The sequence below is a fragment of the Passer domesticus genome, chromosome 10, assembly GCF_036417665.1.
Source record: "Passer domesticus isolate bPasDom1 chromosome 10, bPasDom1.hap1, whole genome shotgun sequence".
Lineage (NCBI taxonomy): Eukaryota > Metazoa > Chordata > Aves > Passeriformes > Passeridae > Passer > Passer domesticus.
This window is the reverse complement of record NC_087483.1, coordinates 10,027,987-10,168,273: the sequence shown is the minus strand read 5'-3', so window position 1 is coordinate 10,168,273 and position 140,287 is coordinate 10,027,987. Positions and strand designations below refer to the sequence as shown.

Genomic DNA, 140,287 nt, shown 5'->3' with positions numbered 1-140,287 from the left:
CACTATGCAGTGGGTCTGCTGGCCAGGTGAGACCTCCTTCTCCCCACCGCCCCTCTCCTCTGTGCCCGCAACACCCCCCACAGTCCCCGTGGTCATGGCTGGCTGGGCCTTGTCACCAAGGGAGGGACGAGCAGACTGGAAAAGAATGGGAGAGGAGGGTGTCCGGGAACAGCCGCCTCCCAAAGCGCCCTGGGGCAGCTCGGGAGAAGCCCAGACCTGTGTGAGCCAGCCCTGGCAGAGCTCTGCCCACCCGGCTCGGGGGTGATGGTGCCTTTTTCTCCCCGCCAGGGAGATGCGCCGTGTCTCCTTCATCTGGTGTTGCAGCATCGCCTCCTGCCTCTTTGACCTGCTCAGCGAAGACATTTCAGACTGGGAACTGCCTGCCCTGGCCTTCTTCGTGGAGGTGAGCCCCATGGCCAGTGCTGCTGAGCTCAGCTGCCTGCCAGCCCCCTGCCCTCCCATAGTCACAGCTGCCTGGCACGGTGCCCGTGCCCTGTGCTGCTGCCTGGGCTCAGCCCTGTGCACTTCTGAGCTCCTGCCAGCCGGGCACCCCTGTCCCTGCTCTGTGCCCTTCAGGTCCTGGATTGCCTGGACTTGAGTGAATGCGGTGCAAACGTGCTGGAGATCATGACGAGGCACCTGCACAGCGAGTGCAGGGAGATGCGTCGCGTGGCGCTCAGAGGCCTCGTGGTGCTCGCCTCGCTGGTGAGAAGGAGGCGGCAGCTGAAGCCGTGCTGGCAGCATGGGGCTGGGACAAGCAGCCCCTTGGCCTTGGCTGGCCTTTGGCAGCTGTGGCAGCTGCTCCCGGCTCTCCAGGCTCGCTGTTCAGCTGCCTGAGCGCTTCAGGACAGGCCTTTGGCCTCTGGGCCCTGCAGCAGCACCAGCGTGGGGTTGCCCAGCTTTGTTTTCCACACAGAATCAGAACGTGTACAGCCTGACTGAAAGCCTTGGGCACCTACTGCGGGATGCGGATGCAGACGTCGTTGAGATGGCCATGATCGTGCTCAGCTTTCTGCTCCTGAACAAAGACCTGGCCATAGCCAGCCCCATCGCCCTGCAGCTGGCTGCGGCGCTCTGGCCGCTCTTTGACAATGTAAGGCTCTGTGACCCCAGCCACGGGCACTTGGGTGCTGCCTTGGGCCAGGGCGCAGGGGGGCCTGGAGCAGCTGATGTGGAGGCGTTTTGCTTCCTTTCCAACAGGACAACGGCCTTGTGCAGCAGCTCTCCATTCGCCTCTACCAAGTGGTGATGGAATCGGTCGTGGCAAAGGGGAAAAAGGCCCTGAAGAAGCACGTGAGCCAGAGCCTGCTCCCGCTCTTCTTCCACTGCCATGATCCGAACTGGCGTGTGGCACAGGTGAGGCCTCCTGGGCGCTGCTGTCCCCATGGCAGGGGGCTCAGCTGTCTCCCCGCACCCTGGCACCTCAGGGCCTCCAGCCTCCTCCTGGCCTGGGCACAGAGACGCGGGCCCTGCGGCCTCCTGGGCTGCGGTGCCATCTCTGGGTCTCTGCTGCTCTGCAGGCCTCTCGGGAAACGCTGCTTTCTGCAGTGCGCTTCCTGAAGAGGAAGGATCTCAAGCAGCTGCTGAAGACGGATCAGATGTGGAGGTTTGCCGAGTGCATGGTAAGCAGAGCCTGGAAGCCCCAGCCCCGGCCTGGAGAAGCCGCCTGCCCCCGGTGCCCGGTCTGTGGGGCTGGCAGCTGTGGCCCCTGCCCAGTGCTGCGCGCAAGGGCACCAGCCTGCGCCCCACACTCCGCTCCCTTCCTTCCCTGGGCCGGGCGGGCTCTTCTCCAAGCTCCTCTGGCCCCGAGCCCGGTGCCGCCGCCGGAGCCCCGACGCCGCCGGGCTCTGCAGCGGGGCGGCACCGCGGCTCGCCGGGCCCCGTGCCCCGTCCCGAGCCCGGCGGCTGCGGCTGCCGGCCGGGCCTCAGGGCTGTGCGGGCAGGGGGAGCAGTGCCGGCCCTAGTGAGAGCCCGGCCGAGGGGCAGGGCCCGCACCAACCCTTCCCTCCGCGCCCCGCCGCTCTCTGCAGCTGGCAGAGGACAGGAGCCGAGCGGCCGAGCACCTGCGCCTGGCCCTGCCATACCTGCGGAGCCCACAGGAGCCCCTGCGAGAGGCGGCCGTCAGGGTCACGGGTGAGCGCCGAGCCCGGCTCCATCCCCGCCCCGCCGCAGCTCGGCCCCAGCCCCGCCTGCGGGCCCGGCAGCAGGCTCCGGCCGCGGGCATCTCTGGCAGCCGTGCCCTGGGGCTGCCTGCTGCCGGGCCCGGAGCCCGTGTGGCCTCAGCGCTGGCAGCGCCCGTGTGCGGCAGCTGTGCCTCTGAAGCCAGCGCCCTCTCTGTGTTCCCTAGGCATCGCCGGGCGCTACCTGACAGGGCAGCAGCCAGAGTTCTGCATCATCTGCAGGGGTGAGTGAGGCCCGCGGGCTCTCAGCGGGGGCTGCCGCTGGCAGCTGCGTGCCCCGGCCCGGCCGCGGGCGGCTCCGCTCCCTGCGCGCTCCAAGGCCGGCGTGGGCAGAGCACGGAGACCTTTCAGCCACCGCTGCCACATTCGTGGCCAGCACCTGCCAGCTCGTCCTTCTTGCCTCCTGCTTCCTCCAGGCCGTGGCAAGAGCTGGCTGGCATGGATGTGTCGACAGGCTCTCCCCAGGTCCCCGCAGATCCAGCCTCTGACTGTGCCTCTGTTTCCCTCTCTTCCAGCCCTTCAGGACATGACGGATGACATCAGCCCTGCCATCTCAAGCCTGGCACTTCAAACCATGTACGTCATTTTAGCCGTACAGGGCGTTCCCTCGTCCGGGCTCCGGAATATGCGAGATCAACTCCGCCGGCTCTGGAAGTCACGGCCTTTCCTGTCTGGCCGTGGCTGGCTGTCCTGCTTCGGCGCCGTGGAGAACTGATCCGGGAGGCTGCGTCTGCTGGAGCCACCTGAGTCTGCGGGGAGCACCTCTCCTCTGCAGGCACTTTGTTTCACCCCCCTTCTGCAAGCAGTTTTTTTCACCCCCCTGTAGGTTCATTAAATTGCTGTTGTCGTAGCCGGCTGTTCAGGAGCTTTCTCTTGCTGCCCAGAGCCTTCAGGTCAACGGGGAAGGGGGGAAAAGGGTGCTCGTTCTCAGCCACTTGCCCAAGCGTGCGGTGTGCAAGGGAAAGTGACCAAAAGCCCCTTGGCCTTTGGCGGTCCTGCTGAAGGTTTTTGTTCCTGCATCAAGTCTTCTGGAGCTGGGTGAACAAGCGTATTCCGCGTCCATCGAGGGGCAGAAAGCGGCAGGATGTGTCTGCTTCCAGCGCTTGTCTTGGCTGTTCCCTCCCAGTGCTGCAGCATCATCAGAGACACAGGACAGCTTCTCTCCTGCCAGAGTTATCCCAATCTTCTGCACTTCCCCAGCTTCCTGCCAGCTTCACCAGGGAGAATCCCTGCTCATGCCACTCCATTCCCTTGTCCTGAAGGCACCCGGTTGTGTTTGGACATGAGCTGCTGGCCACGGCCAGACGGGCAGGAATCAGAGCATGGGGCATCAGACACTGGGCTGATGTTCTTATCCAGAAAGCAAGAAAAACACAAGAACACAAGGAAACTTGACGTTTTCTCTGTCAGACTGTAATTGTCCTGGGAAAGCCAACAGTGGATGGTGTTTTTGTGCTGCAGCTAATCACTTCCAAGCAAATATCATTCCAGGAAGGAGCAACGGCTTCTGCCTACTGACAGATACCAAGTGCGGCCACCATGTGTTGCTCCAGGTGCTCCTGCCAACAGTCACCTGCAGAAAGGATCACATAGACACCAACACACGTTGGCTTGGGCTGTCCTCTGGCAGAGGAGTTCCCGGGGCCACAGGTCTGGCAGGGCTTGGGAGGTGGCAGGTCTCCTTTGGCAGGGACTCTGCCACGCCTGCTGCTGTCAGCGCTCCCCAGGGGACAGAGCAGCATTGGTGCTTTGGGCCACACGTCCCGTGTCTGTGTCGCACCCTGCGTGTGTGACACGGGGGTGCAACACACCCGTGCTTTGGGCTACACGTCCCGTGTCTGTGTCGCACCCTGCGTGTGTGACACGGGGGTGCGACACACCGGGACTGTTCCCAAAGAGGCTGTGGCATGTTCTGTGGAAGGCCCCAGTGCCCTTCCTGCCCAGCTCCATTGGCATCCATGGGGGCTCATTCTGCTGCCCTGAGCAGGCAGAGCAGAGGAGCAGCTGCTTGTTGTATGAGCCGCTCCCTGTTGGGCTGTGGCTTCAACTCTTGGGGCAAGGTCTTCCTGGCAAGCTGGGGCACTTTGGGTGGGGTGGGTGTGTCCTCTATGCACGTGGAGGCGTGTCGTAGGGCTCTTTGTGACACAGGGCACCGTGATCCCCGTGGGATGGGAAGGGACTGTGTGTGCAAGGGTGAGTGACCCTTTGTGACACCTTGTGACATAGGTGCTGGCAGTGACGCGGCCACGCCACTGTGCTCGGTGCATGCAACGGGCCAGGACGGGACCGAGCCCTGCTGTGAGGAGCCCCCACACAGCAACTCGTTCCTTGCTGACCCGGAGCTTTTCCAGGGCGTTCTCTGTGCAGGTGACCTCGAGGCCAGGCTGCGGGACTCGGTGACGCGGAGCATTTCCGAAGCGTCTGCCGTCCCTGCGGCCGGTGCCCTCGAGGACAAACTGCGGGACTGACAGTCCCATTTATTTTCTGAGACCCTTCTCTTGCTGGTGGCCTCGAGGACAGACTGCAGGACTTGCTCTCCTGTAGCCTTCCCAAGGCTTCAGCGTTTCAGGTGCCTTCAAGGCACAACTGCAGCACTTGCTCATCTGGAGCTTTTCTGAGACACCTCTGCTGCAGCAAGCACTCAACTCCCAAGGGTGTCATGGAGCACACACCCTCCAGCGTGCCCAAGCTGGCCAGGCTGGAGAAGGAGGAGGCTGGAGCTGCCTCAGCTCAGCAGCCTGAAGAGCTGGAGCAGTTCCAGCTGCTGCAGGAGGGTGAGTGGCAGAGCTGGGCCATAGGGCTGGTGCCTGCGGCCAGCTTGGCCCCATCCCATCCCTGTGGACATGCCCATGCATGGGACAGAAGCGGGGCTGGGCCTGCAGGCGGCCGTGCTCCATCCCCCAGGGCATGCCGAAGCTCTCCCTGCCTGGGGAGCGCAGGGCTGGGCTGTGTTCTCTGGCCTCTCCTGCAGCCCCTCAGCTCCGGCTGCGCTCGCTCTTTGCCAGATGCCGCCAAGGACGGGACACAAGAACGGGAACGTGCCCCCGGTTGCTTTAGCAGGACAGCGCAGGTACCTGCGGCCATCCCCACCTGGGCTGGGCCTGCTGTCACTGCTCAGCCGAGCACCAGGCTTGCAGCACTCCATGGATTCTCCCTGTCTTGCTGGCCTTCTCCTGCAGACCATCAGCGATTTAATCACGTGCCTTGGGCAGGAAGAGACCGCTGGGGCGGGCAGCGGAGTCTTGGCCGACTTTCAGCTCTTCGATGCCGAGACCAGTGCTGCCATGCTGGATTTGCTTGTGGAGAAGGGTGTCCCCGATCCAAAGCAAGTAAGCAGCCTGGGCCAAGGGCTTGGTGGCCCCAGCAACGGTGTGGTGCCTCAAGCCAGGTCTGTCAGGCTCTCTCAGCCTTTGAGGCCCAGCCCAGTGTGGTGGAAGGGAAGCGCTTGTCAGGGGAAGCTGGGGAAGTTGCTGCTCTGGCAGCTCTCCAAGTCTCCCCGTGCCTTCTGCAGGTGCCAGCCTTGGTCAGGTACATGCACGGGTGGCTCACGGCCAACCAGTCTGCTGAGCGCAGGCTGGACAAGGCCCTTCTGGAGCTGACCAAGGAATACCCCTTGGATGTGCTGGTCACCCTCTTGCGCTGGGCCCCGTCGTGTGACAGGTAGGGCAGCCCCACGTACCTCGAGGGCTTAGGGTTCACCGGCCTGTCACCCTGTAGAGCCTGTCCCTGCTGACTGCCAGACAGGCGGAGCGTTCCAGGCCGCTGTGGCTGCTCTGTTTGTCAGCTCCTGAGCCTGGTGCCAGGCTCCTTCCCAGCAGCCCCTCAGGGCCTGTACCCACGTGGGCTGGCTGGCTGGCTGCTGCAGGCCAGGGGCAGCGGGCAGAGGCAGGGCTGAGGGCCAGCGTGGGCCCCTGCAGCTGCCCAGGCCACGGTGCTGGGGCCGAGCTCCCCCTGACACAGAGCTGTGACCCCGCAGAGCTGCCGTGACCATGTGGGCGACCATCATGTCCTCGAGCAGGACTGCGGAGCCGGCGCTGCAGATCCTCCTCGATGTGCTGAGCGCCTGGCCAGTGCACAGCCTGTACACCTCCGATGGGGACGACACAGGAGTCTTTGCCCTGGCTGTGAGTGTCTGCAACCGGCCTTGGCCAGCCCCCAGGCCACCTCTCCAGCAGCCAGCTCTCTGTGCTCCCCCCACAGCCGCATCTCCCTGCCTCAGGCACTGGGCTGAAAGCTGGCTTAGGGGCCGGGTTCAGGGGCACCAGGCCGGGTGCTCCCTCTGTGTCTCCCCTGGCCTCTCCCTCGCACGCTCGGGCCCTGCCACGTGCATGTCCTGGCACTGAGCGTTGTGTCTGGGGCTTTCCTTTCTTGCAGGCAACCGTGACACTGTGGCAAGTCTTCAATCTGACGGGGTGCCCACCTGTAGTGCTGGAGTATTTCCCCAGTCTCTTTCTGCGTCTGCTCTTCCAAGCTTACATCAGCACGCAGGATATGCCAGAAGAGGTTGATACCTTCTGGACGGGCTGCCAGGAGGAACACGGCCTCGTCGCCAACCCCAACAGGTGCTCCAGCCCAGTCCTCCAAGTCTCCCCATGCCTCCCATGCCCCCAGGGCAGGAGCCAGGGCTCCCAGCATCACCGGGGCTTTGCTCTGCACACAGCTTTGCCCTGCAGACCCTGAAGGCCCTGCTCTGCCGAATGCGCTACGAGCACGTGGTGGTGGCAATGGAGCGCAAGTGTGCCTGGGACACGCTGCTCTGTGCCGACACCCACCACTATGCAGTGGGTCTGCTGGCCAGGTGAGACCTCCTTCTCCCCACCGCCCCTCTCCTCTGTGCCCGCAACACCCCCCACAGTCCCCGTGGTCATGGCTGGCTGGGCCTTGTCACCAAGGGAGGGACGAGCAGACTGGAAAAGAATGGGAGAGGAGGGTGTCCGGGAACAGCCGCCTCCCAAAGCGCCCTGGGGCAGCTCGGGAGAAGCCCAGACCTGTGTGAGCCAGCCCTGGCAGAGCTCTGCCCACCCGGCTCGGGGGTGATGGTGCCTTTTTCTCCCCGCCAGGGAGATGCGCCGTGTCTCCTTCATCTGGTGTTGCAGCATCGCCTCCTGCCTCTTTGACCTGCTCAGCGAAGACATTTCAGACTGGGAACTGCCTGCCCTGGCCTTCTTCGTGGAGGTGAGCCCCATGGCCAGTGCTGCTGAGCTCAGCTGCCTGCCAGCCCCCTGCCCTCCCATAGTCACAGCTGCCTGGCACGGTGCCCGTGCCCTGTGCTGCTGCCTGGGCTCAGCCCTGTGCACTTCTGAGCTCCTGCCAGCCGGGCACCCCTGTCCCTGCTCTGTGCCCTTCAGGTCCTGGATTGCCTGGACTTGAGTGAATGCGGTGCAAACGTGCTGGAGATCATGACGAGGCACCTGCACAGCGAGTGCAGGGAGATGCGTTGCGTGGCGCTCAGAGGCCTCGTGGTGCTCGCCTCGCTGGTGAGAAGGAGGCGGCAGCTGAAGCCGTGCTGGCAGCATGGGGCTGGGACAAGCAGCCCCTTGGCCTTGGCTGGCCTTTGGCAGCTGTGGCAGCTGCTCCCGGCTCTCCAGGCTCGCTGTTCAGCTGCCTGAGCGCTTCAGGACAGGCCTTTGGCCTCTGGGCCCTGCAGCAGCACCAGCGTGGGGTTGCCCAGCTTTGTTTTCCACACAGAATCAGAACGTGTACAGCCTGACTGAAAGCCTTGGGCACCTACTGCGGGATGCGGATGCAGACGTCGTTGAGATGGCCATGATCGTGCTCAGCTTTCTGCTCCTGAACAAAGACCTGGCCATAGCCAGCCCCATCGCCCTGCAGCTGGCTGCGGCGCTCTGGCCGCTCTTTGACAATGTAAGGCTCTGTGACCCCAGCCACGGGCACTTGGGTGCTGCCTTGGGCCAGGGCGCAGGGGGGCCTGGAGCAGCTGATGTGGAGGCGTTTTGCTTCCTTTCCAACAGGACAACGGCCTTGTGCAGCAGCTCTCCATTCGCCTCTACCAAGTGGTGATGGAATCGGTCGTGGCAAAGGGGAAAAAGGCCCTGAAGAAGCACGTGAGCCAGAGCCTGCTCCCGCTCTTCTTCCACTGCCATGATCCGAACTGGCGTGTGGCACAGGTGAGGCCTCCTGGGCGCTGCTGTCCCCATGGCAGGGGGCTCAGCTGTCTCCCCGCACCCTGGCACCTCAGGGCCTCCAGCCTCCTCCTGGCCTGGGCACAGAGACGCGGGCCCTGCGGCCTCCTGGGCTGCGGTGCCATCTCTGGGTCTCTGCTGCTCTGCAGGCCTCTCGGGAAACGCTGCTTTCTGCAGTGCGCTTCCTGAAGAGGAAGGATCTCAAGCAGCTGCTGAAGACGGATCAGATGTGGAGGTTTGCCGAGTGCATGGTAAGCAGAGCCTGGAAGCCCCAGCCCCGGCCTGGAGAAGCCGCCTGCCCCCGGTGCCCGGTCTGTGGGGCTGGCAGCTGTGGCCCCTGCCCAGTGCTGCGCGCAAGGGCACCAGCCTGCGCCCCACACTCCGCTCCCTTCCTTCCCTGGGCCGGGCGGGCTCTTCTCCAAGCTCCTCTGGCCCCGAGCCCGGTGCCGCCGCCGGAGCCCCGACGCCGCCGGGCTCTGCAGCGGGGCGGCACCGCGGCTCGCCGGGCCCCGTGCCCCGTCCCGAGCCCGGCGGCTGCGGCTGCCGGCCGGGCCTCAGGGCTGTGCGGGCAGGGGGAGCAGTGCCGGCCCTAGTGAGAGCCCGGCCGAGGGGCAGGGCCCGCACCAACCCTTCCCTCCGCGCCCCGCCGCTCTCTGCAGCTGGCAGAGGACAGGAGCCGAGCGGCCGAGCACCTGCGCCTGGCCCTGCCATACCTGCGGAGCCCACAGGAGCCCCTGCGAGAGGCGGCCGTCAGGGTCACGGGTGAGCGCCGAGCCCGGCTCCATCCCCGCCCCGCCGCAGCTCGGCCCCAGCCCCGCCTGCGGGCCCGGCAGCAGGCTCCGGCCGCGGGCATCTCTGGCAGCCGTGCCCTGGGGCTGCCTGCTGCCGGGCCCGGAGCCCGTGTGGCCTCAGCGCTGGCAGCGCCCGTGTGCGGCAGCTGTGCCTCTGAAGCCAGCGCCCTCTCTGTGTTCCCTAGGCATCGCCGGGCGCTACCTGACAGGGCAGCAGCCAGAGTTCTGCATCATCTGCAGGGGTGAGTGAGGCCCGCGGGCTCTCAGCGGGGGCTGCCGCTGGCAGCTGCGTGCCCCGGCCCGGCCGCGGGCGGCTCCGCTCCCTGCGCGCTCCAAGGCCGGCGTGGGCAGAGCACGGAGACCTTTCAGCCACCGCTGCCACATTCGTGGCCAGCACCTGCCAGCTCGTCCTTCTTGCCTCCTGCTTCCTCCAGGCCGTGGCAAGAGCTGGCTGGCATGGATGTGTCGACAGGCTCTCCCCAGGTCCCCGCAGATCCAGCCTCTGACTGTGCCTCTGTTTCCCTCTCTTCCAGCCCTTCAGGACATGACGGATGACATCAGCCCTGCCATCTCAAGCCTGGCACTTCAAACCATGTACGTCATTTTAGCCGTACAGGGCGTTCCCTCGTCCGGGCTCCGGAATATGCGAGATCAACTCCGCCGGCTCTGGAAGTCACGGCCTTTCCTGTCTGGCCGTGGCTGGCTGTCCTGCTTCGGCGCCGTGGAGAACTGATCCGGGAGGCTGCGTCTGCTGGAGCCACCTGAGTCTGCGGGGAGCACCTCTCCTCTGCAGGCACTTTGTTTCACCCCCCTTCTGCAAGCAGTTTTTTTCACCCCCCTGTAGGTTCATTAAATTGCTGTTGTCGTAGCCGGCTGTTCAGGAGCTTTCTCTTGCTGCCCAGAGCCTTCAGGTCAACGGGGAAGGGGGGAAAAGGGTGCTCGTTCTCAGCCACTTGCCCAAGCGTGCGGTGTGCAAGGGAAAGTGACCAAAAGCCCCTTGGCCTTTGGCGGTCCTGCTGAAGGTTTTTGTTCCTGCATCAAGTCTTCTGGAGCTGGGTGAACAAGCGTATTCCGCGTCCATCGAGGGGCAGAAAGCGGCAGGATGTGTCTGCTTCCAGCGCTTGTCTTGGCTGTTCCCTCCCAGTGCTGCAGCATCATCAGAGACACAGGACAGCTTCTCTCCTGCCAGAGTTATCCCAATCTTCTGCACTTCCCCAGCTTCCTGCCAGCTTCACCAGGGAGAATCCCTGCTCATGCCACTCCATTCCCTTGTCCTGAAGGCACCCGGTTGTGTTTGGACATGAGCTGCTGGCCACGGCCAGACGGGCAGGAATCAGAGCATGGGGCATCAGACACTGGGCTGATGTTCTTATCCAGAAAGCAAGAAAAACACAAGAACACAAGGAAACTTGACGTTTTCTCTGTCAGACTGTAATTGTCCTGGGAAAGCCAACAGTGGATGGTGTTTTTGTGCTGCAGCTAATCACTTCCAAGCAAATATCATTCCAGGAAGGAGCAACGGCTTCTGCCTACTGACAGATACCAAGTGCGGCCACCATGTGTTGCTCCAGGTGCTCCTGCCAACAGTCACCTGCAGAAAGGATCACATAGACACCAACACACGTTGGCTTGGGCTGTCCTCTGGCAGAGGAGTTCCCGGGGCCACAGGTCTGGCAGGGCTTGGGAGGTGGCAGGTCTCCTTTGGCAGGGACTCTGCCACGCCTGCTGCTGTCAGCGCTCCCCAGGGGACAGAGCAGCATTGGTGCTTTGGGCCACACGTCCCGTGTCTGTGTCGCACCCTGCGTGTGTGACACGGGGGTGCAACACACCCGTGCTTTGGGCTACACGTCCCGTGTCTGTGTCGCACCCTGCGTGTGTGACACGGGGGTGCGACACACCGGGACTGTTCCCAAAGAGGCTGTGGCATGTTCTGTGGAAGGCCCCAGTGCCCTTCCTGCCCAGCTCCATTGGCATCCATGGGGGCTCATTCTGCTGCCCTGAGCAGGCAGAGCAGAGGAGCAGCTGCTTGTTGTATGAGCCGCTCCCTGTTGGGCTGTGGCTTCAACTCTTGGGGCAAGGTCTTCCTGGCAAGCTGGGGCACTTTGGGTGGGGTGGGTGTGTCCTCTATGCACGTGGAGGCGTGTCGTAGGGCTCTTTGTGACACAGGGCACCGTGATCCCCGTGGGATGGGAAGGGACTGTGTGTGCAAGGGTGAGTGACCCTTTGTGACACCTTGTGACATAGGTGCTGGCAGTGACGCGGCCACGCCACTGTGCTCGGTGCATGCAACGGGCCAGGACGGGACCGAGCCCTGCTGTGAGGAGCCCCCACACAGCAACTCGTTCCTTGCTGACCCGGAGCTTTTCCAGGGCGTTCTCTGTGCAGGTGACCTCGAGGCCAGGCTGCGGGACTCGGTGACGCGGAGCATTTCCGAAGCGTCTGCCGTCCCTGCGGCCGGTGCCCTCGAGGACAAACTGCGGGACTGACAGTCCCATTTATTTTCTGAGACCCTTCTCTTGCTGGTGGCCTCGAGGACAGACTGCAGGACTTGCTCTCCTGTAGCCTTCCCAAGGCTTCAGCGTTTCAGGTGCCTTCAAGGCACAACTGCAGCACTTGCTCATCTGGAGCTTTTCTGAGACACCTCTGCTGCAGCAAGCACTCAACTCCCAAGGGTGTCATGGAGCACACACCCTCCAGCGTGCCCAAGCTGGCCAGGCTGGAGAAGGAGGAGGCTGGAGCTGCCTCAGCTCAGCAGCCTGAAGAGCTGGAGCAGTTCCAGCTGCTGCAGGAGGGTGAGTGGCAGAGCTGGGCCATAGGGCTGGTGCCTGCGGCCAGCTTGGCCCCATCCCATCCCTGTGGACATGCCCATGCATGGGACAGAAGCGGGGCTGGGCCTGCAGGCGGCCGTGCTCCATCCCCCAGGGCATGCCGAAGCTCTCCCTGCCTGGGGAGCGCAGGGCTGGGCTGTGTTCTCTGGCCTCTCCTGCAGCCCCTCAGCTCCGGCTGCGCTCGCTCTTTGCCAGATGCCGCCAAGGACGGGACACAAGAACGGGAACGTGCCCCCGGTTGCTTTAGCAGGACAGCGCAGGTACCTGCGGCCATCCCCACCTGGGCTGGGCCTGCTGTCACTGCTCAGCCGAGCACCAGGCTTGCAGCACTCCATGGATTCTCCCTGTCTTGCTGGCCTTCTCCTGCAGACCATCAGCGATTTAATCACGTGCCTTGGGCAGGAAGAGACCGCTGGGGCGGGCAGCGGAGTCTTGGCCGACTTTCAGCTCTTCGATGCCGAGACCAGTGCTGCCATGCTGGATTTGCTTGTGGAGAAGGGTGTCCCCGATCCAAAGCAAGTAAGCAGCCTGGGCCAAGGGCTTGGTGGCCCCAGCAACGGTGTGGTGCCTCAAGCCAGGTCTGTCAGGCTCTCTCAGCCTTTGAGGCCCAGCCCAGTGTGGTGGAAGGGAAGCGCTTGTCAGGGGAAGCTGGGGAAGTTGCTGCTCTGGCAGCTCTCCAAGTCTCCCCGTGCCTTCTGCAGGTGCCAGCCTTGGTCAGGTACATGCACGGGTGGCTCACGGCCAACCAGTCTGCTGAGCGCAGGCTGGACAAGGCCCTTCTGGAGCTGACCAAGGAATACCCCTTGGATGTGCTGGTCACCCTCTTGCGCTGGGCCCCGTCGTGTGACAGGTAGGGCAGCCCCACGTACCTCGAGGGCTTAGGGTTCACCGGCCTGTCACCCTGTAGAGCCTGTCCCTGCTGACTGCCAGACAGGCGGAGCGTTCCAGGCCGCTGTGGCTGCTCTGTTTGTCAGCTCCTGAGCCTGGTGCCAGGCTCCTTCCCAGCAGCCCCTCAGGGCCTGTACCCACGTGGGCTGGCTGGCTGGCTGCTGCAGGCCAGGGGCAGCGGGCAGAGGCAGGGCTGAGGGCCAGCGTGGGCCCCTGCAGCTGCCCAGGCCACGGTGCTGGGGCCGAGCTCCCCCTGACACAGAGCTGTGACCCCGCAGAGCTGCCGTGACCATGTGGGCGACCATCATGTCCTCGAGCAGGACTGCGGAGCCGGCGCTGCAGATCCTCCTCGATGTGCTGAGCGCCTGGCCAGTGCACAGCCTGTACACCTCCGATGGGGACGACACAGGAGTCTTTGCCCTGGCTGTGAGTGTCTGCAACCGGCCTTGGCCAGCCCCCAGGCCACCTCTCCAGCAGCCAGCTCTCTGTGCTCCCCCCACAGCCGCATCTCCCTGCCTCAGGCACTGGGCTGAAAGCTGGCTTAGGGGCCGGGTTCAGGGGCACCAGGCCGGGTGCTCCCTCTGTGTCTCCCCTGGCCTCTCCCTCGCACGCTCGGGCCCTGCCACGTGCATGTCCTGGCACTGAGCGTTGTGTCTGGGGCTTTCCTTTCTTGCAGGCAACCGTGACACTGTGGCAAGTCTTCAATCTGACGGGGTGCCCACCTGTAGTGCTGGAGTATTTCCCCAGTCTCTTTCTGCGTCTGCTCTTCCAAGCTTACATCAGCACGCAGGATATGCCAGAAGAGGTTGATACCTTCTGGACGGGCTGCCAGGAGGAACACGGCCTCGTCGCCAACCCCAACAGGTGCTCCAGCCCAGTCCTCCAAGTCTCCCCATGCCTCCCATGCCCCCAGGGCAGGAGCCAGGGCTCCCAGCATCACCGGGGCTTTGCTCTGCACACAGCTTTGCCCTGCAGACCCTGAAGGCCCTGCTCTGCCGAATGCGCTACGAGCACGTGGTGGTGGCAATGGAGCGCAAGTGTGCCTGGGACACGCTGCTCTGTGCCGACACCCACCACTATGCAGTGGGTCTGCTGGCCAGGTGAGACCTCCTTCTCCCCACCGCCCCTCTCCTCTGTGCCCGCAACACCCCCCACAGTCCCCGTGGTCATGGCTGGCTGGGCCTTGTCACCAAGGGAGGGACGAGCAGACTGGAAAAGAATGGGAGAGGAGGGTGTCCGGGAACAGCCGCCTCCCAAAGCGCCCTGGGGCAGCTCGGGAGAAGCCCAGACCTGTGTGAGCCAGCCCTGGCAGAGCTCTGCCCACCCGGCTCGGGGGTGATGGTGCCTTTTTCTCCCCGCCAGGGAGATGCGCCGTGTCTCCTTCATCTGGTGTTGCAGCATCGCCTCCTGCCTCTTTGACCTGCTCAGCGAAGACATTTCAGACTGGGAACTGCCTGCCCTGGCCTTCTTCGTGGAGGTGAGCCCCATGGCCAGTGCTGCTGAGCTCAGCTGCCTGCCAGCCCCCTGCCCTCCCATAGTCACAGCTGCCTGGCACGGTGCCCGTGCCCTGTGCTGCTGCCTGGGCTCAGCCCTGTGCACTTCTGAGCTCCTGCCAGCCGGGCACCCCTGTCCCTGCTCTGTGCCCTTCAGGTCCTGGATTGCCTGGACTTGAGTGAATGCGGTGCAAACGTGCTGGAGATCATGACGAGGCACCTGCACAGCGAGTGCAGGGAGATGCGTCGCGTGGCGCTCAGAGGCCTCGTGGTGCTCGCCTCGCTGGTGAGAAGGAGGCGGCAGCTGAAGCCGTGCTGGCAGCATGGGGCTGGGACAAGCAGCCCCTTGGCCTTGGCTGGCCTTTGGCAGCTGTGGCAGCTGCTCCCGGCTCTCCAGGCTCGCTGTTCAGCTGCCTGAGCGCTTCAGGACAGGCCTTTGGCCTCTGGGCCCTGCAGCAGCACCAGCGTGGGGTTGCCCAGCTTTGTTTTCCACACAGAATCAGAACGTGTACAGCCTGACTGAAAGCCTTGGGCACCTACTGCGGGATGCGGATGCAGACGTCGTTGAGATGGCCATGATCGTGCTCAGCTTTCTGCTCCTGAACAAAGACCTGGCCATAGCCAGCCCCATCGCCCTGCAGCTGGCTGCGGCGCTCTGGCCGCTCTTTGACAATGTAAGGCTCTGTGACCCCAGCCACGGGCACTTGGGTGCTGCCTTGGGCCAGGGCGCAGGGGGGCCTGGAGCAGCTGATGTGGAGGCGTTTTGCTTCCTTTCCAACAGGACAACGGCCTTGTGCAGCAGCTCTCCATTCGCCTCTACCAAGTGGTGATGGAATCGGTCGTGGCAAAGGGGAAAAAGGCCCTGAAGAAGCACGTGAGCCAGAGCCTGCTCCCGCTCTTCTTCCACTGCCATGATCCGAACTGGCGTGTGGCACAGGTGAGGCCTCCTGGGCGCTGCTGTCCCCATGGCAGGGGGCTCAGCTGTCTCCCCGCACCCTGGCACCTCAGGGCCTCCAGCCTCCTCCTGGCCTGGGCACAGAGACGCGGGCCCTGCGGCCTCCTGGGCTGCGGTGCCATCTCTGGGTCTCTGCTGCTCTGCAGGCCTCTCGGGAAACGCTGCTTTCTGCAGTGCGCTTCCTGAAGAGGAAGGATCTCAAGCAGCTGCTGAAGACGGATCAGATGTGGAGGTTTGCCGAGTGCATGGTAAGCAGAGCCTGGAAGCCCCAGCCCCGGCCTGGAGAAGCCGCCTGCCCCCGGTGCCCGGTCTGTGGGGCTGGCAGCTGTGGCCCCTGCCCAGTGCTGCACGCAGGGGCACCAGCCTGCGCCCCACACTCCGCTCCCTTCCTTCCCTGGGCCGGGCGGGCTCTTCTCCAAGCTCCTCTGGCCCCGAGCCCGGTGCCGCCGCCGGAGCCCCGACGCCGCCGGGCTCTGCAGCGGGGCGGCACCGCGGCTCGCCGGGCCCCGTGCCCCGTCCCGAGCCCGGCGGCTGCGGCTGCCGGCCGGGCCTCAGGGCTGTGCGGGCAGGGGGAGCAGTGCCGGCCCTAGTGAGAGCCCGGCCGAGGGGCAGGGCCCGCACCAACCCTTCCCTCCGCGCCCCGCCGCTCTCTGCAGCTGGCAGAGGACAGGAGCCGAGCGGCCGAGCACCTGCGCCTGGCCCTGCCATACCTGCGGAGCCCACAGGAGCCCCTGCGAGAGGCGGCCGTCAGGGTCACGGGTGAGCGCCGAGCCCGGCTCCATCCCCGCCCCGCCGCAGCTCGGCCCCAGCCCCGCCTGCGGGCCCGGCAGCAGGCTCCGGCCGCGGGCATCTCTGGCAGCCGTGCCCTGGGGCTGCCTGCTGCCGGGCCCGGAGCCCGTGTGGCCTCAGCGCTGGCAGCGCCCGTGTGCGGCAGCTGTGCCTCTGAAGCCAGCGCCCTCTCTGTGTTCCCTAGGCATCGCCGGGCGCTACCTGACAGGGCAGCAGCCAGAGTTCCGCATCATCTGCAGGGGTGAGTGAGGCCCGCGGGCTCTCAGCGGGGGCTGCCGCTGGCAGCTGCGTGCCCCGGCCCGGCCGCGGGCGGCTCCGCTCCCTGCGCGCTCCAAGGCCGGCGTGGGCAGAGCACGGAGACCTTTCAGCCACCGCTGCCACATTCGTGGCCAGCACCTGCCAGCTCGTCCTTCTTGCCTCCTGCTTCCTCCAGGCCGTGGCAAGAGCTGGCTGGCATGGATGTGTCGACAGGCTCTCCCCAGGTCCCCGCAGATCCAGCCTCTGACTGTGCCTCTGTTTCCCTCTCTTCCAGCCCTTCAGGACATGACGGATGACATCAGCCCTGCCATCTCAAGCCTGGCACTTCAAACCATGTACGTCATTTTAGCCGTACAGGGCGTTCCCTCGTCCGGGCTCCGGAATATGCGAGATCAACTCCGCCGGCTCTGGAAGTCACGGCCTTTCCTGTCTGGCCGTGGCTGGCTGTCCTGCTTCGGCGCCGTGGAGAACTGATCCGGGAGGCTGCGTCTGCTGGAGCCACCTGAGTCTGCGGGGAGCACCTCTCCTCTGCAGGCACTTTGTTTCACCCCCCTTCTGCAAGCAGTTTTTTTCACCCCCCTGTAGGTTCATTAAATTGCTGTTGTCGTAGCCGGCTGTTCAGGAGCTTTCTCTTGCTGCCCAGAGCCTTCAGGTCAACGGGGAAGGGGGGAAAAGGGTGCTCGTTCTCAGCCACTTGCCCAAGCGTGCGGTGTGCAAGGGAAAGTGACCAAAAGCCCCTTGGCCTTTGGCGGTCCTGCTGAAGGTTTTTGTTCCTGCATCAAGTCTTCTGGAGCTGGGTGAACAAGCGTATTCCGCGTCCATCGAGGGGCAGAAAGCGGCAGGATGTGTCTGCTTCCAGCGCTTGTCTTGGCTGTTCCCTCCCAGTGCTGCAGCATCATCAGAGACACAGAACAGCTTCTCTCCTGCCAGAGTTATCCCAATCTTCTGCACTTCCCCAGCTTCCTGCCAGCTTCACCAGGGAGAATCCCTGCTCATGCCACTCCATTCCCTTGTCCTGAAGGCACCCGGTTGTGTTTGGACATGAGCTGCTGGCCACGGCCAGACGGGCAGGAATCAGAGCATGGGGCATCAGACACTGGGCTGATGTTCTTATCCAGAAAGCAAGAAAAACACAAGAACACAAGGAAACTTGACGTTTTCTCTGTCAGACTGTAATTGTCCTGGGAAAGCCAACAGTGGATGGTGTTTTTGTGCTGCAGCTTATCACTTCCAAGCAAATATCATTCCAGGAAGGAGCAACGGCTTCTGCCTACTGACAGATACCAAGTGCGGCCACCATGTGTTGCTCCAGGTGCTCCTGCCAACAGTCACCTGCAGAAAGGATCACATAGACACCAACACACGTTGGCTTGGGCTGTCCTCTGGCAGAGGAGTGCCCGGGGCCACAGGTCTGGCAGGGCTTGGGAGGTGGCAGGTCTCCTTTGGCAGGGACTCTGCCACGCCTGCTGCTGTCAGCGCTCCCCAGGGGACAGAGCAGCATTGGTGCTTTGGGCCACACGTCCCGTGTCTGTGTCGCACCCTGCGTGTGTGACACGGGGGTGCGACACACCGGGACTGTTCCCAAAGAGGCTGTGGCATGTTCTGTGGAAGGCCCCAGTGCCCTTCCTGCCCAGCTCCATTGGCATCCATGGGGGCTCATTCTGCTGCCCTGAGCAGGCAGAGCAGAGGAGCAGCTGCTTGTTGTATGAGCCGCTCCCTGTTGGGCTGTGGCTTCAACTCTTGGGGCAAGGTCTTCCTGGCAAGCTGGGGCAGTTTGGGTGGGGTGGGTGTGTCCTCTATGCACGTGGAGGCGTGTCGTAGGGCTCTTTGTGACACAGGGCACCGTGATCCCCGTGGGATGGGAAGGGACTGTGTGTGCAAGGGTGAGTGACCCTTTGTGACACCTTGTGACATAGGTGCTGGCAGTGACGCGGCCACGCCACTGTGCTCGGTGCATGCAACGGGCCAGGACGGGACCGAGCCCTGCTGTGAGGAGCCCCCACACAGCAACTCGTTCCTTGCTGACCCGGAGCTTTTCCAGGGCGTTCTCTGTGCAGGTGACCTCGAGGCCAGGCTGCGGGACTCGGTGACGCGGAGCATTTCCGAAGCGTCTGCCGTCCCTGCGGCCGGTGCCCTCGAGGACAAACTGCGGGACTGACAGTCCCATTTATTTTCTGAGACCCTTCTCTTGCTGGTGGCCTCGAGGACAGACTGCAGGACTTGCTCTCCTGTAGCCTTCCCAAGGCTTCAGCGTTTCAGGTGCCTTCAAGGCACAACTGCAGCACTTGCTCATCTGGAGCTTTTCTGAGACACCTCTGCTGCAGCAAGCACTCAACTCCCAAGGGTGTCATGGAGCACACACCCTCCAGCGTGCCCAAGCTGGCCAGGCTGGAGAAGGAGGAGGCTGGAGCTGCCTCAGCTCAGCAGCCTGAAGAGCTGGAGCAGTTCCAGCTGCTGCAGGAGGGTGAGTGGCAGAGCTGGGCCATAGGGCTGGTGCCTGCGGCCAGCTTGGCCCCATCCCATCCCTGTGGACATGCCCATGCATGGGACAGAAGCGGGGCTGGGCCTGCAGGCGGCCGTGCTCCATCCCCCAGGGCATGCCGAAGCTCTCCCTGCCTGGGGAGCGCAGGGCTGGGCTGTGTTCTCTGGCCTCTCCTGCAGCCCCTCAGCTCCGGCTGCGCTCGCTCTTTGCCAGATGCCGCCAAGGACGGGACACAAGAACGGGAACGTGCCCCCGGCTGCTTCAGCAGGACAGCGCAGGTACCTGCGGCCATCCCCACCTGGGCTGGGCCTGCTGTCACTGCTCAGCCGAGCACCAGGCTTGCAGCACTCCATGGATTCTCCCTGTCTTGCTGGCCTTCTCCTGCAGACCATCAGCGATTTAATCACGTGCCTTGGGCAGGAAGAGACCGCTGGGGCGGGCAGCGGAGTCTTGGCCGACTTTCAGCTCTTCGATGCCGAGACCAGTGCTGCCATGCTGGATTTGCTTGTGGAGAAGGGTGTCCCCGATCCAAAGCAAGTAAGCAGCCTGGGCCAAGGGCTTGGTGGCCCCAGCAACGGTGTGGTGCCTCAAGCCAGGTCTGTCAGGCTCTCTCAGCCTTTGAGGCCCAGCCCAGTGTGGTGGAAGGGAAGCGCTTGTCAGGGGAAGCTGGGGAAGTTGCTGCTCTGGCAGCTCTCCAAGTCTCCCCGTGCCTTCTGCAGGTGCCAGCCTTGGTCAGGTACATGCACGGGTGGCTCACGGCCAACCAGTCTGCTGAGCGCAGGCTGGACAAGGCCCTTCTGGAGCTGACCAAGGAATACCCCTTGGATGTGCTGGTCACCCTCTTGCGCTGGGCCCCGTCGTGTGACAGGTAGGGCAGCCCCACGTACCTCGAGGGCTTAGGGTTCACCGGCCTGTCACCCTGTAGAGCCTGTCCCTGCTGACTGCCAGACAGGCGGAGCGTTCCAGGCCGCTGTGGCTGCTCTGTTTGTCAGCTCCTGAGCCTGGTGCCAGGCTCCTTCCCAGCAGCCCCTCAGGGCCTGTACCCACGTGGGCTGGCTGGCTGGCTGCTGCAGGCCAGGGGCAGCGGGCAGAGGCAGGGCTGAGGGCCAGCGTGGGCCCCTGCAGCTGCCCAGGCCACGGTGCTGGGGCCGAGCTCCCCCTGACACAGAGCTGTGACCCCGCAGAGCTGCCGTGACCATGTGGGCGACCATCATGTCCTCGAGCAGGACTGCGGAGCCGGCGCTGCAGATCCTCCTCGATGTGCTGAGCGCCTGGCCAGTGCACAGCCTGTACACCTCCGATGGGGACGACACAGGAGTCTTTGCCCTGGCTGTGAGTGTCTGCAACCGGCCTTGGCCAGCCCCCAGGCCACCTCTCCAGCAGCCAGCTCTCTGTGCTCCCCCCACAGCCGCATCTCCCTGCCTCAGGCACTGGGCTGAAAGCTGGCTTAGGGGCCGGGTTCAGGGGCACCAGGCCGGGTGCTCCCTCTGTGTCTCCCCTGGCCTCTCCCTCACGCGCTCGGGCCCTGCCACGTGCATGTCCTGGCACTGAGCGTTGTGTCTGGGGCTTTCCTTTCTTGCAGGCAACCGTGACACTGTGGCAAGTCTTCAATCTGACGGGGTGCCCACCTGTAGTGCTGGAGTATTTCCCCAGTCTCTTTCTGCGTCTGCTCTTCCAAGCTTACATCAGCACGCAGGATATGCCAGAAGAGGTTGATACCTTCTGGACGGGCTGCCAGGAGGAACACGGCCTCGTCGCCAACCCCAACAGGTGCTCCAGCCCAGTCCTCCCCATGCCTCCCATGCCCCCAGGGCAGGAGCCAGGGCTCCCAGCATCACCGGGGCTTTGCTCTGCACACAGCTTTGCCCTGCAGACCCTGAAGGCCCTGCTCTGCCGAATGCGCTACGAGCACGTGGTGGTGGCAATGGAGCGCAAGTGTGCCTGGGACACGCTGCTCTGTGCCGACACCCACCACTATGCAGTGGGTCTGCTGGCCAGGTGAGACCTCCTTCTCCCCACCGCCCCTCTCCTCTGTGCCCGCAACACCCCCCACAGTCCCCGTGGTCATGGCTGGCTGGGCCTTGTCACCAAGGGAGGGACGAGCAGACTGGAAAAGAATGGGAGAGGAGGGTGTCCGGGAACAGCCGCCTCCCAAAGCGCCCTGGGGCAGCTCGGGAGAAGCCCAGACCTGTGTGAGCCAGCCCTGGCAGAGCTCTGCCCACCCGGCTCGGGGGTGATGGTGCCTTTTTCTCCCCGCCAGGGAGATGCGCCGTGTCTCCTTCATCTGGTGTTGCAGCATCGCCTCCTGCCTCTTTGACCTGCTCAGCGAAGACATTTCAGACTGGGAACTGCCTGCCCTGGCCTTCTTCGTGGAGGTGAGCCCCATGGCCAGTGCTGCTGAGCTCAGCTGCCTGCCAGCCCCCTGCCCTCCCATAGTCACAGCTGCCTGGCACGGTGCCCGTGCCCTGTGCTGCTGCCTGGGCTCAGCCCTGTGCACTTCTGAGCTCCTGCCAGCCGGGCACCCCTGTCCCTGCTCTGTGCCTTTCAGGTCCTGGATTGCCTGGACTTGAGTGAATGCGGTGCAAACGTGCTGGAGATCATGACGAGGCACCTGCACAGCGAGTGCAGGGAGATGCGTCGCGTGGCGCTCAGAGGCCTCGTGGTGCTCGCCTCGCTGGTGAGAAGGAGGCGGCAGCTGAAGCCGTGCTGGCAGCATGGGGCTGGGACAAGCAGCCCCTTGGCCTTGGCTGGCCTTTGGCAGCTGTGGCAGCTGCTCCCGGCTCTCCAGGCTCGCTGTTCAGCTGCCTGAGCGCTTCAGGACAGGCCTTTGGCCTCTGGGCCCTGCAGCAGCACCAGCGTGGGGTTGCCCAGCTTTGTTTTCCACACAGAATCAGAACGTGTACAGCCTGACTGAAAGCCTTGGGCACCTACTGCGGGATGCGGATGCAGACGTCGTTGAGATGGCCATGATCGTGCTCAGCTTTCTGCTCCTGAACAAAGACCTGGCCATAGCCAGCCCCATCGCCCTGCAGCTGGCTGCGGCGCTCTGGCCGCTCTTTGACAATGTAAGGCTCTGTGACCCCAGCCACGGGCACTTGGGTGCTGCCTTGGGCCAGGGCGCAGGGGGGCCTGGAGCAGCTGATGTGGAGGCGTTTTGCTTCCTTTCCAACAGGACAACGGCCTTGTGCAGCAGCTCTCCATTCGCCTCTACCAAGTGGTGATGGAATCGGTCGTGGCAAAGGGGAAAAAGGCCCTGAAGAAGCACGTGAGCCAGAGCCTGCTCCCGCTCTTCTTCCACTGCCATGATCCGAACTGGCGTGTGGCACAGGTGAGGCCTCCTGGGCGCTGCTGTCCCCATGGCAGGGGGCTCAGCTGTCTCCCCGCACCCTGGCACCTCAGGGCCTCCAGCCTCCTCCTGGCCTGGGCACAGAGACGCGGGCCCTGCGGCCTCCTGGGCTGCGGTGCCATCTCTGGGTCTCTGCTGCTCTGCAGGCCTCTCGGGAAACGCTGCTTTCTGCAGTGCGCTTCCTGAAGAGGAAGGATCTCAAGCAGCTGCTGAAGACGGATCAGATGTGGAGGTTTGCTGAGTGCATGGTAAGCAGAGCCTGGAAGCCCCAGCCCCGGCCTGGAGAAGCCGCCTGCCCCCGGTGCCCGGTCTGTGGGGCTGGCAGCTGTGGCCCCTGCCCAGTGCTGCGCGCAGGGGCACCAGCCTGCGCCCCACACTCCGCTCCCTTCCTTCCCTGGGCCGGGCGGGCTCTTCTCCAAGCTCCTCTGGCCCCGAGCCCGGTGCCGCCGCCGGAGCCCCGACGCCGCCGGGCTCTGCAGCGGGGCGGCACCGCGGCTCGCCGGGCCCCGTGCCCCGTCCCGAGCCCGGCGGCTGCGGCTGCCGGCCGGGCCTCAGGGCTGTGCGGGCAGGGGGAGCAGTGCCGGCCCTAGTGAGAGCCCGGCCGAGGGGCAGGGCCCGCACCAACCCTTCCCTCCGCGCCCCGCCGCTCTCTGCAGCTGGCAGAGGACAGGAGCCGAGCGGCCGAGCACCTGCGCCTGGCCCTGCCGTACCTGCGGAGCCCACAGGAGCCCCTGCGAGAGGCGGCCGTCAGGGTCACGGGTGAGCGCCGAGCCCGGCTCCGTCCCCGCCCCGCCGCAGCTCGGCCCCAGCCCCGCGTGCGGGCCCGGCAGCAGGCTCCGGCCGCGGGCATCTCTGGCAGCCGTGCCCTGGGGCTGCCTGCTGCCGGGCCCGGAGCCCGTGTGGCCTCAGCGCTGGCAGCGCCCGTGTGCGGCAGCTGTGCCTCTGAAGCCAGCGCCCTCTCTGTGTTCCCTAGGCATCGCCGGGCGCTACCTGACAGGGCAGCAGCCAGAGTTCCGCATCATCTGCAGGGGTGAGTGAGGCCCGCGGGCTTTCAGCGGGGGCTGCCGCTGGCAGCTGCGTGCCCCGGCCCGGCCGCGGGCGGCTCCGCTCCCTGCGCGCTCCAAGGCCGGCGTGGGCAGAGCACGGAGACCTTTCAGCCACCGCTGCCACATTCGTGGCCAGCACCTGCCAGCTCGTCCTTCTTGCCTCCTGCTTCCTCCAGGCCGTGGCAAGAGCTGGCTGGCATGGATGTGTCGACAGGCTCTCCCCAGGTCCCCGCAGATCCAGCCTCTGACTGTGCCTCTGTTTCCCTCTCTTCCAGCCCTTCAGGACATGACGGATGACATCAGCCCTGCCATCTCAAGCCTGGCACTTCAAACCATGTACGTCATTTTAGCCGTACAGGGCGTTCCCTCGTCCGGGCTCCGGAACATGAGAGATCAACTCCGCCGGCTCTGGAAGTCACGGCCTTTCCTGTCTGGCCGTGGCTGGCTGTCCTGCTTCGGCGCCGTGGAGAACTGATCCGGGAGGCTGCGTCTGCTGGAGCCACCTGAGTCTGCGGGGAGCACCTCTCCTCTGCAGGCACTTTGTTTCACCCCCCTTCTGCAAGCAGTTTTTTTCACCCCCCTGTAGGTTCATTAAATTGCTGTTGTCGTAGCCGGCTGTTCAGGAGCTTTCTCTTGCTGCCCAGAGCCTTCAGGTCAACGGGGAAGGGGGGAAAAGGGTGCTCGTTCTCAGCCACTTGCCCAAGCGTGCGGTGTGCAAGGGAAAGTGACCAAAAGCCCCTTGGCCTTTGGCGGTCCTGCTGAAGGTTTTTGTTCCTGCATCAAGTCTTCTGGAGCTGGGTGAACAAGCGTATTCCGCGTCCATCGAGGGGCAGAAAGCGGCAGGATGTGTCTGCTTCCAGCGCTTGTCTTGGCTGTTCCCTCCCAGTGCTGCAGCATCATCAGAGACACAGGACAGCTTCTCTCCTGCCAGAGTTATCCCAATCTTCTGCACTTCCCCAGCTTCCTGCCAGCTTCACCAGGGAGAATCCCTGCTCATGCCACTCCATTCCCTTGTCCTGAAGGCACCCGGTTGTGTTTGGACATGAGCTGCTGGCCACGGCCAGACGGGCAGGAATCAGAGCATGGGGCATCAGACACTGGGCTGATGTTCTTATCCAGAAAGCAAGAAAAACACAAGAACACAAGGAAACTTGACGTTTTCTCTGTCAGACTGTAATTGTCCTGGGAAAGCCAACAGTGGATGGTGTTTTTGTGCTGCAGCTTATCACTTCCAAGCAAATATCATTCCAGGAAGGAGCAACGGCTTCTGCCTTCTGACAGATACCAAGTGCGGCCACCATGTATTGCTCCAGGTGCTCCTGCCAACAGTCACCTGCAGAAAGGATCACATAGACACCAACACACATTGGCTTGGGCTGTCCTCTGGCAGAGGAGTGCCCGGGGCCACAGGTCTGGCAGGGCTTGGGAGGTGGCAGGTCTCCTTTGGCAGGGACTCTGCCACGCCTGCTGCTGTCAGCGCTCCCCAGGGGACAGAGCAGCATTGGTGCTTTGGGCCACACGTCCCGTGTCTGTGTCGCACCCTGCGTGTGTGACACGGGGGTGCAACACACCCGTGCTTTGGGCTACACGTCCCGTGTCTGTGTCGCACCCTGCGTGTGTGACACGGGGGTGCGACACACCGGGACTGTTCCCAAAGAGGCTGTGGCATGTTCTGTGGAAGGCCCCAGTGCCCTTCCTGCCCAGCTCCATTGGCATCCATGGGGGCTCATTCTGCTGCCCTGAGCAGGCAGAGCAGAGGAGCAGCTGCTTGTTGTATGAGCCGCTCCCTGTTGGGCTGTGGCTTCAACTCTTGGGGCAAGGTCTTCCTGGCAAGCTGGGGCAGTTTGGGTGGGGTGGGTGTGTCCTCTATGCACGTGGAGGCGTGTCCTAGGGCTCTTTGTGACACAGGGCACCGTGATCCCCGTGGGATGGGAAGGGACTGTGTGTGCAAGGGTGAGTGACCCTTTGTGACACCTTGTGACATAGGTGCTGGCAGTGACGCGGCCACGCCACTGTGCTCGGTGCATGCAACGGGCCAGGACGGGACCGAGCCCTGCTGTGAGGAGCCCCCACACAGCAACTCGTTCCTTGCTGACCCGGAGCTTTTCCAGGGCGTTCTCTGTGCAGGTGACCTCGAGGCCAGGCTGCGGGACTCGGTGACGCGGAGCATTTCCGAAGCGTCTGCCGTCCCTGCGGCCGGTGCCCTCGAGGACAAACTGCGGGACTGACAGTCCCATTTATTTTCTGAGACCCTTCTCTTGCTGGTGGCCTCGAGGACAGACTGCAGGACTTGCTCTCCTGTAGCCTTCCCAAGGCTTCAGCGTTTCAGGTGCCTTCAAGGCACAACTGCAGCACTTGCTCATCTGGAGCTTTTCTGAGACACCTCTGCTGCAGCAAGCACTCAACTCCCAAGGGTGTCATGGAGCACACACCCTCCAGCGTGCCCAAGCTGGCCAGGCTGGAGAAGGAGGAGGCTGGAGCTGCCTCAGCTCAGCAGCCTGAAGAGCTGGAGCAGTTCCAGCTGCTGCAGGAGGGTGAGTGGCAGAGCTGGGCCATAGGGCTGGTGCCTGCGGCCAGCTTGGCCCCATCCCATCCCTGTGGACATGCCCATGCATGGGACAGAAGCGGGGCTGGGCCTGCAGGCGGCCGTGCTCCATCCCCCAGGGCATGCCGAAGCTCTCCCTGCCTGGGGAGCGCAGGGCTGGGCTGTGTTCTCTGGCCTCTCCTGCAGCCCCTCAGCTCCGGCTGCGCTCGCTCTTTGCCAGATGCCGCCAAGGACGGGACACAAGAACGGGAACGTGCCCCCGGTTGCTTTAGCAGGACAGCGCAGGTACCTGCGGCCATCCCCACCTGGGCTGGGCCTGCTGTCACTGCTCAGCCGAGCACCAGGCTTGCAGCACTCCATGGATTCTCCCTGTCTTGCTGGCCTTCTCCTGCAGACCATCAGCGATTTAATCACGTGCCTTGGGCAGGAAGAGACCGCTGGGGCGGGCAGCGGAGTCTTGGCCGACTTTCAGCTCTTCGATGCCGAGACCAGTGCTGCCATGCTGGATTTGCTTGTGGAGAAGGGTGTCCCCGATCCAAAGCAAGTAAGCAGCCTGGGCCAAGGGCTTGGTGGCCCCAGCAACGGTGTGGTGCCTCAAGCCAGGTCTGTCAGGCTCTCTCAGCCTTTGAGGCCCAGCCCAGTGTGGTGGAAGGGAAGCGCTTGTCAGGGGAAGCTGGGGAAGTTGCTGCTCTGGCAGCTCTCCAAGTCTCCCCGTGCCTTCTGCAGGTGCCAGCCTTGGTCAGGTACATGCACGGGTGGCTCACGGCCAACCAGTCTGCTGAGCGCAGGCTGGACAAGGCCCTTCTGGAGCTGACCAAGGAATACCCCTTGGATGTGCTGGTCACCCTCTTGCGCTGGGCCCCGTCGTGTGACAGGTAGGGCAGCCCCACGTACCTCGAGGGCTTAGGGTTCACCGGCCTGTCACCCTGTAGAGCCTGTCCCTGCTGACTGCCAGACAGGCGGAGCGTTCCAGGCCGCTGTGGCTGCTCTGTTTGTCAGCTCCTGAGCCTGGTGCCAGGCTCCTTCCCAGCAGCCCCTCAGGGCCTGTACCCACGTGGGCTGGCTGGCTGGCTGCTGCAGGCCAGGGGCAGCGGGCAGAGGCAGGGCTGAGGGCCAGCGTGGGCCCCTGCAGCTGCCCAGGCCACGGTGCTGGGGCCGAGCTCCCCCTGACACAGAGCTGTGACCCCGCAGAGCTGCCGTGACCATGTGGGCGACCATCATGTCCTCGAGCAGGACTGCGGAGCCGGCGCTGCAGATCCTCCTCGATGTGCTGAGCGCCTGGCCAGTGCACAGCCTGTACACCTCCGATGGGGACGACACAGGAGTCTTTGCCCTGGCTGTGAGTGTCTGCAACCGGCCTTGGCCAGCCCCCAGGCCACCTCTCCAGCAGCCAGCTCTCTGTGCTCCCCCCACAGCCGCATCTCCCTGCCTCAGGCACTGGGCTGAAAGCTGGCTTAGGGGCCGGGTTCAGGGGCACCAGGCCGGGTGCTCCCTCTGTGTCTCCCCTGGCCTCTCCCTCACGCGCTCGGGCCCTGCCACGTGCATGTCCTGGCACTGAGCGTTGTGTCTGGGGCTTTCCTTTCTTGCAGGCAACCGTGACACTGTGGCAAGTCTTCAATCTGACGGGGTGCCCACCTGTAGTGCTGGAGTATTTCCCCAGTCTCTTTCTGCGTCTGCTCTTCCAAGCTTACATCAGCACGCAGGATATGCCAGAAGAGGTTGATACCTTCTGGACGGGCTGCCAGGAGGAACACGGCCTCGTCGCCAACCCCAACAGGTGCTCCAGCCCAGTCCTCCAAGTCTCCCCATGCCTCCCATGCCCCCAGGGCAGGAGCCAGGGCTCCCAGCATCACCGGGGCTTTGCTCTGCACACAGCTTTGCCCTGCAGACCCTGAAGGCCCTGCTCTGCCGAATGCGCTACGAGCACGTGGTGGTGGCAATGGAGCGCAAGTGTGCCTGGGACACGCTGCTCTGTGCCGACACCCACCACTATGCAGTGGGTCTGCTGGCCAGGTGAGACCTCCTTCTCCCCACCGCCCCTCTCCTCTGTGCCCGCAACACCCCCCACAGTCCCCGTGGTCATGGCTGGCTGGGCCTTGTCACCAAGGGAGGGACGAGCAGACTGGAAAAGAATGGGAGAGGAGGGTGTCCGGGAACAGCCGCCTCCCAAAGCGCCCTGGGGCAGCTCGGGAGAAGCCCAGACCTGTGTGAGCCAGCCCTGGCAGAGCTCTGCCCACCCGGCTCGGGGGTGATGGTGCCTTTTTCTCCCCGCCAGGGAGATGCGCCGTGTCTCCTTCATCTGGTGTTGCAGCATCGCCTCCTGCCTCTTTGACCTGCTCAGCGAAGACATTTCAGACTGGGAACTGCCTGCCCTGGCCTTCTTCGTGGAGGTGAGCCCCATGGCCAGTGCTGCTGAGCTCAGCTGCCTGCCAGCCCCCTGCCCTCCCATAGTCACAGCTGCCTGGCACGGTGCCCGTGCCCTGTGCTGCTGCCTGGGCTCAGCCCTGTGCACTTCTGAGCTCCTGCCAGCCGGGCACCCCTGTCCCTGCTCTGTGCCCTTCAGGTCCTGGATTGCCTGGACTTGAGTGAATGCGGTGCAAACGTGCTGGAGATCATGACGAGGCACCTGCACAGCGAGTGCAGGGAGATGCGTCGCGTGGCGCTCAGAGGCCTCGTGGTGCTCGCCTCGCTGGTGAGAAGGAGGCGGCAGCTGAAGCCGTGCTGGCAGCATGGGGCTGGGACAAGCAGCCCCTTGGCCTTGGCTGGCCTTTGGCAGCTGTGGCAGCTGCTCCCGGCTCTCCAGGCTCGCTGTTCAGCTGCCTGAGCGCTTCAGGACAGGCCTTTGGCCTCTGGGCCCTGCAGCAGCACCAGCGTGGGGTTGCCCAGCTTTGTTTTCCACACAGAATCAGAACGTGTACAGCCTGACTGAAAGCCTTGGGCACCTACTGCGGGATGCGGATGCAGACGTCGTTGAGATGGCCATGATCGTGCTCAGCTTTCTGCTCCTGAACAAAGACCTGGCCATAGCCAGCCCCATCGCCCTGCAGCTGGCTGCGGCGCTCTGGCCGCTCTTTGACAATGTAAGGCTCTGTGACCCCAGCCACGGGCACTTGGGTGCTGCCTTGGGCCAGGGCGCAGGGGGGCCTGGAGCAGCTGATGTGGAGGCGTTTTGCTTCCTTTCCAACAGGACAACGGCCTTGTGCAGCAGCTCTCCATTCGCCTCTACCAAGTGGTGATGGAATCGGTCGTGGCAAAGGGGAAAAAGGCCCTGAAGAAGCACGTGAGCCAGAGCCTGCTCCCGCTCTTCTTCCACTGCCATGATCCGAACTGGCGTGTGGCACAGGTGAGGCCTCCTGGGCGCTGCTGTCCCCATGGCAGGGGGCTCAGCTGTCTCCCCGCACCCTGGCACCTCAGGGCCTCCAGCCTCCTCCTGGCCTGGGCACAGAGACGCGGGCCCTGCGGCCTCCTGGGCTGCGGTGCCATCTCTGGGTCTCTGCTGCTCTGCAGGCCTCTCGGGAAACGCTGCTTTCTGCAGTGCGCTTCCTGAAGAGGAAGGATCTCAAGCAGCTGCTGAAGACGGATCAGATGTGGAGGTTTGCCGAGTGCATGGTAAGCAGAGCCTGGAAGCCCCAGCCCCGGCCTGGAGAAGCCGCCTGCCCACGGTGCCCGGTCTGTGGGGCTGGCAGCTGTGGCCCCTGCCCAGTGCTGCACGCAGGGGCACCAGCCTGCGCCCCACACTCCGCTCCCTTCCTTCCCTGGGCCAGGCGGGCTCTTCTCCAAGCTCCTCTGGCCCCGAGCCCGGTGCCGCCGCCGGAGCCCCGACGCCGCCGGGCTCTGCAGCGGGGCGGCACCGCGGCTCGCCGGGCCCCGTGCCCCGTCCCCAGCCCGGCGGCTGCGGCTGCCGGCCGGGCCTCAGGGCTGTGCGGGCAGGGGGAGCAGTGCCGGCCCTAGTGAGCGCCCGGCCGAGGGGCAGGGCCTGCACCAACCCTTCCCTCCGCGCCCCGCCGCTCTCTGCAGCTGGCAGAGGACAGGAGCCGAGCGGCCGAGCACCTGCGCCTGGCCCTGCCGTACCTGCGGAGCCCACAGGAGCCCCTGCGAGAGGCGGCCGTCAGGGTCACGGGTGAGCGCCGAGCCCGGCTCCGTCCCCGCCCCGCCGCAGCTCGGCCCCAGCCCCGCCTGCGGGCCCGGCAGCAGGCTCCGGCCGCGGGCATCTCTGGCAGCCGTGCCCTGGGGCTGCCTGCTGCCGGGCCCGGAGCCCGTGTGGCCTCAGCGCTGGCAGCGCCCGTGTGCGGCAGCTGTGCCTCTGAAGCCAGCGCCCTCTCTGTGTTCCCTAGGCATCGCCGGGCGCTACCTGACAGGGCAGCAGCCAGAGTTCCGCCTCATCTGCAGGGGTGAGTGAGGCCCGCGGGCTCTCAGCGGGGGCTGCCGCTGGCAGCTGCGTGCCCCGGCCCGGCCGCGGGCGGCTCCGCTCCCTGCGCGCTCCAAGGCCGGCGTGGGCAGAGCACGGAGACCTTTCAGCCACCGCTGCCACATTCGTGGCCAGCACCTGCCAGCTCGTCCTTCTTGCCTCCTGCTTCCTCCAGGCCGTGGCAAGAGCTGGCTGGCATGGACGTGTCGACAGGCTCTCCCCAGGTCCCCGCAGATCCAGCCTCTGACTGTGCCTCTGTTTCCCTCTCTTCCAGCCCTTCAGGACATGACGGATGACATCAGCCCTGCCATCTCAAGCCTGGCACTTCAAACCATGTACGTCATTTTAGCCGTACAGGGCGTTCCCTCGTCCGGGCTCCGGAATATGCGAGATCAACTCCGCCGGCTCTGGAAGTCACGGCCTTTCCTGTCTGGCCGTGGCTGGCTGTCCTGCTTCGGCGCCGTGGAGAACTGATCCGGGAGGCTGCGTCTGCTGGAGCCACCTGAGTCTGCGGGGAGCACCTCTCCTCTGCAGGCACTTTGTTTCACCCCCCTTCTGCAAGCAGTTTTTTTCACCCCCCTGTAGGTTCATTAAATTGCTGTTGTCGTAGCCGGCTGTTCAGGAGCTTTCTCTTGCTGCCCAGAGCCTTCAGGTCAACGGGGAAGGGGGGAAAAGGGTGCTCGTTCTCAGCCACTTGCCCAAGCGTGCGGTGTGCAAGGGAAAGTGACCAAAAGCCCCTTGGCCTTTGGCGGTCCTGCTGAAGGTTTTTGTTCCTGCATCAAGTCTTCTGGAGCTGGGTGAACAAGCGTATTCCGCGTCCATCGAGGGGCAGAAAGCGGCAGGATGTGTCTGCTTCCAGCGCTTGTCTTGGCTGTTCCCTCCCAGTGCTGCAGCATCATCAGAGACACAGGACAGCTTCTCTCCTGCCAGAGTTATCCCAATCTTCTGCACTTCCCCAGCTTCCTGCCAGCTTCACCAGGGAGAATCCCTGCTCATGCCACTCCATTCCCTTGTCCTGAAGGCACCCGGTTGTGTTTGGACATGAGCTGCTGGCCACGGCCAGACGGGCAGGAATCAGAGCATGGGGCATCAGACACTGGGCTGATGTTCTTATCCAGAAAGCAAGAAAAACACAAGAACACAAGGAAACTTGACGTTTTCTCTGTCAGACTGTAATTGTCCTGGGAAAGCCAACAGTGGATGGTGTTTTTGTGCTGCAGCTTATCACTTCCAAGCAAATATCATTCCAGGAAGGAGCAACGGCTTCTGCCTTCTGACAGATACCAAGTGCGGCCACCATGTGTTGCTCCAGGTGCTCCTGCCAACAGTCACCTGCAGAAAGGATCACATAGACACCAACACACGTTGGCTTGGGCTGTCCTCTGGCAGAGAAGTGCCTGGGGCCACAGGTCTGGCAGGGCTTGGGAGGTGGCAGGTCTCCTTTGGCAGGGACTCTGCCACGCCTGCTGCTGTCAGCGCTCCCCAGGGGACAGAGCAGCATTGGTGCTTTGGGCCACACGTCCCGTGTCTGTATCACACCCTGCGTATGTGACAGCCACTGAGCACCGAGACTGTTCCCAAAGTGGCTGTGGCATGTTCTGTGCAAGGCCCCAGTGCCCTTCCTGCCCAGCTCCATTGGCATCCATGGGGGCTCATTCTGCTGCCCTGAGCAGGCAGAACAGAGGAGCAGCTGCTTGTTGTTTGAGCCGCTCATAAAGTTCCTGTTGGGCTGTGGCTTCAACTCTTGGGGCAAGGTCTTCCTGGCAAGCTGGGGCAGTTTGGGTGGGGTGGGTGTGTCCTCTATGCACGTGGAGGCGTGTCCTAGGGCTCTTTGTGACACAGGGCACCATGATCCCCGTGGGATGGGAAGGGACTGTGTGTACAAGGATGACCCTTTGTGACACGTTGTGACATAGGTGCCTGCGCTGACGCGGCCACGCCACTGTGCTCGGTGCATGCAACGGGCCAGGACGGGACCGAGCCCTGCTGTGAGGAGTCCACACACAGCAACTCTTTCCTTTCTGCCCTGGTACTTTTCCTGGGTGTTCCCTGTGTAGGTGACCTTGAGGCCAGGCTGTGAGTCTTGGTGACCTGTAGCCTTTCCAAGGTTTCTCTGTTGCAGGTGCTCTCAAGTATAATCTGTTGGACTTGCTGACCCAGAGGCTTTAGAAAATGTCTCCTGTCACACTGGCAGGAGGACTTCAGGCCAGATTGCAGGACTTAGTGTCCTGTAGCCTTCCCAAGCCTTCTGTAATTTAGGTCCCTTCCAGGCACCGCTGCAGCAATTGCTGTCCTGCAGCTTTTCTGAGGTGTCTCTCCTGCAGCGAGCCATAAATCCAGACATTGACATGGCAGAGAGACCTCCCAGCCTACCCAAGATGGTGGAAAAATGCCCTAGTGGCGTCCTGCCACAGCAACGTACTGACTTGGAGCGGTTCCAGTTGCTGAAGAGGGGTGAGTGAAAGAGCTGGGCCACAGGGCTGGTGCCTGCAGCCAGCTTGGCCCTGCCCCATCCCATCCCTTCCCTCTGGACCTGCCCATGAATAGGACAGAAGAGGGGCTGGGCCTGGAGGTTCTGCTGGGCTGGAGCTGGAGGCCCTGCTAGCCTGGGCCATCCTGGGGCTCTCCCTGCCTGGGGACTACAGGACTGGTCTGTCTTCTCTGGCCTCTCCTGCAGCCCCTCAGCTCTGGCATTCCTTGCTCTTTGCCAGATTCAGCCAAGATCCAGACACAAGGGCCAGACTCTTCCCGTAGCTGCTGGCACTCTGTAGGCCAGGTACTGAGAGCCATCTCCACCTTCTGAGCTGAGCATCACCCTTGGAGCATTCAATGGATCATCCCTCTCTTCCCTATTGTTCCTTGTTTTGCAGATGTGTTCAAACGTCCCTTGGTGTCAAGAGATGCTCACCATGTTTACCAAGGGTGCAGCAGAGCCTGGCCCCACAGCCCCTCAGAGTATAGCTGCTGCTCCCAGCCTGGATCTTTTTGGGGAGAGAGTTGTCTCCAATCCGAGTCAAGTAAGTGGCCTGTGGCCAGGGCTGGGTGTCCCCAGGAATTGCGTGACACCTCAAGCCAGTTCCACTGGGCCTCCTCAGCCTTTCAGGCCCAGCCCAATGTGGTGGGAAGGGAAGCACTTTGCAGGGAAGCTGGGGAAGTTACTGCTCTGGCAGCTCTCCAAGTCTCCCCGTGCCTTCTGCAGGTGCCAGGCTTTGTGAGGAACATGCACCAGAAGCTCGCGTCCGACGGGTCTCCAGACGACAGGCTGTTCATGGACATCCTGCGGCTGACTGAGGCACACCCCACCGATGTCGCAGTGACCCTCCTGCGCTGTGCCCCATCATGTGACAGGTACAGTGCCCAGCTGCCTTGAGGACTCAGGTCTCACCAGCCTGTAGGACCCATCACCCTGGACAGCCAGTCCAATGGGGTGTGCTAGACAGGCAGAGAGTTCCAGGAGCCACTGGACCCTCCATTTCCCAGCCCTGGCTTGTCAGCCCCTAAGCCTCCTGACGTGTTCCCTCCCTATGCCTCAGGGCACTGTGGTTCTGTCATCTGGGCCTTTGTAGCTGCCCAGGCCACAGTGCTCTGGCTAAGACACCCCTGACACAGCTCTGGTCCTGCAGAGGTGCTGCAATCATGTGGAAGACCATAGCCTCATCAGGAACAACAGTGGAAAAGGTGCTGCCAACACTGCTTTGTGTGATGGATGGCTGGCCACTGCAAAAAATGTACACCTCTGATGGGGACAATAAGGATGTATTTGCCCTGGCTGTGAGTTTCTGTAACTGGCTTTTGCTTGTACACAGGTTGCTTCTCCAGTGCCTCTCCATCCTCTCCCCCACTGCAATGCATCTCCCTGCCTCAGGCACTGGGCTGAAATCTGGCTTAGGGGCAGGTTTAAGGACACTAGCCAGATGCTACCCCTGTGTCTCTCTGGCCTCTTCCTCATATGCTCAGGTCTTCCCACTCGGTACTGAGTGATGTCTCTAGATGGTTTATCCTTTGCAGGGAACCAGGGTGATTTGGGAGATGCTCCGCCTGCCCTGGTGCCCAGAGCCATTTGTGGAATATTCCCCCAATCTCCTTGTGGCTCTGCTCTGCCAAGTTCTCATCACTACAGAGCAGATGTCAGAGGACGTAAACACTTTCTGGAAGAGATGTCAGGAGGAAAATGGCCTTCCCACCAATCCCAACAGGTGCTCCACCCCAGTTCTGTCACTCCCATGTCCCCAGGGCTAAAGCCTGGGGTCCCAGCATAACCTGGGCTTTGTTCTGCACACAGCTTTGTAGTGAACACTGTGAAGGCATTGTTCCACCATCTGCAGTGTCTGCATTTACTGATGGCAATGGAACGCAAGTGTGCTTGGGACACACTGCTGTGTGCCGACACCCACCACTATGCAGTGGGTCTGCTGGCCAGGTGAGACCTCCTTCTCCCCACCGCCCCTCTCCTCTGTGCCTGCAACACCCCACCCAGTCCCCGTGGTCATGGCTGGCTGGGCCTTGTCACCAAGGGAGGGACGAGCAGACTGGAAAAGGCTGGGAGAGGAGGGTGCTCGGGAACAGCTGCCTCCCAAAGCGCCCTCGAGGTGCTTGGGAGAAGCCCAGACCTGTGTGAGCCAGCTCTGAGCCAGTCATGGAGGGTGATGGTGCCTTTTTCTCCCCACCAGGGAACTGCGCCATGTCTCCCTACCCTTCTGTTCCTGCATTGCACTCCGCCTGCTCACGCGGCTCAGCCGGGAGGAGCCACGCTGGGAACTGCCTGCCCTGGCCTTCCTCGTGGAGGTGAGCCCCATGGCCAGCGCTGCTGAGCTCAGCTGCCTGCCAGCCCCCTGCCCTCCCATAGTCACAGCTGCCTGGCACGGTGCCCGTGCCCTGTGCTGCTGCCTGGGCTCAGCCCTGTGCACTTCTGAGCTCCTGCCAGCCGGGCACCCCTGTCCCTGCTCTGTGCCTTTCAGGTCCTGGATTGCCTGGATTTGAATGAATGGGGTAACATCATCCTGGAGATCATGACGAGGCACCTGCACAGCGAGTCCATGGAGAGGTGTCGCCTGGCACTCAAAGGCCTCGTGGTCCTCAGCAGGGACCCCTCGATGGTGAGGAAGCAGCAGCTGAAGCTGTGCTGGTAGTGTGGGACTGGGGCAAGCAGCCCCTTGGCCTTGGCTGGCCTTTGGCAGCTGTGGCAGCTGCTCCAGGCTCGCTGTTCAGCTCCCTGAGTACTTTGGGATAGGCCTTTGGCTTCTGCACTCCCTGGCCGGCAGGTGGGGTTGCACCACTGGAACAGTGTTGGTGGTGAAGCTTTTCATGCATTCACAGCACAGCCTTGTGTTCCACATAGGCCAAAAAAATGTGCGGCCTGTCTGAATGCCTTGTGGAGCTACTGAAGAATGAAGACACAGAGGTGGTTGAGATGAGTCTCTCTGTGTTCACAAATTTGCTCCTGAACAAAGATATCCTAACATCCAGCCCCACAGCCCCGAAACTGGCTGATGCGCTCCGGCCCCTCTTTGACAATGTAAGGCTCTGCGTCCCCAGCCGTGGCCACTGGGTGCTGCCCAGAACTGTGGTGCCCTGTGGATTGTTGGGCCTGTGCACAGGAGGGACTGCAGAATCCAGTGCTGATTTTTTTCCTTTCCACCAGGACAACAGCCATGTGCAGCTGCTGTCAATTCGCCTCTACCAAAAGGTGATGGAATCGGTAGTGGAAAAGGGAAAAAAAACCCTGAAAATGCATGTGAGCCAGAGTCTGCTTCCTCTGTTCTTCCATTGCCATGATGAGAACCGGCGTGTGGCACAGGTGAGGCCCCCTGGGCGCCCCTGTCCCCATGGCAGGGGGCTCAGCTGTCTCCCCGCACCCTGGCACCTCAGGGCCTCCAGCCTCCTCCTGGCCTGGGCACAGAGACGCGGGCCCTGCGGCCTCCTGGGCTGCGGTGCCATCTCTGGGTCTCTGCTGCTCTGCAGGCCTCTCGGGAAACGCTGCTTTCTGCAGTGCGCTTCCTGAAGAGGAAGGATCTTAAGCAGCTGCTAAAGACAGACGACCCGTGGAGCTTTGCCGAGCGTGTGGTAAGCAGAGCCTGGAATCTCCAGTGCAACCTGGAGAAGCCGCCTGCCCACGGTGCCCGGTCTGTGGGGCTGGCAGCTGTGGCCCCTGCCCAGTGCTGCGCGCAGGGGCACCAGCCTGCGCCCCACACGCCGCTCCCTTCCTTCCCTGGGCCGGGCGGGCTCTTCTCCAGGCTCCTCTGGCCCCGAGCCCGGTGCCGCCGCCGGAGCCCCGACGCCGCCGGGCTCTGCAGCGGGGCGGCACCGCGGCTCGCCGGGCCCCGTGCCCCGTCCCGAGCCCGGCGGCTGCGGCTGCCGGCCGGGCTTCAGGGCTGTGCGGGCAGGGGGAGCAGTGCCGGCCCTAGTGAGCGCCCGGCCGAGGGGCAGGGCCCGCACCAACCCTTCCCTCCACGCCCCGCCGCTCTCTGCAGCTGGCAGAGGACAGGAGCCGAGCGACGGAGCACCTGCGCCTGGCCCTGCCGTACCTGCAGAGCCCACAGGAGCCCCTGCGAGAGGCGGCCGTCAGGTCCATTGGTGAGGCACAAACCCGGGTCTCGGTCCCTCCCTTCCCCACTGCATCAGGGTCCGGGCGCGGGCCATGGCAGGCTCTCTGTTCCTAGGGATTGCCGGGATGCTCATGAGGGGACAGCCGGAGGAGCTGCAGCTCATCTGTGAGGGTGAGTGAGGCCAGCGGGGTGTCAGTGGGAGCTATTAGGAGAAGCTGCGATCCCTGCCCCAGCTGGGGCTGGCTCCGCTCCTTGTGTGGGCAAGGGGCAGCATCGGAGATCACAGAGCCATTTGAGAGGTCTTTGGAGGGATTTGTGGCCAGCACTTTTTAGCTGATGTTTGTTGTGTCCTGCTTTCTCCAGGCCATGGCAAGAGCTGGTTGGGCTGGTCCCTTCAGGGGGTTTCCTCACTCTGACTGTGGGTCTGTTTGTTTCAGCCCTTCAAGCCCTTAGCACAGATGACAGCCCCTCCAACACAAACCTGATCGTTCGAGTCATGTTCGATGAAAGAGCTACAGCACTAAATTCATCTGAATCAACGCAACCAGGACAGCACCAGATCCCATGCAAGAGGAGACATCCTGGAGATCAGAGGAGAGCAGCTGCAGCTCCAAGCACAGCTGATGCTGGGCAGACCTGAGCTTGCCTTCCCTCTTTACTGCTCCCTGCCTGCAGCCCTCAGACCCTGCTTGTTCCCTTCTCCTTCTCCCAAGCTCATCCCTCTGCTTTGCTTGCCATTAATAAACATTTCAGCTTCTTCACCTTGTTTGTATCTTTGTGGAGCTGAAGTGGAGCCAAACCTGAGCCCTGGAGCACACAGGCCCCATCCTGCTGTTCTTTTCTGTGCTGCGTTTTGTGCAGAGAAACAAGGCAGATCATGCTGGAAAATCTGGTTTCACAACATTGTGGACCTAAGGGTCTTGCTGAGCACACTGAATGTCACCAGTAGGACGAAGACCCTGGATTTTAGAAGTCAACTTCAGTATTTTCTGAATCCAGCTGTGAGGGATTCCATGGCAAGCATCCGCTGAAGGCAAAGGAGCTTGGAATGCTGGAAGTTATTCAACAATAGCTTCCTTGAAAGCACAGCAGTGGTCCTTCCCTACAAAGGGAGAGGAAGAGGGCAGAACCAGAGACCACCCTGACTTACAGTGAGCTTTGGGTGTACTAAAAATGAAGCAAATGAAGCAGCAACACATGACAATGTCACTGTACTGAGCGCTGTCAGGCAGTGCTGGGATCCTGGCTGCATTTCTGCTCCCCACAACTGAGCAATCACAGCTCCTGCCTCACAAACAATCAGAAACGCAACCAAGTGAGACCAGAGAGAGGAGACCCTTCCAGTCTCCCTTGGGCATGGCTGCAAAACAGCTGCGGCTTCTTTCTCCTCCTGTATTTGGGGTTTGCTGTTCCCACAGCCAGGTTGTGCTCTGTTTTCCAGACTGTTCAGAGCAGACATGAAAAGTGCTCCGTGCACAGAGGAGAGTCCTGGAAGGTGCTTACAAGAGCATCTAACCCAAATCTACCCTTTTGCAGTTTAAACATGTGGTTTTCTCCAGCAAGAAAGAGCTCCTCTGGCTCTGTCAGTGCCTGTTCTGCTGCCTTTGGGCTACCTAATATTGGGATAAGGAACTACACCAATTCCAGAGTCTGCAGTGACAACCAAGATGCTAAATTTGAGATTGGCAAGTTGGTATGCTGACTATATAAGGCTAAACTGGAGTCCTAAAGCTCCTTTGATGCTGTGATGTTTTTTCAGCAGCTGAGAACTTGAGTACAATTGCAGTTTTGCTCTCAGCTCTAGGAATCACAGAATCCCCCAGCAGTTTGTATTGGAAAGTATTTTAAAGACCGTGTAGTTCCAGTTGCCTGGCTATGGGCAGGGACACCTGCCATTAGAACTGGACTAATCCATCTTTACCTTCCCTCCTCTGGATTTTGATCTAATGTGAATATATCAGCTGGTTAGATTTTGTAGCTCACAGAAATAGGAACAGGAGTTTCCCAATATCCCATCCAAACCCACCCTCTGGCAGTGAGAAGCCATTCCCCCTGTTACTCCAGGTTCTTGCCCAAAGTTCCTTTCCAGCTCTCTTGGAGCCCCTTTAGGCACTGGGAAGGGCTCCCTCGAGCCACCTTCAGGCTGAACATTCCCAGTTCTCCCAGCCTATCAGTGTAATGCTCCAGTTCCTGGACCACTTCCTGGTCCTTGCTGGCCTCCTCTGGACTTCCTTGAGGCCCTCTCCATGCATCCCAAAGCCACCACAGCTTGCACAGACAGAAGCTGCCCTCAGCTGCCTTAAGGGCAGAGCACACACAAACCTTCTGCTGTTGAAACACGGAACTGGGGAAGAGCAGCCTGACCTCCCAGCACTGCTAGAAAACTTTTCAGCTGAGGAAATTTTGTTTCACTGGAGACAGCAGCTCCCCCTTTGGCTTTAAACACAACCAAAGGCACAGTCATTGATTAGAGGCTGAATAAAATGATGTATTCCAGTCCTGCCCACCTCTCCTTCAGGATACTGACAGGCTGCTGAGTTCAGACAACTTCTCTTAATGAGACAGATTTTTTTCACAATCATGCCACCAGAGAACAAACAGGGATAAAGCACTTTTATTTACACTTACTCAGTCTGTAAAACCATGTGTACACCACCATCATTTAAAGTGCAGGCTACATGTCTTCTGAATAAACTGAAGGCATAACAGGTACTGTGTAAGATAAAATACTGCCACCAGTAGTTATACAACTAACTACAAATGCCAGTAGCATAGTTCAAACCCTGTCCAGCTTAGTGTGTTACTTCCTCTTGTACATTACCAGCCAAAAACATATTCCATTGCTTTAGATACAATACTTTCATCTTTCCTAGGAGTTTGTCTGTCAGAAACCACCTAGAAGGCAGGGAGAAAAACAGAAAGAGAAAATACAGAGAATCAGTCAACATGTAGGTAATAGTTTTTACACTAACAATTTATTTCTTCTTTTCCTAAGTGCTACTATATTTTGACAAAATATGTTTGAAATATCTTCAAAACAAGCCCTTAATCCCTGGAAAAGTGACAAGTCTTTAATTTAGTATTTTTTAATTTTTATTTTAGAGACTGAACAGACTGAGCTTGTATGTGAACCACATCATTAAAGAAGTGACAGCAAAAGGTAAGATCATGTTGAAGTTAATGTCTGCACAGCCTCACAGAGGTAAAGGGAGGTAACACAAAAACACATGTTCCTATTTCCTTCAAAATACCTGATAGTCACTAGTGGAAGCCTTATATGCTGTTGCAAGAGGTCTCATGGTAGAAATCCTTGCAGTATTATTTGCAGGCTGTGTTGGTGTGCCAGCAGATTTTGTAGGTGGAGTGAAAATCGAAGACATTGAGGACGTAGAGCTTCTTTCAAAGTTTTCCATCACACTCTTAAATAGAGAGTTAATATAATGTAAACAAATACTGAAAAGCAGTATTTCAACCTTTATCATCTAAAATTATCAACTATTTGATTTTTTTTGATAAATCATATTTGGATCCCAAAAGGTAAAAGATGTGTCAGTACAGAACACACAGGTACACATGACCACCAAGCATTTTCCTCACTGCAGTCATTTACATGTGGAATTATGCCATTGCAAAGTAGTGGAAGGTTGGAATCTGTTCACTGTCTGTATTAAATGTCAGCCAAGTTTGAAACAATGTAGAGAATAAAATACAACAGGGAATGCAATCAAACTTCAAGGCTCCATTTCGTAAGCTTATGTTTAGAAAGGAATGTGTGTAGAATGGAAGAGGTAGGAGGTTACTTGATAGGAACCACAAGTTCCACAACAAACCAGAGAAAACAGGATGGTAAATAACATGATTTGGTGCATTCAGACTCAGTGGAACATAGGATTCCACCAGCCTAAAGACAGCAGAAATTCAGCAGCACATTTGGTAGAAGAGCACTTTCCAAAATAAACAATAGGATTGGTGTACGTGGTGGGTGGGCAGCTGACTGCTTAGCACAAGGGGAACCCATGGAATTAACTCATACTTTTAAATCAGAAGCCTAAGTGTTTATGTCAAATCCTTCATATTTAGTTTTCAATTGTAGGAAAGTCTTACCAAAACCAATCCTTCAAAGGATTAGTCTCCTGAAATCTTTTGCCTCCAAAAATACAAATTAATGACTATGGGTTTATTTATTAGTATATGAAAGTTAGTAATATCCACAAAAGACAAAATGAGAATTCAAAAGCAATGAAGATCAGATGCCTGGCAATTATGTCTTAGATCATTACTCCTAGAGCTTGAGCTTACAGGCAATTTATTCATTGATACAAACTGGACACCAAAAGTGTAAAAAGGCATGGACAGACCACCAGCAGAAGCCCACAGAGAAAAGGGCCATAGAAGTACTTTTTTCTGAATTTTACTGAGTGTAAGAAATGTTTCAGACTGCTAAACTTCAGTAATTGCAAGTTCAGTTTCTAAGGCTGCCTTCTCAGAATGTTTTACATTGGAAAGCTTACATTACTCTTTAGTATCATATATCCTTGAGGGAGAACAAAAAAAAAAAATCTGTGCAGAATGACTGAAGAAGTACTGTTATTTGCTTAAGCTAATGTACAGTACCCAGTGCAAAGGGCTGCAGGTATTAAAGGTCAGGATATTGCCAATACCTAGACACTAATAGCTCATGTTAATATTAAGACTACAAGACAGCCATGTCTACCCCCAACTACTACTTAAAAGAGAGTGACATGTTTTTATAGGGGCAGGTGGAGAACAGGATTGAGAAATTCTTGGTAACAAACTTTCAGTCCAAAGTACTAAGATAAATTCAAGAGCCAGAAGCACATAGTGACATAAAAAATAGAGAAGTACAATTAGGAGCAGCAATAGTCTTAATCTGCCATTAGGTATCTGTTGCAGGCCCTAAATTCCAGTCAGGAAACTTATCTCAATTGTGTCTTATATTATGGTTTCGCTTGCTTGTCTCATACAGCAATATAATTGTGTGCATTGTAACTTCCAAGGAGCACAGAGATTGCTCATAATGATCCTTCTCAGCAGGAAATGTTGACAAATATTTAAGAAAAAACTTATGTAAATGTGTAACAGACTATATCTATATAGACAAACTACCTACAATTTGCAATTCCAAAAGAAAAAAAAAATTAAAGAGGTCAGGGAAAATAAAAAGAGAGACCAAAAGCAGAGTGCCTTTGAACTAAAAGCAACTATTAACTTACTTTATCTATACAAGGTTTGACACCAATCATGATAGATTCACCAAAAATTCTTCCATCTTTGCTTAAGGCTTTCCGGGCTTGAAGCTTAGACTGATATCGAATATGCATCCAGTTTCCTGTGTTGGACATCTGAATGAGATGAAGTGGAAATTGTGAAATGTAGTTTTTAAAATGCTTCATTCACAATGTTTTCTGGCATAAGTGTCAAACTAGGACATACCACATGCTTTAATATGTTTCCATACTGAGCAAACTGTAGTAGAATATACGAAGCTGATGCTTGAGGAAATCTGAAAGACAGAAAAAAATACTCAAAAAATTACGAGTAGTTTAAGAATTCAGGTGTCAAGATATAACCCTAGGAAGCATTTACAGAAATGCAGAAGAGACCATTGTAATATCAGAAGCAGTGACTTGAGAAATACCACCACCTTCTGGGCACTTTACCACACACCCCAACAGCAGAATGGTGCCTTTCTAACTAGAAAAAATAATTTAATATGCCTCACTGAAACGTATGTGTTTGCTTGCTTTAACCATAGCTGTACTTGCAACACATCCCAATGCCAGACAACATCAATGCCCAAGTATTTTTCTCCTATGCTGTAAAGATTCACCCAGGTTTTTCCGATACTTTGGAAATCAACTTACCCAAATACAGTTACCCATGTGTCATCAAGTTGATCTTCTGAAGTAAGGGAATCACCTTGAGTATAAAAAGGATCCAGCTGAGCAGGAGATAGAGTAGTCTTCTTAGGCTGCCCAATACTTGCAGGACTGAACATGCTCGAGGCTGTTAAATTGAAATGGTATTGCTGAACAAATCTCTTTTGCAAGACAGAGGTTTATAGTGAAAGAATAAATTCAGTGTCAAGCATTTCACTTGTATGTGGAAGAGTTTGATGGGGATTTACTCACAGACAGAACAAGTAAGTCAATCATAACTTCACATCTGCAAACACACCAGTAAGTTTTTATGACTAGCAACCTAGTGTTCTCTTTGACTTCAAAACATCAACAGCTCATACAGTTGCCAAATAGGAACAGGCCAACAGAATAAAGCTTAGGAAGAAGCCGCTGGTTCATACACAAGATATCAAACCTTGTGAAGATGGAAGGCAATCCATCAATCTCAGTTTCTTCATTTAATTACAACCACCTCTGTGCTCAGTTCAACACCACATTCAGAACAAGGAACAAGAAAAGCTGCTTGAAACTCAGTCTCAAAATGAAGAATCATTTCCTACTCATACCCACACACCTTTTGAAAAGCTAACAAATACACCACCTCTTCATAAATTAGCAAGGAACTGATGTAGCTTGAACACTGATGATTTTTCTGTGTTAAAGAAAGCAGTATGAAAAGGGAATAGAAATTTTGACAGGACATCTACCTGCTCCCGGAGTTGATGGCAGAATTCCAACTGATGGGCTCTGTGTTAAAGTAAAGCTGGCCTGCATTAATATACAGAAAGTAACAAATTATTCTTCCAGGTATACTGCTCAGATCAAGAGAGACAATTTTCAAATTATTTAAACATTCAGGTTTAACAGTATTAACTGTTTGCATTAAGTTATTCCTAGCTTTTTAGAGAATAGATATTTTCATGTATATTTAACTAAAGATTACCAAGAGCTATTAATGAAAAGTTATTTGACAACGTATTTGACATATGCTTTGTGAAACAAAGTAGCTTTAAGTATCAATACTCAGAAACCCTTTGGTTTACCTTCTTAAAACAGCCCTGTCACTACTGCTGCACTGGAATAAGTCACACATTCATTCCAATGCATGCATTCCAATGGGAAGGATATTAGTATCCTAAGTTTATCAGCATTTTCACTGCCTAAAGGATGCAGAAATCCTGGAAAAACAACCTTCCCTTGTATGGAGACTGTTACTAGACTTACTTTCCTGCTCAACTATTTAGTGCACAGAAGGAAAGTATACTTTGAGTTTTAGATGGTAGCAGTCATTTTCTTTTTAACATAGGATTTCAACACCCAAAACTATTTTAGTCTATTTTTAGCCTGAATCATGGCATTTCTTAGATACAAGATGGAATAGCCTGGAGTACCTGTAGACCTAGCAACAAAGGTTCTGATAGCTGCTCAACTTTTTTTGAAATTTAATATCCAGTCCTTTAAGACACTATAGGATTCTGTCTTTCATGGAGAACCTCAGCTTTCAGAATACTTTTGAGAAGGCAACACTCAATACAAAGACTGCTCATTCAGTTTAAAATGTTCTCCTTGCATCAAAAGAGTTCAGTGAAAAAGGACCTAGTAGTGCTTCATTAGTCAGTTAAGCAGCAGAGCTTATTATAAAATTTATCTCCTAGAAATTTCAGTGTTTCTCTTTCAAAATGAACCCCGTCTACCCAAACATTGATTAGATATTTTATTCAGAAAAAATTCCTTCTGTTCCCATAAGTGCCTCTATTGCCTTCTAAAAGATAATCACAGAAACCCAGAATTATTAAGGTTGGAAATGACCTCTGGGATCATCAAGTCCAACCATCCTGACCCCTAAACCATGTCCCCAAGTGCCACTTCCACACATTTTTGAACACTTTCAAGGATGGCAGTTCTAACACTTCCCTGGGTGGCCTGTTCCAATGCCTGACACCCTTTCAGTGAAGAATTTTTTCCTGATATCCAATCTAAACTTCTTCTGGTACAACCTGAGGCCATTTTCTCTTGTCCTATTACTTGTTAGCTGGGAGAAGAGACCAGCCTCCACCTTGCTACAACTTCCTTTCAAGTTGTGGAAGGGTCCCTCTGACAATCAGCAGCCCAATAAACTTACAAGAAAGTGAAAAGCTGACAAACAAAGCTGAATTTGAGAACATAACTGAGGCATGGCTTGCACAACTGAGGATGAATTGCATTTTTCATTTCCTACTGAACTGAAAATTGGCAGTAACAGGAATCTGCATCATGACCACAGCTCCTGTTTAAACAGGAACAGGTACACCAAACAACCCATACTCAGCAACAGCATGATCTGAAGTGTCATCACTCATTCTGCTACAGCAGTTTATACAAATAAGTTTGAGAATCCACTGAGGCAGTAAGCTGCCTCACATCTTCTGCTAAGAACAGGCCAGTACAGAGGACACTTACTGTTCTTCTTGAGGACAGAGGTGTTGATCCAAGCCCAGGACTAGATAACTCATCATATATGCTTCTAACTGGTGGAGCACCACCTTTATCCTTATGTGAAGGGACTACTGGTTGTGGGGGAGACCCTCCTGCAAGTCAAAGGAACAGAAGAAGAGCATGAGAAAACTTGTAATTTTGCTTTGGTGCTACTTGTTCCTGAAACTTCAATAATACATTCAGCCATGCTCTTGTGCTGATTGTTGTTGAGACTCGATTGTTTCACTGGAGGTTTGCAGAGCCATCTGTCCTACCAAACTATTCAGGTTTGAATGCTCCAGGTAGGAACATCACAGGTGTCTCAAACAGCATCCTACAGAAGTATTATTTAGAACTTTCAGACCTCTTATTAACCCATTATAGTCAATGTTTACATGTTCTTTCTCTGAAGTCTTGAGCATGGCTGTATCTTTCAATTTTAAGCCAGGCTAGAAATCTATTTTAATTGTTTCAGAGACTAACTTGCCTATAGTACAGATGCAAAAGCAAGATTTTAAAAATTGAGATATCCTGCGTGGTAAAAAAACATACCCAAATGCACTGAGACATTGCACATTACTGTCACATTGCCACTGTCCAAATTCCTTGGCTTCTCATCTCATTTCATATTAAATAAAAATGTAAACTCTTGAGAGCAGGGACTTGTTTGCATATAGACAGGATGAAGTCCCCCTCCCATTTTGGGACTTCCAGTATAACAGAGAATTAAACTCCTTGAAAGAACTTATCTTAACCCTTTGCTGGATTTACATTTAGGATTGGAAAAGCTTGGTTTACTCTGAACTGTTTAACACATACAAGAACTGCTACTGTTACATGGAATAATGTGCATTATGTAAAGCACTCTCCCATGAAGGTTTGCAGTTTAAGTGATGTACTTGATCTCTCCCTTTGGGAAGTCTTTGCTAGTATCTTACTGGCTCCCCTTTTCCTAAAATTGATACTCTGAGGCTATAATAAACCCTTTAAAAAACACTGGGTGAAATTCACACGATTACTTTCAGTTTCATAAATATTTTTGTAAGAGGTTTGTTCCCAGATGTAAGGGCAGGCAGACAAGAGCAAGAACCAGAAGACTAACAAATCTCCAATTATGGAACATTTTAAGTTGGAAAGGACCTGGAAAGATCATTGAGTCCAATTGGGCCTGAAATTCCATGAAGAGAGTATTTTATTAGAAGTTCTTGAAGTACTTTAATCCTCAATTTTTCCTTCAAAATGACTAGCATATTAACACCATCAGATATTAAGTTATGCCAACTGATTGAGTATAAAAGCCAAGATCACCCATGGCATGTCAATTACTCACTCATTCTTCTCAGAGAAGAAAACAGATGTACAATACTAACATAGGTAAGAACTTCTAGTTTGATTAATTAGGTGGTTAAAGAGAAATGAGCATCTAGTAGCTAGGAAAACTACTCCAGTCCAATGACAGCAGACATCAAGACTTTAGCTATAACCACATACTAATTAAGAAGTTTATTTTCAGTATTTCTCCATCCAGTTTTTGTAAGTTTGACAATCTGTGACCTTTTAGAATTCAAAGAAATAGAAAAAATTCTGCAAAGAAATCCGCAGTTTGCACAAGTTGCATTTAGTTTGCCAGCAGATATCTCTGTTTTCAATATCAATGTATATGCAACTGACTTGTAAAAAGTAATATAAATTGATTCTGTATTAGGAGAGGCTTATTACCTTTCCTGTAAAACACACTTTTCCTGATACCAAAACTGTCATATTTAAAACATTTATTATAATTGAATACACTGAGTTCACCACTTACTCAATCAGTTGAGTTTGCTTATAGAAAGATATAAAACTATAAGGATTCAAGTCTGCAACAGTCATGCAGAACAATGAGACAAAACTTTTTTTTTTTTTTGCTTTCAGGACAATTTTCCAACATTTAACAAATTCTGACCTGTAAGCAGTGGAGACCTTGTTTCCATGACACCAACTGAAGGGCCGTATAAAGCACGTGGCTGCGGAGTCACTGGTGCAGGTAGGTCACCCATCAAAAACCCTGGGAGAAACTGAGCGCTAGTTCCTTGTTTTGGAGATGTCGGGGAGCCAAGAGTCATTGGTTCAGCTCCTGAAAACAAAATTTTACAACATGAAAAAGGCGACTGGAAGACAAAGGCAGCTCTTTCTATTGTGGGCTCTATTAAACAAACATAACACAAGACACAGGAAGTGATTAAAGTCACAGGATTGGAAGGGACCGCTGGAGATCATCTACTCCAAACCCTCTGCCAAGGCAGGGTCACCCAGAGCAGGGACACAGAAAGGTCTCCAGGTGAGTTTGGAACGCCTCCAGAAAGGGAAACTGGGCAGCCTGCTCCAGTGGTCGGTCCAGTTCCTCCTCCCGCTGAGACAGAACTCCTTGTTTTGGTTTATGGCCATTACTCCTGTCTCTGTCGTTGGGCATCACCGAAAAGAGCCTGGCACCATCCTCCCGGCACCCGCCTCTGAGATATTTACTTGTATTGATGAGACCAAAACATTCATTTTACAGGTAAGCCGAGCTTATCACAACCTTGCATTTTTCGCAATTACAAGTGTCGGCCGATCGATCTAACCCCGCTCCCCTTTCGCATCAGCCCAGCGCGAACCGCCCCTTCCCGGCGCCGTCTCGCACTCGGCTCAGCAGCGCCCACTCCCCCGCCTGGCGCAGGGGCTCGGCCCGGCCCCGCTGCCCTCACAGCAGCGCCGGGGAGCCCGCAGGGAGCCCCCGGCCGGCAGCGCAGCCCCCGAAGCGGGCCCAGCACGGCCGAAGCGCGGCGCGGGCTGGCGGAGCCGCGGGCCCCGTTCACCTGCGGGCGGCAGCTCCATGGCGAAGGCGGCCATGTCGGCCCGGATGGCGGGAAAGGGGCGGTGGTGGCCGCTCCGCCGGGCGCTTTCAAACGGGACGGAGCTTCCTGCCGCCGTCACTTCCGACCCACCCCGTGACATGTTGGGACGGAATGGGGCGGGCGGAGCCCCGGCCGGGGGTCAGGGTGTCGGCGCCCGGCATGGGCTGGTGGCGGCCGGTCCCCTCCCGGCTCCTTGGCAAACGTCCCTCAGGGAGGGGCGGGTCGCCAACAGAGCTGAGGGAACGCGGTCGCGGTTACCAAGGGCTGGTCCCGGGCTGGGAGCTCGGAGCGGCCTCCCCACACTGCCTTCCCCAGGGAAAGGGTGTCCGTCAAGTGCCAGGCTGCGGCACCGGGACAAGGCGGCGAGCTGCTCCCCGCGGACAGCGACCACGTACCGCGGCGTTCCCTGATCCCCGCATTAACACTTGGCGTGGGATCATGGAACGGGTTGGCTTGGAAGGGAGCTTAAAGCTCATCCAGCTCCACCCCGTGCTATAGGCAAAGAGACTTTCCACTATCCCAGTGAGCCCTGGCCTTGGACACTCCCAGGGATGGGGCAGCCTGCGCCAGGGCCTCCCCACCCTCAGGGTAAATAATCTAATCCCAGCCTACTCCCTCTGAATCCATTCCCCCTTGTCCTGTCACTACACACTCCTGAGCAATTCACGTTGAGAACAAGAGAGGTCGTGGTTCAATGTGTACCGTGTGGTACAGCTCCAACTACTGTACCAGGACAGAACGCCAATCCTGAAACCAAACCTTCAGCACACAGTTTATCCAAACACAGTGTTCTCTTTATTTTGTTGCATATTAATATAACAAATCATGAAGGCCACAAAATACTATTAAAATCTTGTCAGTTTTTTAAAAGCATATTAAGACAGTAATTTCAGACTGGGCTCTCTCAGGAGGATCAAAATTACCCTATGACGTCTGTTCTTTACATATGATGTGGAATGGAGTGAGGGGACAGCACGTGAGGACCAGATGTGACAAAAAGACAGTAGCATGAGCAGAGACAGATCATTATCAACATTTTTTGTATCTCTACTGAAATGATGCACAGGAAAAAAACCCCTGCTAGTTCCAAGACTGGACTCATCATGTTAGTGCACTTCAAACCACTACTAGATGAGAAACAATAGAAATACACAAAGCATTAAAGCATCCTATGCATTTTGAGTATCTTCAAAATACCATAGTTTTAATTAAAAAAAAAATAAATGAATGGCTAGGTAGCCCACAAAATTCAATATCATCATCTATAGTTGCAATATAATTTTAAAATCAATTTTATTATCTCAATTTTACAACCAAGTAGGAAAGCACAGATTTGGAAAGAAAGGAACTTACCTCAGTTATTTTACTTCCTTTCTCTATTGCCCACATTTTCTGATGGTTCAGTAAGCAAACCATCATTTTACTGTTTTCTAATATTTCAAGGAAAACTGAGCTGTATCTTTTTATTAGTGCTCTGGTTTTAGGCAAAACTTCTTTGAAGTCAGTACAACACCATTTGGCCTTTTGATGGCATGCTGGAAAAAAACAGGGTCAAAGGAGGGTAAGAAAAAAATATAAAGACTTGAAAATGCACATGTGAAAGGGGATTTTAAAATGACAGATTAAAGTACATCCAACATCTCTTCCTGTATGTATAGTCAAAACAGATAATTTCACTTCTCCCTTTGGATCAGTCATGATTGTTTATGCTTCCATTTGTCTTTAAAATCTGTTCTTGGTACTTGTGGAGCTGCTCCATGAAGCCAGGATTTGGACAAGCTGCAGGCCGTGCATTTTTCACCAAGGAAAAGGCTCTGGCAAAGCTCAGTCTTTCTGAATTCATTAGAAAACCAATGACTATAGCTGCTGCACGGGAGACTCCTGCATTACAGTGAACCAGCACCACGCCATCCTCCAAGAAAGAAATGAAACATAAGTTATTAACATAAGGATATTCATTTGGCAGATTACAAGTGTAAGAAACTTTACATAAAATTCTTGTAAGACTTATTGAAAGCTCCTTGCTGAGCTCAGAGCAAATATTTACACATATAAGTAAGTCCAAACAGAAATATAATCATGATAATATAAGCATGAAATTAAGTATTTTTCTACTCAAAATGCCAAATTGGTCAAACCTAATTCAAACTACAGAACTAAAACACATCCTCTGTCTTCCTGAGGCTTTACAGCAGCCTGTCAATGTAAAAAACAATTCACAGACACCTGGGATACTGAAGTGTCTGATCTATTTGGGTGCCAATTTTGAAATAGATTTTATTTGCAATATGGAAAGGAACTCGACTGTGGATGGGTGGAATGTAGGAGAATAGAGATAGTGATGAAGGTAACCTCACCCCTAAGGAGTTACAGCTGTGCTAATTATCAATAATTAGGAGCAGGCCAGCCTTTAATAGGCCACAGCTAGTTCCAATTAGGATGAGTATTGTAAAAGAGAAGGTTGGCTAGGTGAGAAGTGAGATGGAGTTTGTTGGCTGTGCTGAGAAGAAGGAGTCAGTGCTGTGAGGCGCTGCCCATGAGAAGTCACCAAGAAGGTACGAAACCTTTGCAATAAGATGGCAACACTTGAGGGTATCTTGTTAAAGGTTAAAAACATAGCAAGGCAGCAAACAGATGGGTACAGAGGCAGATTTTAGAACATCTTGTAGCCCCAGTTGCTTGTTTCTTTGTGTACTCTGCAGGGAAGATTCTGGGTAACAGGGATCATGCACAGGAACAGAAAAATTAGAGAAGACATCTAAGGTCCCTTAATTGGGAACTAGGGTGCAAAATCCAGAACTATTCAACCTCCCATAAACTCACAAATGCTTCTTCTGGGGTTTGAATTCAGGCTCATCCTGAATTATATATAAAATTAATGGGTTTTACCCTACTTAAGCATTTCCCACATAGCCTTTGAGACACCTGGATGTCTCTTTTTAGACACTGCAAGTTTTGTTAAGAAATAACAAGCCCAAATTAAGGCAACGACAATGAGACAATCTAGCAAGTCTTAAGCAATGTTTGCAAGGCCCAGACTTTGTGATGTTGTCATGTCTGTATGTCAGACTATGACCTGGAAAAGCCCCTCTGACACAAAAAAAACCCACCAAACCCTCAGCACTTCCCTATTCTGAATGAAAATACTGAAACATGATGTGCTCAGATACTTGAGGCTAAACAAAACTGATCTAGATATAAACAGCCTCTTCTGTCTGCCCTTAACAGATACAAATTTCTTTTACCCAGAGACAAAAAGGTCTTTTAAGCACATGGGTTCCTTTCCAGGAACTTAATAGTTTATGTTACAGATTTGAGAGCTACAATTATCTGGTATTTTAAGAGACACACAGACCAAAAAATGGTTCCTGCTCTAAAAGTCTTCCAGTTTAAATAAAAAGGCAAAGGTCTGCAATGAAGTATTATTATCCTTGTTGGAGAAATTCCAAGCTGAGACTAGAAGAATGAGGCACAACATTATGACAGAGCTAGGAACAGTGTAAGCTCCTGCATCCCAGCACAGCAAATAACACCACCAGCCTTCCTTGCAATGGAAGTCACACCTTCTGTGCACTGCCTGCTGGAAATTGCTCTCTTTTTTTTTTTTCTTTTCCTTTGTACAGTTCATGCTTTATTTCCCTCTTTCACATTTAAGTCTGATGTGTCTTTTTAAGTAACTGGTTTGTTTTACACAGACAAAAATTATATAGTGATACCCATTCATCCCGGAAATTATTGAACAGAAATGAATTTGGGCCATAATATGAAACCAGCTTTAATACTTGGAATGTTTATCTTTCCTTGCTGAAGTCCACTGTTTACAGTTCATACAAAAATGAATTTGGTATGTCATTCTTAATTAGTTTGTATTAGCTGTGAATACAGAATAAAAGTAAGAAAGAGTCAGCAAACAGGAAATTCATCTCTAGTTACCAAGAAATCCTTGCTCTGATCCTGATACCTTAAGTTTTCCTGCCCAGAAATGGTCTGTGGACTTGCAAGAATCATGTAAGATTCAAGACCAAGGTGGCTTTTTTTGTTTGTTTTTAATTTTTATGGAGAGAGAAACAAAATCACCTTCCACCAAGAGAAAAGGTGATTATACAATGGTTCTAACAGTGAGCAAAAAGTCTCATCAAAGGAAGATATTTAAAAGAAGCGTAAAGCTTTTTGTTAAGTTGAAAGTTAAGTGACTCCTCATAGATTCATTTTACTTTGCAGTGAAACTAAGGCTTTTTCCTTAGGAAAGACAGGGGGAGCAATAAGGAGCAAAGATTTTTTCTTTGGAAACACAAGATTTCAGAAGTTTTATTATTAGATATTAAACATATAACAAAAGGATCCCTCATTCACAGTATTATGACTTGACATGGGTCACTGAACATGTCATGGAAAACATTCCTGCCAAGTTGGAGCCTAGAAGAAAAGTTGAGCTCTGATCAGTATCAGAATTTGTACCATGGTGTCTAGAGACTTGAGCCATTACAGTTTTAGAAAAGTGAACCCTGTTACAAGTAGCCAGCTGGCAGTGACTTACAGAGCAGTGCAGGCTTCACTTGCATCCTCAAATTCACATGCTCTCATACTTCCTTCAGGGAGTTAACCATGTTCTAGAAATAATTTCTCATATATAATGTTCTCTCACCAGTGAACATCTCTTCCTCCCCCATTTTAGGAGATGAAACAGTAGTGTCTCTGTGGTTACTTCAACAGAAGAGCACTTCATGACATAATTTATCATAAGCTCTTTTAACACTATTTTGACAAAGAAAATAAAGTAATTCAAACCACCCAGAGATCTGCCTCTGTATACCACTATCATGTGCTTTTTGAACTGATCCTGGAGAACAACTCTTCCACCAATTACCTTCTCTTTCATCCACCTCTTCCATCAGAAAACTACTAATGTTGTAAGTTTTTCTGTAAACTCCTTACCTACAAAATAGTAACTGAGATATAAACACCAGAGGCAGAAAGCAAAATTGTGCAGTTGTGAATGGCAACTTTCATTTAGCAATGAACTGGAAACTGTAATTAGAAACCTTGAAAAGGTCATTTAGTGATAATACGTTATCGCATAGCTTGTAAATTATAAATGAGAGAAGGAAAGAACACTGCGAGACAAAGAAAACTGGGGCAAGATCATCTTTTATCCCAGTCTACATAAACAATGAGCCTGATAGATATGGTAGAATAATAATTTTTGGTTGTTAATAGTTTAGATACCAAAACAATGGTTGCTGTAAATTACACACTAAGCTTGAGTTTAACAGCTCTGAGTTGGGCTACAGATAACTCTGCCAAGCACCCCAGAAGGGTTTTTCAGCCTGTTTTCTACATCACATCCTTTCAGGATTTTGTGAGCAGTTAAATCACTTTTGGCCCCAAGACTACTAACACATTCTCTGATATTCTTGGTGTGTATGTGGATTCAGAGCATCTTCTTTGAGCAGCCTGGTCTAGTGGGAGGTGTCCCTGCTCACAGCAGGGCTTTGGAGCTAGATAATCTTTAAGGTCCCTTCCAACCCAAACCATTCAATGATTCCATAATGAAATGCACAAGGATGGTGAACAGCTGATGATAAACCACACAGTAAAAATCCTGTTTCTTGCTATTAATCCAGGCTGGTTTCTAATCCAAAACAACATTCTCAATGGAGAAATAATTTTTCTTCATTTCCTTCTGTCAGGGGTAGTGACTTGGATTTAAGATGCAATGGTGTCAGCAAAAGTCAATCCCTGGTCCAAGTGTTTTAAAGATGCATTTCTCTAAAACTCAAGACAGTTATTCTGAAAAAGCAGTGCTGGAGGGAATGAAAGTCAACAGCAGTGCCATGCCTCTAGGAATGCTTACAAATTACTTGGATTTATTATTTAAAATTTAAAAAGACAACAGCAAAACTACTTATTTGGTACCATATTTTCTTTTAACAAAAGAAGCTGCTTTAGTTCTTACGTAGAGTTATAAATAATCTACACAGGATAACTACTAACATTAATGATTCATAGACCATACCTGGATCTTGGCTTGCTCAATAAACTCAAAACATTCAGGGAAATAGGAGGTAATATCAGTTTCTGGGAGGTCCAGAATGGAAATGGTCTTGTAAATAAAGTCATTGAGGAAGGCATTTTGGACTCCATATGCCACATTTAGAACGTGAGTGACCTAAGTTAAAAAAAAACAGGCATTTTCTGAAGGTAGCAAGCAAAAGGAGCAGTAACAAAGGTGCATTAATCTTTAGGCATACACAGACTATACCTTACACTGATGCAATGTTCAGTTTTACATACAGATGCTGTCTATGGTATGCTTTTCTCCAAGCAAAGTTTTGAAGCGTGCTAAAACATACTGTGATAAGTCTCAGGGTTTTTCTGAGAGGAAACGAAAAGATCAGTGCTCAAACACAGACTAAAAAATGGATTTTCAACAGAAAAGGGAGTTTTCATCACATGGTTGGAAATTAAAAGAGAAAGCAATAGGAATGAGAGCACAGACCACCCAATAATCACCCAAATTTCAAACCTGCTCTAACCCATCAGCTTAACATTCCTTCTGGTTAGTGACCAGAAACATTTGCTGAAGCAGGAGGATTTCAGAGTAAATTACACCTGTTCTTGGCAGGCAACACCACTCTGGCCTCCTGCCATCTCTGCTCTGTCCAGGCTATATCCAGGTTGTGAGTTGTTTAAATTACAGTAAAATGAAATTTTGATGGCCCCAGATGCCAACCTGGTGCATGCCCTGTCCTGCACAACCACCACTATCCAAAGGCCTTATCACCCCATTACTACAACAGGGAAGAGTAAAAAGACAAAATTTTGGGACAGACTTAGAGAAGCTGCTTTGTTTTTCCAGTTTCATCAATCCACCTAAGGCAAGGGGGAATGGTGCTGCTTAGTGTATGAAGTGGAAATGCCTACGGCAGTGTAGGAATCTGTTCCATTAAACACCTCTAAACAATTATCACTCTTGCAGGGAAGCAAGATTATTTTCAGTGGTACCTAGCAACAGGATGATGAGCAATTGCCATAAATCAAAATGTAAGATGTTCCATCTCAGCAGGAGGAAGAACTGTAGACTGAGGATGGCCAAGCACTGGAACAGGTGCCCAGGAAGGTCACAGAGTCTCCCTGTCTGGAGACATTCCAAACCCACCTGGACACGTTCCTGTGTCACATGCTCGGGGTGACCCTGCCTTGGACTAGATAATCTCCAGAAATGCCTTGGAAGATTCTGGGATGCTCTGAAAGCATTTCAGCTTCTCGTGAAGCCAACAGAAACCCATCCACCTGCAAACGGAGCAGCCTTTTGAAAACGCAAGTGGAATACATTTCCCCTCAGATTCCCTAGAGGACATTTCAGAATTTTTAGTCTGCAGGCGCACCGCGCTGCGCGCACTGTGCGAGATGCCTTCGCACGCCCACGAAGCGTTACCTTGTGCTTCCTCATCGTCTCCAGGTCGTGAGCGGCATCCTGCGACCCTGCGGAGAGACACAGAGCGTGCCCGCAGCTGCGCCGAGCCCCTGCCCGGCCCCTCCCGCCCGCCTCGGCACCCCGCTCACCCAGCAGCAGCCAGGGCTTCACCACGCCGACCTGCAGGTCCGCGCTCAGGTCCTGCACGAAGCCGCCGCCGGGCGCCGCCTCCTCCTCCTCCTCCATGTGCAGGCAGGCGCCGCGCCACGTCTCCACGATCCGGCGGCCGCTCAGCGTCGTGACGCGGGTGCGCTGCTTCCGCAGGTTGGCCCTGGAGAAGCTGCGGATCTCCTGGGCGAGGGAGTGCATGGCGCGACTGCCGGCAGCGCCGCGCTGCCCGCTCCGCTCCGCGGCCGCCGCTGACGCGGGCCCGGGGGCGGAACCGCGGGGCGCGGCCCCCCCGGCCGCCCGGCCGTAACTCAAGGAGCCCGTACATGGAAAAGGCATCTCTACGGGGGCCGGCGTGTCGGAGAGATGATAGACCAAGAAACGCTTATTCTGTATTGTAATTAAGAAATATTGTAATTAAAGATCGTTTTTCCTTAGAAAACCCTTTTTCTGAGGAAAACTATGAGTGTGCATGAATGTAGCCATATATTTTGATTTGCTGTGTGCCTGTGTGGCTCTGCTTGGGAGCTGCTTGTCGTGAAGCATGGAAAATTATTGGAAAGAGCTAAATGGGAAATTTTAGAATTATATATATTTATATTTGGGTTATTTTTTTTTATTATTTGACTAGTGACCAAAGACTAAACAAAATCAGTTTCTTATGTTTACCAATGAAGAAAAGGGAGAGAAGGCGAGGCTGCTTCCCCCTTGTTCCCAAACTTAATGCCCATGTTTGCATGTATTCTCTGTGGTGTACCATTTGCAGTGTTCCACAGCTGGTCATAGAATCACAGCCTGGTTTGGGTTGGAAGGGATCTTAAAGACCATCTCTTTCCAAGCCCCCTGCCATGTGCATGGACTCCTTCTGTTAGACCAGGTTGTTCCAAGCCCCATCCTGGCTTCCAGAGATGGGGAATCCACAGCATCTCTGGGCAACCTGTTCCAGTGCCTCGCCATCCCCACAGTAAAGAATTTCTTCCAGATACCTCTTTCCCCTCTTTCATTTTGAACCTGTTCTTTGTTGTCCTATCCCTGAGGTTCCCGATGAAGAATCCCTCTTCCTTGTAGGTCCCTTCAGATAATGGAAGCTTATGTGAGTGTGTGAAATGTTTGTTTGCAAAGTGAGATGGTAATACTCTTAAACTCTGCCAGAAAAAAAATACATTTCAGTTTGCTAACAATCTTTTGTACTGGCTTATAGAATAAGGACATATTATTACAGTATTTCTCCTCTTGTATTATTCCTCAAACTTGTGCTGGAGGGATATGATGACTTTGAGGAGATTCTCCTGATAGTCCCCCAGAATGCAGCACAGACCAAAGGCAACCACGTAAAGAGGTCTACAAATGCCTTGGCAATTCAGGAAGCAGAGAATACTGTTAGGAACTGTAATTAGGAACTGCAATTAACTGTTTATTACTTCTGGGAATGCCAGAGGCAGTTTTCTAACAGGAGTGAGATATAAAATCAAGGTAATGTAAAAAAGGCAGAGTACCCCACACGCTATCTGCAGCTCAGGGGGTGGTAGGACATGTGGACAGCAGCACTGCAGCTGAGCCACCAATGTGTGCCCTCTTTAAGTTCTGTTAGGCCTTGGTTTGGTTTGGGTTGTGTTTGGTGGAAATTAAGGGTATGAAGAGGGATTGATTTCTGACAATAAAGGGATCTTCTTTGGAGGTATAGGGAAGTCCATGAATCTTTGTTCTCCATGGCTACAAATGGATTTTGTTTCATCACAGTTATCTTCAAACGATAATGATGCAGAAGTTGATTAATTTTTTGTTAAGGCCTTATCAGGTATTTTGATGAAGTTGGCCAGAAAGGAAGCCATGGAGAGCTTTAGGTCTGTGGCCCAAGCCAGCAATTACATAGAATTTCATGGCTGTTTTCAAGCTGTACTGGCTCACTGTAGCTGCCTCTGTGAAAGACAAGGCTATTAGGGTTTCTTCCAAGAATGCAGAGAGCCTTGAAAGGGTTAAAAGCATTGTGCCTAGGCATACTTGGGCAAGAATAAGAAGCATTGTAGCCAATGTAGGAGCTAGATGAGACTTGACAATATATAGAGAACAAAACTCACAAAAAATGAAGGACAAAGCTTGCTAAAACCAGTGAGGAAATCAATAAAACAGCTAACAACAGACTGCACATGCCTGGAGGAGAAAGGTGAAAAGGACATGGTGATGAAGACATCCAGCCTTCATCAGCAGACTGCTGAGGAAGACCTGGAGCCTTCCTCAGTGCCGCCATCAGGATGTGCTGTGCCTTGTGTATGCTAATGATAGTGATGAGTTTTAGGAAATAATTTGCATAACTGTGGAAAATGGATGTATAGAAAATTCTCAAAGCCTGACAGGAAGCTCACACAGTGTGCATCTGTATGCAAACCTTGAGATAAGGAATGCTGACTTAGAAATGCCATGGAATGGAACAGACATTGTTGAGAGAGAACTAGAACTAGAAACAAGTGTCAAAGGGTGGCCTTACAAATAAGACTGGATACTTTGGAGAAATAGAACTATGAAAGATGCATTGAAGTGAGACCCAAGAGGGATAATTTCAGATGATTAACTTTAAGGCATTTACAACATAGTGTAGCAAAAACTGGTAGACCAAGAAACACTTATTCTGTATTGTAATTAAGAAATAGTTGCAGTTAAGAAATATTGTAATTAAGAACAGTTTTTCCTTAGAAAACCCTTTTCTAAGGAAAACTATGACTGTGCATGAATGTAGCCACATATTTTGATTTGCTGTGTGCCTGGGTGTGTGCTGTTAGAAGCAGTGATCCCCGCTCTGAATAGAGCAAATACCAATTTCTTGGACTTTGCCTCAGAAGTGTCGCTTGGCCCATTTTGGGGTGATTCAGCCTCGTGTCAGGAAATTTGCAAGCCTTAGCAAAATTTGCTTGCAGACAAGCCCCAGCATCCTCCCCTTAGAGTAACCAGGTGCTTTGCAGCCAGCTTCTGGCCCATGTGAGTATGGGGTGTGCTGTGTAAGCACTTGCAAGACTAAGACAAATCTGCAAGACACTCGCAATTAAACTTAATAATACAGCTGGTGTTGTTCCTTGACCTCAGAGGAGGAACATGCAATAGATGCGGGTGCAGAAAGGCTGACTGACAGTAATTCATTTTCTGCTAGGGATGTTGATCCTTGTTATAGCTGCCTTAAACACCAGGGGTCCCTACTGGACAAAAAAAATAATCTGTGCTGCTCTTTTCTCTTGGAAATCCAAACACACTGCAGATGTTTATATGCAGAATTATTATCTTATTATGTAGTGTGTCCATTCGTGTCATAAGCATTAGATCTAGCTTGAATATTCATGGACACTATTTCTTATAAAGCAGGCATTTCCATGATGATGTTAAATTGTTAATACTGTTCGTTACAGGACAGAAGAGAAGATAATTGTGAATTAGAGTTTTAAACTGGGATTTCAGTTCACAGATGATTTCCTGTATTCATCTTGCATGCTTTGCTGAGAGTAGAAGACTTTAAAGGTGTGGCAGGAGCTGGATGTTTTCTCTACTTCCTTGGTTGAATGTATTTATGGTATTTCTGGATCTTCAGGTTTTGAATAAGCTACATATCAATGCAAATGTAGTAATTTTTAATGTTATGATTCGTCTGTTTTGTCTCTCAAGAAATTCAGCAGAACTTGTTCTATGGGTGTAAACTAAGAAATGTGTACTGTAATTACTAATTATTACAAAAAGCAGCTTGTACATATTCAGAGAGCTCATATGGCAGTGCATCATCTCTCTGCTGTATCTATTTCCTTCCACTATTATTTTTGTCTAGGTACTGCCTGTGCTTATTGATGCAAAAGAGCTGGCTCCTATCTGAAAAGTGATAACCAGACATTCCAGATAGCTGACTTTGAAAAACCAGCCTTGCACTCTGAAAGATGCATATGTTGGAGGGTTGAGCTAGATTGTAAAGTGCACTGAAAATTGAGAGTTGATTCTTAGGTTGGTAATTTAACTGAAGTGGAGAACTGAACCCTAATTAGTACGCTAATTACATCACATTTCAACCTGCATTTACCAGATGACTTTGCAGAGTAAGAGAAATGGGGGAGAAAATCAAACTATTGTCAGCTAATATCTAACTCTAATAATGCCTCTGCATCAGACTCTGTTCTGTGGTTTAAAATAACAGAGAAGTTGAAAATAACTCTGTGCACCAGTTGGTGACTGATGACTGTGAATCATGAATGTAGCGTGGTGATGAGAAATGCAAGTGTGACAGTGAAATGCAAGAGGAGGTATTTAAACCAGAGAGAGGGAAATAATAATGTCATTATATGAAGTTCTCATAAGCCTTTTTGGAAGTGCATTGTGCTATTTGGGGACTACAGTATTCAGGAGAGTTGATCTCATACTTGAAACAAGTGCAAAGAACAGTTTAAAGCTTAAATTGCACTGCATATGTCAGAGTCTTATCAAAGCACTCTGTGGTACATGGACCCCTTGGGACATGCAGCTCCTGTCCATGGTGGAATAGCCTCCTGCAGGGGGGACTATTTCACCACCATTTGTGCCAAAAACATAAACTTTTCTGAGTGTACATGCTTTATGCATTCCAGGATGCTCTCTCCTGCACAGCCTGGAGGCCCTTAGCTGGAGCAGAATCTTGGTTGCAGCTTTGCAAAGCTGTCAAGACGATGCCTACTCCTATAGGGACAGTTTGTGGTGATTGGTGTGGGGCTGGCCCAGCCTCATCCCCAGTGGGTGCAGCTGTGAGCAGCAGGTGAGCAGCACTGACAGCAACGAGCCATGGAGTGCCCAGGGGCACTGAGCAACCACCAAAGGGAGCAGAGGGACACAGGTGCAGTGCATCAGCATGAGGGGATAAAAGGCTGGGCTGAAGAACAAGAAGGGCAGATGCTTGTAGCCTTCTGAAGTGGTGAGGTGTTGTTCTGTATGGGCTGAAGCTTTCTGAAATTTTATAGTGACACTCTGTGTATTGTGGCCATCTCAACTGCAACATATGCTGTGACAAACTCCTGCTGGCATTTCCCTTTCTGAAGCAGTTAGGAGTCACAAGCTCAAGACAATTCACACCCTGAGCAACAGGGTAAGATGGGAGGATGGCTGGAGTATGACCTGCTCTCATTTCCCTTCAGTGGCATATATCTGTGCTCCATGCCATTCCCTTCATGTGGAGAGGTTTTGGCTGAGGGACAACCACTCCTTTGTTCTCATCAGTTTGTTTTTCCTCCTTTAGACTTGCCAGTGTCTTGTAGGGAAGGAATATTCTGGAAGAAAACTGGAGCCTCAGTAATGCTGATGGAGAGCAATTGGTCCTCTTTTCCAGCCTGGTTGTGTACCTTTGTCCCACATCCTGAATGAGGATGCAAGTATTAACTCCTTTGCTCTCATACCCAGTAACATGTCTGGAAAATCTGTCATAAGTGGAATCCTGACTGGAAAGTGAGATTTCAAAAAGCTAGTGAAGTGCAGACAAAATCTGTAAATGTTATTGTATGAGGAAAAATGAATTTGTAGCATGCCCTCTTCCAGAACTTATTATAGTGAAGAGTGAGATGTGCACAAGGATTCTCACTTTTGTGTACTGAGTTAATTGCTGTGGTCAACTGTAAAGGTCTAAGGAACGTTAAGTTTGCTAATTCCTGTGGGTTTTTCCTAGGATGGCAGGAATAAGGGGTGAAGGCAGGGGCAGACTAAGTATATAGCATTTTAAACGTGTTGCTGTAGTAGCTGGACTAAATGGGAAGCAGGACCATGTTGAAGGCTGTGTACAGAGAGTTAACAGGTCATTCCTGCACAAAGTGCTGCAGTTACACACATGCTGTGACCTGGTTGTTAGGGAGCCAAGCTTTGCTGGAAGGTGTTAGTTTGTTCTGAATTTCTGCAAGTTTGTAACACTTTGGAAGTGCTAGACCCTATTGGCTAAACAAAGTGCAGTCACTTGTGTGTGGGAGTAGGGTGAAGCCAGAGGTGCTGGGAGTCATCTGTACATGTTTTTGTGCTTTGTTTCTCCATAACTGTGCTGCTTCATAACTGTACTGCTGCAGAGGACTTTCCACTGTAAGGGGAAGGTACATATCCTAAGCACACATTTACATATCCTCCCTTCCTGTGTTCCTTTTGCATACAAATCAAAGCATCCATTAAAGCCATGCTGCGTCCTTCCTGACCAGCTTTATCTATGCAGCGTGTTAGGTAAGAGCAGATGATGCATCTTGGTCAAGCCCAGGAACACAGCCAGTCCTCAACTCTCTGGAGTTTGGGGGACTGAGTTGGTGATGTAAATAAGGTGCAATATGGAAGCCCAGTCTGCTAAAGACTGCAAACAGAGGCCCAATGGTTGCTGCTAATAATATTATTAAGTCTGTGAGCCTTCTTCAAATGCTGCCTTTTATCCCTGGCCTGAAGGGTAGGCAGCTGCTTTGTTTAATATTTTATTTCAAGCAGCATAATTTGCTGGTTTTTTATAAAGCTATCCTGAGCTAGTGGTGTTTCCACTGGCATATCTTGTTAAATTGCTGCAGGGAAATCTCCCCAGAAGCAAAAGTCATGCCCAAGACCCAAGGCATGGCCCTACAACCACGAGGGCATTCCTGTCTGTTCTCACCACACTTTGAGCAATCCATATACATGAGCAGACAGGTTCACTGATCTAAAGATGTGTGCTTTTATAGTGTGTCAGGGATTGTGCTTAATGAAGAGCGCTGAGGAACAGGGGAGGATGCCAAGCTAAAATATTTAGTAGCCAAAGGGAGTACCCCTGGGACTGGCATGAGGACGATCTGGCAGTACTTGTGTCTGTGTTACATAAGTAGGATTTGAATTTTACTCCTATTTGTACCCAGTTTTCTGTTTTCCAGGTGGACTTGAACTTGCTTCTCTGCAGTTGTGTGTTAGCAAAAGTAGACCAAGATATCTATATACACATACACACACACACACACACATATATATATATTTGTGTGTTGTTCATGTAGCTTGGTGTAAAACCAAATATATCAGCTCAGTAGGAGTTAGCCAAAGCTAATCAGGGAAAGGAACAATATCAATAGACTACAAGAACTTCTTAACAAAAATTCACATGTATAAAATACCTTCCATTCAGGCTGGCTGCTCTGCAAAGGAGTGATGAATAACTGTGCAGTCAGCACAGACCATCAGTCACCAGAGCAGTTTTTTTCCCCCACTTTTTGTGTTATTTCCTTTTAAGTATACCTTTACTTCAGAGAAGCCAACCTGAGGGATACAACCTTGCAGTAAAACCTGAAAAAAGGCTGTAAGGGTCAGGACTCTTAAAAAGAAATAAGAAAATCTGAGCTCTTCTTTGAGAGATGATGTTAATGTAAGTGAGTTTCTTTAATGCTTTCAAGTCCTTTGAAACCTGAAATGTGGCTTTCTTTCTCTATTTTAGGTGGCAGATGTGAAGTAAAAGGTTATGATTTTCAGTGGTTATTATGACTGCTTTGTTGGGGTGTTTTTTGTCAGAATACTCGAATATCCATTTTGTACTGCAGCTTTTAACAGTCTACTGCAAAAATACAATTAATCTGTCTCACAACCTTTCTCTTTCTCTGCAGGTTTTTTTTAGTGGTCATTCCAAGACAGGAGAGCTACTTTAAAAAAAAAATCCACAAAAATTTCTTTTGCTGCAAACACCAAGCCTACAGCCTCAAAAGTTAAAATCAAAGAAGGTAAAAATAAAATTTTATTTCAGAATTGTTGTAGCATCTTATGTATAGCTTTTGTTAATGTGTCATTTCCACAGGCATAATAAAATATTAATGTTACCATTTGTGCTAGGAAGCACAGCAAGGGTTTTTTTTGTTTCACAGAGTTCAGGAAGGAAACCATTATAACTTCTAGTCAGGATCATAAAACAGCAAATAGAGTAGTAAAATTATTTTATAGATTAGTGTAGTTAGGCTTGTAAGTAGTACCTGCTCTTACTGTTCATCATGAAGAGATGCCTTCTATAAGTAGGGTAAAGATGAAGTGGAACATGCATAAACACAGCATTCCACATCCTGAAAAAGAAATACTGGAAAATACTGTTCCTCTTCATACCCTTCTGTTGCCTTACCATGTCACTAACATTGCAGTGTGCTTGATATTTGTGTGCTGGAAGCAGTTCCCTGAAGGAAGGGAAGGAAAACTAAGCTGTCCAAGCCCTGTCTCTTTCTATGTCTATAGTTTGATCCAGCCAGCACAGAGCTGCCTGATAACTTCCATTTCACTCACAAGGAGAGACTTAACTTTCCTTTTTCTCTCAAAATATTGAGGTAGGACATGACCTATGTTATTCCTTTAAATTCCTGTATACAAGACACAGTAAAGCTAAGTGAGCCTTTGCTACAGGACTCTAGAAGTTTGCATAGGTTCATATTTCTGACACATTCATAAAAGAGAAGTAGATCAACAAGTATTAAATGCAAGACAATGTCTTTGGCTCACAAAATCGCTGAGCTGCAATCTGTTGGAGTCTGAGATTATGCTGCAGAAACAGTGATATGTGATCATCCTCATCTTCCTCAGCACTCCATTCTTTGGCCACAGGATGGAGAGAGACAGGATACTGGCTTTTAATCTGTCCAGGTTCTTAGGTTTTTATTTTACTTCTGGTCAAGTGAATAACAAAAATTAGTAAGATCAGCCTGATGAAATTTAAAAATTCTATAAAACCATATTTTATTTACATAAAGCCCTCATTCCAGAGGCTACATCTGTCAAGTGGGAGAGAATGTAAATTGCAGGTGACAGAGTAAAGTGACCTTGTAAATAGTGTTGATGGGAAAGAACTATGTTATCCGAGTTTGTAATGAGGTATTACATATGTCAGCAAAGAAAATAGTACTTTTGGGATTTTTTTTTTTTGCTGTGAGGACTGAGACAGATGCATCAACATTTGAAGGATAGCTGAAATTATTTGAAAACCAGGCTTTCAAAAAGAAGAAAACTGGTAACTTAAAAGAAAGACTTTTCTAGAAAAAGAGGTGACATGCTGGAATATACCCACATAGGAACACTCAGGAAAAAAAAACTGATTTATTTTTTGTGGTATACTCCAGAGCCAAAGACTGACCCACATTGACCTAAACTGTCTCTTAGTGTTTAATTCTTTTTGTCCTCAATAACGAGACAGACTGAAAGGTCAGGGGATTTTTAATCTCTTTGGGTATTTCAATAAAAAATGCACAGAAGCATTTTGCTTGAACTCAAAAGCTGTTCCTGAGCTTTTAGTGCTCCTTTTATCACTACTTTTAAAGTAGCCAAAAGTTTCCATTCTGATTGCCTATTAAAGTAATTGATTCATTATTTTATTTTATATTAAATTAATTTCTATATGTAGATCATAATTGAGGCTCAGGATGATGTAACCATGTTTTCTGATTTACTTTAGAAAAAACTTGTATATCATTTAGGCTTAAACTAATGGTTGAAAACTAGATTTGGATGTCATTATGAATAGATTTGATGTAATTAATTTACTATCTTGATAACATCTTTATTAGGTCTTTCCTTTGGGACTGTCTTGTAAAAACAAGTCCTTCTTCCTTTTCCCTCCCACATTCTTAATCACAATTTCAAAATCACCTAAAGCTCACTGAAGAGCAGTTCTCAAGTGTTGAAGATTTCCATTCAAGTTTGATTGACAGGATGAATGTCCTACCAAAAAGGCCATCTAGTGTTTGGAGTGCCAGTCAATGACTCTTTGTGACCAGCACTGAGTGTTCTTGGCTTCATCTTAATATTAAAACTTCACAATTTTTTATAAGATGTAATGGCTGTTTTCTGTCCAACTCTGAACAATGAGCTTCATTAATTGAAGCAGATAAAATCTCTGATGCTACTTTGCTAATGGCATTCCTTGTTAATTCCTTGTTACTTCAGCAAGATAAACAAGAGACTATTTTTGACATGAACACTATGAAGGGAAAAGATTTTTCTGGATTAGACATGATTATTTTGTATGAGTAACACTTGCTTGATCATTAACAATTTCATCATCAACATAAAAAATATTGCAGGGAAAACAAACCAAAACAAATCTGGAAGATAGATATACAATATATAATGACTTATACCTATAAGCCAAACTTTTTTCAACCATATTAAAAGGTATTTATGCTATTACCATCCTTAAAAAAATTAAAATAGCTAAACATTACAATAACAACTTCAACACCAATAAAACCCTAAATATATTATCACTAAAGCAATGTATGTGGAAAGCTCTAAAAGCAGTAGAACTAATCTGTGTAAGGAAATCCACTGGTAATGATTGACATAGATCTTCTGATTAATGGTTTTATTACCTGTTAGAAATCCTTAAAATTGTGGTTTTATTTCACATTCTGCTTTATAACTCTTAACAGTAGTACTTACATTGGAAAAACAAATTTTAAATACACAAAATACAAGTTGCTTGACTCATCTATACAAGGAAATTCTTTGATATCTATTCCTCTGCTTCAGCAAAGGAAGTCATGCACTGTTTACCTAGAGAGCAAATCATTAGGAAATAAGTACTTTTTAAGTACTCATGCTTCCTGTAGGAAAATTACTCTACCAGGTTTCCCCAAAAGCCAATTTTTCTGCATTTTATTTCAAAGAAGTACTCAAACTAGGCTACTTAAACAGCTAAAGTTAAGATGCAGATTCATCCCACATGAATGAGATGCTTTTTTTTTTTTTTGTGTGTGTCATGTAAGTTTGATGGTTGAACATAATTTTTTATTGTGGCAAACTTAATAGCCACTGAACTTCAGTTCTTAGCTGCAGTTATTTGAACACTCCTTAGTGTTCACAGTCTTGTCCTGTCCTTCTTTCTCCACACACAGGTTTTGCACAGCATATTGGCACAGACTTTTGTCTTATCATATTCCATCTCTGGTCTAAGTTGTGTATTTCTGTGCTGTGTGAAACAACTGGGTGCTTTTACACCCTCAAAAAATTCACACTTCTTTGTTAAGTGGAAAAAAAATTACAGATGGAAATGTGGAAGAAAACTAGTGGTTTTTCATCTTTTTCCCCAGTTTGATCATAGGTGTGACAATTTGGGTGGTACTCATGTAATTACTCTCCACTAGCTTGCTTTTTGACACACATTTTATCTACAAAAATCTGCCATTGCACTCTTGTCACATATTAAACCTTTAACTTGTATTAATATCTTGTATTAAAGATCCCCACTGACTGGTAAATGTGATTCCTAGAATGGGGGAAATCCCTTTCATTCTTTGGATGTTCCTTGATTCGAATTTTCCTCTCTTAAATGTAAGGTAAGTATGGGCAGGGATTTACATCTTTGATAGATGGATGGATAGTAAAAGCTATTGTATTTAAAGAGGGAGGTGCTATTCCACTGGGTTCTCACGGGAGAAAGGGAGAAGACAAAGTAACCTCTAATAGGTTATTTTTGTACATTTACAAAGTAGCCACTCGTGCTACTCTATTTATCTAGGACAGAAGTGTAACATAGGCTGAAGAAAGTAGATCAGAGCACTGGAGCTGGTACATGCCTGCCAAAAAAGGCTCTGGAGGTACACAAGGATTGTTAAACCCAACAAAAGCCCTGCAGCTATCATGGTTTGGAAAGACAGGTGTCTGCTAAGGAAGGCAGGAGCCTCCCTTGAAATGGAAAATGTGAACCCCCTCCCTCTGAATTATTATAATTTTGAAATTAAGGGGCTCTCAGGCTAAGATATGGGAGTAGGAATAACAGGTTTTTTTACTAGGAAAATTAAAAATACAAATGCAATAGTACAGGCTGCCCCAGGAAGCTGTGGCTGCCCCATCCCTCGGGTGTTCAAGGCCGGGTTGGATGGAGCTCTGGGCAACCTCCTCTACTGGAAGGTGTTTGGAACATGATGGTCTTTAGGGTCCCTTCCAACCCAAATAATCATAATTTTCATTCCTGTCTGAAAGCCCCATAGTGATTAGCAAATTAAACTCTGTCCTGAACAGAGAATTGACTTTAAAAGAACCAGAGTTGAGCTTGACCCAAACCTGAAGGGCTGTTTCTTGCCCTAAACTTGTATTTTGGAATAAATATAGAAAGCTGTTTAAATCTTAATCATTAATAAATCATTGAGCAAATAGAAGTTGTGTGTTTTTAAAATAATTCTTAGCCTTACTCTCTTGTTCATTTCGTTTTGCCACATTTGTAGGAGCTGTGCTGTTACTGACAAAACTTGAATTTCCGTGTTATTGTTATGCTTGCTGTTAGATTGATGAACACAGATTGTGTGGTGCAGGAATTTTTATAATCTAATATGCAATAAATCTTCCTGCTGGAAAATCTACATGTATTCCTGAAATTTCTATATAAAGTTGCAGCAAAAGTGGTATGACAACAGGGGCTTAATACTACTGTCATTAAAATTGGTGACAAAACTGTGGGGTGCTTTAGTTCATACATTGACATTGACCAAGAGCTTTGTTGGAAGGCTGTGTGTAACCACATTACAGTGATAATTCAGATAACACACATATATAACACACAAAAACTCACTGATGGGCTCAGTGACATCATTCCACTTGCTTGGCTATACACAAATTACAAATTTTGTGGTTGCTGTCGTTTGAAACTTCTAGAATATCTAATATGGCTAAAAATAATTGAACATGAAATTAAAAATGGGATGCTTTTGTGTTGGCTGTAGGTGTGTAGGTGAGGAAGAAAAAAAGTAGCAGTATTAGTTCTTAAATATCTTTGAGCTGCAGGAGGATAAGTTTAGATCAGATTTTAGGGGGAAATTCTTTACTGTAATTCTTTCCATTACAGTGGAAGTGGTGAGGCACTGGAACAGGCTCTTCAGAGAGGCTGTGGATTCCCCATCCCTGGAAGTGTTCAAGGCCAGGCTGAACAAGTTCCTGGTCCAGTGGAAGGTGTCCCTGCCCATGGCAGGAGTTTGGAATGAGAGCATCTTTTAGGTCCCTTCCAACCCAAACCATTCTATGATTCTTATTTTGCAGTGCAACTACATGAAAAACATCTTTGTTTCAAGTAGAACTATTACAGTTGGTACTTCAAAAAATAATTTATGCTTTGTGTAAAATATTCCAATAGAAATATAATTAAATCTCATAGCATTTTATGCTTTATAAATTTAAATTGCAATTTGAATATTTCTGATGTTTTGCATAGACTCCAGTAATGAAAAGTCAGGTCTAACGAGTCTAACCTAATTAATCTTTACAACATTGTTGCTAGGTACTCCTGACTTTTGGACACAAAGCTAAGAAACTGAATCATCTGATAAAGCCAATTGGTGAATCAATAGCAGTCTTCAGATTGGAACTCTAGGTTCTTGCTTCCTAGTTTTATTCTGAATCATAGATTGTTTTGTAATTGCTAAAGTGAAGAGAGGTCAGTAACAATTTAACTACACTCAGGCTTCTCATATTCATTTCTATGCTTTCTAAAATACGTTAGTTTAAAATCTCTGAAAGACAGAGCCTGATTCTGATTACTAATGCAAAAATGTGAACTGAAAATTAAATACAAGTATTAATATGCAAAAAAAAGGCACAGATGGTGGTGCCACTATAAAAAAAAATAGATTAGAAGGTTAATTCTTAAGCCTGTCTCTCATTCCCTAGTCTGGGGATCTCTGCATCCCAGCTGGTTGTGCTGGCCTCTCAATGCTGAAATCATCTCCCTAAGACATCACAACAAGGGATGGTTTCCTGGAGGTCTGTTGTTGACACTCACAGCACAGAAATCTCACCATTCCTTAAAAATATATGCTTTTAATTCCTGTGCTTCAAGTGGAAAAAAAAATTATCCAGCAGTGATGTGACTCATCTAGCTGGTGCTATGGTGTTTCTCAGAATTTGCTGTACGTTGGTCTAGAGCAGCAGCTTAGGGGGATGGTGTCAGCCTCGTGAGTGGGGCACAGGGGCTGCAGGCAGCACCTCCACGGGTATCCCTGGGTTTTTCCCACTTCCCAGGGCGGGTGTGATGCTCTGGTGCTGGTGGAAGTGCCCTCAGAAAACAAGGGGCAGCAGCAGTGACAGTGTGTCAGAATTGCTCCATGCAGTGTTCTGCTGGGCTCCAGTTCTTAATTTCAGTTGGTTAAGTAAAAAAAAAAAAAAATCATAGAATCATCCAGTTTGGAATAGAGCTTTAATGTGATCCAGTCCAGCACTGCCACTGTAACTCCTAAACCTCATCATCCAGTGCCAGCTCCAGATGCCTCTTAAACATCTCCAGGAGTGGTGATTCCACCACCTCCCTGAGCAACCTATTCCAATGCCTGACCACCCAAAGAGTGAAAAAAGTTTTCTAATCTGAATATCCCTTGTCTCAGCTTGGGGCTATTTCCTCTCATCCTCTCGCTGGGATGGCAGAAGAGACTGGCTCCCACCTCACTCCACCCTTTTGTCAGGGAGTTCTGGAGGGTGTTCAGATCCCCCTGGAGTCTCTTCTTCTCCAGACTAAACAACTCCAGCTCCCTCAGCTGCTCCTCATAGGAACATGAGCAAGAAGCTCCACCAGCTTCCTCGCCCTTCCCTGGCCATGTTTCAGCCCCTCAATGTCTTTCCTGAGCTGAGGGGCCAGGACTGGACACAACACTTGAGAAATGTCCTCAGCAGTGCCAAGTACAGAGGGATGGCAGCTTCCCTGGCCCTGCTGGCCACGATTTCTGACACGGGCCAGCTGCCATCGGCCTTCTTGTTCACCTGGGCTGCCTCAGCTTCACCTCGTGTTGCCTCAGGTTCGGCTGCTGCTGAAAATCAGCTGTTTTCCACCGGGCCGATTTCCAGCCAGTCTGCAGAGCTGCAGGGAGTTGTTGTGGCTAATGCACAGGACTTTGGTTAAGTAAAAATAATTGAGTTGATTAAATAATCAAGTGAAGTTGTTTAAGTAAAAAAAAAAAAAAAGGGGGGGATTTAATGGCCTCACAGAATGGTTTGGTTTGGAAGGGACTATAAAGACCATTTCATTCCAACTCCCTGCCAGGGACAGGGGCAGCTTCCACTAGACCAGCTTGCTCAAAGCTCCATCCAGCCAGCACCTCCACGGGTGGGGCATCCATAACTTTACTCGGTGCAAACCCTGCGGAAGAACGGCCCTTCCTCCCCGTTCGGCGGGCCGTGCCCGAGCCCCCTCACGGCCCCTCGGCGCGCAGAGCCCCGCGCTGCCGCCGCCCGCCCGCCGGGGGCGCCCGAGCGCCGCCCCACGTGACGCGTGCCCACGCCCCGCGGAGCTCCGAGCGCCGCGCCGGGCGGAGAGCGAGGCAGCGCCGCGCCGGGCCAGGCCGGCGGCCGCGGGGCTCTGAGCGGCGGTGCGGGCACCGGAGCGCCAGGATGTCGCGGTCCGTTCTGCAGCCCAGCCAGCAGAAGCTGGCGGAGAAGCTCACCATCCTTAACGACCGCGGCGTCGGCATGCTCACCCGGCTCTACAACATCAAGAAGGTGCGGGGGGCCCCGGCCGAGAGAGGGGGGGGGTGTGAACGGGGAGCCGCCCCGGCGCGATCCTCAGCGCCGCTCGGGCTGGCGCTCCGCTGGGCTTGCGGCGGAGCCGGGGCGCCGCGGCCTAGCGGCGGGGCCCGGGAGGCTGGGCGGGAGCCGCCCGGCCCGGCGAGGGGGGCCCGGCGCTTTGGTGCGGCCGCCGCATCGCCGCCGGGAGAGAAGGATGAAGGAATGGAGGAGGCCGGGCCGATGGTGGCGGCGCGGGCAGGAGCGGGGCCTGGGCCCGGCGCGGCCCCCGGAGCCGCTGCCGTGCGTGACTCACGCGGGCCGCGGGTGGGCAGCGCCGCGGGGCTTTTCCCACGCCGAAACCTGTCGCTACCGAAGGGAAAAAGGGGGGCTCGGGGTAAAATTAGCGAGTTTAATGTCGATAAGTTCCAGGCGCGCGGTTGCTTAGCAGCTCCCGGCGTGAGGTGGAGCAGTTGCCCGGCCGCCCAGGGGAGTGGGTCGGTGCTGGCCTGGCCGCGCAGGAAGCTTTGGGTCTGGGTGTTGAGGGGAGGATGGGTCACGCCTTCGCGTAATTTCTCGGTTAATTTCTTCGGTCCTCGGTTAATTTCTCTTCTGGAGGTAATCGTTGTGCTTTGCTGTAGGAAGGAATGTAGTTCATGGCCGCAGAATCATAAAATTGTTTGGGTTGGAAGGGGACCTTGAAGATCATCTAGTTCCGACCCTTGCGCTGGGTGCTTGTATCCTTCCCAGCTTCATTTTCCTAATGAGTAATAGCCCTCTTCAAGTGTATGGCCCCTCTTCCAGTAATGAATACTAGGCAGGATTTTATTGCTTTGCCTTGAACACACTTATCTGAGAAGTTTTTCTTATTTCAAAGAAAATGCTAGTTATTACCTTTGAGCAGTGAGTACACCTTTGTGGGTTCAGCCCATTAAAATTTCAGTGCTGTCCTGTGCTGGGTTCAGCTGCAGTGGCAAAGGGAGTTTGAGAGTTCGAGGTGCTTACTTTGTCCTCTGATTTCTGAGCCCAGGTTTCTGTCAGGAGTGACCCTGCCTGACTGATCTGAGGTAAAGGATGTGTTTTGTCACAAGTTTTTTTCTCATACGGGAAGAAGAACTACCAGAAGTAAGGACTACCAAGTGCAGTGTTTATTTTAATTAAGGTGTTTTTTCAGGGGGAAAAAAAAAACCCAACAAACCAAGTGATTGAAGTATTTAAAAGTCAGTGTTCATCCAAAGCCATTTCACTATTTGATATGCACTTGAGTGTTTCTACAAATCTTCACTGACATAAATAAGGCATTCTGACTTGATGATTGCAAATTCCTGTCTTTCTGAAAGGTTCCTTTTAGTCTGTAGTTTTGTACATTGGAAAATCCCTTCAGTTAAATCATGGTAGCAATATAATTACACTTCTAACAAACAGAAATCCACACTTTATGGGGAAAACCATCAAAATGAGGAAGTTGTCAGTGTGTGTGCTTGTTGCGCTTTGAGGTAGATATCCCAGATAAAAAATGAGCAAGGGGAATCTTTCCTGAGCACAGCCCTGCTTTGCAGGGCAGGAAGGAGGGCTGGAGAAATTAAACCTCCCCTTGATAGCTCTGCCTTATCCATTGTGATCCTGGGCTCTGTTTTCATTCCCAGTGTTCTGATACGGGGACGTTTACCCCTGTTAGATGCTCCAGTGCCCACAGACGTGTTTGTGCTTGGCATGTGTGGATGGCAGAGTCCTGAGTGGCCCATCTGGTGGTAGCTCTGCTGATCTCACGTTTAGGAAGGGATGCAGATGGACAGGCTCTCTGCAGGGGAGCATCAGCACTGGGGGTGACACCACTTTTTCCTCCAAATGCCAAGAACCGAGTCCAAAATTGCTAGGTCCTGCATACAGAGGGAGAGTGGGCATGACCAAGTGGCTTGATTATTGTAATTTTGCAAATGTGGAGATGTCCCAGGCACAACTTTAGTGTATTCATGTAGATGTGAATTCGTATAGTAGTTTTCTTCAGTCAGTACTGTTTGAGAGGGGAAACTGGCCAGCTCAGAGGGTGAGCCCAGAAATCTTGGGATTGATTATTGTATTTTATTGTGAGTCTCTCTTCAGCCCAGCTGCAGCATCGCTGACTGCTTGGAACACTTTAGTTTTGTTTATTTCTTTTTTTTCCCCTCCCTTTAAGCTGTCAATTCCAAAACTGCCCTTTAAGATTCTGTCACAGCTCTGCTGAAGATGATAGCGAAACTGGAGTTACTAGAAAACCACACAATATGTGGGTTTGCGGTCAAAGGAAATGGTTAAGACTTTTTTTAATATGAGGAAGTGAAAGATTGAAATGTGTGCAGCAGCAATAGAGATTGCTGTAGATGCTGTCTGGATTTTCAAAGATTAAGAATTTTCTCAACTGTTAGAAACAAAGCAGGAAAATTTTACTTCCCGAAGAATCACAGAAGTTGTTAAAAGCAGTTAGAAACAATGATTCTTTGTTTCATCTTCCTATACAAAGTTCAGTTTTGTTGTTGTTGTGCTTATAGCTGATAATTGTTCATAGTTTCCTGTTTACTGACCTTCTGTGCCACTGTTGTCTTTTGAAACAGTTAAAAGTTTGTTGTTTTTAAAACAGACTATCTGTCTGTATGGTTTTTTTGCTTCTGAAAGTGACATGGAAATTAGGAAAAGTGAAGTTACTAAGGTAATAGTGGATGATGAGACAGAACTTACATTTGCAGCCTGTCAGGAGGTGGATTTTTTGTTGCTGTTGTTATTTGAAGGGTGGCTCTTTGCTTGCTGCTTTCAGCTGTCTTTTGCATTGGGATCAGTATTAGTAATGAGCTTGGAACTCATACCCTTGTGGTTTCTCTCTTGGTTTGTTCCTTCTGTTTTTTATTTATCCGTGTTATCTAGGTAATTTTCTACCCTGTAACTTCTGTCATTACTTGCCTACAACTACACCTGTGTAAATCAAAGACAGCAGGGTTTTTTCATGCCACCCTGGCTCAGGTAAACCTTGGATTTCATGATTACCTTCCAGAACAGGCCAAGTCTCATCTTGGTAAGCTTTGTGCAAATGCTGCCATTACTGTTGACTGTTTTGTTTGAGAGTGCTGGCAGCAGAGAATAATCTTTTTTGTGGGCCTGTCTTTTGTTTGTTTATGAAACCCTTGGATACCAGGATGTGTTTACAGAAAGAGATTTGATCTTGAAATACCTGAAGTAGAGATTTAGGCACAGCCAATCAAGGGGGAGTGATTTTGATGAGTGTTGAAGTAGTACTACAGTCAACAGAACTGCCAGGGGTGGAAGTTAAGGTTTTGAATTATTTAGACTATATGTTAATCAAATATGAGTCTGTTAATTAGCATGAGTTGCTTTGCTAGCAGTGTTCTGTTGTTCTTCATAGTATAGGTTTTACCTTTGTTCACAAAATGTTTTTTAAATGTTATTAACAAAACAATTTTTTTGAGTTTCCCAACTTGATTACATAGTATCTGAAAAATGAGGATCTTAAACCAACTCTTAGATGTGAACTGCATCATCAAACTGAAGTCATAGATGAGGAACTTAACTGTTTGCAGAGGCTTTAGCTGACTTGATATTTTCTTTAAAGGTGTACTAGTGGAAATACTGGATTTTTACCTATTTTTAGGATGTTACAACTTGAATTTAAAAGTTTTTAAAGCTAGTTGATTGTTTTATTAGTAGAACCAGTGGATAAAGTGTACAGTTTTGCTCAGGCACTAGAGCAGTTCTTCAGGAAACAGTGGAAGAGATTTTAGGTGACTGGAAGACCATGGGGAAGTTTCCAATGTGCAGAGCTCTGAAGTTTGGAATGGTGTAGGATTAGATCACCCTTTGGACAGAGAGCTCTCTGCTGGAGTGCAGACCTTTGAGCTGAGAGGAACCAATAATTTAGTTTTGAATTGTAAGGTTGGTGTTAACAGATCATGTCAGGTAATGTCTTCAGGTCACTGGGAAGTGTTCCAGGGTGGGGCAGTATTGCTTCCACAGATGTCAGCAGTTCTTTAAAGGTTAAAATGGCAGTATATGTTTGTCTGTGATCTTGGAGGAATGGCTTGTAACAGAAGAGTAAGCCCCAAACAAACTCACAAGGCAATTAAAAAAAAATTCCTTTGCTCAGGAAGCAAACAGTAACTGGTGATACCATATAATACAATTTTTTTTCACTCAGAAAAGCAATTAAATTTGTAAAGAAACAGACTTCATAATAAAATAAAAATGTCCCAAAAATATACAGAGTGGATTTTCCCTTTTGCATCAAGAGTAGATGCCTGGAATTATCCTGCCTTGTTTCTTGGCTTACAAATACAAGTTACCTTGCCCCCTGCAATCACTGCTCATTTTGTGTTAACGCAAAACCAAATCCAGTTTTAGTTGCAAGAAGGAGTGTGTGCAGAGGAGACAGACCTAAAAAGTAATTATAGTTCCCCTTTGAGGTTCAGAATAGACAGGGCTTTCTCATTGCCTTGCTTCTTTTTATTAAGATGTTATGTTATAACTACATTGAGGAAAGTTTTGTGGCAGTGAAACTTCTTACTTTTTTATCCTTTGTGTTTCACCTGCCCTATGTCTGATTAATAGAACCATGGCCTTAGACAGGTGCTACAAACACAAGAGGACAATGTGAATTTATCACTGTACAGCCAGTGTCAGACCCAGTATATTCCATCCATTCACAAGGTGATGGGTCACTCCAGGATGGACAGCTTAGAAGATACTTTACATGCTGACTTTAGCAGGGCTGCTGACGTGACCTCATCTGATTGTTCTCCTGAACAATCTGAGGAAGTGCAGTCTGGATGAAGTTGTGATGGTGAAAGCAGATGGATCACCATATTAGGGAATGATTGTGAAGATCTCATTGTCAGAGGGGGATCCACAGGGTCTTGGTGGGGTTACCTCTGGTTCCAGTCACTCTTTGATTCAACAACCTGGATCACACCTACAGTGTGCTTAATAAATTTGTATGTAGGAAACTGGGGCAAGCTACAGAATCTAATTGAAATTCAGCTTGAGCTTAGAAATTGTAGGTATGGTCTAACAGGCTTGGAGGTGGCTGAGCAAGTATGATTGTAAGCTGTTTTGTGCTTAGTGGAATTTAAAGGGCAAAATGAGAAGTAATGAGATGTCAAGTCTGGAGAAAATAGCTGGGGAAGGTTAGGGATATCCCAGGGCAAACAGGAGCCAGGTGGATTTCACTGCAAAAAATCAGGGATGGCATGAGATTATGCAAATGTGAGCAAGATAATCTGAAGGAAAAGTAAGTAGTCTTTTTGCTCTACATCTCCTTCATTGAGATTCATTGAGAACATATCTGATTGACCACTCTTTTCAAGAAAGATGTGGACAAAATGGAGAAAGTTCAGGGCAAAACAATAGAGGCAAGTAGTGCAGAAAATTGCACCCATTAAAAAAATGGGAATGTTTTTTCAAGTCAGCTTATAAGTATTACAAATTTGTAAAAATTTAGGACTGCAGTAGAGAGATGGGGAATAGTTTATGCCATCCAGCCATGACCACCAGAGATCAAGAACTGATGGATTGAATTAAATGTTGGAAAACTGAATTGAATATTGGAAAAGACTGTGAGAATGGTTTTGAATGTAGCCTGTTTGAGACCCGTAAGTAAAGATTTGGCAGACATATCCCAGCAGCAACACAGGTACAGTTAATCCTACCTTGGAATAGGAGAGGTAGGTAGGCAATTTATTGTGGTCCTTTCTAGTATTTTCTTCTGATTTCACATGGATTTACATTTTATTTCATTGAATTTCTGAGTAGTGATCCACTAGGATTTAAAGTAAGATGTGTACTTGGGGTTCAATGCATAGCAAATAATGAATAAACACAGGGAAGATGTCTTGCTTAGATCTAGGAAACACTGGGCTGCCTGTAACACCTTCAGTTGTAATTTTGAAGTGATATGAAGGTGCAGTATCTTTCAAATTTGGAACCCTAGTAAATAGAAAGTGCAACAGCTGTTAAATTTCTAATAATTTTGTGCCATATTTTGGATATGTCCAAGGCCTTTAGAGACTCTTCATAAAGTAGTTACATGGAGATTTTCTTCTGCTTCCAGATCTTGGTTGAAACTATTAGCATTATGTGTATCAAGATGCAGGTTTACCTTTCATCATTTATGTAACTGCAAGCATAAGTAATGTAATTTACTTAGTACAAGGGCCCCCTAGCTGTGCTTGTTTTGGACAGTTAAATTTTAGCCATTAAAAGTATTAAACTGTAATAATTTGTCAACTACTTCTTGGATAGACTTTGAAAGGGACAAGGCTTTATTCACAAAACTCATCTGGGACCAGCCTGTTTAATAAAGAACTTAGGCTTCCACAACCTAAAATACAGTCAAGTTGTTGTGGTAGGCTTAATCAGAGATACTAAAACAAATGTAGTATGAACCACTATTGAAAGCAGCTCTTTATTGTTTATTCCCCTCTCTTTCCTTCTCAGTAGTTTTGCTTTTTCAGAATTAGAGATTGTGGGTTCATAATATTAATTGTTTTAAATGCATGGCAGAAACAAGGAGTATCTAATAGGTTTTATCCTCCAAAAATATAATTAACGGTGGAAATGTCTCTGAATGTTTCTTTGACTGTTATATTTAGTATAATTTACAGGCTGCACAGCATGCAAACTTAGAGATATTTCTTAGCATGAAGTCTTTAATGCCAGCAGCTCTGCCAAGGGAAGAACAGTTTTACTGTGCTGCCTTTCTGGCCTTTCAAAAGAAAGTGCTGTAATAAACTGTAAATGGAACATACAGGAGCTTTTCCTGGTTTGGGGTCTGAGGCATCCTGAATTTCCATTTACTAATCCAAGTTACTAACTTGGGGAATGGCATAGTTTTTACTGGCTTTAAAATACCATCAATTTCCTTGTAAAATTCAGAGTTTTGTAGTGCAGATTCATTTGTAAATGAAATTGAAAGGTGAAGTGATTTGTTGACTGAGATTATTTTGGTGTATCTTGTCACAGTCAAGTGGAACTGTGCTTAGCAGTGTTTTATCTCAACTCTGCAGTAACAGCAAATCTCTTGAAGTAATAAATACATTAAATTGCTGCAAAGTATGGTTTATGATAAGCTCCTGGTGTAGGAGGAGGATAAAAATACAAAATTTTTAATTCAAACGGCCTTGTTTCTCTCTTATTGGGAGACAGCCCTGCTGCTAATTTAGAATAGCTTGGTTTAGCAGCAACAAAAGAAAATAAATACTAGGTTTTTCCATAATACAGTAAATATTTAGGCTTTATTTTTTTACCATCCTAAGCCATGTAGTTCAGGTGATACTTCCCAGTGCTCTTATTCAAGGGCACATAACAGGTTGATGTGGATGGGTGGCATGAGTGAAGTTCAGGGGTTTTAAATGCAAGTGTGAGGCACTGAATGCTGACAGTGATTGTGCCTGAACATAAGCTGCTTTTTTTCATGCCACTTCAGCTGCATGTATATTGTCATTTTGTTGATTGATGTTTTTTTCTTCTCTTTCAATATCCTCTGCCCTCAAGTAGGAAGTAAAATGTTAAACTTAGATTTTTGCAGTGAGAAGTGCAACAGTATTAGGGCAAAAGGTCTCTTTGCTGTATATTAGTGTTGCTTTATTCTGGGCCAAAGGCAGTTGAACTGGATTTTGTTTTCCTGTTTAGAGGCCACTTATCTTAGATGTAGGCCTTAAGCAGATTTTTGTAGCTGACTGTTTTCTTGTTGGCTGCTTCTGAATGAGCACAACATAGAAAGTATAGATCTGTGTAGTATTCTTAATTTTCAAAGTGAAGTTAGTATAGAAGAACCTAATAGCATCAAGTGAGGAAGAGAATCTGAATTTTCTGTAATAATAATATAATTATTTACCTCAGTAGGGTAGGTAGGAAAATGCTGCTTTAATTCAAAACATATGGCCTAAACATGTGCAAATAGTGCAGGTAGTCTGACCTCTCTGAAGCTTGATAACTGTGCACATGATAGCAAATCACTATTGTGAATAGTGAACTTAACTGCAGAAATCATATTGTTCTTGTTGGTAGTTGCACAGAATGACTTTACTTAGTTGAGAGCTTATCATAGCAGGGTACCATTCTAAAGATCTGTGGAAAGAAATGCTGTATAACTTGAAGAAATCCAGCATCTGAATCCATTTTTAAAAAATAATTATGTAGATTAGTTTCTAACCATAACTTTGCATGATCTTTTTCAGCATAGCTGCTTATCAGCTGTTCAGTAATATACAAAAGAATTTAGAGTTGACTGCTGGGAGATTCTTTGAGTATAATATTTTGGGGCTGAAGCAGCTGGAATCTCATAACTTCAAAACTGTATTCTGTGAATGCCGCGCTAATAAGAACATTTTTAATTGGTGAATGTCTTTTAAATGCTCAAAATTGTAATAATTCTGGGTTGTGGGGTTTTTCCTAATAAGAAATGAATTGAGGAATGGTTATTGCAACCCACATGGGGGGAAAAAGTGCTATCTGAGGCTGAGAAAGGGGTTCTGGTTTTGGCTGGTGCTCGGAATTCTGTGTGAATACTGGAGAACTGAATATGGGCAAATGGCCTTTGTATGTTCTACCACAATGTTCCTACCCATTAAAGTACTCACAAAAGATTTTGTATTGATTAATTCAACTGTTAAAAGAAAAAACTACATTTCTTATCTACATTCTAAGGCTGTTGCCCTCAATGCCTTTGTTCTTTTTAGAGCAAAAATCTGTTTATGTCTTACCACACTTTCATGCTTGTGCAAAAGTTAACAAACTAGGATTGGAGTTTGCATATTAATTCTTTTATGCTTTATAGAGTAAACTCTGGGGAGTTTGAAGTCTCTTCACCATTTTGGGAGAGGTTTAACTTATGGGACTGTTTTACCTGTGATGCTGAATGCAGGTAACTGTATGGATAAAAACTATTGATGCAACAACAGCTGCTTCTTAGATCTGTTAATACCAGTTCTTAGAAAGGAGTTGAGCTGCTGTGCAACATGGGAGAGTGAAGGAAAAAGCATTTACCCACTCGTTCAGTGACATCTATTGGTGACATCTATTGTCCTCTTTCAGTTCAGCCTAGGTAGGCTGGTACAGCTTCCTAGAAGCTGGAATTGTGTGTGTGAGGGATGCTTCTAACATCTGGCAGGAATTTTCTTATTTATTGATCAGTCTAGTGTAGTTCACTAGTAGGAGGAGTTAGAGTTGCTTCAAGTGTGATGTCAGCTAACAAATGATGGGGAGAAGCAGAGAAGGAGCATATTCCCATATATTGAGAGGATTGCTGCTTAGGCTGGGGAGAGCACTTGTCTTCTCTGGGGACTGAGTTCCTGAAGCCACGGGAGGATGTGCATGTTGATGTTTTCAGATCTCTGCTTCCTTCTGAGTGTGAGTGTAAGGGCTGGGGTAGAACATAAGTTTTAGTAAACGTTTTGAAGATGGAAAGACCTTTTATAGGAAGGAAAACATCTGTTTCTAGCAAAAATAAGGAGTGTGTGTGGAAGGAGTGTTTCAATTCAGACTGAAAAATTTATGAAGTCAGCAGTGGCAGATTTGTTGTCTCCTATATAACAGCAACCATGCTGGAATTTACCAGGGCAGTAACAGTACACAGGGGATGAATATGTGTCAGTTAACTTGTTTACTTAGTAATCCTCTTAGTAGAGAAAGTTACATGTGTTGTGGCAAGAACAACAAATTGAAATAATTTGACAGAGGTTCTGACACCCATGACGTGGAGTTAATTAAAACTTCATAAATTTGAAGCTCTATGTTGAATATTTAATGCCTATTTACAGTATAGTTTGTACTTTTGAATTGCATAGACTTTAAGGTGTGTACAGAATAGCTCTTTTTTCACGTGTGGTTTGCTGCTCTAAGGAGATTGAAGCAACAATTTAATATCTAATGTACCATGGATGTTGCTGAATTTATTTTCATTATAAATTCCTCTTATATTATAGATACGATGCTGTAATAAAGTTTAGTACCTTTGTGGGAAATTTAGTAAATATGAGTGCTTTGATGTCAGAATAGTACATGAGTGTACATCATGATGGTCATGTACTGCTGGTAGGTGTTTTAGAAACTTTCAATAATGACTCTTTTGTTTGTTTTTTTTTTCTTGGCTACCGTTTCTTTTTCAGGTATGTAAAACTTCACTGAGTTTCTCTCCTTTTTTCCCTGTAGTTGCATGTGATGTGTGTTAACTTTTTTCCCTCTCCACCTGAACTTAGTTTGGAAGTACTATTAGTAGTTACATGTCTCAGTATATTCACAGTGCTTTGCACAATAGTAAAATTCTAATAAGTAAGTGTAAAGTTGTTTGTGAGTATTAGAATAATCAACTTCCAGTAGAAAGTGTGCTGACTAGAGTAACAGATGGTTGTAATGTTCTCTTGGATGTAGGTAATAGTGTATTAGTTCACATAAATGTAATACTTTAGAATTTAAGAGTAATTTGTTTATATGTAATTTTTCTCTCTTTTTATTACACTGCTTTCCCAGCAAGGACAAGTTTGGAAGGTTTGCAAAGCTTTTCACCTTCCCTTTGCCCGCTTGCCCGCTTTCAGAATCGGTCTCATACTCCATGACTTCTGTCTCTACAGTCCACAACTCGGTCATAGAAATCAATGTGGAAAAGTTTTTAAATGAGTTGTCATTTGAGTTCACTCTGTTGTGTAGAAACGCCTAGCATGTAATTTAGTTTTGCATGAGACGTGAAACTCCTTTGCAAACCCCTCTGAGGAAAATGAAACTAAATGAATATTTGAGAGAAATACAGTTTGAGCGCATATTTTGTCATGTAAGTAACGCTGCTTTTAGTGTGTTACTCCAAATGAAGTGGTGTGGCATGGCTCTCTAGTCAGAGTAGCAGAGCAGTGTCTGGCAGCATGCACTGTAGCTGGCAACAGTAGGTGCTTCCTCAGGTGTCTGTCCAGAGAAGCTGTGCTGATCTTCTACGTAAGTTATTTGAGAGACCTAACACTTAGCTGGGACTTGGCATCAAAATTTAGTGAAACTTTTAGATTGCTGCTTTTAAAGCTCAGCCTATGCTGCTGTAGGAATAAAGAACACGAGTAAAAGTTCAGTTTAAGGAAATAGACTGTGTTAGGCAAATATTGGTGGTTTGATTGTGGGATAATATTGTCTTACATTTACAAGTGGAAAAAAATTAAATGCAGATTGGTGGTGGGGTGTTTAGTTTTGTTTCACAAAGGATAGTTTAATCATTTAATGTGCCCAGCACTGTCCTCCACAGATGATGACATGATCGAGTTCTCTAACAGTTTGTTAACTCCAGATGAATACAATACTACCTCAAACCAGGAATAGCATTAAAAGGAAACATTTTTTTTTTCTCCTTCTTTTAGGACTGAGTTTTTTCCCTCACTGCTGTTCTGCACTAACTGCTTTGATACTTCCATGCATCTTTTTCAGTAGAAGAGCATCTCTGTACTGTTTCCCATTGCATATTTCAGCTGTGACAGTCCCTGCACTTTGCCTTTCATTTTATCACCTGCTCACTAAAAGCAAACAAACGAAAAGAGGAATCTTTCTAGTTTGTCTTCAGATTTGCAACTTTCACTTAGCTTTACATGGATGATTGTGTTTCTACTTCATTTTGTATTGTATTTTTTTATAGGCATGTGGTGACCCCAAAGCCAAACCATCCTATCTTATTGACAAAAACCTGGAATCTGCTGTCAAATTCATAGTCAGGAAGTTTCCAGCAGTAGAAACACGCAACAACAACGTAAGTAATCAAATGGCTGTATAATTATTTTTCTCACTACCCTTTCAGCACAATCTGAGAGGTTTACATTTTCTTATAAAGCATCTGATGCTGACAGTTGCAGTTGGAATATAGTTGTTGATTCAAATGTCTGGCAGGATACTTGAGAAGGAACTATCATCTTTAAGGAGAGAATATTTTACTGTAATTCTGGATGGCTTTTGTTAGGATAGGACTCTTTCTGGTTTTCTTTTTGCCTGCTCTCTTCTATGCCATTTCAAAGAATTGTCAATGGGAAGAAATCCTTGGAAAAATAATGCCTTACTTTAACAGGAGAAAGTCCTGGTGATTAGACTGATTGCAGAAGATGAAAGTTGCATAACTTTATTTGTGATGTGTCCTAACCAGCAGATCAGTAAAAAACACCTGTCTGCAAAGTGGGAAGAAGTGTTTGTGTTTACAGGTACCCTTGCCTATGGAGTCAGTCCCTGTGGGAGTAAAGAATGCTTTAGTACATAAGGAGAAACATTGTGAAGTACAAAATTATGGAAATAAAATTGTTTCCTCCTCATATAGTGAGTTCATTTGCAGAAGTAAATTGTGTTTTACCTTTGAGTGGCTCAGTATTGCTGAACTTGACTTTGAAGCCTTTTTTTGGTAATTGTTAGGCTAGAGGCAGGCATTTTGGCAGGTGATGTACACTTGTTTCCCTGTTTTAATTTGAAAGACAGGGGCCCTTAAGTTGTTTGTTTTACCTGCTTACATTTCTTTCCCAAGGTGGAAAGTGGAGGTAGGTGTTGGGTTTGCATGTTCCCTGCATGCAAATGCCTGCCTGTGTGTTTGGGAGGTTTAGGCTTGCTTTAAGCATTCAGGTTTCTGCAGAATGATAGAGGTGATAGCACTGAGAAGAATTAGTTTCTTTTACATTGCCATCTCAAATTTGTATGTAATGTCTCCAATAATACCAATGGAGAAAAACCCAAAGAAACCAGAAGAAAATTTTACCTTATGGAGGAAACAATTTCATTAATGTGCTTTTTTTCCTGCAGTGTGCTTTTTCACTTTAAAATTTGTACATGCTTTGCACTATTTAATATTGCTCATCTCTCTATTGAATTTGATTGTTAGTAACAAATATAGAAATTCTGTATCAAATTAATGTAAAAACAGTAAATCTGTTAAACCACGTTTGGTAAATGCTTCTGTATTCTCTAAGCTTGGGTGGCAGATCAACTATTAAAAGATAATGTACAAAGAATTTACTTAATGCAGCTGCATGTGTGCTTTAAATGTCTTCCAGCTGTTGATTATGAATTTGGAGCTTACCTAATGATAGATATTTAAGGATTTGTTGCTGTGAAGTTTATGGAAAGAGATCAAAGAAAACTTGCTATGTTTTGACAATCCCAGTTTCTAAAATAGGACACACTCACAATGTTTTGTCATTGCTGTGTGTTTATTTACTATGAGCCAGCCAGGCCTGTGTTTATTAAACAGAGTTGACAAAAGCCTACTCTCCTTATGGATGAGCACTCTTTAAAGCAGCATTTTGAGCTCTAGCAATAGGCAGCTGGGGTGTCTGTCCTGCAGTCAGAGCTGATGGCATTTCACTTTATTTTTTGCAGATGTTTCCCATAGAGTGTTGTAACTCCCAAAAAAAATAAGGGTGATCAGAGATTTAAAAGGGCAAGAAGCTAATTGGAACAGAGACACATTGGTTAAAGAAATACCACAAAGGATTTCTGCAGTAGAAATAGCTAAGAAATCATAAGTTGTGTTTGTTCCTTGCAGTGAAAATTCCAGGACACCCTTTCAGAGAGGGGTTTTGGGTTTTGTATGTTTGAGTGCAACAGTTGCCCCTGCCTAGCACTGTGTACCTGTGCTTTCAGCATGTCAGTAGGTGATGGTGCTGAACAAGCTTGCATTCAGTTTTAGAGAATAGGTAGTGCCAGCTTTTTTGATTTTTTTTAACCCATTTTAGATGTTGTTTTTTTCTCAGGTATTGTCATCTACAGTGTTTTATTTGATTGAAGAGTATGAGCAGTGTTTGATGTAATCAAATTATCTTGAACAGCATGAATTTTCATTCTGTTAAAACAAGTAATTCTGTTAGATTTGTTCCTGGTATCTTTTACATGTTTATCCATGGAAAACCGAGTTCCTGGTTTGTTCCTCCTTCAGTGTTTGACGTGCTGAGTCATCAGAGCAATGTCTGACAGTTGCTGGTTTTCAGTATTGTACTGAAAGTTTGTGGACTGTTCAAACAGGGAAGTAGCTGATGAATCCTTGCTGATCAGGCTGGAAAACTAAATGGAGTAGTTCATCTTCCAAAGGATTAATTATAGATACCTCTGCACCTTATCAGTTCATAACTCCCCCATTGTTCAAGGGCAGGCCCTGTCATGTCTTACACCTGCACTTTCTTTTCCAATAACCATTGTGAATCACAGTCTTGAAATTGAGCAGTTTGAAGACATGGCTCTTGAAACTGCTAATGAAATAGGCCACCAGGGTGGTATTGCTGCACACTGTATGAAATAACCTGCAAAGGAAGGAATAAGCAAAAATATAATATAAACAAAAATTTGAAGGATTCAGAAAGTGAGAAACAAACAAGATAGATAGAGTCCTGTTTGAAAGGCAAGTTTCTTCTGTGTTTGGGGGAGCTTTACTCTTTATAATTATTTTTAATTGACTAAAGCTTTGTTTTGAAAAAGCCTTCTAAGCTGCAGATGGCTTCCAAAAACTTTTTAGCACCATTGTTCTTGGTCAGGTGAGTGATCTGATTGTGCTTGTATTTACTCAGTAGCATTTATTGTTACTGAATTTCCTGGCCTAACTTCAGAAAGGAAGTTCCAAAGTAAAGGATGCAGAAGCAGCCTGATTTTTCTGATGGCTCTTTAGACTTCATCTTCTTATAAGGGGATACATGTGAGGTTCTTGTCACAGTGAACTCAAAAAAAATGTTGTAGGACCTAAAAGTTACTCTGTTCTCAGTCAGTGCTAATACTTAATGCCTTTTAAAACCAGAATAAAATACTTCACAATGGGGAACAGGAGATGCAGAGAGAAGGACAGAAATTTTTTTTAGTTTGTGAGTAGGATTTGATAAATCTGCTGCCTGCGTAGGTAAAGCTCCATGTATTTGTGTGATGAAGTTGTAGCCCCCCTTCTGCTTTCCCAAACATCACATACAACAAGTAGTGAGAATATCTGTCTTCTCTCTTGAACATATCTTGGTTTGTTTCTCAGCAATTTCCTTGTAGAAAAACTTACATTTTTACATCTCTCTTGGAAAAAACTGATTTTCAGTCATTGCTTAGCACAAAGCAGACCCATGAAGCAATGAAGCATCATTTTGAAGTTTCTAAGTGTATGGTTAGTGAGGGAAAGATCTGTTTTCCAGGTAAAGCTAGTCTTCATCATCCAGTAGGTATGTTCTCAGTGTCCATATCAATTCCATTTGTGTTTTGTATTGACTAATTTTCTGCTGTATTGTGTCTGTGGGGACTGGAAATAAGATCACTTAGGAGCAGAGGACAAACAGGGTGAGCATTTCCAGTCTACCTGTGTTAGGATCTATAGTTTTGAATTCACTCTATTTTTTTGAATTTTTGACTTTTCCCTTTTAGATCCCAGTGTGTGTTTGGTTTGCCTCCTGTGTCTTTCACAGTTTCACTTCACAACAAGCTGGTTACATATCAAATTAGATGGATGTGGGAGAGGTGGTGTGGGCACAGAGTGTCTGCACCTCCTTGGCTAAAGCTTATTAGAAGTCATTAATGCATGCTTTTATTAAATGCCTTCTTCTATTAAAAAAACTAAAACTCACACTTTACAACCAGTCTTGATTTTTCATTTGTGATAAGTGCTTCCAGTAATTAGTCTTTTTCAGAACACTTAATACAAATAATAACCTGATTTTCAAAAAGTTTTTTCTTTCGACCCTGCAAGTGCTACAGGTCATCAAGGAAAATGTTATTTGTTTGCTTGTTTCTAATGAAGCATTTAGTGCTGTAATTTTCATAGCACTAGTGAAGATAATTTAGAAACTGTTATCTCTGCAAAAGTGACTTTGGAGTCTCAGCTCTGCTGCCTCATGTATTGGTAATCCCTTTTCACTAGTCATTTATTTTTGAGGAAATTATATGGTCATTAAAGCTGTCACAGCTGTTTTCTTAAGTCTAACTTCAATTATCCCCATATTCAGGAAATGGTAATATTTTTCTCCACCTTTCTGGAGTGTTTGATCTCTTGCATGGAAGACTTTACTTTCCAGATAACTTCCAGCTTGCTTAAGCAAAAAAACCCCAACTCCCCAAATTCCACCATAAAAATTAAGTGGCCTTTTCTATAAAGAATAAAACCTTTTCCAGGTAAGGGGTGCCATGCACAGCTGTTTTTTCACCTCTGTTCTTGCTCAGGGAGCTGATAGTGGTAAAGAAATAAATTTTCCAGAAGTCACTGAGGCAGCAGTTTAGGTTATGGATGTTTTCCCTGCATGAGTGAAGTCAGATGATGAGCAATTATTATCTGTTCAGCTTTCTATGAACAGTTAAGATGTTTTACACTTGAGAATAGAATATGTTAATGATAGTTTATTTCACAAGAAAATGCAAAACATCTACAAGTAATAAAGTTTTATCTACATTTTTTTACTAAAAAGTCATTCAAAATTGAAATTTTTCAGCCTTGTTTTGATATTACCATGCTTACTCTGCTGGTTTTGTATGCAGCAGTGTGTCTGATGTCTTCAGTTGTTACAGGTGTAAGACTGACTTAAAATGAAGTATCCTATATAACAGAATATAGTATATGAAATTTTTTGTCTAACAGTCGTTTGTGAGTGAGCATTTTTTTCATAGCAATTTTAAGAGGTCATGTGAAATCCTGAAATCTCTTCAAAATGTTTCACCAAACAGAATTCTCATAATGTAACATATTTTTTCGAAGTAGTAAGTGCTGTCAGCTGCAAAGTTTATTTTCTTGGTTTGACCTTTGGCTGGGCCTGAATTAGAATAGAATAGCATCCAAATAGTGCATTTTTAATCATTATTTGTAATAAGTCACTGTAGAACCCTGCTGTAAGTCATGTAAATCCATACAAGTCACTTGCCAAGGTAAATCACCTTGCTTGCTCGTTGCTTCATAGTCTGCAATACCTGCAGAGGAGTGAATGTGTGTAACACTTTACCCTCTCCTTCATCCATAAAACTCTTTGCTTTAATGATTGACAGTTTAAGAACTTGGCCCTTAAAACCAAGAAAACAAACAAAAAATATCCCACTGAGATGGCATTCAAAAAATCGTATGAATTGCAGAACTATTGCAAAAATTATAGATGAAGGTGCGAGAATGGGGAAATTTTCTTACAGCTGAGAGGTAGAGCAGTTTTTAAAGAGAAGCCTCCCTGCTCCAGTTGTCTGCCCTTATTAATTCCCTGGGAATACTAACAGTTATGGAGCACCACAGGTGGCTATTTCCTTTTCAAAACAGTTAACTCAGTGCTAGAAACTCAAAAACAGACTAAAATGGATCTTGTAGGTAGACACACATTAGTTAGTAAACATGTTAAATATTGTATTTTATCTTTTTATATGCAGCACAGTACTTCAGAAACTGCTTTTAATTTGAAGTAAGAAAACCAAGGACACATCCATCATTGTAGAGTTAATTTACAGAATTTAAAACTATTTTTTTCATTTTATTAGATGTTTCTATCTTTCCCTGCTGTTCTGCTATGGATTTTGCAGACACAGAACTTTGTTCAAATTAATTGAGTTTTTCAAATGTTCATCTAAAGCCCTATAGGTGACAAGCATAGTGAGTATAACAAATGACAGTAAGAATACTGACAGTGATGATTTATCTCTCTCTCCAGAAATGTAACAGTCAGAATTTATAATACTGCTTTTTGAGGCTTATATTCATTCCAGCTGGTAAGATTGAGTTGGTGGTATTTTTGGTGAGGACATAGTAATATCTGTGGTGTTGTATTGTAGAAAAAAAATACAAGTGTTTAATGATCAGACTTGCAGGAAAAATATCACACTGATACAAGAAGCAGAAAATTTGCCTTCATACTGTCTATTTCCAGATCATGAAATAAGACATGTATTCACATGCTGCTGCTACCAGTCAAATAAACATGATAAAAATTGCAGGACTAGGTGTATTAAATTGGTATTTATTCACATGATTAGTACACCAGGGTTGCATCATTTCTCCCTTGTCTGAGCCATTCATATAAGCTTTAAGTGAGGCTGTCTTGCATTTTCCAATTTTTTTCTTCTCTTAATGTACTTTACTATAAAGAAGGAAAGGCACAAGTTCAAGATCAGTTCCTTCTGTAGGTACTGTATTCACAAAGTGCTTCACTGTTTCTTATTTATAAATAATATTCAAACATGATCAGAGAGGTGGTATTTTGTTAACAGTCAAAATAAATAATCTCAGGTTAATTATTTGAGAGTTTTTTTTTTTATTTTGCCATATTATGCTGAAATTTCTACAGGTTTTCATAGATCTTAAATCTCATTCACCTCATTCAACAGAAATACTGTTGGTATAATTTGTACTTGAAATTCACTAAGAAGAAGTAAACTACTTACAGCTAGCCAGTCTGCAAGGCATAGTCAGCTATAGTTAAAATAATGCTTTGATATTTAAAGAGTTATTTCTTCAGTATATTTTAGCATATACCTACTTTTGTTGATATTGGAAAATTTCAATAATGAATTGCAGGCTAAGGGAAAAAACCTCAAACCAAAAGCAAATCAATATAGCACCAGCAACTGATAAACAGATGCTGGAGAATTAGTAATGGAAAGTTTTAATGCTGTGGTTGTGCAAAGAGTTACACCCACATTCTTGAATGACAAAAAAGCAAATAAACATCCAAGACACTGCATGCTTGTAAGCTGTTCTTCTAAACATCACTGATCAGGCTGAGCTCTATAAATTGGGCTATTTGCCCTGTACTGATATAATGGTTTATATATTGTTTCATTTTGGCACTACTATTTAAAATAAAAGTTTACTGACCCCTTTGCCACTCAGCATTCAAAGAACGATCATCTCAACTCTCTAGGAAAGTTTTAGCATCACTTACGTGTAAATATTTCTGTGAACATAGGTAACAAGATAAGAATGCACAGCAGTGATTCCATAATCCTTAGTTGAGTGTGGCAAATACCTCCTTATAATCTGTACAGCTTCACAGAGTTTCTGAAAATCTATTAATTCTTTTGTGATCATAGTTCCCAGCACCATCTCCCTTTTTGCCATATCTCCCCATTTCATGTATTATGGCTTGAAATTGAATGTGCTGCAGGAATGCCCATTCAGTTGCTGTTTGTTATACTAAAAATAGGTGTAGTTACAGCAACCTGTAATCTTGAGAGTCTCCTTTAGCATTGCACCTTGCTTACTATGATTTAGGATTGCAGTGGAAAAAATGTTGTTAAGGGGGTGTGCAGTGGTAGTGAGTGCTGGTTTTGTTTTTTCTTTGCACTAGAAATAATCTTACTTGTGGATCACACCTGTCATCCCTTCCTGAAAATCCTTGAAAGATCTTTTCAGATTCATCTGGGTCACACTTGTATTGGCTATACAGAAAAAAACCCTCTATTTCTGCTTGGTCTTCTACAAACTGGCAAGAAATGCTTGAAGTGCTAAGACCAGGGTGCAGAATTAAAACCACGCCTCTTAATTGAATTTTCATTGTGTAAGAACTGTTGATAGATGGAGCAGTCCTGAAAGTAGAAAGCAGATTTTCCTCTGGAGTGGCTCCAGGTGTGGGCAGGAGCTGGTCTGAAGGTGTGCTGGAGCTGCACAGACATCCTGGAGCTCTGGAGTCTGTGTGATGATGCTGCATGCTTCATTTTCCGAGCTCAAGGAAGTTGAAGTTAAAGCTGTATGCTGGAAAAAGTATAGCTTTAATCCTCATGCTGAGGATCAAAATACAAGTTTTGGGCTTTGAAAAGAGGTTTTTGTATGGCAGCAGATTAAATGGGAATAACCTTTTTCCCGGTGCATGAGATTTATCAGGACAAGTTACAAAATAAACACATGTACTTGCACCTCTTTCAATTAAGCTTCAGCTCATGCCTGTGTGGAAGAGACTTAAATAATATATAGGCAGGCATTCAAAGTCCAATCCTTTGCCATGGTTTAAAAGTAGGCAGGAGTATTTTATAATGTAGCCATTCTGATATGCTCTTAACTGTCTATTCCTGTCTTGGCAATAATGAAAGTGTTATGGCTCAAGACTTCTAAAACATCATCACCTCTAAAAATTTAGAGGAGAGAAGCAAAACTTATTTTACATATGACACCTAGTTGTGATCCAGGCAATTTGTTTTATGAATTCAGAGGAATTTTGATGCTTTACATAAAACAGAGAATACAGAGCACAGCTTTATAAAAAAGAGTGAGCTGAAGAAGCATACTCAGTTCTAACCTCTTAGGAAAACAAACTAATTGATTTGAAGCAATTTTTTAATCTGTCTTATAATTGATTGCTCTTGTTGAGAAAAATATGTTATTTAACTTGATCATCTTTAATTTAAAATCTTGCAGATTTTTGGAGGGCACTTTTTCCTATTGTGACTACTTTAACTCATTTCAATTCCTGTATCAGGAAGGAGATGTAATTTGTAGCTGGATATTGCCAGTTAAATCTTTGGATACTTGCAATGCTGTGAGACTGTCATACATAAACAGAATGGCTGTTCACTAACAGCTGCTTTTTTGTGTTCTCAGTTGTCTAAGTGATCAATCTTATTCCTTCAGAAAATCTTTAAAAATAAATAGTATTCATTGTCTGTTTAAAATATATATAAAAATAAATCCATGTGAATTATTTTACCTTTGTATTCACGTTTGCCTCTTCCATTTTATCCACAAGTGTCTAATGCTAGTGTTTTGCTTCTTTTATGTTTCTTTATTTTGTTGCTTTTGTTTGAATGTATTATTGTGTTTATATGGAACTGGTCAAAGAACCGTTACTGTATTTTATGTTTGTATCTACATTTTATTTTGCATGCTTAACGTGGCTTTGCCTGGATATTCTTTTTGGTAAGTTCAGAATTTAAAAGCATAATGTTTTTCTGTAGTAAAGTTTGTAACCTGCCACCTTATTTTCTTCCACCTCAAGTAACATAATTATTTTGGTTTTGGCATACTGATTTGTGCTCATGTACTGGTCTGCTTTTGCAAATTATACATATGTGATAACATAACACTTCTCCTGACTACCATTTTCATCTCTAGCTGAGCTAAACAATATGACTCTGGTACTAATGTGTACTAATGTAACTTTTATCTTCAAAATGTAGTGGGCAGCTGTTAAAATGATCAGTGCTGAGAACTCTGTGTATTTGACACACACAGAACCTCAGTGTTAGAAAACCATGTTACAGCTTCTTTGCATAGCCTGGTGGCTTCTCTGCGCTTCACAGGTATTACTTTGCAGCAGTCTTCTCAAGAGCTTCTAAGAACAGTGTGCATGTTTATCTTTCTCTTTTAGCAACAGCTTGCTCAGCTCCAGAAAGAAAAATCAGAGATTTTGAAGAACCTGGCATTATACTACTTCACATTCGTTGATGTTATGGAATTTAAGGTAAGGCATTACCAATGTGTAAGTTGTTCTGTCACGTTAGGTTTCTGTAATTTTTACATTAAATAACACTATATAATGAAATAACTGAACTTGAAGCTCTGTTCTTCAAATTAAAAAAAAAAAATGAAGCACCATCACTAATCATAGTAATATGATTTAATGATATCTTTCTAAACTAAAGTTATTCCTTTGTTTTTCAAGGACCATGTCTGTGAGCTGCTAAACACTATTGATGTTTGCCAAGTCTTCTTTGATATTGTAAGTTTCTAGGTTTAAATTTTCAAAAATGTTTATATTCAGAGTCCTGTGGGGAGAAGAACTTGCTTTTGCTAGTCCAAGAAACATCACATCTCCAGTTATAAATGCAATAGAAATAAAAACAACTTAGGGTTCACATTTCTAACTTTTATAATAGAGAGATAGACCTTTCTTAGTAGGCTTTTGATGGACAGTAGTAACACTATTGTTGCCAAACATAAACATTTTTCAGTAATTTTTGATTTATTGCATCTGCAAGTTAATTCCTAGTCATCTGTATGGTTATGCCTTGTGAGACTCACAAGACAAGTCTGTTACTGGTGTCCACCTAAGCTATGTGACGAGGTCACTTTAGGGGTGGACTAAAGCAACTACAAAAGCATCTAAAAGTCTTATATTTAAAACCACCAGCTCTCCCCAAAAAAATCAGCAAAACCCAACAAAAAAACCAAAACAAAACCCACCACCAAACAGAAAAAAAGCCTCCAAAACCATAAAAGAAAGCCTCCAACACCTATTCCTGTTGGTTTCAACTTTCTTAGTGTTCTTAATGTCACCTTATTAGTTTTTGTCATTATTGTAAATTTGGCCAACTTAGTTTCATAATGTGAGAAAGGAGCAGGTGTGTGTTCTGTGGAATGATGTTACAAGGCCAGTGGGATATGTGCTAGTCCTTTACATTGGGATCTTATTAACATACACTTCATAGGCATGGCACTGCTGACTGCTTAGTAAACAAGAAAAGTTTTCCTTTCTAATCTGTGGCACTTGAGCCTGGAAGGATTTATTTGGATGCTTTGCTTTCATGAGTGCAAACAGTTCTGGGAATCTGAATGAGTAAATTAAGGTTATACAGAGTCAGAATCAGAACAAGAACTTTGTTCAAATGACAGCCCATTGTATTTAACAATGCTGAAAGTTGGTGGAAATGTATGGAAAAATGTTTTATGCTTGTTTCTAAAAGTTTTTAAATGGTAATTTACTGGTTTTCATTTCTAGACTGTAAACTTTGATTTAACAAAGAACTACCTAGATTTGATTATAACCTACACAACTCTGATGATACTGCTGTCCCGAATTGAAGAAAGGAAGGCTATCATTGGACTGTATAACTATGCCCATGAAATGACACATGGAGCAAGGTAAAAAATGCATGGTATAAAAGACTTGTATGATGTTAATGATAGGAACAGCTACACCTCAGTGAATTGTTTGTTGTTGCTTTCAGTGACAGAGAATATCCACGCCTTGGCCAGATGATTGTGGATTATGAAAATCCTTTAAAGAAAATGATGGAGGAATTTGTACCTCACAGTAAAGTATGTAACTACTTTTCACAGGCATGCAGTATGCTTAATTGGGAGAAACATAGATAAAAAGTAAATGTGCAAGGGTTTGTTTTGTCAAAGGCCATTTGGTATAAATTTTACATGACATTTGACTGTCTAGGCCTGGGGATTGATATTCTATTAAAAAGCTCAACCTGCAGAAATACAGGAAAGATAAGACCCATCAGTAAGGTGCCATTCTATTCACTAAGGATTAGAAATTAATAAATAATCAGTTGTGGGTCATCTGAAAATAGCTACTTCTGTGTTTTGTGTAGGCTTATAGTTTGAAATTAAAGAGATTCACGGTGTTTCTGTAAAGTTGGTTGTTTTGCTGGATTGCTGTCCTAGATGAATTTGATTTTCTAGTTTGAAATCTGAGGTGCTTTGCTTTGTAGTGTCCTTAAACTGGGAATCCTGCAGATCACCACTGCCTCTTTAACAGCAGCTCCTGTACTCAAAAGCTGACACTGCTGAGTTGCCTTCATTGCATTAAAGGAGCTCAATTCCTTTAGTCCTTTCTGTACAGATGTTTCTAAGTTTCTGTTCTTACAGAACTGTGTTGCAGTTCCATGATGTTTTATCTAGGCTGTATTTCATGTAAGAATGTCTTGGACAAGTTACAGAAGCCTTGCCAAAGTCCAAGTATATCCTGTTTTATCACTTCCCCTGGCACTAGATTTGCTGTTCTGTCAAAGGAAGCTAGATTTCTCTGATCAGGACCGACCAACTATTATAAAGACATTACTTCTAGGTGCTTGCAAATTAGTTGCCTAACAATTACAACTTGCTTTGGAATGTTTGGGAGTACCTTAAGTTAAATTCTAAGTTATTACCTAAAGTTTTTAAGGTTTGGGTTTTTCTTTACCTATTTTGAAGTTTAGGTACTGGTTGTGTTTTCCTTCTCTAGTTGCTTTTCTAGATTTTTCTTAATTTCCTTAAACTTCTCAGTATTGTCGCTAGAAGTTCAGAGCTTTCCAGCTACTTTAAGTACTCTGAAGTGAAATAGTTTCCAGTACTTCTAACTTGCATGTAATCTTATTGGTGTTATACTTTCCACAATTTCTGTCTTGTTAAAACTCACTTAGGATTACTTGTAAATGACATCATTTGCTTTCTGGTGCACATTTTAGCAAAGATGCTTTACTTCTCAGTATTATCTTTGTTTATGCTCTTGTATTTAAATGCATCAGTCCTTTCCATTGACACATGTGTAAAGATGCCTTTCAGTTTGATTTTTGCTCTTGTGCTTGTTCTGTGCTAGAAGGATAAATTGGGGTCAGGGATCTTTTCAGAAACATTCTTGGGTTGCGCTCTCGTGAACTGCACACTGAGGTTGTCATTCTGTAATCCCACTGCTTTGCAGCAAACAGGCAGCTGTTTAGTCCTTTATATCAGCTTCTGCAGATGACTTTGGGTTTTTTGCCTGTGTAACCTCCTCTGCTCTCACACTGCTCAGATCTGGCTCCCTGAGGATTCATTCAAGCACCAGTATAGATACAAAAGTCAGGGAAAAGACTTAGAATACACTTTCCCAGATAAGCCTGATTTGCTGCAAAGATATTCCTGCAGACAGTATCTGCTAAAAACAATTATAGTTTGCTACCATGGGGAAAGACATACTAAAGGAAGTGGCAGGGAAGGGAGTAACACAACAACTGGGATGCTTGAATAATAATTAACAGCTTCCAGTTGTATGTGAGAGGGCTTTTATGCCTTATTTTTTTCCATGTCCTCTAATTCTGAACTCAGATTTTTGTAACTCTGACTAAAATAATAGAAATCAAACTCTGTTGCTTCTTTGCATCCTTCCTCTAGGCTGGAGTAGTCTTTTATATGTTAAATGAGCTAGGTGCAACGGGATTTAACCTTACGTTTAATTTCAAAACTAGTTCACTAAAACGTTTGGATGACTGTTAGTAATAATGCTGAGGAAACAGCTCTGCTGATGAAGCAGTACTGACCATTCAAACTAATCATTAGCCTGCTTTCTAGTCCCTTTCAGATGCTCTGATTTCACTCCAGATGGTCTATCCTCGACGGAATCTCTCAGCTGACCAGTGGAGAAACGCACAACTGCTGAGCCTCATCAGTGCCCCCAGCACAATGCTTAATCCTGCACAGTCTGACACAGTATGGTCTTTTAATTTACATTCTGTGATAAAGTAAGATGTGCTGTAAAATAGTTGTCTGTTGGATTACCTATATGTGACTTCTAATCAGAGAAGTAAATATGCTGATTAGAACAGGTGGAAAGTTTTCTCTCATTAAAGTAAAGTTTCTGTTACATTAACTCATGCCTTCAGCTTCAGTAATTTGTTGACCAGAAGATGAGGGGGAGCAATGTCAACTACTGCAGTCATAGAGGGGAGGAATCCTGTGTACCCTCTCAGGTGTTTGTGAGCCAGGAGACTGGAAATCAGAACTGTTTCTTCCTTTAACATTTATGTTTTTCACTTGCTGCCTCAGCTGTGATATGAATGATTATCTTTCTTTTAAAAATGGAAGCTTTAATGGCTGTCAAGTTGTGATTAGTATCCATTAAAGGTTTTAATTCTTGAATATTGTTAAATACAATGTTTATTGAAAATAAATATTTGTCAAAATTTGTTCAAGGTGTTGGAGGGTATGGAATCTCACGTAATATTCTAACCCTCAGTTTCTGAAGTGCTGAAACTGAATCATTATTAGTGGCCAGTGGCCTTCTATGATCAGCATTTAAGGCTTTGTTTGTCCCTTTTTGCTAAGAAGTACTTACAACTAGTGTGCTACAAATTACTGTTTTTTTAACAGATGCCATGTGAATACCTATCTCTGGATGCAATGGAAAAATGGATCATTTGTGAGTAAAATATTCTGAAACAGCTCATGGTTGTATTAAAAAAGAAATTGGTTAACATTTAAAAGACTACTTACTTTCTGTACTGTACAATAGCTGTATTAATTACAGCTATTAATTAAATTAATAGCTTGATTAAATTTCATTTGTACTAACATGCAGTGAAGCTAGAATTCAGCATGTGCTGCTGGAATAGAATGTGTCATCAGTTTGTTCCAGACTTTGACTGGAAGTGAGGGCTTCAGTAATTCTGATGAAAGTAGTCAAGTAGTATCAGCATAAAGTAATTAATTTCACACAAATATTGCAAAAACACTTCTATTAGAAGTGAAGAGGGAGGTATTTTTTATATATTAGAAAATGTTAGCTATTAAAGAGTTTATTAATGTTCTATACAAACTATTTAAGGCAAAATACATAATCATCTCACTGTTCTCTTACTGTCTTTGTGCATCTCATTTGTGACATACATCAATGTGAACTTTTGAAGTTGGATTTATTTTGTGCCACGGAATCCTCAATAGTGATGCTACAGCATTGAATCTTTGGAAACTTGCACTTCAAAGCAGCTCTTGCTTGGCTCTGTTTCGAGACGAAGTGTTCCATATTCACAAAGCTGCAGAAGATTTGTTTGTAAACATAAGAGGGTAAGTTTTTCTTCTCCTTTCAGAATCTCTGCTAAAAACACCATATTTCTTGAAGGACTGTTTCAAACAGATTAGTTCTGTTTCATATAAGTTCTGCTTGGGTACCCAAACATTTTTGCTTGGTATCTTGACTGTTTCTTTAATGCATGAGTTTTAGGGGCCTGATTTCATAACCACCACACCTTTTTTTATCTCAGTTCTTTAAGCCTGGTGAATCACTCTCTAAAATAGCAAGTCTCTAAGATTAATGATCTCACCCACAAATCTTGATTTACTGAAGGGAAATGGTGTTACGAATGTGGGGTTTCCTTGAAAAATTGCATCTTGCTGCCACTGTTTCTGTAGTACATTATATGAAGACTCAGAAACCAAGTTGAGACCTCTAGCAGCAAACACCAGGACACTTCAGTAGAAAGTATTTTTGGTTTGGGGATCTAGTTTTGGCATTTAGCTCTGCTCAGGAGCTGGTGTGTGTTTTCTGCGGTATCCTGCTTGCTGTAACATTGTAGCTCAAGTCCCACTCAGCTCTTTCTAAAATGTGCTACTGATTCTGATACCCCATCTGATTGGTTTTTACTTGCAGCTACAACAAACGTATCAATGACATCAGAGAGTGCAAAGAAGCTGCTGTTTCACATGCGTAAGTGTCTTCAGAGGTTTTTCTGACAGATTTTAGGATTGGTTTTCTTAAAACAAAACTATAAAGATTGTACAAACAGAATTTGTCAAATGCAGAATTAGTCATGCATTTTCAAATGAATCATTTAGTGATTGTTCTTTTAAATCTGGATTTGCTTAACATCATTACCAATTTAACTTCCCAAGTTCTGGATTATTTTTCAAATTATCAGGATGGAAGCATTTAGTTCATGCATGTTTTGTCTGATTACAAAAGGTGAAAGCAGATGAAATGGAAATGTATTAATGTAGTCAAATGCACATCACAGATGGGGGGCAGAGAACTTGGGGTTTAAATTTATTGATGCCTCAAGAATATATAGTATTGATGATGAAGATGCCAATGTTTTGAACCACATTCTTCAAAATTCTGAACTTTTGAAGTTGGTATAATATAATCTGCCTATTCTTGGTCTTAAATGCTTTTGAAAATCAAGTGTTCTGTGTCTGGCATAGTGGGTGATGTATGTTCTTTTGATGCAGCGGTTCAATGCATAGAGAGAGACGCAAGTTTTTACGTTCTGCACTCAAAGAACTTGCCACTGTCCTGTCTGACCAGCCAGGCCTCTTGGGTCCCAAGGTAATGACAGCTTTTATGGTTTGCATTTGTGCAAAAACCACTGTGTTTCTCAATGGTAAATCCAATATTTATTTTCTATGAGGGGGAAAAACGCCTCACTTCACTGTGAGAAAAACTACTTAGTTTTTAAGTTCTTGGGTTTTAGAGACTATTTTCCTCTTGAAAAGGAAGGAAAAAACTGTTTTAGCTGTTGTATATATTGATAAGCTCGTGAAAAATTTTTGTTTTTCAGGCACTTTTTGTATTTATGGCATTGTCCTTTGCTCGTGATGAAATTATTTGGCTTCTTCGTCATGCAGATAATATGCCAAAGAAGAGCGCAGATGATTTCATAGATAAGTATGTGCATTTTTAATGCAGCTCCTTCAATACTAGAATTTCACAGACAAAATAAATTTGAAGGCAGTGGAGTCTCAGAAAAGGTTGGCTGTATGAAGCAGCTGGGAATGTTCAGAAAATTTTTACTTGGGAATATTAAGTGTCCCACCAAAACAGAAAACTAGAAATACTGTCCTAGAAATTGGAGCACATCAATGAAAATTCATTTATAAAATAAAAATACTGTATTTAAGTTTTGGTTTTTTACTTTGAATAGGCAAAAATAAAGCTTTTTAATATGTCTTACCTGATTTTGCATTGATCAAATCAAAGATGGAGGCAAGAAAACATTAAAAAACTTTATTTGTTGATTTGTAAATTGTCTCTTGTAGCAAAACTGTCTTTTAAATCAGCTAAGCTTTAATTATGTAATACAGCCTAAGTGTCACCATAAACAGATGGTAAAAGTGAGAAATATAATTACAAGATTTTACAAGTGTGGACAGGCAGGAGACTTCTCAAGATTATTGGGCACAAGGTTGAACTGAAAGACTGCAGGATTTTAAACAATTAACAATCACAAGGCCATTTATAGAGCTGGAGTGGGAAAATCTTGGATTCTCTCCACTAGATTTAGGTGCTAAAGAAAGATGGAGGTTCCAGAGCCTCTCTGAAACAACCTGTGCAACTATTTAAACATCCTCGTGGCTTGGGAAAAAACGCAGAAAAGCAGCTATTAAACTTTTATTTTTCAGGTTTAACTGCTTTTTGAGAAAAACATTTTTTTCAAATTGGGCTGTACAGAAGGGCTTCTTATTCAGAAAAAGAGCTGAATAGTTATACAAACCTTTGAGGATTACTGTGGTGATATCCTGCTTGCTTATGTCCTGTTGAGTGGATTTGACCTTGCAGAGAAAATTACCTTTGTAAGCTCCTTTTACAACATTAACAAATATTTTCCTACAGAAATTAACTATTGATAATTGTTTTAAAAGCATGGTATAGGAGGAAATTCCCATGATAGAAATTTGTTTTAATATTTCGAGTGACATTTCTAAGCTTTTCCTTGTTTTTTTTGTCTAGGCACATAGCTGAGCTGATATTCTACATGGAGGAGCTCAGGGCACACGTGCGGAAATACGGGCCAGTGATGCAGAGATATTATGTACAGTATCTCTCTGGCTTTGATGCTGTGGTCTTAAATGAGCTGGTGCAGGTACGGCAGCATCATGGTTCTGCCTTCTCAAATGCAAATTTCAACAAGGGCTTTTTGTCCAAAATTATGTCCTAAAATGCATCCCGGTTTGTGGATTTTGATGAGCTTCCTGGAGTAAAACAAATTAACTTACTGTTTAATTCTGGGATTTAGAGTTGTACTTGTGGTTTTTATATAGAATCACAGAATATCCAGGGTTGGAAGGGACCCACAAAGCTCATCAAAGTCCAACTCCTGGCCCTGCACAGGACACCCCAACAATCCCACCCTGTGCCTGAGAGCGTTGTCCCAATGCTCCTTGAGCTCTGGCAGCCTTGGGGCTGTGACCCAAGCCCTGGGGATCCTGCTCAGTGCCCAGCCACTCTCTGAGGGAGGAACCTTTCCCTAATATTTTCCTTTTCCTAATATCCAACCTAACCCTCCCCAGCTTCAGACCATTACAAGTGCTATGAATCTATATACTTCAGTATTCATATATGAATATTATGAAGTTAGTTTAGAGACTGTGAAACTGGTACTGTCACTGAAGGAGTGTAGAAATATTTTCTTATTTAGCCCAACCAAGAAAGGATAAACTTTCTGTAGTGCTTTGGTTTTATTCCCTGGTGGCCCCACTAGATGGAGCCCAAGCTGAAATGAGGGGAAAAATGGGCTTGAATTTTAGTTGTCATTAATTTATAACAGCATCAGATTAGATAAGTGATTGAGTGGTAATTTGGATTTTCTCAGCCTTTAGGTTTCAATGTCAGTTACTGCTGGAATTATGAGAAACTTCTGCATTGCATTACTTAACAGAAGTGTGGTCATATTAGTTGCTAAAACTAAAAAGATTTATGTTGCATTTTGTAGAATTTGAATAATTAGTAAAATTAATTTGAATTTTTAATTTAAAAAATTTGAGAGAGGGTTTTTTTGGAGGTAAATTGATGCTGATATGGGCTCTATTATATCCTGCCATAGCCAGGTTTTCTGTGCAGACAGGACAGAAAATATAGTATTGCCACATTTGCTAACAGATGTTCCCCTTTTGAGCTGATACTGGTTTGGAAGCAATCTTTTCTAGGTATTTTGTCATCAGCCAATGAATTAAAAAGTAAAAGCTATTAAATAGCACTCTTTGAAATATTCCATCTATTAAGTTACCTCTTGTGGGTTTTTGGACATTTCAGGGTATAGCTGATAAATGGGGCATGGATATTGACATTGTTTCATAAACCAAGTTTAAAGTAGTAATAATAATAATAGCAACAACATTTCTTTTAGAATCTTTCAGTGTGCCCAGAGGATGAATCAATCATCATGTCCTCTTTTGTAAACACAATGACTTCACTAAGTGTGAAACAAGGTAAGTTTAAATGATCTTGGAAACTTGGTAACAGACTGGCAGATTCCTCTGAAAAGTTTCATGTAATCAGTAGAAGGAGATTAACTGCATTTGTTCCCTTGTTTCTCTTTCATTTTTGTATCTGCTTCTTGTGGTGTGTCCCTTTTCCAAAGGATGCCATTGGATAGTAATCCTACCTTTTAATATAGAAAGCATATTGCACATACTTTCATCTAGATATTTTAATTCCTTTTAATGCAACTGTACTGGATCAAAATTCTTGAGTAAAAACATGAGGTTCATTACCTAAATAATTCTTTAGTACTTGGGGTATTTTAGAAGAGTGTATCTGAATTTGTTATTGTTTTCTAAGGGTTTTCTGTTCTATATTTTTCCCTGATGTGTAGTTGAAGATGGAGAGGTATTTGACTTCAGAGGAATGAGATTAGATTGGTTCAGATTGCAGGTAAGAATTGGTAAATATGCATGACAATTCACTAACTTAAAACCAAAACGTTCATAGATTACTACTGTTCTAGGTTAGTCTCACACTACAAGTGGGTGACAGGCTATCTAAAAACAACCTACTCTTAAAATCAAACAAATACTTCAACAGATAATTTGCTGTGTTTTGATATAACTTTGTCTGCTTTGGGTACTTCTTGCAAATCATCCCTTGGGGTGTTTATAACAGTTCAGAAATAGAACGTGTTGAGGCTGAGCTGTTTGGTGGGTGTGCAGAGTGTGATTCAACGTGCCTACTCTGGTAAGGGAGAGATTACAAATTTGTGTTTTGCCAATACATTTGTTCAGCAGTTTATCTGTGAGTTAGTACCATATCCAGTGGTTGTTTAGAGTCTTCACTGAGAGGCTGCTTTTCTTAAGCTCTAGTAGAGAAGAGCTTTTTTTAAGCTCTAGTGGAAAGAGAAGAATCCCTGCATGGTCTTTAAATTCACAGGTGTCCTGTGCCTAGCACAAACAGTATTTAACATTGGTATTGAGCAATAGCAATGGAATCTGCACAAAAGCAGCTGCAGATGTAACATAAAAATTGTGTTGTCTTTCCAGGCCTACACCAGCGTTTCCAAAGCTTCACTTGGTCTTGCAGACCATAGAGAACTAGGAAAAATGATGAACACAATCATTTTCCACACTAAAATGGTAGATTCTTTGGTGGAGATGTTGGTGGAAACTTCAGATCTTTCTATCTTTTGGTATGCTACTAAAGTGACTGTGCATGTTTTTTCTTATTTATTGTTTGGTTTGTCCTTGCAAGTGTAATTTTTAAATAGCACACTTTGTAGGAAGATATTCCAGTGGAAGAATCAATTGGAATTTCTGGTTTCTAGCAGAATTAGTTTGAAAAAGATATTTATGAACATCTATCAGACATGTTCTGACAGTCATATAATTGATCAGGAATCATTTGCAGATTTTTCCTTAATACTTTTTGGCAAAAAGGGCAAGTTTTTACAGTCCCTGTGTGGCAAACATCAAAATAAAAATATGTTTAATAATAATAATGTAAAATAGATGTGCATATAAAATGCATAAGAACTGAATGCAGAAAACAAACAAAAATGGTGAAAGCATGGGGCAGTTTTTGATACACAAAATGTTTATGGTTTGTGTGAAGTAAGTATTACTTGCAGCAAAAAATATACATATTGCATTTAAATGTCTGATTAATAACTGATCAATTCTGTTCAGTTTTTATAGTCGTGCTTTTGAGAAGATGTTTCAGCAGTGTTTGGAGCTTCCCTCTCAATCAAGATACTCAATTGCATTCCCACTGCTTTGCACTCACTTTATGAGCTGTACCCATGAACTATGCCCTGAAGAGGTAACTTTTAAATTTAGGTTATTTTCATCTCTTATTCAACAAAGAGTGAGCTAGAGGTGAACACTGCAAGAAGGTGTTTGTTATGGCAGTTTAACATTTGAGGGAGGAGAGTGCTAAAAATATAAAAATGGAGGTAAAACAAGTAGATACCTTGTTAGATGACTCTTCATGCATAAATCTGTAAATCCTTTGCTGAAGTGACAAAGAATTTTGATCTTTGCTTTAAAGAGGGATTAGCTAGGGTACAAAAATTAGATGACTTTTGAGGCTTAGATGCTAATAAATCCCATATGCCTGTTCAAATTTAGAAGCAACAGTTTTCCTGTTAAATGATTTATAAACTCATGGTTGGGAGAGGGAAATAGGAAGTTGGGGGTTCCGTATGGCTTGTTACAGTTTTCTTCAGTAAGAAAAAGTGATACACAGTATAATGCAAGCATTTGCTTTGGTCAGAACTGGGTAATGACAGTCTTGTTGGCTAGAGTTAGAATTTATAAAATACTGTGGTGCTTGAAGAAATGGACTCTTTGTTAAAGGAAGCAGTTAGAATCTGAGGAAATTCTTTCTGTTTTTGTTGTAAGGGCATAAATCCTTTAGTACATTTCCTGTATGTTCATTGACTTTGGAATTAGTCTGGGAGTTAACTTGGCCATCTTTATCTAGTGCTTATAAAAATATTGTTTTCATTCATAACACTGCTCATCTGAAACAATTAGTTGAATAAGATTTATTGTAATATACACAATATGGGGTTTTTTATTTAAAAATAAAATTATTTTCTGCTAAACTTCATTACAATATACATCTATATAGGTGTTTTCCTTGTATGCTTTGCTTTAATAGCAGGCAATGCTATTTATATTAGAAAAGCATAAAAAAGTTTCCAGGAAAGCTGAACCCTTCAGGACAAGGGACATCTTTGAGAACAATTATAGTAACAGTAAGAAATCAGTAGCCAAAGTCCACTGGACATTAGTTACTGTGCATTCAGCTGCAGCAAGCACATTTTGTCACAGCCAGCAGAACTTGAAATTCAATATCTGAATTGTATGCCTTGGTAGCCATTATCATTTTGGAAAAATAATCTTTGCTGTGCTGTTTACAGTGTGTCTTAGTGTGACTGATAAAAAGTAAACGTCAGTGGTGAAAGGAGGATTTCAGCAAGACAGAGACTCTGCTTGTGCAGATCCAGTGAGAAAGGAGCAGAATCCAGAAATTAATGCAGCAGGGATTTGTTATTGACTCTCTCAGTGATCTGAAGGACACTGCTTTCTCTATAGCTTGAGTTGCATGCTCTTTTCCCTCTAGACTTAGTATTGGCACATATTAATGAAGAGGACATTCACAGAGACCTTGGAATATTGGACACATTAAAGCAGATTTGGTCCAAAATTAAATGTGAAAACCTAATTCTTCAAACTTTCTTTTTGCCTCTTTTTACAAAAAATATTTTTGGTGGTAACTTTGAAAATTTCATTGTTCAACTTGCTTCCAAAAAGAAAAAAACAGCCAGGAGTCAAGATTATTGAGGACTAATTAATTTATTATTTCCCATATCCTACTTAAATGATTAGTGAACTGTTCTCTGCAGTGCTGTAGGACTGATGGGAAACTGAAAATCCTGCTTCCTTTTCTCCCTTTTTAACAGCGACATCATATCGGGGATCGTAGTCTTTCCTTGTGTAACATGTTCTTGGATGAAATGGCCAAGCAGGCTCGAAACCTTATCACAGACATTTGCACAGAACAATGTACACTGAGTGATCAGGTGAGTATGGTTGTGTCTGTTTTAATTCTCCTTTGAGATTTTCTCCATTCAGTTTGCTGGATATTTTCTGTGTACCTTTTTCTCTGTGTTTTTGGGTGAACTTTCTGGTTAAAACATTGAAGGTGATTTGAGCAAGAATCTTTAATACTAGAATTGTGTCAATGGAATGTGTTATTTGTGTGATGAAATGTGCTAAAAAAATGGATTTTAATTTGGAGGGACTGTTTCTTTTTGTTTACTAGTTGTTGCCAAAACATTGTGCCAAAACCATCAGTCAAGCAGTGAACAAGAAGTCAAAAAAACAGACTGGAAAGAAAGGAGAACCTGAAAGGGAGAAACCAGGAGTAGAAAGCATGAGGAAAAACAGATTGGTTGTGACAAAGTAAGCTGCTTCTTCTGTTCTTTTCACCTTGAATCCCAAGCCAAAATGTGTTTCACACATTTCAATATGTTTTACATATTGAATGCTTCTTGCTTAATTTGTCTGCATAAATTTAATTTACTGTAAGTTTGACAGCTTTGTGATGCTTCTGTGGCTTGTATAGAGACTGAATTTTGTTGCATAAGTAATAGGAATGTTTGTCACTTGAATTAATCCTCTTGGCTGTTTCCTTTCCTGAGCAGAAAGAATCCCTGTGCTGTAGCTAGGCTTCCTGAATAGTCATATTAACTGTGGACATGTGAGTCCAAGGAGTGGGTGGCATCTTTGATTCTACCTTACTTTAGCACTCTTAATTACAGGCTGGACAGCAAGTTCTTGTTGTCTTCTAGATCACTTAATCTATTCTTTTTTTTGGGGAGGGGGAAAAATATACCTATATATAGATGGAAAAATCCCATCACTGTATGCAATGCAGGTCAGTATGCAGTTGTAGGATGTCTTCTTGGCCAAAATATTAGTTTTTCAATAGGCTAGGAAAGTGTCTCAAAACAGAACATGATAATGAAGAGTGAGATCTGTACTTGCTTTTGAAGCATTATTCAGTATGTGCCTTCCATGATAATATACACTTCTGTTACATTAAATATTTTTCTTAATTTCTTGTCTGTTTCAAAGCCTGGACAAACTGCATACTGCACTTTCTGAGCTCTGCTTCTCAATCAATTACGTACCAAACATGGTGGTTTGGGAACACACGTTTACTCCAAGAGAATATTTGACATCTCACCTGGAAATCCGCTTTACCAAGTAAGAAATATTGTAGAGTTAGAGGCATTGATACACAGGATAAAGCCTTTGCTAGTTTATGTTTTAAGTACTGTGTACTTACTACATTAAACTAGGTTTTAAAGGTGGAACCGTGAGTAGAATCCCAACTGAATGATTATTAAGTTTCATGTGCAGAGATACACAATAGTCAATTCCTGTTTTAAAATAAAATATGTTGAAATCCGTATAACCTGTTTAAGTGTCAGATCTTGCATTCCCAATCCTGTGTACTTTGTAGGAGCTGGTGATGGCTGTTTTTAGGCATGTATGAAGACATGTATTCCCACTTTTTTTTGCACAGTGCTGGAGTGTTTTCAAGTATTTGAGTCCAGTGCCTTGCTGAAAGAAAGTCTGAAAATCAGAAGTCAAGATCTGACAAAGCCAACTGAGAATATGTGCAGTTACTTTTTTTTTAATAATCTTTGGTATTCCTGTCTGTTGTTACCTTGATCTTCTCATAATTTTTTACAGAAATAGGCAAATGGCAACTTCTGGAGAGGACTTCATGTTAAACCAGCCAGCTGTCCTACTTTTTATACCAAAGATTACTGGTTATATATTTCAAGCAGAATATAAGGCTTAATCAGTTTAATCATTAAGACATAATATTAGGTCACCGGAGCATTCCATCAGTAAGATAAGGTGGCATAAAAATGAAGATAATTCATGATATTTTAAGAAGTCAGCTCTTCAAGTTTATGAACTTAGACCAGTGTTGGTAACTTGTGCTTATTATTTTGAGGTCAGCTTGTGGCTGGGGCTGAAGCAACAGGCACATTACTTTCAGAGACTACTTTCCATTTATTTTTTGTTTCATGAAAGAAATAAGACTTGCTAGCAGAGCAGAACAGATATGCATTTTATAATTAATTTTCAGACCTTCAAGTGGCATTTCTTTCAAAGACTTGCAGTGTTCCTTAAAATACAGTGTTAGTGTCTCACTGTTAGGGTTTGTCCTAAGCTCCTCTGTGTTGTGTGTAATTGGACTGGAGCTTGTTATTATGACACTTAATCTTGTTATTGTATCAATTTTGAATTTGTTTTCAAATAAGAGACTTCCTCAGAAGCAAACTATTGAAAATACATATTTACATATGTCCAAGCAACAACAAAAAAGTTACTCTAAATAATGTGATGTTCTCCTCCAGAGTAACTCATCCTGTTTATCTGTGACGAAGGTTGTGATCTACCAATTTATTTTTTTAATTGCTGTTCTGTCTTTGAAAACTACATATTACTTAAAAGCTTAGCACTTAAAAGTCTGAGACCATTATAAACTTAAAATAAACACTACAACAACTATTTGTTTACTAAGACTGCTTTTAAGGACCCCCTGACACAGTTTGTTTGAGGACCTGGTTCCAGTGACATACTGGGTGAGGTCCATGTGCATGTATGTTAAAATGCAATATACAGTCCTTTGTTCAGTTCTGCTCTACCTTGAAAGCTAGCCTATGGACATCTGTTATTACAAGCCTGGTTTTGTTCATAGTGAGAATTTGAGCAAATTAAAGCATGTCCTGCCATTTCTTGGTTCCTTGATTAAAGATAGAAATCACTGTGTTAGCTGAAGGGAGATGTATTTTTCATAATAGGATTTCTGTTTATTTACTTTACATGTATATTTGATGAATTTTTCAATTCACACTATACTATAGCTATGTGGTTTTTTAAAAAGATATTTCAAACTAACAGCAGCTTTGGTTAAATAATTTTTTGTGTTAATATGCATTGAACACTTCATGATTGCTCTTGGATTTCCCAGAAGTTCTGCATTTTAAAATCACTTCAACAAAATTAATTTATTTGCTGAAGTAGTTGTTACATAAGTCTTGCACAGTGTGGGTTGCTCATACATATATGCGGGAGAAAAAACTATTTAAAAAGACTTGGTGAGTATTCTTAGTCTCAGGAAATTTTTACTGGAACCACAGATACAGTTGTCTTTGGAATCCAAAGCAGTTTTTGAAAGTGCTGGTGTAGCATGTGCATTGGTCAGAGTTTTATACTTGTGGATTTGAGAAGTATTCAAGTAAAGTGAATATTTTCCATGCTTGAAAGTGTTTCAGACCAGGTTGTATGGAGCTGTTGAGCAATCTGGTCTAGTTGAAGGTGTCCCTGTCCATTGCAGGAGAGGTCAAACTAGCTGGTCTTTAAGGTCCCTTCCAACCCAGGCCATTCTATGATTCTGTGAAAATCTGTGGATATAAAACTATATTTATAGCTGCATCTCTGTTGAATTTTACTAAGAAATGAATTTATTTGTTTCCTACCCTCTTGTTTCCAAAAGGTCAATTGTTGGAATGACTATGTATAATCAAGCAACACAAGAGATTGCAAAGCCTTCAGAGCTGTTGACCAGTGTAAGAGCCTATATGACAGTCCTGCAGTCAATAGAGAATTATGTACAGATCGACATTACACGAGTGTTTAACAACGTTCTGCTTCAGCAAACCCAGCATTTAGACAGTCATGGTGAGCCAACCATCACCAGTCTGTACACAAATTGGTAAGTATTTTATGTTGTTACAAATTTTTTAGAGATTTTTTATTGCTGTTGTTTAATGAAAAATCTGGAATTGGAGAAGTGGAGTTATTTTAAATATTTCTAACATCATATGTTTACTTGTGTCTGTACCTCTTAAAAGCAGCTTGAAATTTGCCTGTTGGCAAACTTATACTTTTTATAAGGACGAGACATAGAGTAAAATGCAGGCATCAGTTAAACTATGAAAATAAGGCTTCAGTGTATGGGCTTTGCTGTCCCTTGTCACACAGCTGTACTTCACCTGCATAGAGTATCCGTGAAGATGTGCCTTTTCATCTAAAACATTTCCCCTTTCTGATAAGGTATTTGGAGACTTTGCTACGACAAGTCAGCAATGGTCACATAGCCTATTTCCCAGCTATGAAGGCATTTGTGAATCTGCCTACAGAAAATGAATTGACATTTAATGCTGAGGAGTACTCTGATATATCAGGTAAACTTTGATGCTTCTACTCAATATTTGTGAAGGACAGTAATTGTATTGCTTGAGTAGTTGGAATAATGGCAACTCTTAGAGCAGCTGTTACTGAAATAACAGCTAACTCTTAGAGTTAATAATTTTTAGCCTTCAGGAGTATTTTTAGTACTTTCTATTCATGCTGCCTCTTGACTTACTTTTTCTATTTTTGGTCAAAGGACTGCATTTAAGCTAAAGAGATGGGTATATTATGTGTTGGTGACTACTGCTTCAGTTTACTACCATACAAATTCTTGTCTTTATACTCTGGGGTAGAATATTTTTGCACTTAAAACACCATGCTAAATACATAATGTGCTGCAAATAAATGAAGATGGAATATTGGAAGTATAAGAGTATTTTTATTTCTCAGAAATGAGAGCCCTTTCTGAACTTCTGGGACCATATGGCATGAAGTTCCTGAGTGAAAGTCTGATGTGGCACATCTCTTCACAGGTTGCTGAGCTTAAGGTAACCTTGGAAATTGGTGGGTGGGAAGGCAGTAGTTTTTTGGTTAAGCTTCCTTTAGGATATTTAATACCTGTGTTTCTGTATGCCATCTTTTTAAAATGATTGCATCAAACAAACCAATAAAGCTGTGAGTTTTACTCTTTTGTAGTAAGTTTGCACAGGTAGTATGTGTGTATCCCACACTCTTCATCAGCTGAATATGCAGGACTTTGTGCAGGGTGTTCATTTCTGTGTTAGATACTCTAAGTTAGAAGTCAGCTCTCTTTTATCATCAGTGGGAAGAGAAATGTTTTTGAAGATCTCCAGGTATTTGTGAAGCCTTTACCCAAGACTGTTGACTCTCCAAACATTGCAGGAAAATCTCAAATCTGTTTTAGTAATCTATAAGGGCTTATTTCTGAATGATGTCTGTATGCATCTATTATTTAGTTTACATGGATGAAAGACTTGTTCTTCTAGTGTAATTTCCAGATTTAATTCCAAGATGTTATTACATCTCATAATTTTCAGTTTATTTAATTACTGATTAAACTAAGGATTTTTTTGTAACTATTCACGCATGCTGTATTTCTGAAAAAGTACATGAATACCTAGGAGTGCAAAGGGACTTCCTTTCTGTCTTCAGTAACAATTATTAGCATACCAGACCTTCAGAAGTGTGTAGTTTTGATATATCCTGTGTTGCACTTTCAAGGATCTCGTTTTCTTTGTAAACACCTTAGTTGCAGTGCTGCTGAAAGGCTGAGATGTATGATAAAAAGGTGTGAAGCCTTTTATTCACTGTCACAGTTAAGGAAGAGGGACTGCTGATGCTTTCCAAGCTGGCTAAGAGCATGCAGCACCCCTGACCTGAGTGCCCAGCCTGCCAGGGTAATTCATTTCTTATGTCCATTCCTTATTCCAATTTTTGAGTTAGAGCATGAGGCTTTCCAGGTGAGAATGGTGGGGTTTAACTCCTCACTGTGCACAAAGTGACATCTGTCACTTTTCAAATGAAGCACAAAGGCCTTTGGCAAGTGTTTGTTGCTGTACTATTTTTTCACTTACTGAGGAGTCATCATATTTCCTCAAAATCAGCACAATTTGTGTCGTAGGTGTGTGTATTTTTTTAAAAAGCAGCTTTGAATTGTGTCTGAAATCTGTTGTTTTCTGATACTGCTGAGGGTAAGCAGAGCACAATGCAGATCCATGTGTGCATGACCACATTTTTGGAGGAAAAAACAAAGTAATAAAATGTTCATCTCTTTGGCTGAGATAGTTGACTTAGCAAGAGAGCCCTGAGGTGCATCTGTGTTTGGGGGAAGAAAGCAACAAGAGGAGAAAATGGGAATTTATTATAAGTAGCATTAACAATCTACAAAGCTACAAAAGTATGAAAAATATGTAAAAAGCTTAGGCATCAGAAGGGAAGGGACCTCTACAAAATGCAGCAAACTAGACAAGAATCTTATAGCTTATTTCTTTCCTTGCTTTTCAGTGAAAAAAAGTAGGGAGAGTGGGTGGGTTATGGATAGACTCGAGCTTGTGAGAATAGCATGATCATGATACAGTGCAGTAGTTGGATAGATATGCTTTGCACAGGCTGCTTACTACAAAGTGGGAGTAAACACAGACCACCTTTTATTTCATAGCAGCATTATAGATTGTGTTGTTTTTATTCTCCTCCTGTGATCACAGGAATATTTACTCTAAAATTTAATCTACCTGCTTGCCAGGTGCTATGTTTTGCTGTGTTTGCAGTGTGGGTTGAAGTAAAATAAAACTATTAAAGCAGCTAGCAAAGCTATCAAAGGTTAGATCTTTGTGGATCCTTAGCAGTAGGTTCCTGCAGGTATGCCTCTTAGATTTCATGAAATATTTAATTGTGTTCCAAACTTAGTGGCCTACATGTTTGATGAATATTAATTTTTCCTGCTACCTCCTCTGGAAATTAAGATGGATTGGAATGCACCTACTTGAAAAATAAAACTATTAATAATCACTTTGGAAGACCACCCCCAATTCAGAATTTGTTTCTTCCTTTATCCTTCAGGGTTTTTTTTTGTTGTCTTCATTTAGTATACAAAACATTAATTGAAGTCTTCTTTAAACAGAAGGAAAACCATTTCAGTGTTTAGCAGAACACAAGAAATCTGTATTTTCTTAGCTGTTGATTGTCCTCTATATAACTAGATAATCACTTTTCCCTTTCTGAAGTAGGGTACTTAGCAATGAGACTGCAAAAATATTGTTTTAAGAATAAACTATATTTTTTGCTTGAAGAGAGTTTAAAAATGCAGCTTGGCACAGCCTAAGTTCCTCAGCTAGCAGGAAATTTGGATCTGACATTTTAGAGATGTGATTATGCAATCTCTAATTTAAATTTTAATCTGATAAATATTTGGAGAATGATTTCAGGGAAGTTATTACATGTACTCTAATCTTACAAGTTACATATATGAGAGCTGTTAAAAATTAGAAACAGACACATTTTCTTTTCTTTTGGCCAAACTGAAATGAAAACTACTGCACTTGAGTTTAACTGTTTCAGGCTAAGGTGTTGGGACTTGGACATATGTCTTTGCTTTTTCATATTACAGTGGAAGAAAATTTCAAGTAAACTGCACCAAAGTTTAACAGTCTTATTTTCACTCTTGATTCCATTTTTCAGTTTTACCAACATTAAATTTCAGCATAATTAGTGAAAGCAGCAATCCCAAAGAATTGATTACTTTGTGAATTTATATTTTTTTGTAATATGTATACTTTTCTTCTAAAAAGCTGAGCAGCATAAGGTCCTATTGTCTCATTTTTACAGAGTTAAATTCCCTTGCTTTTAAGTTGAGGTATACATTGCTCAATACAAAAATAATGTTCTTAGGGGTATCTAATCCTCTGATTTTTGCTTTGGGGCTTGCTTTTGTGTATAGTAATGAATGATCATAATATTGATATTGGAGTCCTATTAAGAGCACAGTGGATACATTTGTATTCCCTGGGGTTAGTTACTTTTCTGCCAAGTTGAAATGTCCTAAATCAGGCATTTTTCCAGTTAACGTGCTGAAATCTATAGCTGACATGAATCTTTGCTTCTTTATAGAAACTTGTGGTGGAGAACGTTGAAGTTCTAACACAAATGAGGACCAGCTTTGACAAGCCAGACCAGATGGCAGCACTCTTTAAAAGATTATCATGTGAGTATCTAACAAGATCCTACTAAAGATACAGTTATTTTCTATATTTGTCTTTGTAAAGAAGATGGGAAAATTAATTTCTCTGAATTGAATATCCATAAGCAGCAAAATGTACGTGAGCTCATATAAACTGATGGATCATTTCAAACATTTCCAGTCTTCTCATGTACAAAGTGAGATTTCAATGTTATTTAGTGCCCAGGCACTATATTACTGATGAGTTTTGAGCATCATTTCAGGGATGACAATACCTAGCAGCAGTAATGTGGAAGCCTAGTACATAGCTTTAGAATGTGAAACAAAAAATAATTCCAATAAAGAGACGTTTTTGTTCTCAAGAAAGCCCAGAACCAGTGCTAGCATCCAAGACTGCCAGCTGTGTATACTAGGTTTCATTCCAGGAAGTGGTAAATGTGATAGTCTTCTACTGAAAATCCCATTGTGGATTCAGCTATAAAAACCTGCTTTAGCACTGGTTATTTTGGCTCTTTTAAAGAATGGCTTTGTCTCAGTACCTTGTTGTTTTTAATATTTTGTTAAATGTTTTGTTTCTCCTGTTGAAGAATTGAGCTTGTAAACTTCATCACTTTGTCCATTGTTCTCTTTTCAGCTGTTGACAGTGTTTTGAAGAGAATGACAATTATTGGTGTTATCCTGTCTTTTCGGTCATTGGCACAGGAAGCACTCAGAGATGTAAGAAAGAGCTGAATATTTTCTGAATTATTTTCATTGTATTTTACTTAATGGAATGTTAGGATATTTGAAGCTTAACTGTTCAGGAATGCTGCCTCTTAAAAGGTTGATGACGTGGGTAAAATGGCAATACTCAGTTGTAACTAAACTTCAAATTGCAGCTTGGGGTGAGGCAATCTCTTCTTTCAGTACTGTTTAGAGAACTGTTACATTAAAACATGAAATTTAGTTTAGATCATGTTTTCTGTGTTTACTCATTTTAAAGGCTTTTATTTCTCTTCTTTATTGCCAACATTTATTAGGCTTTAATATGTTAAATCTATAAACAAATACAAATGTGTAAAATAAAAACCCACTAAAAAGAAAATAAGCTCAGTAAAATAATGGTAGTGTCTAACAGATAATTAACATGGGAAGCAATTTTTCTCATTTTGTACATATTTGTATCTCTTAGGTCTTATCCTACCACATTCCTTTCCTTGTAAGTTCCATTGAGGACTTCAAAGATCACATTCCAAGAGAGACTGACATGAAGGTAATGTTTGGCTGAAAGGGTGGTAGAGTAGTTTTGGTGTTTACATACTGAAAATATGTAAGCAACAAGACCTTCATGTTTAGTGTTGAACATCCAGACACAAGGAACACCCTTTTTCTATTTTTTTCTTTTTTCTTTCGCCTAAGAGCTTAGTTAATGTGGATCTGCAGCCTCTTAATGTTCTGGGGAAAAAATCACAGCCAACTGATAGAATAAGCACAAACCTCCATCTGCCTGTGATCACATTTGAGAACTTTGATAGACTTAATAACAAGATTTATCAAGTGTTAAAACATGACAAGGGGAAGAATGCTGAGCTGCTTCACACTGTGAGCAGTACAACTGGTAAAACAAAATATTTCAAGAACTCTGTATGTGTGGTTGGAGCTCTGTACATGTAATAGTGACAAGTCTGATTTTTACCTGAAGTTGAAATTTTTTGTGACCCCACTGTATGAAATGCTTGAGGAAAAAAAAAAAGTTAGCTGCTTAAATAAGGTACCTTTCTTCTGAGTGAGAGTATGTTTCCATCCAAAAACCCTTGTTGGCACATGACATGGCTTCTGGACATGTATGCACAGTAGCTGAAGTCTAGATTTTTAATTTCTTATTGCAGCTTGGAGTCTGAAGGATTTCAGCTGCTTAATGGTATTGCAGCAGTTTGATTTGCAGAGCATGTGCACTGGGATATACAATCTACATCTCTTTACTTTTCCACAAACATTTTAGAAATCTGCTCTCAAGCAAAGTATGGTTTTTAAGGGCCAGAATATGTTGTTATCCCTGAACTTGAAATTCACATTTTGCTGTTAACTCTTGAGGAAAGTAACTAAGTTCTCTGTGTATGAAAATTCATTAAATAACATTAACATCCTCCTCCTTTTAAAAGTTCAGAGTTCATCACTGTGAACTTCATTATTTCAGAAGACACAGTTGAGCAGTTATGTTCTGACTCATTTTCAGTTAAAATCACTGAAATTTTACATGTATGCTAGTTCATTCCAAAATATAATTACTTGCTCTTTGAAACTTGTAATGCTGATAAACCAACCATGAATGTCTGTCCCAGAAAACACTGAAATTCATACCACAACAGAGGAATTCTGTGGAAATGCTATGGAAAATTAACTTCACATGTACAAGCTCATGATAAAAATTGTATCGAAGTGTTGCAAGTTGCCTTTGCACTTCTCAAGAAAAGCCCTTCTGAAATTCCCATTGAAATGTAGTTGTGGAGAAAATCATTGATCACCAGGGCATCATGTTCAATACATGATTGAACTCGAGGAATCAGCATGCAGAAGAGATGAGATGGGAAGTTCACTGCTTACTTTGCTTGATCTTTTCAGAAAATATCTTATACTCTCTAGTATTAAAGAAGTGCTGAAAAGTAAGGTGGGACAAAGGTTACAACAGTAATCATTCAAGACAGTATTTTACCATTAATGTTTTTAAGTTGATGATAACAGATTATTTGAAACAGTTTAGTGGATCTCCAAAGACATCACTGAATTCCTTAGTACCAGCAGATACAAGAAAGTGTAGTGATTGCTGCTTCTTTTCTGGAAATTAGCAGAGTAATTTACAGTCACTGGAATCATTTAATGGAAAAAAAAATACTATCTACTGCAAAAAAAACCCCTGCTGAGGGCTGCTGCCTGGCTCTTGCCACATAGCACTCCCTAGTTGCCTTCTGCTTCACATAATATTTGGCTGTTGGCCTTCTCTGTCTCTGCTGTAGTTCTCCTGGGATTCTTAAATATACCTATTTTGTGTGTTGGTGATTTTATTAGTTGTAAATGGCTGAAATAAATTCTAACCACTGTGGGTGTGCTGCACTGTGCTGGTGTTCACATGATACCAACCATAAGATGCCATGTAGACTTGTTGGAGAGTTCATGGCTTGTCTGGATAATGTTGGAGGACTGTGCATGGAGAAGCCAGACCTGGATAATCTTGTCCATAGTGCCTGTTGTGAATACTGGAAATTCTTGATATGTACTCCCCCACAACTCTGCCAGAACTTGGTCTTGGAAACATTTTACTGAAGGAGCCAGGAATGTTCTGTCAGCCTGCTAATAATTAAAGCCAGGGGACAATTAGCAGCTCACTGTCTGAGCTTTTTCCTTGCCCTGTCACACACAGCTGAGCAACTGTAGGTAACAAAGTTTTCTTTTGGGACAATAAGGCAAACTTTTTTTTTCTGAAAGGCATATTAAGAGATCTTTACAAGGTTTTGTACAGTGGATTGGAACAGTTACCCTATTGAGCATATTTTAGGACATAATAACATAGTCATTTCCTATGTACTGAATTTTCCAACCAAAGTATAAATAGTTTTAAAGCTGTTGATGAAATTAATACTTGTTACTTGTTATGAAATGTTATTTTTGTTTTACTATTCCCAAAACACACGATTTGGTGTGACCATCAAAATGGGGATCTCTTTTCCATTGATTTGGATATTTTTAATACTAAATTCTTGAACGGTCTATACAGGCCTTTAGAAACAGGCTTACATTTGTTCCACTGTGCATGTAGTGACAGGACATGGGGGAATGGCTTTAAGATAACAGAGAGTGGGTTAAGATTAGATATTAGGAAAAAATTCATGACTGTGAACGTGGGGAGGCCCTAGCAAAGGTTGTCCAGAGAAGCTGTGCCTGCCCCATGCCTGAAGTGTTCAAGGCAAGGATAAACAGGGCTTGGAGCAACCTGGGCTAAAGGAACAGGTATGGGCTTTAAGACCCCTTCTAATGCTGGGATTCTGTGATTCTTTTGAGCCTGGACTGTGCAAACAGCATTGTTTGCTTTTCATACCAAAGCTTGCCCTCAGGTAGCCAGGTGGAGCACACATGGACAGTCTGCACAATATTCACTCCATGGTGCTGCTCAACTGTACAGGAGAATTTATGGGAAAAGTACAGAACTTCCCAAATCCTAATGGCAGTAAGATATTGATAATATTCCCTGTATTCATTTGTATTGGGTGTAGACCTGCTTTTGCAGAGTAACTTTTGAACTATGGTTTTGGAAACTTAGTTGAAATTGTAAATGGAAAGAAAACAACAGTGTTGAGTGCTTGTTAATGATAACAAAAGAGACATCCTGGAATGGACTGGGAAATTGAATATATTTCAAAATGTTCTTAGTTCCTCCAACTGCTGTGGCCACTTAAGCTCTAATTTTTGGTGCCTGGAGTCAATGAACACTGAATCTGTGTAACATTTGCATCTTGTAGGATTTCTCCATTACTCTGTTTCACCAGATTGGGACTTTTGGCTTTTTCTTTTTAATGCTGTATTTGTAGATGTTAGCTGATACTTTAGATCTGGTAGAGAAAATATGTCAGTTTCTTTTGAACATTAAAGGAAGATGTAGAAATAGCTAATTGCAAGTCAGGGTGTTGCTTTAGAGATAATGTGGGAAAGTATATGAGTTTTGTTTGGCTTGCCACAACAAAATTACCATCTGGTGCATGCAGTACAGACAGAGCTGCTCTGTGGAGGTTAGAAACAAACAAAATCTACAGTCTCTGTCTAACATTTGCCAAATCTCTGAAATTCCTTAGGGCCTCAAACTTGTTTTAAGCATGACAGCAAAACCTGCTTCATCATCTTGACATGAAAGCATTCAGTGTTGTCTTTCTTCTGGTCCTCAGGTGGCAATGAATGTATATGAACTGTCATCAGCTGCTGGATTGCCTTGTGAGATTGATCCCGCCTTGGTAGTAGCACTGTCTTCCCAAAAATCAGGTAAGAAGTTCCAACTTCAAAAATAGAAATGTTAGAAAAGAAATGTTTAAAGTGCTGGGAGGAACCTCCTTTGTATTCCTTCAATAAACTTCATAAATGGCATAAGAGGATGAATTACTTGTGCCTGCTGGTTATTTGTGTTAGCTTGAGAATCTTTTCAAATGTGCATGAATGGATGTGCTGACCTAGAAAAGGATAGCAGGTAGATGTAGAAGGAATTTAATGGTGAGCACTGCTGTAATTTAACAACAGTGACAATAAGAGTGTCTCGTGAACAACTTGATCAGTTCTGTTGCACAGATGTGTGACAAATCTGTCAGCTAACAAGCATTAGGAGCTGAATGCAGCTCGTGAATTTCACAGTATTGTGTTGCCAGTGTGTCCTACAAATGTTAACATGGAGTTTACAAGGGAAAACAGTAAAATAACCATGTTAAACAGTAAAATAAAATAAACATGTTAGAGAATTAACATGTATTATTCTTCCTCTTTGTTGCTTTAAGGCACTGCTCTCTAAGCTTGTCAGTTTTGTTTACTCTGACATTTTCAAAGCCATGAATTAACACTCCTAAGTGTTTTTTGATGGTCTTCAGCTTTTTTTCCTATCTTCCTTGCTGAGCATTTCATTACCTTTTTTTCTCTCTGTATGTTCTGGATAGTTGATATTAGAAGGAGACCATGAATATTTTAAATGCTACCTAAGTTGTTTTTTCTTACTTCAGTTGTAGTTATTTTGAGAGGGGAAAATACAATTCAATATTTAAGTCCCAAGCACAATTTCTTTGTGCACTTAGAAAAAAAGCAACCCAAAGTGTATTTCTTCTATCTACATTATATGTATAATACAGAAGTATATTATTGTTAGGTATCTGGTATCTAAAATGCCATTTTAAATAGATTATTTTCATTGTGCTACAGCTATGAAATGTTTAAGCTAGGTCAACAAAGAGAATTTCTGTATTATATATATTTTATATATATATTCTATATCTATATATATTTCTGTATAGTCTCATAATGGTTTATGATCTTGTATTTTGATTGTTACCTTTGGAGTTTGAAATATTTTGCTTTTATTCAGTTTTCATAGAGATAAATCCTGTATGTCACTAATTGTTGACTTCTTTTAAACTAATCTTAGGCTGATGTGTGATGATGCTGCTACTTTTGTAAGCACAAGGTTTCGTGTGAATTGACATGAGGGCACCATCACCTTCTGCTCTTTTGCTAAAGGGAGATGCAAGAGAAGCTCTTCCCACCTTAGAGCAATAACTGGATTTATACCACCATGAAAAGATCACTATTCTCAACATATTAAAGGCTTAGTAACTAAATCATGAGAAGCAATAGCATGGCAGTGGCTTCTTTTTGTTCTCCTACATAACAGACTGGACATTTTGCAGCTCTACTCTGTTTATTTTGGCAAGACTGACATTAATATTGCTCTTTTCACAATACAAATATTGACTTTGTTGGATTTTGCTTTAAATTTCAATTTGGTCAAAACATTTTACTTTCTAATCTACCTGCAGCTGAAAGGAAATATTTCAAGATTACTTCTTTAATTAAAGAACTTTATTTTTTTTTTCAGAAAACATTAGTCCAGAAGAAGAATATAAAATTGCTTGCCTTCTAATGGTCTTCGTGGCTGTCTCCTTGCCCACTTTGGCTAGCAATGTGATGTCTCAGTATAGCCCTGCCATCGAAGGTAATGTAGAATCAGCTCAGTATTTGCTGGGAATGCTCTCTTTGCAATAGTTCTGGTAGTGTCTTGAATACATTCACCTTTAATATTCAATTATATTTTATAGTGAACAGATTTAAAAAGCCTTAATTCAGGCAAGTTCTTCTGAAAGTACTTTAAAAAGCATTTACTTAACTCTTGTCTGAGATGACTTTCTATGAAAAATTAGTCTGGTACTTGAAATTTTCAGAACAGTTCAGACACTGCAGGGGGCAATCTTGACCTAATGTGGAATAATTCGAGCACACATTCTGCATTCATGAGTGTGACACTATTTAATATAATATATTCTAGTAAGTATTAATGTTTTAGTAATCTTTACATTGGCCTTGGGCCAATCATATAAGGTGTCCTTTCTGTATTTTATGTGCTGTGTTCATATTGCCAAGCATAAAGTTTTGGAAACAGAATCTGGAAGGTGTAAGTGGTGAAAGAATTATTTCCTGCTCAATAGTTCAACTTTCTTATTAAAAAGAAATAATATTTGCCTCAACAAAATTCTTTGCATGTAATCTACAGTCTGCTTTCTCTTTTTAAGTTGAGGAAAGATAGACAGTACTGTTCAAACACATACAAAAGTCACCTTTTGGCTGTTCAAACTCTTTCCTTTGTAATGTGTAATGTGACTCATATAAAAGACCATGTTTATACTGCTTCCATTCACTGGGATGCATGTTTTCTCTAATTCGTTTTGAAACTTGCGTTCTTTTTAATTTGCTCAAATTTGTAACTCACAAAGTAAGTGTGAACTGGCTTCTGAATATTTAAAGTATCAGGAAGATAGCAAAAATTTTGAAAGCTTTCTGTATCACTGAATGTAGCATGCAAATCATGTTTTTTAGAGACACTGGATTCTTGTTTTACATGGGATTAATCAGCCTTTTCTTCAGTTTTGAATTATTAAGGATCTGTTGACTCTAGTTTCATTTTAAAACAGATAGCATAGACTTCTCCAGTTGTGGAAAATGTTAGATAAATCTGATGTGTGAGTAGAACTTGAATATTGCTTTGAAAATCAAAGAATTTTCAAGTTAAAAGGTTTTTCCGATGAATGGGGAGAACAATCTGTAACCTGCAGAGTTGTTGCCTGTTATTTGTGCTCTCCTAGTATTTCATTGCTCTTTGCAAACTTTTTCCAAGTCATGACACTTGAATAAAAATCTTGGAATGTAGGTGAGAGCAGGGAATATCTAAGTGATTGGTGAGGTGCATGGGTAGAAACTTCCTTGTTTGAAGACTGTCAGGTTGACTGTCTTTACTCAATCCAAATGAACTTGTTTATGTGTATGGAAGATCACATCTCTTAAAAATTACCTATAGTTTTGTAAATTTATAATTTTGTAAATATAGTTTAAAAATTATCTATAGTTTTGTAAAAGTCCTCTGGGAGCACTTCCTGCTACCAGTTTCTCCTTCAAGGGATCTTACCAACTCTAGAGTCTCAAAACCTTTATGGCTTGCCAGGGGGGCAGTACTAAAAGTTTTACTAGTGTTCATATTTTCACATTTACCCCTCTGCAAATTAATTGATAAGAATATGTCAGGCTAGCTGGAGGTTCTCCAGCAGTTTAAATCTCATGTGGGTTTGCCTTCCTTAAACTTCCTCTCTTCCTGAGACCCTCTTAGTCATCATGTTTTTAGCTGGCTGAAACCACAGATAATTCTTCTGTTGAAGATAAGCAGATAATCTTCTGCCTGTTTTGTATCATGTAGCTAAATTACCCCAGTTTATGTGGTTTCATTTACATTAAATAACTCTTAAGGAGAAGTCAGGCAAAGCCTTGTTTCAAAATGAGCTCTTAGAGTACAGTTAATAAATTACATGAAGCTGTGACTGGAGAGAAGTTACATCTTCCACTCAAACAAGCCCATATTAGAAGTTGCTACTGCTTTTGTGAGACGTGGCCTGTGTATTACATAATTTTTTACTGAGTAGGCTCTTTTATTGAGAGGAAAATCTAGCAAAGGGTATACATAAAAAATATTCACTTTACAAAAATAACTGAACAAACAGAATAGGCTTTGTGATTCCTGCCTTCCCTGCATAATACTATTTTTCCTGTGTTCTACCCTTATTGTAGAACATCTGGCTTGAAACACTTAATATAAATGGTATTTCCAGAATGTGAACTTAATAAATTCTGCTTTATGAAGTAAATTCCCTGGACAAATCCTGAATTAATCCATCAACGAGTCACAGATTTGAAGGAGTTTCAGCTTTCTAATCTGGCAAGACATATCTCCCAAATACAGACAGTGCTTGGACAGCTGTAGCAATGTCTGTATTCCCTCTGTCTGCTTCAAAATCAAATCTGTTTCTTCCACGAGTTCCAGATAAAGGCTCAAAGTCTAACAGACCTTTACTTTTGTTTCCAGTATGGAATCTGAACCAGTCAAAATACCAGGCTAGAGGTCTAATTTGTCAACTAGAGTGTAGAATAGAATACTAGTCTGCAAGAGCTCTAGTTGTTTTCTAAATACTTAAAACCTGTTGTGAGTTGGAAGGCAACAGTTCTTTTGCTGAATTCCTTTGTTGATGCTTTTTCTACAGCTTGAGACATAAAAATGAAGTCTCTTAAATAAAATGAGCCTCTTCAAAGACAAATACATATTTAAATCAGAATTAAGCAGATTTTCTTGACTCATGTTCATGTAAAAATAGGAGACAAAGTTGGAGTATCAAATCTGGGGGCCCTGCCAAAGGAGATCCACAGGGATCTTCTCTGGGACCTACTGGTCAGCATATTCACAGACCACCTGGATAGGGGGGGCTGAAGAGTGAGGTGAGAAAATCTGTATATCATGTGAGGCTGTTGAGGGTTTTAGAGGAGTGAAGAGCTGCAGAGAGGTATGATACTGAGTAACCTGGGCAATAAAATGACAGCTAAAAGTAATTTAGGTAACAATAGTGATGTGCATGGAGAAAAAATGGATTTTTCTCATGTGGAGTGATGGGGTCCAGCTGACCTCACTATTCAAGCATGAATTTGGAGTTATGGTAAATGACTGAATGAAAAGATGAGCTCATTGCTCAACAATGGTCAAAAAATAAGTTAAGAATCAGCATGCTTGAGTACTTGTTAACTCCTTCAAAGTTACCCCTTTTCATATGCTCACACTTGCCTAAGATACTTGCCTAAGTGTATATTAATTTTGTATTAAAGTGGTATGTTTGACTTAATTTGCCTGGAAGAAATATCAGTTTTCTTGAGTTCTTCTGCTCTCTGTGAAAACTGGTGTCATTTCACCACCTTCCAGGGCTCTGAAGCCTGAGTCAATTTTGGGCAAGATGTTACATATGAAAGTCAGCAATGGAACACCTTTGTTCTTGAGTACCTGCAGATCTCTTTGAGTGATACTGTCTGGGCATGAGATGTTCATTTACACGGAGGGGAAATAATGAATTAGCTTGTGAAAATCCTGTCTTTTTGGCCTAGTCAGGTGTTAACACGTTAAAGTTTTATAGAAACCAAAAAATTTTCCAATATATCCCTTATTTCTAAAAGCCCCAGGTTGTTTCTCAGGTTGCTGTGACCATTAGGAATTGGAAAGCAGAGCTGTACTTCTGGTGACTTTCCTGATAGCAAGCTCAGTGTGGAAGAGCTCCTTGCTCCCGTTGTGTAAGATGCTAGAAGTCCTTGTTTCACTGCCACAAGTCTGTTTAGTATTTGGTGATATTTTCCAAAGAATACTGTCTTTTCCAACATGGTGCTGAGGTGATTTGAGTATGTTTTTGTTTAGGGCATTGCAACAACATTCACTGCTTGGCAAAAGCTATCAATCAGATTGCTGCAGCTCTATTCACCATCCACAAGGGAAGCATTGAAGACCGTCTCAAAGAATTTTTGGCTGTATGTATGACTTTATTCCATTTATTAAAATGTACTGTTGATTTGGGATGCAATGCAGTTGATTTCATAGAAATCTGCTTTTGGTGCACAACAGTAGAATATTTTCTATATGTTTTTATGTATAAGTCTATACATAGATTAAATTTTGCAATAGTTCTTTATAAACACCTGTGGGTGATGTTGGAAAGTTAGAGAAGCAAATCAGTGCAAGTGGCATAATTTTTTTCAGTGCAATCTTTAGTATTTTAGCACATACCATTTCTCACATTGTGTGGCCCATGAATGGGGGAAAAAAATGTTCAATGCATATAAAATCAAAATTCTGTCTAGCTGACTTCTTTCCATGATGTGGTGGTCACTTCAGTTAGTTACCTTCTTTGAAAAAATAAGATAAACTTCAGAGTGGCTTTTGGGTTTTACCTTTTGACATGCCTGCCCTTCTTAAATATGAACAGCCAGGTAGCAGCAGGGGTAGAGGAAGAGGAAATTTTTTATGCCTCAGAGTAGATTGAAGATGAAAGCTGCTGAAATCTTTAGTGATGCTTAGGAAAAAAACCCAAGTTTTTAGGTCATGGTGACATGTTTTAAATACATTTTGATGTGCTGCTTGAGTAAATATAATTTTTTTAAATGGCGCTTGATTAGCCAGTACTTAAAGGAAATGAAAGGCTGAAACAGCAGTATCACTTTAATGAAAAAAATTTATATTGATTTTGAGTGGGTTTTGATTTTTCTGTTTGGCATTAAAATGTGTGGAGAAAAAGCCCCTTCCTCTTTATTTTAGGTAACTTTCTGTAAGTAGAAGTTCACAGAAACAATTTTTTTTTATTAAGAGAACCTTTCACTTGTGGAAATCCATTGCACTTTGTAAAACAGAAAAAGCCCCTATGGCCATTGACCTTGTCTAATGCAACTGCTGGATGTAAAACATGAAAGAGAAATGGTTGTATCAAGTTGCATACATTTGACAAGTGAAGGAAACCAGTATAGTTTCATGTGATAAAAACACTTTTGGTATGAGGTTTGCATTCTTTCAGTGTTTATGGACTGCTTTCAGACCACTGCTTTTACTGCACAGACTATGACTTGATGGTTCACATATTTTGTTAATCTTTCTTTTTTAACACTTACTGTTGGTCTGAAAGAAAAACATTTCTCTTGAGAAGAAAATCACTGGTGAAGACGATCTGCTTTCCTGTCCAAGTTACTTAAATATGAAAAAAAAAACAACTTAGGAGGTTCTTTAATGCTGATGAGTATGTACCATTTATCTTTTGAAGTATACATATTGACTTCATATTAAAAATTGATTCATGACAGCTTTTTCAAGAAGAAAGTTGAAAAAAATCTATTTTTAAAGTTAGTATTTTAATTTAAAATCCTTTTTTGGTAAACATGTGGTTTAGGCGTGTTGCCTTTGCTTGGTGTGAAGGCCAAAATGATGACTGTACATCTGAAAGTTGGAAGGGTTTTTTTTTCAAATTTCTGTAAGGCATGAAAACATGGTGTATCAAGGCATCTACAAATTAAGTATTTTACTATATTCTGTGATCCTGAGCTTCTAAATACCAAGTACATGTTAGAAGTTTCTAGGATATCTTCTGAAACTAGGATAACATGGTTGCTGATGGCAATGCCTTTTTCATCCTAGAGATAATACTGGCATGGGAGGTAATATAAAAGTGGATCTTCATTGGAGCTCCAGGGGCAGTTATGGAAGAATGTTCCCAAAAGCCTACCCACACAGGATGAATACAGTTTTTATAACTTTAGCAAATTAGCATAATTGACAAAAGCATCAATTAGGAGGACTAGTGGTGATGCAATCTCCCCCCACCATGGTACTAGCTGTCCTTTGTTTATGAAAAGGTGTCTCAAAGAGTTGTTCTCAACCCTGGTAGCCAGGAAGAACCATGATAGCAGAGGGACCTTGTGCCCCCCAGGGTTGGGAGCTCTGGAATAAGTTTTCTGTCTGGGGAAAAGGCATGGAAAAGAACTGGGAAAATGAGCTAGAATACAATAATGGGCTACAGAGTTCCAAATATATGTGTAAAGAATACAGAGAATACATGAAAGAAAAAAAGACAAAAATCAATAGGAATAATTTCCCCTCTTTTTAGAGACTAACAAGACTCCACCTTAATCATACCACCAGTTTACACAACAAACAGATGCTAACTATAACTACAGCTACTATAAATATTTTTTTATCCAGGCTCAGTTTGGTAACCATGAAGTGAGTGTATACTGAAGGTATATTGATAAAGTATTATTGATTGACAGTTAAGATGACATTTCTTCAAAACTTCTTGTGTTGCAAAATGGGTAAAATTTCAAACAATAAAAATTTTAATCACTTTAAACCTTACAAAAATGGGTAGGACAGAAGTGAGATCTTGATCCCCTGGGAGTTCAGTCATTGATTTCAGGAGATATCATAGTTGTCAACCAATAATTACAACAAAAAGTTCTCTGTAATAAATTAATTCAGTTTTTACATGAAAATAGCATGTGTCATTTATTAAACACTACTAGGAATAAACCAGTATGGCACATTGAGACTAAAGCCCAGGGATGGTTCATGTGCTCAGGATGACTTGCTTTCCTTTGTCACTATTAGTACAATGCAGAGTCCATTGGCTTTGTGTAACAAAACAGCAGAAGCTTGTTTTATTTATTGCTTTATTTGTTTTATTTATTGCTTTGAAATACTCATTTTATATAGCTTGCATCATCCAGTCTACTGAAGATTGGCCAGGAGACAGACAAAACTACTACAAGAAACCGAGAATCAGTTTACCTACTACTAGACATGGTGAGCATTTGTGTGTTTTATTTGTAGCTCACAAACCAGTGGAAATCATTTTATATTCTTCTTCCTTTCATTCTAATGTCAGCAATTTTTTTTATTCCCCCAACATGCACATATTATTGCCATCATCCTCTACTGCTTAGAACATTGTATCACCTTGTTCAGATAATTTTCATTGTTCACTTAGTATGTACTATAAGTTTAAGAAGCAGTGTTCAGAGTGTGTAGGAGAGAATCCTCTCTGCTCAGAGGATTTCCTCTCAGTATTCAGTATCTTTTGGAAAACTACTATTTATATAGGAAAGGAAAATACTTGCTTTGAGAAGCAGTGAGTTTAAATGTTGGGAGTTGAGATTTAAGGGGTTTTGTAAGTTTTTTTTTTTTGTAGGCTAGTTTGTACTTTGTGTTCAGTTTATTATAAGTAGATAGTATTTGGAGAAATACTATCCCCAGAAATATACTATACATATACTAAGTTTATAGCACTGCTATAAACTTGGTGCAATTTATTTTCACTGTGAAATATGTGAGTGGTAATGTGATGCAGGCTGGAAGATCTACATGAGACAGATTATCAGTAGCAGGCAGCAGAAGGTGCTCTGCAAAACTTTGTGTTTCTGGTATTTTTCAGATTGTGCAGGAGTCTCCATTCCTGACAATGGATCTCTTGGAGTCTTGTTTCCCTTACGTCTTGCTGAGAAATGCATACCATGCTGTCTACAAACAAAGTGTTACATCCTCTGCCTAAGTATCTACTTACTGGAGATAAGACATAGCACGCATCTGTGTGGCCTCAGTTTTATCTGTAAACTGTGGAGCTATTTTACTCTATGGCCTGATGAACAGTTTTGTGAATTATACACTTTTTTTCCATAAAGTTGTATTCCTAAACAGTGGTTTCTTAATATGGTTGTACTACAATATAAGCTTGGTTGATTTTAGGTTGCACACTTACAGAAAATTTCTTTTCTCATTCCTTTCTTTTTTTTTTTTTTTAACTTTAGAGCACCAGTTATGTTTTAAAAAATACTACTTCTGCTATATGTTTTTTGATATTGATCATGCAAAACAAAAATTGCTTGTTTATTTCCCAGAAGAAAAATGTATGTAGTGATTATTTTACATAGAGTAGCTTTCATCTGTGTGTAAATTATTTCAAACAGGGAGAGTTATAAACTTGTACCTATTGTTCTTATTGAAAACAAATATTGGATGTGCATTTCTGTGAAGTAATTACAGCATTTCTAGTTTTATTTTGAAACCTTCACCAATCTACGTACTATGACACTATCTAACATTAAAAATGTTATAGGACTGCTTATCCTACAGACAGTGATCCTCTCCCAATACTCTTAAACAACTGCAAGTGGTGGTGTTTGTATAAAGCATAGTGGAAATTTTTTTTAAACTAACTTCTGTGGTGCCCTGTTGGCATTAACACTACCATTGTACCCTGCTGTATAATAAACATTCTTACACATTTATCATATATTGATAAAATGTTAGCCCTTAACCACTTTTTATATGTTTTAAATTTTTGAAATTCAAGTGTACCTTCCATAACATACAATAAACACTAGACTGTATTATCTGTAGGTGAATTATTTTTAATATAAATGTTATCCTAGTATTTTAAGCTTTAACTGTGCTGTTGTGCATTGATTTACATCTCACAGTTCATTAAATATCAATCCTTAGAGCTTTTATGTGAAGACTTCTTTTAATCCTTCACCTTTTGCCTTTTGCGATAGCGAATCTTGTAAAAGGTTGGAAGAAGGAATTAAAAACAATGTTAAAAATGTCAGTTTAGTGCCATTATCCTTTAAATCTTATTTTTACATGATAAAGCAAGAAAAGCATTTATATAGTATGTAGCTATGCCAGTTGTACCCATAGAAATAAGTGTATTGTTAAAGTATGAAACTTGAAATAATCCTAGAAGGGGCGAATGTTGCTAAAACCATAACATCAGGCATGACTGAGACAGATGTATAATAGTCCCTTTTTTATCAGTCATGCAAATTGGCCTTGCAGGGTAGCCTGGGCTCATTTAGCCTGAAAGCTGACCAGATGGTTGTGCTCTGTAATCCCTGATGTATAAAGCTGTGTGTTCCTCAACAGGCTCTGGACATTGTATAGAGCCCCTGTTCTTGGTGCAACTTCTGTGCATGCTGGTAACTTTTTCTGTTATGAAAGAGCTGTTGTGTGCTCAGTTACAATAGCTTCCTCTGTCCAGAGGAAAAAAGTACTGGAATAAAATTGTCCTAAGGAAGTAAGACAGTACATCTATATTTTTCCTAATAATGCATTTTATGTTATGACTATGGAAGTGTTTTTAAATTGGTAAGTTAGTACCATAATGAAGAAGTTTGTTCATAAAGTAATTAGGTTGAATGTGAGACTTTTGAGTTCTTAAATATTACTCTGTAATATTTATACTCTAATACATTCAAATGTTCTGTTTTCAATTACGATTTTGATTTTGATGTAGCCTTTTGTGGGAAAACAATGCCTATTTTCAAGATGGATTCTTGAAAAATTCAAGTTTAAGAAATAACTTTTGTGCCTTTAATATTTTTAAATACAAAACAATTGTATGTGTCCATTTGCCTCAGATCCCAGATTTCCACTGCCTGTGGTGTTAGTGAACCTCATCAAAAACAGGTTATCACTGACAAATAGATAATGAGTGCAGTATCTCTGCAAGAGCTTCTGACACAGTTGGATTAGATTCAGGCGTGAACCTTGTAGACATGGTAGTTTCTGTGGGACTCCTTACATTGTCTGGCACACAAATCCCTGAGGTGATGCCTTTTTAACTACACTACTGCTTTTTAACTTGGCCAAGATCAGAACAAACCACACAAGGGAAAAGCTGGGGAGGAATCATGTGGATTCATCCATGCGTTGGTTGGATTTGGGCAGGGCTGGAAGGGTTTCCTTGTTTTGTTCTTGCTGCATTTCTGTCGTTCCTGGTTTCAGCTGAGCTACCCCAGAGCTGTTTAGGGTTCAGCCTGCTCGTGGAAGGCAGAGCACATCAGGCCTGGTCCTCGAGGCAACCTGTGACCATGCACTGCACAAACTGTCACAAGCCTGGTGATCCCAGTTGGCTGGGGAGGAAGATAGAGAAGGAATTTTTCCTCTGGAGCCTGCAAGACCATGTCCACAACTTAGTAAGTTCAACACTTGCCACTGTATATATGGAGTCATCTCAGGTGGCCTTTTGTGCCATTACAAACAAAATGTGTTTGTAATTCCTGGAGCACAAAGCACAGATGGCTGGGCTGAGTTGGCCCCATATGGAGCCAGTTTGGATCAAATGTCTCATTCATGGGGGAGGGTTTTGCCTCATGTGAGAAACAGTGCAGAAGAAGAATGTCCTGTTGCTGCCCACAGAACTGTTTTTTATAGTTTAAAAAGATCTGTCTGCCAGGAGAAAAGATTACCATTGAAAGCAAGGGCTGCTCCTAAACCTTTCTTTGCTGTAATAATTTGATTTCTATATAGGAAAAGGAATTGGTAACATTTGGACTGTACTACTTCTTATACACTGAAGAAAAGCATTCTCCCCAGAAAATGTTGGAATGAGGCCAGTGATTTGAGGAAAGATATGAGCCTTCTTCAGCAGGTCGTCATGGGCTTGTGTGACTTCAGAACTTATTCATTCCAGATTCAGGAATTTCGGACCATAAGTAAATATGCTTGGCCTCTAAGCTGCATTTTTTCCGAAAGCTTCCCTTGTCCTGAGATTCAGCATTGTGATTCACACTAAAAACCAAACCCTCCGTTACTTACTAGTAACTTAAAATTCTTGAAGGTCAGGTATGTCTGAACTAATTCTGTATTTTTTTTTTCCCCTGTGAATTGCTCCCTCAAGCTGAATGAAACTCCAAGCTAGGAGTTTAGGTGTAGCAAGTCATCCTGTTCAATCAGTGAAAGAGATTTTTTTAGACATAGGCTTCAAATTGGTCTCTCACATCCAAATTCAAGCATCCTTTAACACCATAGTGCATTTTGGATACAACAGAAGTAATTTATTGCAGTTGTATTCACTACTAAATGGGGCTGATAAACTAAGGACTGGAAGAATATAGGGAAGTGCTTCCATTTCAGTCCTCGTGGCCAGCCCTGAAACATGGGCACAGCTGGCTGTCCATAGCAAGGTAATTGAAATGGCAGCGACACCCATATATTAATTGGTTTCATGGATAGGAATGGTTTTCAGTGTTGTCAAATAACCAGCTTTCAAAAATACTGAAGTTTTACCTGTATTCTTCTGTAAGTATAATTTTTAAAGCATTTTAATGATAAAGCTAAGTCTTCCCCTGACATGAGAAAACTTTTTTTATTCTAATTGACCACTCCTTGTATGCTTTTGCTATTTGTCATGTTTCAAAGTCTGTAAATATTTGTACTAACTCACAGCAAAATCAAAATGTCCCCCTGACCTGTGTCCAAAACCATATTAATTTGCTATTAGTCATGCTTTTTCCAGCACTCCTGGGTCAAAACGACCTGTTCACTGGATATGGTGTCAGTGTGTCTTAAACAATTTAGGAAAAGAAATTCTGAGTACTAAATTCAGAATGAAAAGCATCTGTTGAGCTTTGCATGAAGTAAGGGTATTTTGAATAATTTCTCATGTAGACTTTAAGGTTGTTGCCCTGCTCATGATCATAGTAATCTTATGAAGTGCCTTCTCACAACAAGTGAAGGTAAGCAATAAAAATGATACTGGCACCTGTATGTAGAGAAATGTGAGCTGCAAAGCTGTTACAGCTGTGTCAGCCCCAGGGCTCCTGAGTCCAGTTCATTTCCCACTAACCACAACTTTTCTGTCTTGTCAGTGCTCCCGTCATGTGTCCACCAGCACATGGGAAAGACCATACACAGGCTACCTGCACACTCCTCCTGCCCTCTCTGCCCTTGTCATTAGCCTTTGAGTCTGGCTCAATTTGAGGAATCTCGATGGGCAGCCAGTGCTGAGAGGTCTCTGTTTGGCAAAAGCAGTAGTACTTCATACAAATTCAGCTATCTTTTTAACAATAGCAAGGACACAGTCTCAGCAACAATGAAACCAGTCCTTGCATAGTCACACGAAGGAAAGAGAAGTATCACGACAAATGCATTGTAAACTAAAACTGTGTTAATTATGGTAAGGCAGAAGAGGGTTGAAAAGAAAAGGGAGGTGAGAGGGGAAAATGCTTACCACAGAGCCAGCAGAGAAGTTGGGAAAGACATTGCTCAGTTACTCTGATTCCATTTAGTGACTGAAGTCACTGGGTGTTTTGTGGATCAAATCTACATTGTATCTCACAGACTTCAGAACTGCTTTTAAAAATTTCAGCTGATGTATCCTTTTTATTCCATGCTACACATGAAGCAAACTTATCCAGCCTTAGGACTATTTGTAAATAAAGAATCCTTGCAAGTGTAAAACTTCTAGGTGTCTTACCATGAGCTTTTGTTTGCCAAGACCAAGTCAGCAGAACTAGATAGGACCATCTCTCTCATGCCTGCTTGTCATGGAACCCTAAAGGAGGTATGTGCTGTTTGGATTTAGTTCCATGGATGTCTGCACTGCAGTGGAAGATGTTGAGTGTCACAGTGAGATCAGGTAAGTGAAAAAGTTCATCTCAGCAGTTTCTTATTCTGGATAACAAATCACTTCAAAGGGCTGAGACAGTGGGCTGAGCCGGTGGCACTTGCTTTTGAGGTAACTTTAATAGGGGAACAATTGCACCACTGTTTCCATAATTTTTTTTTGAGTGCTAAGAAAATATGTGAACTTTTATCTAGTAAAAACTCAAAAACTAGCAACAAGGAAGTTACAATGCATTTGAATTTTATAATATAATACTAATTGCTGGCTAATCCATGGTGCCCCAGGCACTAATTGGAGGTGGTCTCAGTCCTTTGCTAAGGGGTGTTGGGATCCTGCAAACAGAGGATGGGCTCACTGGGTATTTCATCAGTCCTTAGTGAGCAGGTAAAATACACAAGCTTTTCTAAGTCAGAAAGAGTTGATCAGGTTTCTTCCTGCCCAGTTAAACTGGCAAATATTTGTGTGTATGCATGTGAGCTAAATTACTACAAAAAGATTTGTGTTTCCAATTTTAGTTTGCAAGCCTGTGGCTTCAGGGAGGAGGGAGAACACAGCATTATTGTAAGAACAAAGGTTCTATAAAGGTGGGGGCAAAAAAACCCAAACAACACACAAGAAAATCTTGTTGGTTAGTTTTATATATTTTGTTAAAGCAATACTAGGGGAGGGACAGCAGAATGGCCACACTTAAACCTGTAAATAATTCCTGGAAAAATGCCCCTAGCTATTCCCCTTGGTATTAGTTGAGCTATGGAAGTTTGTTGAGTAGAGAACTGAAGCAACTTTAAAATATTTAGTTCTAAACAGTATTCTCACCCTATTATTTAACCTTTTAAAAAATTGTTAATTTAAAAAAAATTAGTATCATCAGGATATAACTGGAGAAAAATAAGCATAGTAATAATTTACTCGCTCTGATTTTTTTTCTACCACAATAAAGTGGGTGTGGGCTAGGGAACTGAAAGTCCCAGAGTTCCCAAAATATCCCCCAAATCACTGTTTTGAGTGGGGTAGGGCTTCAGCACAGCCTGGAGCATACTACAGAGGGACTGTAAATCATTAGATATGCTGTGGGCTGCTGCAAGGGTCTAAAAGACCTGGTGGGCAAGCAAAGCCTTCTGCAGAAAAATAATATTTTCTAAGAGATTGGACACTTATTTTAAACTAGGCTGTGGATTATGTTAATGTATAATGGCTTCACGCTGAAACATTGTGTGGATTTATGCTCGTAGACCACTTGCTCTCCCTTAATTTTGGGGTATCTTTGTTTTCTGCTTTCATTGCTGTGTCTCACAGAAGTAAAAATAAGCTGGCAAAACATGGAACACCCTGACAAAGTCACAGCAGCAGCCTCAGCAACTCTCCCCAATTTTAAAGCTTTTCAGTAAGTCAGAGATGGGATGAGAAACTGTGTTGTGAAGTTAAAAATAAGCACCCAGGAGCTACTCATGTGAAAAGCCCAGCTGTGCAAGGGTCTGACAGAGCACCAGGCAAGTGAAGCACACAGGTAAGGCAGTTGGGAACCTTCATCTGGGAGAATTAACAATTTCTTTGGGTTAGCTTTTTAACATAAGATTGTTTTTACAGGGCTAGATTTCATAGTTTTCAGCTTGCTGGAGCATCAGCTGTTTGTATGGCTCAGCAAGTGTGTGAGAAGCTCTCAGGAAAGGTGATTCTTCTCCCAGATTTGCTGAGATCTCCATAGTGAACCCTTAGAGATCCCAATGGCTAAAATACACAGAAACTGGGCTGGCTTCTATTTATAGGTATTACTTGATCCTTAGTGCATCAAACCCAATCAGCTCCCACTGAAATGAGCAGTGAGTCTGAGTTTCAGCACCTGGTGATATTGGGCTGGTACTGCAAAACTCAGCTGTTTGTGCAGGGCTTATTTTTAGGCATGGGTGTGATTTGGCACTTAATACTGCAGGGCACTGCTAATAAATCTGGGTAAGCAGCAGCAGAGGCAGGCTCAGGCCATGCAACCAGAGAGGCTGTAAATCTGAAATAGTAAATTTATGGTTTAATGAAATTAAATTCAGAGTGGTTATGGCCTCTAAGCTAGGCCTCTCAAGTTATTTCTGCAGGGGCCAGACTAGAAATGCTGTGTAATGTGTAGAGTATTATAGACCTCTGTGGGTTTGGGGTTTTTTGTCTTAAACACTCCATCTGGAAGCAATTATAACTTGGAGAGGGTTCAGTGGATGTGGTTGTGTGTCTGTCGTGGCCCACAGTGGGAGAGAAGGATGTATTTTTTATTATCCTCGTGGTCATTGTAATAGGGTATAGCAATTTGTCACATTAGAGTAACAAATTGAATGCATATTGAAATTGAGTGTGTGTTCACAATGCTACCACGGATGCTGTCTCACAGTCATAAACACTTGAGCAGGAGTTTAAAGCAGAAAAATAAGAAAAACCTGTATGCTGGCAAGCAAAGCAGCCAAGCATCCTCCTTTGTGTCCCCTCCCATGCAGCAGCAGGACAACAGTGGAGCAACAACTGCCTTGAGGACACTAATTACATGTCAATCAGTACTGTTAAGTGACTGTAGATGGTTGTTCATCTTTGTCCTGGGAAATTGGTGCATTGAGAGGAACAATGGAATTAAGTGAAAATGGAGCTACTTTGCTCTGAAACATGCAAATGCTTTCCCAGTTTGAAGTCCAGGAGCTTAGGTACTAACCAACTACCTGTGCTTTTATTGCCCCTGAGTTTAAGATGTGCTCTCATTTTTAAGGAAAAAAAAATGGCAGTGGCATCCCTTGCTTTAAGTGGCTGCACTTTTGGTGCTAAACCAGGGGGTCAGGAATGTTGACATTGTAATTCAGCTGCACAAGGAACAGGAGCATCTCTGTTCCACCACAATCTCTTGGCGTCTGCACAATATTTTACAATGGAAATGAGCTGGGAGGATTTGAGGGAAGGTTGCTAAGACACATCAGGAGATTCAGCTTTCTGTCTTCTGCTCTAAGTCCCTTCAGCATGGCTTAGTGCTTTGAGAAACACATACAACTTGCAATAAATCTGGCAGTGATTTCCCACAGAAGCACTCATCCAAGTTCCAATGTCCAGGTGGAAAATCAGCATTGCAGGTGGCAAATTTTATTATTGAGAAGCTGTAAACTCTGACATGGCCACAAAAATCTGGGAAAAATCCTAAACAGCAGACAAAATCACTCTGGAAAATGAGACTGCTGTGAGAGAGATGTGCCAGTATGTGTCTCTGTGGATGGACTTAAAGCCTGTAGTACAGAATTGGCATAAGGTTGTCTTTGAAATGCATGTCAGTTAGGCTTCTTGGTGTTAAAGATAAAGCAGCATATTCTCCTAATCATACTACTGATTTTACCCATAACATGAATGCAAGACACTGGGCAAATAGGTGTTTGCTTTTTTCTGGGAATTCAGGAACACTGGCAATTTGAGCAAATATTGCTATGAAAAATAAAATCTAGAAAGCATGTAGACCCCAAAAGCAAGGGATAGTTAATAATGGTCTGTCTAATAAAAACAGCCCCAAATATTACAGTCAGAAAAACTGCATTAAAAGAATCTTTTCTTCCTTGTTACTTCCACACCATCCATGGAGAAGGCTGAAAGATTATTAGAATAGGTTAATAGTCCCTTGTGTTTTATCTTCCTGAGGGAGTTGTAACAAGACCCTGGTTGAAACAGGAAATATACAATAAATCCCATTTTTATGACTCTGTAAGTCATTGATTTTATGGTTTTAGTAACAGGCATGTAAGAAGTATTTTAGGGTTTAGTTTTCAGTGAGTTGTGTGGTTGTTTTTGGTTTGTGGTTTTGTGTTTGTTTTTCTAAGGCAGTGTATATAAGCAAATTAAATCACATGTAATCCTGGGATTGCCAAAGAAAGATTCAGGACAACAAAAACCTGTTCTAAAGAAGTATTTTTCTCAGCTAGTTTTATTCTTGGGAATGTCCTGAATAGATACAGCCACACCTGCACCTTTTTCTCAGTTGGAATGGGCAGGACCAGATCATAAAGAAGTCTTGGTTTACAAGGAGCAGCCCACTGGGTCCTTGGGCAGCCTGATGAAATGGTCCCTGATGGGATGATGGGAAGCTCCCCAAGCACAGAGTGAGCTTGCATCTTCTGGAAACACTGCCACAGGTCACTGATCTGAATGAAGGGTCTGGCAGAACATGCAAACTCCAAGTGGAGAGATGACTTATTTAATGTCAGCTAGAGCTTACAGAATAATGCAGGCTGTTCCCTCCAGTGCTAGTGAGTTCTGTGGTATCTAAAATACAAATGTGCCTGCACACAGGCCTCTGCATCTTCAGGGCAGTTGTTAGACCAGGAAAAATAACACCCTTCTTCTGCATTTTTTTTTCCTGATCTCTGATTTTTCTTTTCTGAAATTCACAGAACCATGCAATGGTTTGGATTGAAAGGGACCTTAAATACAATCTCATTTTATCCCCCTGCCATGGGCAGGGACACCTCCCACTATCCCAGGTTGCTCCAAGCCTCTTCCAACCTGGCCTTGGACACTTCCAGGGATGGGGCAACCTGTGCAAGGCATCAGCACCCTCACAGGCAAGAATTTCTTCTAATATCAGCCTAAATCTGCTCTCTTTCAATTTGAAGCCATTTCCCCTTGTCCTGTAACTTCAGGTTTGTTTTAGACATTTCTCAGCCACTTGTAGACTATGGAATTAAATGCATCCACAGTAAGTACTTAGTACCTCTTCTCTTAGAAATGTAAACACAGATTTGTTGATCTGCTGAGCTCTGCCCCAAGCCAGAGTAGGTGGGGCATGTTTTGAGCTGGTCCTTCATTCTCCCTGTGCCTCCTCTGGCCTATGAGCACCCCTTGCCTATAGAGGTGAGATGCTGGGGTGTGTTTATGGGGGTGTTTCTTATCTTTAAAGGCAGACTGTAACACTTCAGGATAGAACTGATTCTAACAAATGCACTTGGGACTGGGATAAAACTGATGCTAACAAATGCACTTGGCTCTGCCTTGCCTGCAACATGTTAATCTTGACCAAACCTGTATGAATTTCTTACTATTGCAAAGAAAGCTTCAGATTTCAGTTTTATTTTTTTAATGAGGGCGTATTTCTATATTTCTATCCAGTAACGTAGTTATTCCAGCTTAGATTTGAAATACATGTATTTCTGTGTTTCAAGCCATGAAGTTTTCCTGATGGACAGTTCTAACAGTGCAGCTGGACATCAAAACATCTCAGAAAGCCAGCTCTTGCTCTCTTAAGCCTGTTGCTGTTTATCTGCCTCCTGCAAGAGAAAAACAAGGGAGGGGGAAATAGATACTGCGTAAAGGAAAAAATAACAAATAAATTAATGCCAGGTGTCTGGAAGCAGTTCCTTACTTAGCTTCCTTTTGGGAAAAGGTGAAACAACAAACCCCACAATCCCTTTTTATCTTCTCTGCAGCCCTCCTCATTGTGCTCTGTTTCTGTATCCCCAAATAAAGTTGGTTGGCCATCCCCAGAGCTTTGAGGGTTATCCTGCCACCTCCTGCTGAAATCCATCCTCATGGCATTCCAAGGTAACCAAGCTGGGTCTTTTTGGGGTTATGGATGAGTCAGTTGGACCTTGGGCACTGTGGTTACTGTGATTCTTGTGGGCAATAATAATAACAATAATGATAATAATAATAAAACAACAACTTTTTATGTAATTTTTATGAGCTACTCTAGAGGCAAATCCCTGTCCTGGGCCTCAACCCCACTGAGTTCTTGTTTATTCTAGGAAATGACTTTGTGTGATACTGTGGGCTGTATTATTATCCTTTAAATGTATAGGTTTGTACCAACCCCCCAAAGTGTACCACAAAACTCACAGGCATGCAGTGCTGATCTTAGTCTGCTTCTGGGCACACTTTTATTAAGAAACTCGTGCTGGTCATGCATGACATCAGGCTGATAGAATGAGGATACCTTAATTTGACTAAACCCTTTTGGAGTTGTCCAAGATAAGGAATTTATCCTTGTCACAACCCAGCCCCGAGTTTTAGCACTGCCCTTGTTGATGGAAGCTGTAGAAAGAGATTTTTTCTTCATAAATCTTAAGAAAGTGGTGGGAGAGAAGGGGGTGAAATTCCTGACAGCACTGTGGTAGCACCCAGAGTAAAAGCTACTTTGTATTTTGAGACTGGTGGAAAATTTCGGGTACCACAGCACATGCTTTCTCAGCTCACATACAAACTCCCAAGTCACCATTTTCAGTATGCACACATACTATAGTTCCAGTTAGCAGTATTGGTCTTGTGAAGCACACGAAGATAAGAGTAGGTTGGCAGTCTGCTCTTCTCCTCTAGCCATTTTATTTTCCTCCTAGTGTAACTCTACCTGCAGAGCAGAGCACTGTAGCTGCATTTTGATAGCATGAAACCACAGCCCTCCTCTTCTCTGTCTCTTTTTCTGCTTTACCAGGCTCCTTGTCTGTTTAAGAAGGTGTCAAGACTGGCCATAGTGCTTCTGTATAACACAAAATAACTTGGCAGACAGGCGGTGTGTGTAAATGTTTGCTTAAAGTAGCAATGTTTCAGGTCAGTAATCAGATTGCCTAGTTCCAGCCAGAGGTGAATTTTTACCACCTCGTATAAGCTGATTTACAGTGGAAGCATGAAGAGGTGATGAATGCAGACAGCCCTGCAGGCCAGCAGCCCCAGTGCTGCCAGCAGCCCATCCTCTCCCAGGCAGTAGCAGCTTGCCAGCAGGGCAAGTGGGCAGTGCTCTGCCAGCTCAGTGCATGGGAGGCATCAGTGTTCACACCAGCACCAGAAGATGTGAAGCCAGGTAGCATAGGAATGTGGTTTAATGTTTGTGATCTCGTGGGGATGCCAGCATTTGCTGCTCTGAAAGAATTTTCAGGAATTTTACTCTTTGAGTCAAGGAGTACAAGGTCGTCTCATGTAGATCTTGTAGACTTGGGGCTAAAAAATTGAGCTTATGGACTTGATAGCCTTGTTGCGGGCATTGGAATATTCACTATTATCAATTATTTTTCCTGCAAAGCACAGGAAATATATTTAAAGCTGGTTTGTGTAATTATCAATTGGAAAAAATTAACAGAAATACAATACAGAGATGGAAGAATGTCGTATTGAAGTCGAAAATACATTCATTTATGTCAATAGGTGTTTTTCATTGCACTGGCCCATTTAATCCCCCTCATTCTCAGGGCTGCACTGCTGTCAGGAAAGGTCCCAATGTATTCAGCCCTCAACCACCTGGGTAAGGTTTTTATTACACCACATGCTCTTTAAACATGTATTCTTTTACACTGCTAGGGAAAACTCAAGCCTGAGGTTTTGCTGTGACTAAATTTGAAGAGCTAGGAAGATTGGTAAAAAAAGAATTCTGTCTCTAATTCGCCCTGCAGAGGAGCAAGCTTCCCTTTGCAGGGAAAGTCCTTTCCCTTTGCTTGCCTTCATGGCTGCTTTGCAAGCCTGGATGCAAGTGCAGGGTCATGGGCAGCCTGACTGGTGGCTCCTAAGGCTGTCACATGCACATGTGTGTGAGCATTTCTGCCTCCCTTTGAGGCCCAAATTTTCTTCTAGGAGTGCAGGGAACAAGGTTTGGGTCTTCGAAATTAGCACCTGTGGAGGTGGGCAAATAAAAGGTACCTGTACTCCACTGGCCATATCACATCTCCTTGTTTGCTTGGCATGTGCCTTTGCTGGAACAAGGATATTTGCAGCTGAGTTAAAGGGATTAGGGTTTCATCTGCAGTCATATAGTGAAAAACTGCAGAAAAGCCTTCCTAGGCTTAGGACCCTGTGTTTGTGAGCCTGTATCCATGGCTGCTTTCACAGCTTGTTCACATTTTTCGTCTGGTTTCTGAGCACTGGCTTGTGGTAGGTGTGTTTCTACTCACAGGTTTGATTTAGGGGCAGAAGCTGGAATCATAAATGTGTTATCGAGCAGTTGCTCGTACGTTTATAACTGAATTTATTCAGCTAATAAATGTCAGCTTTTTTTCTCTGTGCAGCCTGGTCCAGTGGAAGGTCCCTGTCCATGGGGACAGGGGGCTGGAACTAGACGATCTTTAGGGTCCTTTCCAACTCAAACTGTTCTGTGATTCTATGATCATATCGAGGTGCGTTTTTTCAGATCAAGTCAAAACTCCCTTTGCTGCCCCACTATTTTGCAAGGTATCTCAAACAGTATCCAGCCTCTTCAGTTTTGTTTTTTTTTAACCTTCTGAAAAGAAAGCATCCCCAGCGGCTGAGCCGAATCTCGCTCATTTTAAAGCCTCTCAGCATTGTTACTCTCCTATGTCTAGGTGACATTCTTTTCGTGTGCACCTCCTGCTTAAGCAT

General features: G+C 45.3%; 4 protein-coding genes and 1 long non-coding RNA gene across 14 annotated transcripts; 3 read left to right on the top strand and 2 right to left on the bottom strand.

Annotated features, from left to right (window-relative positions):
* The first annotated feature begins 32,081 nt into the window (after window positions 1-32,081).
* On the top strand, window positions 32,082-39,502 carry LOC135308574 (maestro heat-like repeat-containing protein family member 6). Of its 3 annotated transcripts, none has more exons than XM_064433729.1 (16): window positions 32,082-32,181; window positions 32,260-32,606; window positions 32,864-32,928; window positions 33,023-33,169; window positions 33,352-33,500; window positions 33,776-33,923; window positions 34,161-34,348; window positions 34,435-34,572; window positions 34,823-34,937; window positions 35,111-35,248; window positions 35,491-35,667; window positions 35,794-35,949; window positions 36,114-36,215; window positions 36,623-36,725; window positions 36,812-36,868; window positions 37,135-39,502. In XM_064433729.1, exons 2-16 carry the CDS (start codon window positions 32,501-32,503, stop codon window positions 37,335-37,337), a joined length of 1,992 nt encoding a protein of 663 aa, XP_064289799.1. In that variant the 5' UTR covers window positions 32,082-32,181; window positions 32,260-32,500; the 3' UTR covers window positions 37,338-39,502. The 3 variants fall into 3 exon arrangements, with proteins under 3 accessions (XP_064289799.1, XP_064289800.1, XP_064289801.1); XM_064433730.1 differs by having other exon boundaries at window positions 32,095-32,181; window positions 32,275-32,606; XM_064433731.1 differs by lacking the exon at window positions 32,082-32,181 and having other exon boundaries at window positions 32,188-32,606.
* Window positions 39,294-48,064, bottom strand: NUP35 (nucleoporin 35). 2 transcript variants are annotated; one of them, XM_064433732.1, is made up of 9 exons: window positions 47,910-48,064; window positions 47,018-47,188; window positions 45,058-45,185; window positions 43,326-43,386; window positions 42,583-42,724; window positions 42,152-42,221; window positions 41,932-42,060; window positions 39,949-40,116; window positions 39,294-39,592 (listed from the first exon to the last, which is right to left on the bottom strand). In XM_064433732.1, exons 1-9 carry the CDS (start codon window positions 48,046-48,048, stop codon window positions 39,515-39,517), a joined length of 1,086 nt encoding a protein of 361 aa, XP_064289802.1. In that variant the 5' UTR covers window positions 48,049-48,064; the 3' UTR covers window positions 39,294-39,514. The 2 variants fall into 2 exon arrangements, with proteins under 2 accessions (XP_064289802.1, XP_064289803.1); XM_064433733.1 differs by lacking the exon at window positions 47,910-48,064 and adding an exon at window positions 47,633-47,846.
* A 656-nt stretch (window positions 48,065-48,720) lies between these two features.
* On the bottom strand, window positions 48,721-55,899 carry DUSP19 (dual specificity phosphatase 19). Of its 2 annotated transcripts, none has more exons than XM_064433735.1 (4): window positions 55,546-55,899; window positions 55,387-55,433; window positions 53,965-54,117; window positions 48,721-49,860 (listed from the first exon to the last, which is right to left on the bottom strand). In XM_064433735.1, the coding sequence occupies exons 1-4, from the start codon at window positions 55,859-55,861 to the stop codon at window positions 49,639-49,641; spliced, it is 738 nt and encodes a 245-aa protein (XP_064289805.1). In that variant the 5' UTR covers window positions 55,862-55,899; the 3' UTR covers window positions 48,721-49,638. The 2 variants fall into 2 exon arrangements, with proteins under 2 accessions (XP_064289805.1, XP_064289804.1); XM_064433734.1 differs by having other exon boundaries at window positions 55,515-55,884.
* Window positions 55,830-67,858, top strand: LOC135308578 (uncharacterized). Of its 2 annotated transcripts, XR_010368974.1 has the most exons (3): window positions 55,830-60,616; window positions 60,767-63,221; window positions 66,713-67,858. It is a non-coding gene; the product is annotated as an uncharacterized LOC135308578 (long non-coding RNA). The 2 variants fall into 2 exon arrangements; XR_010368973.1 differs by lacking the exon at window positions 66,713-67,858 and having other exon boundaries at window positions 60,767-65,302.
* Window positions 67,859-70,731: 2,873 nt separating this feature from the next.
* On the top strand, window positions 70,732-128,059 carry NCKAP1 (NCK associated protein 1). Of its 5 annotated transcripts, none has more exons than XM_064433726.1 (32): window positions 70,732-70,950; window positions 81,463-81,480; window positions 82,601-82,711; window positions 92,226-92,312; window positions 92,514-92,570; window positions 93,570-93,712; window positions 93,799-93,889; window positions 95,894-96,031; window positions 96,692-96,740; window positions 97,228-97,384; window positions 97,968-98,024; window positions 98,546-98,642; window positions 98,875-98,981; window positions 100,044-100,176; window positions 101,440-101,521; window positions 101,908-101,966; window positions 102,569-102,714; window positions 103,211-103,343; window positions 104,992-105,111; window positions 105,354-105,493; window positions 106,169-106,300; window positions 108,612-108,830; window positions 109,172-109,302; window positions 109,700-109,797; window positions 112,877-112,970; window positions 113,581-113,663; window positions 114,118-114,198; window positions 117,860-117,953; window positions 119,545-119,661; window positions 123,439-123,548; window positions 126,274-126,363; window positions 126,992-128,059. In XM_064433726.1, exons 1-32 carry the CDS (start codon window positions 70,843-70,845, stop codon window positions 127,106-127,108), a joined length of 3,399 nt encoding a protein of 1,132 aa, XP_064289796.1. In that variant the 5' UTR covers window positions 70,732-70,842; the 3' UTR covers window positions 127,109-128,059. The 5 variants fall into 5 exon arrangements, with proteins under 5 accessions (XP_064289796.1, XP_064289793.1, XP_064289798.1 ...); XM_064433723.1 differs by having other exon boundaries at window positions 92,220-92,312; XM_064433725.1 differs by lacking the exon at window positions 70,732-70,950 and adding an exon at window positions 71,182-71,280 and having other exon boundaries at window positions 92,220-92,312.
* Window positions 128,060-140,287: the final 12,228 nt, after the last annotated feature.

Excerpts from the sequence above, each read along its gene's own strand:
- NUP35 (XM_064433732.1), bottom strand. The coding sequence starts at position 48,048 with ATGTCACGGGGTGGGTCGGAAGTGACGGCGGCAGGAAGCTCCGTCCCG. Across the intron at positions 45,186-47,017 it reads AAGGTCTCCACTGCTTACAG|GAGGGTCTCCCCCACAACCA; the intron begins GTCAGAATTTGT and ends TTTGACTTGCAG. Across the intron at positions 43,387-45,057 it reads CTCTGTCCTCAAGAAGAACA|GCCAGCTTTACTTTAACACA; the intron begins GTAAGTGTCCTC and ends ATATTAATGCAG.
- NCKAP1 (XM_064433723.1), top strand. The coding sequence starts at position 70,843 with ATGTCGCGGTCCGTTCTGCAGCCCAGCCAGCAGAAGCTGGCGGAGAAG. Across the intron at positions 96,741-97,227 it reads AATGGAAAAATGGATCATTT|TTGGATTTATTTTGTGCCAC; the intron begins GTGAGTAAAATA and ends GAACTTTTGAAG. Across the intron at positions 112,971-113,580 it reads ACTCTTTAAAAGATTATCAT|CTGTTGACAGTGTTTTGAAG; the intron begins GTGAGTATCTAA and ends TTCTCTTTTCAG.
- LOC135308574 (XM_064433729.1), top strand. The coding sequence starts at position 32,501 with ATGGCAGAGAGACCTCCCAGCCTACCCAAGATGGTGGAAAAATGCCCT. Across the intron at positions 32,607-32,863 it reads GTTCCAGTTGCTGAAGAGGG|ATTCAGCCAAGATCCAGACA; the intron begins GTGAGTGAAAGA and ends GCTCTTTGCCAG. Across the intron at positions 33,501-33,775 it reads TGTGCCCCATCATGTGACAG|AGGTGCTGCAATCATGTGGA; the intron begins GTACAGTGCCCA and ends CTGGTCCTGCAG.
- DUSP19 (XM_064433734.1), bottom strand. The coding sequence starts at position 55,872 with ATGCCTTTTCCATGTACGGGCTCCTTGAGTTACGGCCGGGCGGCCGGG. Across the intron at positions 54,118-55,386 it reads AGACGATGAGGAAGCACAAG|GTCACTCACGTTCTAAATGT; the intron begins GTAACGCTTCGT and ends TTTTTAACTTAG. Across the intron at positions 49,861-53,964 it reads TTGAGCAAGCCAAGATCCAG|GATGGCGTGGTGCTGGTTCA; the intron begins GTATGGTCTATG and ends TCTTTCTTGGAG.